This window comes from Ostrinia furnacalis, unplaced genomic scaffold, assembly GCF_004193835.3.
Source record: "Ostrinia furnacalis isolate ACB-3 unplaced genomic scaffold, ASM419383v2 OfSCF0216, whole genome shotgun sequence".
NCBI lineage: Eukaryota > Metazoa > Arthropoda > Insecta > Lepidoptera > Crambidae > Ostrinia > Ostrinia furnacalis.
This window is the reverse complement of record NW_021130455.1, coordinates 407,087-551,265: the sequence shown is the minus strand read 5'-3', so window position 1 is coordinate 551,265 and position 144,179 is coordinate 407,087. Positions and strand designations below refer to the sequence as shown.

At 36.3% G+C, this 144,179-nt stretch overlaps 8 protein-coding genes and 1 non-coding gene across 16 annotated transcripts; 3 read left to right on the top strand and 6 right to left on the bottom strand.

Annotated features, from left to right (window-relative positions):
* Positions 1-6,943: 6,943 nt before the first annotated feature.
* LOC114357411 (apoptosis-inducing factor 1, mitochondrial-like) lies at positions 6,944-28,242 on the bottom strand. The gene is made up of 6 exons (XM_028311011.1): positions 28,114-28,242; positions 8,333-8,537; positions 7,671-8,188; positions 7,406-7,558; positions 7,166-7,294; positions 6,944-7,089 (listed from the first exon to the last, which is right to left on the bottom strand). Exons 1-6 carry the CDS (start codon positions 28,240-28,242, stop codon positions 7,018-7,020), a joined length of 1,206 nt encoding a protein of 401 aa, XP_028166812.1. The 3' UTR covers positions 6,944-7,017.
* A 55,400-nt stretch (positions 28,243-83,642) lies between these two features.
* On the bottom strand, positions 83,643-85,664 carry LOC114356962 (cyclin-dependent kinase 2-interacting protein). The gene is made up of 4 exons (XM_028310366.1): positions 85,489-85,664; positions 85,157-85,396; positions 84,784-84,942; positions 83,643-83,828 (listed from the first exon to the last, which is right to left on the bottom strand). The coding sequence occupies exons 1-4, from the start codon at positions 85,541-85,543 to the stop codon at positions 83,704-83,706; spliced, it is 579 nt and encodes a 192-aa protein (XP_028166167.1). The 5' UTR covers positions 85,544-85,664; the 3' UTR covers positions 83,643-83,703.
* A 10,503-nt stretch (positions 85,665-96,167) lies between these two features.
* Positions 96,168-97,045, top strand: LOC114357400 (uncharacterized). Its single transcript, XM_028310999.1, has 3 exons — positions 96,168-96,224; positions 96,397-96,661; positions 96,951-97,045. Exons 1-3 carry the CDS (start codon positions 96,195-96,197, stop codon positions 97,043-97,045), a joined length of 390 nt encoding a protein of 129 aa, XP_028166800.1. The 5' UTR covers positions 96,168-96,194.
* A 1,440-nt stretch (positions 97,046-98,485) lies between these two features.
* On the top strand, positions 98,486-99,542 carry Polr2D (RNA polymerase II subunit D). The gene is made up of 3 exons (XM_028310415.1): positions 98,486-98,679; positions 98,778-98,958; positions 99,300-99,542. Exons 1-3 carry the CDS (start codon positions 98,616-98,618, stop codon positions 99,472-99,474), a joined length of 420 nt encoding a protein of 139 aa, XP_028166216.1. The 5' UTR covers positions 98,486-98,615; the 3' UTR covers positions 99,475-99,542.
* Positions 99,543-103,920: 4,378 nt separating this feature from the next.
* Positions 103,921-108,626, bottom strand: LOC114356667 (glucocorticoid-induced transcript 1 protein). Of its 4 annotated transcripts, none has more exons than XM_028309972.1 (8): positions 108,364-108,626; positions 107,888-108,174; positions 107,406-107,533; positions 106,978-107,125; positions 106,397-106,536; positions 105,730-105,829; positions 104,904-105,007; positions 103,921-104,472 (listed from the first exon to the last, which is right to left on the bottom strand). In XM_028309972.1, the coding sequence occupies exons 2-8, from the start codon at positions 108,102-108,104 to the stop codon at positions 104,317-104,319; spliced, it is 993 nt and encodes a 330-aa protein (XP_028165773.1). In that variant the 5' UTR covers positions 108,105-108,174; positions 108,364-108,626; the 3' UTR covers positions 103,921-104,316. The 4 variants fall into 4 exon arrangements, with proteins under 4 accessions (XP_028165773.1, XP_028165779.1, XP_028165785.1 ...); XM_028309978.1 differs by having other exon boundaries at positions 108,380-108,626; XM_028309984.1 differs by having other exon boundaries at positions 108,510-108,626.
* A 2,793-nt stretch (positions 108,627-111,419) lies between these two features.
* Positions 111,420-123,506, bottom strand: Ube4A (Ubiquitination factor E4A). Of its 2 annotated transcripts, XM_028310115.1 has the most exons (17): positions 122,696-123,506; positions 122,458-122,589; positions 122,122-122,285; positions 121,705-121,884; positions 121,337-121,489; positions 120,875-121,043; positions 120,335-120,473; positions 119,911-119,995; positions 119,609-119,718; positions 118,870-119,040; positions 118,329-118,452; positions 117,699-117,844; positions 117,270-117,419; positions 114,488-114,731; positions 113,538-113,700; positions 112,754-112,958; positions 111,420-111,976 (listed from the first exon to the last, which is right to left on the bottom strand). In XM_028310115.1, exons 1-17 carry the CDS (start codon positions 123,327-123,329, stop codon positions 111,826-111,828), a joined length of 3,120 nt encoding a protein of 1,039 aa, XP_028165916.1. In that variant the 5' UTR covers positions 123,330-123,506; the 3' UTR covers positions 111,420-111,825. The 2 variants fall into 2 exon arrangements, with proteins under 2 accessions (XP_028165916.1, XP_028165923.1); XM_028310122.1 differs by lacking the exon at positions 119,609-119,718 and having other exon boundaries at positions 119,801-119,995.
* A 510-nt stretch (positions 123,507-124,016) lies between these two features.
* On the top strand, positions 124,017-130,572 carry su(sable) (suppressor of sable). Of its 4 annotated transcripts, none has more exons than XM_028309935.1 (2): positions 124,017-124,164; positions 126,490-130,572. In XM_028309935.1, the coding sequence occupies exon 2, from the start codon at positions 126,503-126,505 to the stop codon at positions 130,019-130,021; it is 3,519 nt and encodes a 1,172-aa protein (XP_028165736.1). In that variant the 5' UTR covers positions 124,017-124,164; positions 126,490-126,502; the 3' UTR covers positions 130,022-130,572. The 4 variants fall into 4 exon arrangements, with proteins under 4 accessions (XP_028165736.1, XP_028165728.1, XP_028165745.1 ...); XM_028309927.1 differs by lacking the exon at positions 124,017-124,164 and adding an exon at positions 124,857-125,108; XM_028309944.1 differs by lacking the exon at positions 124,017-124,164 and adding an exon at positions 125,730-125,873.
* Positions 130,573-130,905: 333 nt separating this feature from the next.
* LOC114356637 (intraflagellar transport protein 22 homolog) lies at positions 130,906-136,926 on the bottom strand. Its single transcript, XM_028309913.1, has 4 exons — positions 136,754-136,926; positions 136,344-136,519; positions 131,268-131,470; positions 130,906-131,092 (listed from the first exon to the last, which is right to left on the bottom strand). The coding sequence occupies exons 1-4, from the start codon at positions 136,796-136,798 to the stop codon at positions 130,971-130,973; spliced, it is 546 nt and encodes a 181-aa protein (XP_028165714.1). The 5' UTR covers positions 136,799-136,926; the 3' UTR covers positions 130,906-130,970.
* Positions 136,927-137,393: 467 nt separating this feature from the next.
* On the bottom strand, positions 137,394-137,465 carry TRNAQ-CUG (transfer RNA glutamine (anticodon CUG)). Its single transcript has one exon. It is a non-coding gene; the product is annotated as a tRNA-Gln (tRNA).
* Between the last annotated feature and the right edge of the window lie 6,714 nt (positions 137,466-144,179).

Here is a 144,179-nt window from a genome sequence, read left to right as displayed (position 1 = left end):
TCCAACATAGCCCTAAAGGAATTAGTGGTAGTCACCGTAGCCGAAAGCGGCTTGGGAGTATACTATAAGTAATTAGTCAGTCAATCAATAAAAATTGTGGTTTCCATATAAAATTGAAACTCATTGCTTTCATCATCATAATCACAGTCATAGAACGTCCACTGCTGAACATATGCCTCCCTCAATGATTTCTAAAATGGCCGGTTGGTAGCGGCCTGCATCCAGCGCCTTCGTGCTAACATTTTGATGATTTGTAAGTACTATTTATTAGTCTAAACAAATAAAGAAATTTTGACTTTGACTTTGACATTATGAGGTTGGTCCAACTTGTGGGTGGACGTCCTACACTGCGCTTTCCGGTTGAGAGTTTTTTTATACATATTTAATTGATAAAGGACTTTTGTCTCCCTTGAAATGGTTAAAATGGATTCACTGTACTTTCCTGTACTGTGGCTCGAGTGTTACTGCCCTTGCTGAGGATGAAGGTCCAACAAAAGGTCTATTTGACCCAATTAGACATTTGTCCAGTTACAAGGGATCCGGGTTCATATACCTACGTTACAAAGGAGTTTTTGGCAAGTTATAACCCGAGCATGAATTTGATACATAAAGGTTGTAAAACGTGAATTAAAAGGGTCCGGGACAATATTGTATTTTGATTTGTGCGGTTTTTGTGTCCGGACTTGTTAATTGGGCCGTAAGAGATTATTAATTTGTGTTTTGTAAAATGTTGAGATATTTTGGTGCCATGTTTTTGGAGCTTAATTAAGAGTAGCTAATAAGAATAGCTATAAATATATGGGGCATCTTTTATGTGGGGGTATTCCGATTACAGAATAACGCTTTTTTATCAAAGCAAATAAGTACCTACTGATAAATTCAGTATAATACAATATATAGATACAATTCTATTTTCATCTTTAAATCTGTCTGGGTGTTTAAATTGAGAAATTAAAAAAAAAACATTTTTGAAATTAACTAAGTAAGAAACTAAGTTCTTTACAAAAAAGTCGAAATCAACCAAACGCCCTTTGAGCTCACATTTTTTTTCGCCTAAGTTCAATAGACTGCGAGCACATTATTTTATTAGGTATTATAATAACCAAAATCTTCTTATAATATTCAAACAGTGAAATTCTAGTACAGTTCATTAGCATCATTACATGACCGCTTAACCCAAGCCCTGAATCTAGCAAAACGCACTGTCATACGTTGTACTATAATCTTTACAAATGGGCCCGAGTTGGAACTAATTTGGCCTGTACTAATTACGACAGGTGAAATAATTGTGCCAGGCCTGCTATCCATAATGCTGGTACCCCAATTTGGTAAGTTTGGGGCACATTTAATAGTGGGGATTTATGATTTTGAATGTAGAGTCACCATTAGAAAATAAAGTGAAAGTGAAAATACAGTAAATATAATCGATTTAAGGCAATTAATATGGAGGCTTTTTAAAGCGATAGATTGGGATTGTTTGTACAGTTTAAAAAGAAGTATTTTTGAATGCTCATGTCTAATTAGATAGCAAAATATGAACTAACAGAATATTATGCTTTGAAAATTTTCAAGGATAATTATTATTGTAGGTACAAACAATGAAGTTAAGTTTATAACATTTTCAAAGTCTAGAACTTACTGATTGTAAAACCCTATCGAATAAGAGCAAGCTCTATGATATGAGTAATTAAGGCAAATGATAATAAATTTAATCGCCTTTCAGAATGTACGAAACATTTGGATTCCATGCTTAACCCTCAATCAAATGGAAAACATTTTTGAGAGATAAATACAAACAAGAATACATGCAATAATTTTGTGCGTACGTTTAAATTTGATATCAAAAACCTAGAAAAGTAGAAGAAAGAGGGGTTTTGCGATGGGAAATAATGTCCCTTTATTCATAACGGCATGCAAAATTTCACCGAAGTGGGAAATCATTTCCCATATATGACTTGACATTCTCAAGTCTAACCGACCGACTTTGAAAGTTTACTTTATTTATTTATACCCTTTTCCTCTAAATCACACTATCGGACCCCCACAGCTCTATAAAAGTGACTTTGTCACACATTGTTACAAAGAGTGGGTTACTGGCAGTAAATACAGCGTTATAGCGTTTATTTGTGCCTAAAAGGTTTCGTCGCTAATCCGAGCCGACTGGATTTTGGCACGGGTTTCGATGAAACTAACAATAATAATATGTGTGTTAGAAAAACAATTTATATTTATTTGATAAAGTTTGTGATATTATACGTAAAGTATTGCAATCTTAGCGAAAAAATATCGGATTCCGTAGAAGGTGAATAGTGGCTGCAATGGGGTAATGTGGTACCTCTCAGAGTTATTTTGAACCACGTATGATACGGTGACCAATAAGTAAACTACGATTAAAATTGAGTGTAAGAGTGCGAAGTCAAAGTGTGTGTAAAAGTTATATTTTACTTTTAGAATATTCGAGATGATAATAATTATTATTATGACATTAATCCCTATTAGGTATTCTACTTGGTATGACAAGTTTAAGATAAGCAAGATTTTAAACAAGAAACCACTTATAATATGTTGAATGTTCCTATTATTTATAATATTACTGCCCTAATATCAGTTAATTTGGATTTAGGAAAAATAGAATGAAACAACATTTGCGGTGACAAGAGAAAAGTGACAGATTTATTTTTTAATAAGTATTACATTGCATGAGCACATAATAGATGGCGCTAGTAGTATGATCTTTGCGATTAACTATTTCAACATCCTCCCTTTAAGCGCAAACCCATAGCACTTGAGCATTTTTGAATCTTCATATGTGAAGTAGATTTCGTCAGGATGTCAGCCACCATGCTCTCAGTGCCAATGTATTTGACTTCTATTTCATTCTTGGCTACCTTCTCACGAACAAAGTGATATCTGATATCAATATGCTTGCTGCGGGCACAGTAGGATTCTGTACCTGCAAATTTAATAGTGCTTTGATTATCACAATATATGACAGTTGGTGAAGTTCCAGCATCACGGTGCAACTCAGACTCCAAATATCTAAGCCACATTGCTTCTTGAGTAGCAGTAGCAAGAGACATGTACTCTGCCTCCATAGTCGATAAGGCGACAGTGCCTTGGCGTTTTGAACACCATGAAATTGTTGCACCCTGAAACATAAAAGTGTAGCCAGAGCAAGATCTCCGACTATTAACATCCGAAGCCCAATCAGAATCGCAGTAGCCAAGTGCCCTTTTTTCTTCTTTGTTTTGACTAAATATCAATTTATAATCCATAGTTCCTTTTATGTAACGTAGTATTCTCTTAAGTGCTTGCCAGTGTTTCTGTTGTGGTTTGTTATTGAAACTACTCCTTTTCAACCCCAGTTCTTTTAACACAGATGTAAGTTTCAGATTCCATTGTCTGCTTGCCTGCTTTAGCCCATAAATGGATTTATTCAATCTGCAGACTTCTTCTCCATATTCGAAAGATGGTGGTTGAAGCATATATATTTCCGTGTCAATGTCACCTTGCAGGAAGGCGGTTTTTGCATCCATTTGTTCTATAAATAAATTGTTCTTGACAGCCAATGCTAATAAGTATCTGATCGAAGTGTGTCGAACCACAGGAGCAAATATCTCATTATAATCAATTCCTTTCTTTTGAATAAATCCTTTGATGACCAATCTTGCTTTGTAGCGCACAATTTCACCATTAGCATCAGTTTTTATTTTGTAGACCCATTTACAGGGAATAGCTCTTTTACCTTCTGGTAGAGTAACCAATGTCCATGTGTTGTTCTGCAGGAGCGACTCGAATTCATCATTCATGGCATCTTTCCACTCGTTTGCATTCAGGCCTGAAAGAGCTTCTTCCATAGTGTCAGGTTCTTTAGTCAAAAAAGCTGTTGCTTCTTTTGGCTCATTCAAGTCTTCACAGAAGTAGGTATTTTGTTTATTCCGAGGTCTCAATGTCATTTTCGAAGGTATCACATCACTTATTCTTTTCTCTGGTGTGTACTCATCATCAGCATCATCAGTGTGATAGCTCTCATCGTCATTAGAAGCCTCCCCCATTTCTGTCTTCTCATTATGAATTATGGTCCTTGAAATCGGAGTGTCAGGTGTATCAGTTGAAGGTTCGCTGTGAGTCTCCTTTCCAGATAAGTCATCAGATTCATTTTGCTGCAAATCAGATAGTGGCACAATTATGCTGTTGTTTTTAATTTTATTCTCCAGAAATATTGCATCTCTACTTTTATATATTTGTTTCTTATCATTGTCATAAAATCTGTATCCTTTTGTGTACTCACAATAGCCAACGAACAGCATTCTGATAGCCTTGGAATCCCATTTTTGCCTTTTTTCTTTAGGCACATGTACCATGGCATCACATCCAAAAATTCTCAAATTACTAATGTTTGGCTTCTTACCAGACCACTTTTCATATGGCGTCATGTAGTCCAGGGCCTTGGTTGGTGATCGATTTATTAAGTAAGCAGCTGTAGACACTGCTTCCGCCCAAAATGATTTCTCCAATCTGGAATTCAGGATCAAACATTTAGCTCTTTCTACAAGGGTGCGATTCATTCGCTCCGCTAATCCGTTCTGTTCCGGAGTGTACGGATTGGTGGTCTGATGTTGAATGCCAAATTTCTCTAAAAACAATTCAAATTCTTTGTTTATATATTCTTTGCCGTTGTCTGATCTTAATACTTTTATTCTTTTATCAGTCTCATTTTCTACTAAGTTCTTGAATTGCTTAAACTTCTCTAATGTATCAGATTTGTTTTTCATAAAATAGACATATACTTTTCTACTATAGTCATCTATAAAGGAGACATAGTACTTGGCACCTCCTAAAGAGCTGGTCTCCATCGGGCCACAAAGGTCAGTGTGGATTAATTGGAGAGGTTCACATGCTCTAGTACCAATATTCTTAAAAGGCAGTCTAGTCATTTTACCTTCAATACATGTTGTGCAAATCTGAGAATCTTTTTTATCAAATTCTACTCCTTCAGTACACGTTCCCATTTTCTGTAAGTCAGTGAAGTTGAGATGGCCCATCCTCTGATGCCACAAATTAATATCATTCTCATTTACTGTTGACAATAATGCAGATGTTTCCGAAATATCTCTCAACATATACATATTGTTATGTTGTAAAGCTGACAAAATCAATCTCTTATTTTGGTAAATTCTGCAATATTTTTTCTCAAATATAACTTCACATCCATTTTTTGTCATCTGACTTACAGAGAGAAGATTGGTTGTCAAGGAAGGTACATACAGCACATTTCTTACTTGAATTGTTTGAGGTCTGCCTTTGGAGTCCCTTATCTGCAAATTCACACTACCACACCCTTCTACTGCCACGGTTTTATTATCTGCTACCTTTATACTGCTTACTGTTGAAGGAGACACATCATACATCCATTTTCTCTCTCTACACATATGCTGCGATGCTCCCGAGTCGATGTACCATCTAGTTTTATCCAAGGACTCTGCAACAGAAAAAGCCGCATAATATATGTTTTTTGAATTATTTGTCTGATTCTTCTTCTTTTGAAAGTAGCAGTTTTTACTAATATGACCATATTTATTACAATTGTAACAACGTGGGCCTCTCTTTTGGTAGTTATCTGGTGAATCTTTATGGGACTTTGACATATTTTGTGATTTATTTGACTTAATATAGTAGGCTGGAGAATCTGATACTTTTACATCCTGTAACAGCTTTGTCTTTACAAAATCAGCAGTAATTGACACACCTGAACTCTCTATAGCCATGATCATCGGTTTGTAGACATCGGGGAGGCCAGCAAGTAGCAATGTACCGAGCCACTCGTCTCCTACTACAAAATTTATATTTCTGAGCTTATGAGCAGTTGACATGATTTTATTTATGTAATCCTCAATACCAGAGCTGTTCTCCAAATTTGTTGATATTAAATCTCGCAACAAACCCACTTTCCTACTCAGCCCGGAGTCATCAAACACTTTCTCTAATTTTGACCATACCTGCTTTGCTGTAGTTGCCTCCTGCACATGGACATAGTTGATAGGGTCTATCAAAAGGATTATTTTGGACCTGGCTCTTACATCCTTCTTACTGTCATATTTATAGTCGGCACCCGGTTCTATTGTTTCCCATAGGTCCTCATGTTCCAAGTAGTTTTTTATTGCAAATTTCCACGTAGGGTAATTTTCTCGGCCCACCAGCTTTTCTATAGTTCCGATAGAAATTTGTGAGGCCATGATTTTTGATTGTGCTGAAAAAGCTGAAAAAGTAGAAATCCTACGCGGCGCGGTTGCACTGTTGACGTTCGGTAAACTTTATCCAATTGAATCACGGAACTGTTTCGGTAAGACACTAATTTTATTATCTGAGGAACAATAATGGCCCATAACCTGTTGAATGTTCCTATTATTTATAATATTACTGCCCTAATATCAGTTAATTTGGATTTAGGAAAAATAGAATGAAACAACATTTGCGGTGACAAGAGAAAAGTGACAGATTTATTTTTTAATAAGTATTACATTGCATGAGCACATAATAGATGGCGCTANAAAGGTGTTTTAATTTGTATCACTTGGATATGATTTCTATTAGAAAGTGTTGTGAGTGTGACGCTTGAAAGGAAGGAAGTCAACCTAACCTAACCAACTGCGTATTTCTATACTGTGTAGCTGGAAATTGTGGCGGGAGCTCTTTGACGCGCTGTTTTCGGCGAAGAATTGCGCGCGCAGATTTTGACAGCGCGAAATACCTACTTTAGAAGAAATACCAAGCCTTAAATGAAAAACAAACAATGTTTCTTTCTAGATCACATTATTTTAGGCTACACGCTCAGAAAGTCTGAAGTGATCAAATGGACCTTGGATGCCAGTATCCTACGACGATAATTTTTTCTTCATTCGGCCGAAGGGGAATTTTCTAGCATATTTAGGTGATAAAGGGATTTGAAATAAAACGGCATCGTGGTGGGCAGCGAATGTATTGTGTTCGTGTGTGGCGACGCGGCGGGGGCGGGGCTCACTCGTCCTCGTGCAGCGCGAACAGCTTGGCGGCCTCGAACAGGTCCTCGAACTCGCCCTGCGCCAGCACCTGCGGTCACAAGTAAACGTTTAATGTATGATTGCCAGACGGGTGGTACATCATCCCTCCTCGCCGCAGCCGGTACCTGCCGCGCGACGTGCATGCGGTTGAAGAGGTTCCACAGCAGCACGCCCACCACGCGCCGCTCGCGCAGGTAGAACACCACGCCGCGATCGTAGCGCCGCCCGTCCGCGTCCGTCGCGCCCGCTACGGCCTGGGAATCGAGACGACACTGTTATTTTAATGGGACAAATTGAGAATGCCAAAATGAGTAATGTTTATTCGGTTAACTTTTCACAAAGTAATAAAAATACGGATAACCAACCTTAAGAGGCGCTTCCTCATCTTTGTGCCCACCGTCGGGCGCGGCGGCGACGGCGACGGCGGTGGTGGTGGCGGCGGTGGCGGCGGCGTCGCTCACGGCGTCAGCGGAGAACACGCCCACCGTCGGCAGTCGGGAGTCTATTATACCTATCGCCTGTTAAACATGAAGGCACAAAGGACACCATTAAAATACACTTAAATGCAAATTGTTGACATGTTGACATTGAATTTTTGTTGACATGTTGACAAAATTGGGGTGCACGCACCTCGTAGCCCAGGTCGGGGCCGAGGTCGCTCCAGAACATGCTCTGGTGCGTGTAGGGCTGCGGCGGGCCGGCGGCCGCCATGTTCTGCCCCGCCAGGCGGCCCGACACCACGGCGTGGTCGTGGTGCTCCACGCGCCGCCGGCCCAGCGCCACGTCGTAGAAGCACGCCACGTCGCCCGCCGCCCACACGTCGGCGCGCGCCTGCAGCTCCGCGTTCACCAGCAGCCCGCCCAGCGTCGGGTGCGTCTCCAGCGCCGACGCCTCCGCCAGCTCCGCGGCCGGCTCCGCGCCCACGCACTCCAGCACCAGCTGCGCCTCCAGCGCGCCGCCGTCAGCCAGCCGCAGCCGCACGCCGTCCGCGCGCGCCTCGCTGTCCGCCACCTCCGTGTCCGGCCGCAGCTCCACGCCCGCGCGCTGCAGGCGCCGCGCCGCCTCCAGCGCCAGGTAGCGCGGCAGCACGCCCGCCATCGGCGCCGCCTCGCGGAACACCTGCGTCACGCGCGCGCCCGTGCCGCGCACTGCGACCGACACACGATTCGATTAACATAAAGCGCACATAGAAAGATAAAATAATAAATATTACTACTGACTCATGGATCAATTGTAGTCTGATATGTCAATGATGAACAGCGACGAACGGGAACAAGAACATCGTCACTCACGTCTCTCGGCGAGCGAGGCGCTGAGCTCGGAGGCGAGGAAGCCGCCGCCGACGATGGCGACGTGCATGGTCTCGGGGCGGTCGAGCAGGCGCGCCAGGCGGCCGGCGTCGGCGGCGGCGCGCAGCGTGAGCACGCGGCCCGAGTCGCGCGCCGGCCGCAGCGCCTCGGAGCGGCGCGCGCGCACGCCCGTGGCCACGAGGCAGCGCTCGTAGNAGAAAAGTGACAGATTTATTTTTTAATAAGTATTACATTGCATGAGCACATAATAGATGGCGCTAGTAGTATGATCTTTGCGATTAACTATTTCAACAAGAGCCAAAGTTGAATTTTGGCCGCTTTTATGTGTAATTACTGATTGAAAACCGGAATAGTTTACGTGTAAAAGGTGGGCACTCTGAATTAAGTCTTAGCTAGGCGCAATTCAGTTGTTGGAAATGATCAAAGACAGTCATAAAACGTGAATATTGTAGTTAAATGACGGTTAGAGAAAATTAACGGTCCCTTTGCGGAAGATTAATTTGTCGTCTGGCATTTCTGTTATATTTATTGCAATAATTAAGAGCGATTTAGAGGTGTGGAGTCCTCGACCGAGGCTGCTACAGAAGACAATGGACTCTTAACGATGTGGGTCAAGTTCGTAACGCGCGCTCCATTGGTTGCAAATTATACAAATGTTTACCTGGTCCACAAACTCTGGGCCAGCTGCGGTTGATTAAGAAAGGTTACGACGTGCGATGTAGTTAGTATTCAGTACTTAAACCATTCATTTAATTACATAAATTTTATGTATTCAAGATGCTCAAGTGATAGAGATCCTTTGGTTAATTTATCAAATATAGCTACCGTTGTATTTTGTTTTCAGTTTTTACGACTCCTTCTTTCTCTAGCTTAAAAATACAACAAAACTAAATAAATTAAGTTTGACTGTGGACTCAACTTCATTTTTCTTAAAGGATACCCCTTTGAGAACATAGAGATGTTGAAAATTTCGGAATTATGAGTAAGAACTTACTTAATATAAAGTGCATTGTTTGCTGAGTGTAAAACCCATTTGCATCATGTTATTTGGGTAGGTAATTATGTATATTATTAATTTAAACACTGTTTTACGTATTTGAGGTTTACCGTCTAAACGTCATGTTACCTAATTAATAAATCATCACTTCACTTTTATGTATGAGTAACTAAGTAAGCAGTTAGGTAGGAACTTGTACGTTTGCAAATCCATAGGGAAAACATATGAGGAAATAAAAAAACTATTTTACTGAACGGATTTTATCAAAGTATTAATAATAGATTATTACTCACATTTACATATTAATCCACGACCGTTAAATCCACTATAATAATCGTAGTATCCACTGTAAATACCAGTCCATGCCATTTTACAAAATTCCTTTAATTTGTATTAAAAAATAATAAAATCTTGTCACTTATTTCACAATATTTTCAATGTACATATATGACCGACCATGTTATTTCCACAATATAAAATAAGAAATAACGTAACTGCGAGATGGGTTATCTTATCAAAACGCTAGAATAAATATTTTCGATAAAAGATTTAAAGAATTTGCTATCTAAATTGTAAATATATTATGTATGTAATGTAGGAATCTATACTTCTGAATGTGAGTTATCTTAACACTGACAAGACATCAAGATTTATAAGGATTTAAGTACGTTTATGGAAATCATCATAATTTATATTAAATCAAGATATTAGCTTTATTAAACTGCCCAAATGCCATTTATTTGTCTGGCTCTGGCTCATCAAATGACTGGATGAAATCACCACGAGGAAAATCTACAAGGATTTTTTCAAAGCCTTAATATTTCGTAATGGGTAGCAATGTTTAACCAAGGAATCAATCTATAGAACCTGAGTACCTAGTAGGTACTTTTAAACATGTCGATTAAATAAATTATAGGAAAATTCAGTCTTTTACTGCGTTTGTTGCAACCCGACCGAAATTTCAGGCAAATAAAAGGTATGTCACCATGTACCCGACTAAGAAGAAGAAGAAAATGTATGTCTAAGTCTAAACGCGTTAATTTCCTTTACATTACAGTATAATAATAAACTCAATTTAAATGCTAAAATATACGTAACACAGGATGATGTCTGCTCATCGTCACGGATAATCGCAGCGTTAGAAGCGCGAGAAGGGTGCAATCGCATTACCGCAGCGGATTAGCGCTCTTTGGGCAGGTTTCACCGATTATAATGTTCAGATTTAATCTACTGGTCAGCAAGGTACCTGCGACACCTGTAAGCAGCCGCGCCGCCACCCACCGGAGCGGTAGGGCTTCACGCTTCGGTTTCGTTAAGGCGATAATATTCGTTAAATGGATTAAACACACACACTGTTCCTATACGTGTCTCTACTAATGCAATTTTCTTTTTCCGTTGGAATTTCAGCTCAAAAAATACTTGATTATGTCACTGCATGTCTGCATATGCATGATAAATTCCATGTTTTCTATTTTGATTGTAAACGTTGATGTCATATCAAAGATTACATGATGTATTGTTTAATATTTGTCGGGTGCCAAGGAAAGAAAACAAGCTTAGTGATTTTTTAGAATCATACTGTACCTCTGAGACTGAGAGTGATGAGTATGATTTCTTGGAAAGTAATGTAAGTAAGTATTGTTATGATTTCCTAGTCATGCCATGAATCGTAACAATAATACTCGTATCATTATTTTATTAGTAACATGTTTATCGCAAAGATGTTTATGATCATCATAATTGAACTCGCGACTCTTCGTGACTAATTTAATTTATTTATACTAAGTGTATCTTTTTGATGGCACAGAATTGCGATTTTTACTTTTAAAATTGGTGAATAATATAACTCCATACAAATTAAAAAGGAAAGAAGAAAGTCTACCAAAAGTTGCTTATTAGATAGCTCTACAAGACCGACCAACCGACCGACAGACCAAGGTACAATTACATATACGAGTAAAATTGACTTGATGCTTTTCTAGATGAAACTTAAGCTTAAGTACTCCACGAACGTAAGAACAGAGTAAGAAGTTGTGTTTGTTGGTTGTATTTATTTTATAGGTTGTCTGTTTAATATATTTACATATAGACATTCTTCATCGATATTTATTTCAATATGGCTTCTACAAATAAGTATTCCACCTACGCAAACATCGTAAAGAAAAACAGCGGTATAAGGCCTAAATTTTGAAAAAATATCACTCCGGTATCGCAAAGTAGATGTTAAAACTTTTTTAAAATTAAAGGTAAGTGCGCTACGTTGGATGCGTAGGTCCACAAGGACAATGTAATGCAATGCACGTGTTCTGCGTGTTTAACAGAAATACTTGTAAGTGCTAGGCTGTCGTATAAAAATATAAATAAACTTGCAGCCCTTGACCCAAGCCCTTGACTTTAGTTGGTTGACAAGTATGAGTAAAGGCTGATATAGTCAATGATCTATTTAAACTCGCATTTTAAACTTGCCGGTCGCTAATGTATTAGCAATGGCGTCAGCACAAAGCTATTTTGGGTTGAGATCCAAATCATTACTATTATATTAACCTTTAAAATTCCAGCGCGTATTTTCTTAGGCAGTTTTCCGTGTGTCCTTGGTCAGTCAAGAGCCGACAAATAATAAACCTGTTTAACGGCTAATGTCTGGCCCTATCAGTTATAAATATTTATAACTGACTATCTGCGCGTTGGACAACGATGAATGATAGTTATATCATCGATTGATTACTATCAATGTTATTGATTGTTTTTTAATACTTTATTTATCATAGGTCAGGAAAAATGCATCGATAGCACAAAAGAACAAAGACAAAATGTAGGTTTAAAGTGAGTAATTAATTAATTAAAAAACAATTATTTACGTCGAACCAATCAATAATTAAGATAAATGCTATAAATAAATGAATTGTTTGCAGATTGACTCTAGGTACGTCTAATTTAAGAGGTAAAGTAACGGCTTAATTTATCAACGTTCTAATCTACTGGTTTGTAGTAAATTACGAAAGTTTTTAACAATGCGAGGCCTTGGACAGAGCTGTTAATCGATTTTTAAAATAATCTCACTAAAACAAACCAGGGTGTTTGTTGTGGACTTGTATTCAAGTTGTTGTAAAGGTAAACGTCCGAGGCTGGTCATTGCCACAAAACTTGGTCGATCTATTTGTCGCATTTCGATGTTTAATTGATGGCCAAGCAAATAATAATATAATCATACGAAGAAGCAAGCATTAGGTACGTAAATCGATTCACCGAGACAGAGTCGTACATTTGCTTCTAATAATACGATATTATTAGTAGGTTCATCGCAAGGTCGTTTCTACAAATCGGCCATTCTCAGATTAGCTAGTTTTTACGTGTCCGGGCTGTTAAATCCTTAAAAATGACAAATTAGAGACATGCAAGTATTTTTATATGTTACTTAACAACCCTATCCAGTTGTGCATAAAATCATAGGCCTCTATTTTAAGTATAAGTGGCTAAATTAATTTCATGAACCTCTGTTCTATAATTACCGTGACGCGTCCGCACACCGACTTAATGTTAAAAGTTGGCTGTAATTTTTAAGTCGTATAGATTTGATTTACTCCATTCAACATTTTAAAGAGTTTATAAGATTGTCTTATGCTTAGCAAAATATCTATTCAATAGAACCATTCTGTAAATAATTATAATTAAAAAACCGCTTGTCCGAGCTAAAGCCCTAATTACCGTTACGTTTTCTGTTCGTGGTCATACTAGCCTAAATAATAGTATTATACACATCATTACCGCACGTGGCGCTAGCCCTTAGTTAGTGCCTTGACCTGTTAGCAAGTGGATGTCTATTGCGTTGGCGTAACCGTCGATGAATTGCGTAAGAGTATAATTACCATATCTTTGGTTTTCAATTTTTCTAATTACCATGTCTTTATTTTTATACTAGATTTATAAAGGTTGATCCACGTTGTTAGTTTAAATAGAAACATTACTTTGGCCTCCGTACATTGTAGTAAGACAGTATTTGCACACCCTGCAGATTTTGGAAATTTTGAAGAAAAACTATCTTTTTATAATTTCCATGTACTAATTACCATATATTTATAATCACCGTTGTATGACATTGTTACCTACAAATTGCACTCACGATTGAATAAGTATGATGATAAAATATATAAAAAAATACCTAGACTTTTCTTCCAATCTGACGTCAACATTTTGAAAAGCTTTCGTTAGAGTTACCTCGAAATAGATTCGATTTCATGACGAATGTTCAGCTTCAGTTGCTGCATGGTTGTTGGANAGAGATTTAAGGTCCCTCCCAACCCGAAGATTTCTATATCTTCTTCCCTGGAGGTAAACGTCAATGTCATCTCTTCTCTAAATATAATGAGACCGCTCGGACACCGAGCCCACAGCGTGGTAGGGGTGGGGTTGCCCGCTCTTTTGTTTTTTAATACTACTACGCTGAATATTGTGTGCGGATTGGGTTGTCGTACAGGGGTACTACATGGTAAAATAAATCTCTTCGGCGAAAACAGGATAATTTAGATCGAACTTCACTTGGTAAGTTCGTTTGATCATTCAAATATTGATTGTATTAATTTTTATCATTTTTATAAATGTATCTCTAAAACAATCAAAAATGAGTCGTGTTACTCCTTCTTTTATACTGATTACTATCAGTTTCCCTTATTATAGACCAGCAGCAATCCGCTAACATATTTTTATCCCAAATTCCTTGATATCTTTCCTCAAAAACCTTCCAATCCTGGTGAAAACTTTCGCCATGCTCAACACTCACGCTTCCCAGGTGCTCACGAAAAAAATCCAGGTGATAATGTAAAAAATGAATTTTAACGACTTATTTACACCCATTCTTTGGTAATTCCTCAATAATTTGGAAATAATTTCTGCATAATTCTCAGATAAAATAGTTTTCCAGGAAACTTTTCACTACTGCTTTAAATTAATACCAAGCATCTTTCCCTTACTGGAATTGTTGGTTAATGACGGATAAAGACTCCTTCAGATTGTAGCACAGGTTTTGTGACTGATGCAACATCAGGATATTGTATGTTCTTGGTTTTTGTTGTTACAACCAGTAGTTTTAGTGAGGCAGAAGTAACAGTCATTATTTTGATTTGTTGGTTCTCTCCGTGACATTGGGGTGCCGAATCGTATATGTTTTCTTTTTCCTGCAGCCTAGTGCAATAATATACTTCTCAAATTTTCGCTGGTGTAGCACCAGGAACACATTTTTTATCAGGTTTGTTACCGAGATTTGAAAGTAATAGAAATAGGCCCGTTTTACGGCCTTAGTGATTGGTCTTTTCTTTTTTGACAATATAATTTGACCACAAACTCAGCAAAAGTTATTTGGGCTTAATTTACACTGCCTTGGTGATATTTTAAAACAAGTGAAAATGTTAAAATAATACTTAAACGCAATTAAAATAAAGTAGAAACTCCGACACAGCTAGCAAGACAGCTTACTTAGGTTAATGTGGATATCTCAAAAACTTGACGTGATAAAAATATGAGACATATATTTTTGTAATAAGGGGACTGGTAGAAAACACATCCAATATGAATTATCTTTGGGTAAAAGAAAAACTTTTTTTTTTGTAAACTAGTGTAATCGATTTAAGGCAATTAATATGGAGGCTTTTTAAAGCGATAGATTGGGATTGTTTATACGGTTTTAAAAATATAATTAATTGAATGATTTCACGTTTTATTAGATGGTAAATAGATAAACAGAACTTATACTTTATACCATGAAAATGTTTGTTTAAGTCAAATTGACGGCGGGATCAGCTCCCCCTAGACAAGTTACACTTTTTGATCGACTCGAAAACAAGTCCTTCGTAACTCCATATAAAAAGGCCTTTCGACCGTTTTTCGACTGGTTTGCGATTAAAATGTACACTTTGTCCGACTGTAGTCTGAAATAATAAAATATTTGAATTTGAATTTGTCTAGACCCTCAGATCCTGAAGCGGTGGTGAAGCGTATTATACAAACGCTTACTATTTTTGAAACCCTAAAATACACGTATTCTACTATTTTAATACCATATCGGATAAGAGCAAGCTCTTGTTATTAAATGTGATTAATTAAAGTCATCCATTTTTAATTTTACTGCCTCAGATCATGAGTTTCACAGTGACTCTACATACGAGTATATCGTGACTTGAAATTCTCAAGTCTTTACAGCAAGCCGAACTGATCAACTGCAAAAGTTTGCTTTATTTATTTATATACCCTTTTCCTCTAAATCACACTATCGGACCCCCACAGCTCTATAAATGTAACTTTGTCACACATTGTTACAAAGAGTAGGTTACTGGCAGTAAATACAGCGTTATAGCGTTTATTTGTGCCTAAAAGGTTTCGTCGCTAATCCGAGCCGACGGGATTTTGGCACGGGTTTCGATGAAACTAACAATAATAATAATATGTGTGTTAGAAAAACAATGTATTTTATTTGCTGAAGTTTACGATATTATTATACGTATGGTATTGCAATCTAGCGAAAAAAATATCGGATTTCGTAGAAGGTGGAGAGTGGGTGCAATGGGGTTAAATGAGGTACCTCTCTTGTGCTATTTTGAGCCACTATTAGGTAACCAATAAATCAATCAGAGTGGAAAGTCAAAATAATCTAATCTAAATATAACTCAAAGGTGACTGACTGACTGACTGACATAGTGATCTATCAACGCACAGCCCAAACCACTGGACGGATCGGCCTGAAATGTGACATGGCAGGTAGATTTTATGACGTAGGCATCCACTAAGAAAGTGCAAGAAAGGATTTTTTCCTGGCGGCTTGGTGACTGGAATTNAGAGAAAAGTGACAGATTTATTTTTTAATAAGTATTACATTGCATGAGCACATAATAGATGGCGCTAGTAGTATGATCTTTGCGATTAACTATTTCAACAGTTTGATTGAAAGATGATTATGAAGTGCTGTTTTACAAAGTTTGTATCGCAAAATGTGTTGGTAAGTGCATAACTCTACAACTTCTGGACCAATTTGGCCAAAGATGGTTTTTACGGCGAGAAAAATTATTCTGGGAAAACCCTAAAAACAGCGTTTTTTTCACGCGGGCGAAGCCGCGGGCAGAAAGCTAGTTCAAAATAGATTCTTAAGCAAAACAGAGCCATTGAAAAATCCAAAGAATATTCTTTGCATATGCAAAAATCTTATTATATAAAAGAAAGTCGTGTTAGTTACTTCGCTTATAACTCAAGAACGGCTGAACTGATTTAGCTGAAAATTGTCAGGGAGGTAGTTTAGAGCCAGGAGAAGGACATAGGATACTTTTTATCCCGTTCGAAACAAAAAAAAGTCTGCTTATTTATTGCCATTAAGGCGGAACAAAGTTCGCCGGGTCAGCTAGTATCTAATAATCCCAACTATGGTGAAGTCTCGTAAACTTTTAAATCGAGTGAGGTTGAAACGTTGCATTCCATTTTGGAAGACCGCCAACTTGAAACTGCTGTAAAACGTTCTAGAATTTTCTAGAACTAACCCTCTAAAATGTCCATTAGAAGATAAAGCAATAAACTATTTAATGCTGACGGTAGAATATCAAGCTGTAGTCTGTGATATCTAATACAGTTGTTTTAGGTGCCATTTTCCAACAGAAAATATAAACTCTGATGTGTTGGCGACTGTAAAAACACAAGATAAGTCAACTTACTCGTACTTGATTAACGCCCGTATTCACAAACATTACTATGAGGTCTCACAATGCGCGTATACGAACAGGGTCACCCACGAACCAATCACAGAGCTCTATTCAACGCTGTGCGTTCGATTTGCTGCTTCACTTAAGCAAGCTTCGTTTGTGGATACGGGCGTCAATATCCCAACCAAGTCACTACTGCACTACCGTTATAAAATATTACGGGTTTGAGTGTGAAAATATTGGTCCTACCAAAAATGTTCATGTACAATGTTGCTAAGGCGTGACCATAATGTCTCGGAGTCTTCTAGTGACTTGACCCACTTTTAACTTGGTCCACGGGCCAAGTCGCCGCTGGTTTGAATTTTTTAACAATGGTTTTTTTTCTGTAACTGGGCCCACCTTTAAGATTCTAGATTTATGTCTCGCACTGACTGTCAGAAAGTTATCAGATAGAATAGAGCCAAGCTTCCAACTCTATACGTTCGAACTCTACAAACCCTTCTTCACAACACCTTAGTCAAAATATTATGTGACTTGACCGTTTTGTTACGAGAACCATTTGTATGACAAAAAAGGAATGATGCTAAATAAGTTGCTCTCCTTGATGAGTATAGACTATGAGCATTTCTATGTAATGTAAAGTTTTTACAAATGGTACAATGCAAGTAAATGTACCACGTTTGGTTCGTAGAAGGGTGGCCACTACATTTGTGAAACCTTTGTTTGTCGCAACTATATTATAGACTCGGTACTGACACTAGAACATTTCATAGAACGGCTCGTTGGTCTGTTACAAGTTAGTGCACTAGTTTATGCCTAGTCACCTTTACGGCCTCGTAATATTCAGCTCATAGCTCGTAGAGACGATGGCCGTTGGGGCAGGAAAGTTCTCGAGTGGCAACCCCGGGCTGGAAGACGTAGCGTGGGCAGGCCTCCTACTAGGTGGACCACGATCTGGTAAAGGTCGCGGGAAGAGCCTGGATGCGGGCAGCGCAGGACCGTTCATTGTGGAAAACCTTGGGGGAGGCCTTTGTCCAGCAGTGGACGTCATTTGGCTGAAACGAACGAACGAACGAATATTCAGATTCAGCAATATAATGATAATAATCATTTCTCTCCCAACACGTAGAATTGGGCCCATATTTCAAATACCAAACCTTTTCGGAATATGCAAAATCGAAATATAACTCCAAAATTGAGATTTCAGTCGGAGCGTTTTCTGGCACACCTCCAACGAACGGAGCCATATTTGGAGACTAAGATCATGTGGGCTTTGACCTGGTACCCTTTGAATATTGCATTGGGACGTGTCCTGATTGCCGATTGAGTTTGAATGAGGTGATTGTTGTTGTTTATGCGTGTAGTTCAGCGGCCATTCTTTTTATTTTTACGTAAAGTTACTGTTACAGTTACTCACTTATGACTTACCACTTTAATCTATAAAACTTTCAAACTCATATACTATATTTTGAGCTTAAAGGGACACGTCACACAACTTGTAGGGGCTGGTTCCCACGGTGATCTAGTTTTGAAGAATCCAGTAATGTAGGATCACGCAAAACTGGACTGTCGCACAAACAAACACATAATGTGTTTAAAATTCGCCTAACTTTGAACGAATCGGTTTTTGCGGGACACTGCAAACGGGATGTTCGTGTGAGCGTTATATTAAAACACGTATACCGACTTCTAAATGAGATCTTGCAAAAAACAGTTCCTGCAAAAAACGGGATGTCTCTGTGGGAACAAGCCCTTAGACTCTCATCATCCTTTGAAAATATTTACATTTTCAAAGAATGATATTTTCATTAGAAAGGAAAATGGTAGAAATTAGTTCTCAGTAGGGCTTCCAATCCCGCACCCCATGCTCGATCCCGGTATTGGCGGGAGTTGGAATTCAAATCCCGCGGGATCCCGGTATTGGCGGGATCCCGCATATAATTATGAAAAATATTATGCGAGGCAAATAAAACAATACATTAATCAAATTAAATCAACGTAATTTCACTTAAGTAACGTTAAATGAGATCAATCAAATTACACTTCAATTACTGAGATCAAATATAAAAATACAATCAAGTACAATAGAAAAAAAACAGTTTCAGCTGAATGATAAATAATTATTTAGTTTCTTTCATTTTTTTTTATCATTCAATTGGAAATGTTTGCGAAGAAAACATACCATGTCTAAAGTGTCGTCTGCCAAACTGCAGCGTATTTTAGAGGCAATATAGCCAGCAGCAGAGAAGGCTCTTTCGGCTTCCACACTAGTCGGTAGTATTCCTTTTAAAGAATTATATGTAAATGGGAGATATTTCCCCATTAACCCTCCGGACTCATAAGACTCATAAAGAGTAATTTCTTTTTTTATGATCGATTCGAGACTGTTAGCTCGAGATGGTGACGGGAAAATTACGTTAACTACATGCTGATGATATAGTTAACTCCAACTCTTCTTGTAAAGTAAGATCAGGATCAGATGGCGATACTTCACAGTTGTTTGTTCCTTGAAGAAGACCTTCCTCTGTATGTGTGGTGAATTTAAAATGCCGAACTTCATTCTCATGACGAATTCTTTAATTTGTTTTCGAAGTAAATTTTTCGATGGAAGACAGAATGTTTCATCGTCATTTGACGCACAGTAATCACACGGATTTTGAAGGTACCTACATCAAAAGTGCATACCTACATACATACATACATCGCGGTCGCGAATGGTCGTGCGCATGTTTCTTTACAGTCCCGCAAATCCCGCGGGATCCCGCACCCGTAATCCCGCAGCACGCGGGACTAAAAAATGATGCGGGATCCCGGAATACCGAGATCTCGGTATTGCGGGATTGGAAGCCCTAGTTCTCAGTAAAACTAACTTATCCATTTGGGATAGCTTAAACATGGAGTGCAGGTGCGGTTTTGTTCCCCAGTCGATGAAGCACTTGATGTCGTGCCCTGAGTGCCCAAGCAACTGCACTTAGGAGGATTTGATGAGTGCTGCTGACAACGCCACTCTTGTGGCGGAGTTTTGGGCTGACACTGTGTAGGTTTGTTGTCGACACGAAAAGAAGAAGTAAAACTTACAAAGTAAAATTACGATCCTCGAGTAAATTGAAATTGAGCCATTACGTAAGCGATTCTTAAAATGAATGGCACTTACGCATTACGTCAGTAATACGTCAAAATATAAATGCTCGTGTAATAATTGATACGAGACATGTTCAATCCAGACAAAAGGCCGGCGATACATCAAGCAAAGCTCGTAAATATGGCACAACCGACAATAATGGGTATAAAACGCGTACCAGCCGCAACAAAACATTCCCAAGATCTCAGTAATTATATGAGGCCATAAATTATGTTACGTCATACATCATGCGTACATGACGTAGAGAACCTGTAAAGTACGGACGAAGAAACTAGACAGGTTTTATAAGGTAGGCTTCCAAACTGGTATTGAATGAAAGGTAATAGATTTATTTAGTCGTCGTGATCGAGTTCAAATTGGACGAAGAATTTCTGAAGAATCCCTGTACGTTTTAATGGTAGCCTGGCCCGGGATGAAACAAAAGCTTGATTAGCACCAGCTGTAAACTATTTTTTTGTGGCTTAGCACTATAGTTACATCAATGAATCAATCCTGTCACGTAAAAAAAAATGAGGATATCACGTAAGTAACTCATTCGTGTCCTCCCCAATTCGTCCTTAGCGTTTGGAAGTGACAGAGACCAAAACTTACATTTGCCCTGATGAAAAAAGGTCGTGTTCTTTTAGTGGGCTCAATGACCTGATGATGGTGTAACTTGCTAGACACTAGTAGCATTCTGGATAAAATTATAATCTCATAATCTCTAATTTTAATAGGAAAGCTTCGTCGGTTTCGGCCGGTACATTATAAAGGTAGCAGGGAAGCGCTGGACGCAGGCCGCTACCAATCGATCAACATGGAAAGCACTGGGGGCGGCCTATGTTCAGCAATGGACGTCCTATGGCTGAAATGATGATGATGATGATGATGATGAATTGGAAAGCTAACTTTACTGAAGTTTAACTACATTGGATAGTATTTTACTATTGTGACCCCTAGGTTATGACGACAGATCCTCTGATCTCCTAATGACCATCGTAGATTAGAACCCTGCCCCAAATGTAAAGGCAGTGTCCAAACTTTGTATTCTAATACCAGCAGTTTGAGTATATTACACTTTAACTAAATTGTGAGAGCGACGAACTACGTAATATCTGTTTCAATTTGCAAGTTTAGCTGAACGTCNGCTGATTACTCAATAATGGTACCTTTCCCAGACTTTCTGACACCACTATAGTATTTATATGAGTATGTTAACATGGGCTGGTCTCGGCTCATATACCCATTTACCTAACACCCTGTAGAGTAATTTTAACTCATAAGGTAACCCCACAAAAAAGAAGTTAGCTGGAGTGAAATCGGGGCTTCCTGATTTCCAGGAGATGTCACCTCTGCGTGAAACATGTCTCATACCAGATATTTATTTTCACTAATAATATAATTGATATTAGCATGTTAAATCATTAATTAATATTAATATAATACCCTTAAAATCTAGCCATATAACCTTCGCCCTAAGAAGAGGAGATTGTCCAACAGTAACACTTACCTGGCGTGAACACATTAAGAACAAAAGGGAACAAATGAACAGACAATGGGCTTTTTCAAGGCGAGAGTGTATAGGCACTTTGTACCATCCTAGACTGCATGCCTAGACTACTGCCTTGTTATGCATAGAAAAAACTTCGTGATATGCAATGGATACTGGGCAGAAGAAGCTTGGAGAACAAACTATTTACAAATGCATCCTAAGACCCATGTAGACATATGGCATCGACCCAGCCTCGCAAATGTAGAAATACTTTGACGTTTTCAAAATAAAGTATTAAAAGTATTGAGCTGTGCACCTTGGCTTACAAAGTCCACTGAAGTGATACCAAACGTCAAAGAGGAAATCTATTTGCTGCATATCTTCTGAATTCTGAGAACTCTACATTCAGGCTCAGGAGAAAGCGAATAGCATCAATCTGAAAACGTATTGTAAAAGAATCGAGGTGACAAATCATGGGTTGTGCAGAGCTGGTGGAACTGTCATTATTACAAATTCAATCCAATCTTATAATGGCTGATGGCTGATCGCAGATAGATTAAAAAGAAGAAAAAAACGCTAATATCATTAATACATTTTTCGATATATGCATATCCGAAAAGTACAATTTGTGAGACCATTTGAGATCCATTATCTGTAACACATTTAAAGCAAATAAATGATGATTCAGATTCTGATTCAACTAAATGCTCTCATTTGAAATGTGACACGTAGCCCCTTCCTGCTGAAACTAAGTGTTATAGCCTTGATTCTTGCAGTATACTGAAAATATCAATGCAAGATGTTGTTTTTTTGTTATTTTACATATATTTTCTAATTACCGTTAGATTAAGTATTAGCCTTATCTAATTACCGTGACCATAAAATTTTTGTGTCTCATTTACGCGGAAACCGCTTTGAATAATTTGACGCCTTTACGATTGTTAAATTCGTACTTTTCAGGTGTTTTATATTTCAATGCGTTTAAGTCAATTAAGCCAAATTTCAAAAATGATATGGTAATTAGGCTGAGAACGCCTAATCGTGAGAATGACCGAAATAAGTAAAATACATTCTAAGCTTACACCACTTAAATTAACGGATCCAACAAAATACAAAGAGTAATAACTGTTATTAGTTATTAGTAGAGACCTCAATACTTTTTTCATCGGAATTGAGTGGTTCAATAAAACAATAATGATTAATTACGTTCTCGTCAGTTTCATAATTATCGCTATCTATACTGTAAGAAATAATCTTTCAAGGTTTTAAAATGAAGGTAAATAAATTTTAACGGATACAATTTATTAGTTATCCATAGCTGACCTATTCTGAAAAATGGCCTCACTATTTTCACTAATTATAATGAAAAATAAGCAATAGCCCAAATGTATATTGACTCTACATTCAGGTTAATATTTTTAATAACCCTTAGGTATTCCATAATAATGAACGTTAGTTGTAAAATGCATATTTACGTATAATACTTATGTTTGATTCCAACAATATTCTTTCAATTATTTCAAAATAACGGTATTAACACACTTTTCCTCTGAATATTATCAACAGACAGGCATCGATGCACGATATTTTTTAATCTGTGTCAAAACAAAATTCATGCGGACGTGATGTGTCTGGATGCGCCGCGGGGAAAGATAGAATAAATATGCAAATACGAATACGTTTCCGGTTTTTATATTTAGAAAAATTAGGTTAAATACCTACTATTCCTTGGAAGACTCGAATCGTCTATAGTCTATGGGTGGTGCGGGTAAAGATATTTCTGGTGCAAGTGACAATGTTCGCCAAAGTGTGTCCACGGCCGGCGGTGACCGCGAAGTTCACTGAACCATCAACTCGGGAAAAGTCGACTATTTTCAAGCTCAATCGTTTTTGGCTCAATATTTCAATAACAAATCGTAAATTCCAATACTGTTTGTTTTAATGCGCCGCTTATGTGTTTTTCTTTTAGATACGGTTTTTTTACAGCGTTGAAATGCTTAAGTTTGGAATAGTAAAACGTGTCACTGCACTGGGGCAAAATATGTTTTACTTGGCTTGTAGGTATGTAGTGTAGGCCACAAATATGAAAACTAGAATGCTAACTAGAGAATATAAATAGTTATAGTTATTAGCATTTTGTAAGCATTTTAACTGTTCTTAGTAAGTGCATCTTTTTAAGTCAGTTGTTGTCTAAGACTAAGAAAAGCTTTTTTTACGTAATCATTTGATTCATTGTGAATTTATGAGACTCGGTTCTGTTTCTTAAAAAAAAACGAATCATTTAATGCTGCTATTGCTGTATCGATTGAAAGCCAACGCAATTTGGCTACGTGTAGATGTTTACGTACATTTTGATTATCGTGCTTATATTCACGGTCTCAATATAGAGCGCTCACAATGTCTTAGTAACTATGTATAAAACAATAATAGAATAGTTTTACTGTATACAAAACCGTGAAAAATACAAAAAGAATAAAATAAAATAAATAATAAACTTCAATATTATTTTTCTAATCGCTCTACATTTTCGTATCCACCTATCTTTTTGGAAAAAAAATCACCTATGCGAAAACTAATCGACTGATTTTTCTCTGAATCCTACTGCAACCTATTGAATTAAGGAAGCGTTATAAATCAAAAAGCATCATTCTACACGCATCATGCCACGGGAAAAGCTAGTCAATTATAAAATCTCACGAGTCTGTGCAAGGGAGGATGAGGGCTTCCTGTTATTGTCTATTAGAAATGAATTCTAACTAGCTTTGCAATACTTATCAAACTGCAACTCGGTTAATGCATCTGGTTGCATCCTACAGTATCTTTTGTCAAGTCAGATGGTGCCTTACCTGTAACAAAACAAAAGAAAGATTATTAATCGTGTCGTAACGATTGCATGTATCGTGCAGAGAGAAAACAATGAGAAGATGTAAAGGGCATTGTGTGTTTACGCACCGTTCCCGCGCACAATGGCTGGCGGCAAATTGCAAGGGATTGTGGAGCCGGCGCGCGCGCACCGTGCGTGAACAAGTACCGCTGTCATTCACAAATGAAAGCTCGACATTTACATCAAATGCACTGATATAAACCGTTAATTAACACAACTGAAAGCAGTTTATTACGCCGAATAAGTAGGACATACGTGTAAAGATGTTTTAATCTATACTTATAATAAATCTGTAGAGAGATCAATTCTGTACATGAAATATATTTTCAAAATAACTATCAGGGGGTGATTAGTGATCGATACTGATGCCAAAAATGCAATCAGTAAAATTTTTGTCTGTCTGTCTGTCTGTCTGTATGTTCCTTATAGAAACAAAAACTACTCGACGGATTTTAACGAAACTTGGTACAATTATTCTTCATACTCCTGGGCAGGTTATAGGATACTTAAGAATTCCCACGGGAACGGGCATTAGCGGGAAAATCCTTTTGTATGAAAAATCTAAACCGCTTAAGTTAGACGCTTGAAATTTGGCAAGCAGGTACCTTAGTAAACTTAAAGGTTAGTTATAACAGGATATTGCAAAATTCCTACGGGAACGGGAATTAGCGAGAAAAAACATTTGTATGAAAAAATCTAAGCCACGTAACATAGACNGGGGGGGGGGGGTGTTGGGCCTCCGGTACCCTCACTCACTCGGCGAAACACAACACAAGTGCTGCTTCACGCCGGTTTTCTGTGAGGCCGTGGTATCACTCCGGTCGAGCCGGCCCATTCGTGCCGAAGCATGGCTCTCCCACAAAATATTATATGGCGCGTGCTCGTTATTTTATAGAGATTATGGCTGGTATACTACCACTAAGTGTTGCAAGAAGGCCGAGGTGGTCACGAATCACGACCTATAATAATATGCGGGCATTTTCTTATTGTTTTCTTCTATGACTCATGAATATGACTGTACCAGGTTGTTGAGCTATACAACAAATTAATAGCTTGTTAAAATATTGCTCTTCAATCACAAGGACAAGTGAATGGGATGTTAAAAATAAGTATAACAAGTAGGTTTTTGTCTTGCTCCGAAACCGAGGGTGATTAAGAGACAAAACAGACTAAAATGAATTCATAATTTGACTTACAATGGTTAAGCACTGCCTAAAAATAGTAAACCAATTGAAATATAACAACTCCATGATGGCTTCGAATTGTTAGCTTACATCGTACAAAATATTATTTTTGTAGGTAAAAAATTAGATATTACTTATTTTATTATTTTCACCTGCTTGACTCGGTTGGAGTTTCAGAAGGTTCTAGCTATTATTTTGATATTTATTCAGCGTGTCAACTTCAAGTAACCTTCTTGTTCACACATGTTCATAAAGAACATCTGAATCTACAATATGTTGTGAATGAAAAGCTATGAAGGAAATTATTATTGACTCAATTGTTTGATGCGACTCGTTTCGCGACATCGATTAAAGTTAATAGTCGAATTGTAACTGGTATCAGAAGTATGTCTAGGTTGCATCCGTGACTCGGATGACTTGATGGCTCGCAACCTTGCGAAACCTGCAATTTATCCCAATGAAAATGAGAATATAAAGCTTAACGCACTATCTATAATATTGAATGAAGAATGAGCAAACATTTTTTTTCTTTTGTGGACTCAAATCGCAATGTAAATTGTTACCAGACATTGTCTACAACCAATAAGGAACTTATTTACACGGAAGGTCATTAACATTTTATCTGTGACTGAACAAATTTTTCAAGGCATTCATATTGGACAACAAATAAATTGAATAACAAATGCTTTGCGTATGTACTAAGTTAAGTACAGAAGCTAAAGGACGCAAGAGATGCGTGTAACGCCTACTAAACGTGCTTCGCTATGTAAATCTTGCTTGAAATAAGTAAGAATGATGAACATAATTAACATTCAAACACGTAAATGCAAAGCCGAGGATACACAATATCTACTTTATAATTCAAAGTCACGTCCATCAGCTTGCAGAATAAATATACATAGTGCCTTCGTGTACCCAAATATATCAATAAAATATTTCAGTAACAATAGCATAAAATGCTATGTAACGTAACTGGTAATGCGTTACAATAATAATATAAATGCACAGGCAATGCACTTCTGAAATGCAACGCGATACGACTCAAGTTTTAATATAGGTACACGTGTACTGTAGTAGAACTGTAGGTATAGAAGGTAAATACATATTGTTAGCATTTACCTTATACTTGCAATTACAACAAAACATATTATATCAGTTGGAAAATGAACCAAGTAGTAATATTCTAGATTCTATTGGTAAACTCTACAAGATCTCGCAGATATGAAAGCTTACTTTTTCAGGAATAAATGAATGTGTAGAAGGTTACTGCGTTCATCTGCTACAGTGATGATAATACAAATATGTATATTAAGAAATATTAGGTTACGAGAGCAGAACTAAAATTAATCGCTACCTTGGGAACGCTGACTTTGAGGTTAGTGAATGTTTTTTCTACAGAAACTAAAGCAAACTGGCCGTAACTAAAATCTCGATTCAAACTCAAGTATATTTTCAAGTACTTTAGTATAAGTCTATTCTTAAATGTACCCAAATATCTACACTTGTAAGTTTAATTCAGATCCAAGTTTATAATAACTGTTACACTGTTCGTAAAAAAATACTCATGACAAGAACGCACTATACTTTCGGCTTCTGCCAGGAATATCAATGGCGCCATATACATAATGACGACCATATCGAGGCCTCACTTTCCCTTGCGAGTAGAGCAAGTAAGGGCATCGAAGATACCACCAGAATAAAGTACCTACCTACCTATTTATTATACTGACAGCAGCACAAAATTGCCTACGCGTTTGGTATGTTTCTGACGTCAAATTGCAATAGTTCGATAAGGTTTACTTTGTTAAATATAATGTTAAAGTAATGCGTAACATTTAACTTATCACGGATAGAACTCTACACTGATTCGTTCTAGTATTGTTGTATGATTACAGCGTTATCAAAGACGTCACGTAGGTGAACATTGTTTTGAAGTGTTACATTATAATTACTGCATTCGTTAAGCTATGGAGTGAGTCATCATGAAGTCATGGTCCTCAGTCTAGCAAAGCAAATATTAATAACCTTTTAAGATATAAAATTAGATTCACAACGTTTTAAAGCAAGTGGCTTAGATAAATTGCTCTTGGATGGTGTAACCGACGTCGATTTCAGATAAAATATAAGCGTATAAAATTAGTAGTGGTTTTTGTGATACAATGAGTCACATTGCGAGCAAAAACTGGCGAATCGTTACAATGAGAATGACCGGTAAAGGTGCTAAGTCCGCGGTCTTATATCGAGATGTTCGTTTTTTATGTCGAGTCAATAATAACTTAATAATTGCGATAGAAAAATGTGCTCGGTCAGTAGAAGAGGGTTATAGTCCAAAGTTTAGGTAAATGTTTTTAATATTAAGTGAAGATGTTTGCCAAACATAACAATTTAACAAAAGTAGGTAAGTAATACGAGCATGTGCTTGCATTGCGTGAAACAGACGAAACGGACACCGCATCCGGCGGGCTGCGCGGCGCTCAAGGCGAACTTTCCATCGGGGGCCGCGTGCGAGCCGCCTACCGGGCCGGACAATGTCGTCATTTTGCTAGTAAAACGCTAAATTTGTTTAATTTTGAGTGGTTAACAATATTGCCAAAAGTTTCTTCCATCCGGCTTAAATGTGTGCTGATAACGGGATAGTATGGAAAAGAAAAATTAAAGAAAGCCAATTGAAAATAGCTAACAAATTAAATGTCTTCAAATTGGGCTTCAATCCTCTACAATGTGAAAATATGTAACAAAATAATACCATAGTAGAATTTTATTGTACACAGTATTACATTAGAGCTATACTTAATGATTCAACCGAATGCCTAAATCATAGAAAAACAAACACTCTTGTTTCACTGAAAGCGTTGCCAAATCCCTGAAAAATACGTTTGTTTACTGAAACATAAGAAAAGCGTGCGAGTACTACTAAAAGCGTAGCAGGAAAATTAAAGTTATCATGGGAAATTACCCTTGTATCCAACAATGGTATCTTAGTCTTATCCTCGCATCTCATAGATAAACACCAAAGCGATTTTCATGCTGGTTAAAGGTATATATCGTTATTACATTTCCTTATTATTGCGTAGTGACACTTGAAGATTACATGGCCAGTTTGATTTACATAGTTATGATTGTAAATAAGATTAATTTTGGTCAAGTCTTTTCCTTCAAGTCTGTTTAATGTCATGAATTAGTTTTCTATAAACCGACTTGTTAGTTAACAATGTAATAAATGAAGTAAATGATATGAAATATGAACAAAGACATAGTAATTGTTGAATGAACAGGTTTTGTAATACTTGAAATGACCTTAGCTGCAGTTGTGAATGAAGCCAACCTACGGTTACGTGTAAGTTGATGCGTTCATAATATGTTTTTGCTTGCAGTTTCCTCAGACCTCTATTCTATATTATATAGTATAGATAGTTATTATTTGGGGAAGTCTAGACAGCGAAATATAATGACTAAGGATGAGGATATTGTTTGTTAAAAAAACAATCATCACGAGAATAGTGCACGGCTATACGTTTTTCTCAAAACTGGCCCAAGACGAACAACATTATGATTGTGAATCATGTCAATCGTCAAGATTTCCCCAAGGTGACTCATGCAGTTATTTTCGCTTTCTTCGGGAATCATGTTTGTCTGTAATTTTATCTCGTATCTTTTATTTGCATAATTCAAATGTTGCTTGCTAAACAAGTTGCATGTGCATAATTTTAAAAATAACTACGTATAGATGTAGAGTATTTCTAATAAATAATTTATTATTCATACTTCAAGATCAGATTAAAACCAGTAAGTTGGAGAAGATTTGTATTTTTTACTCTGATTCGATTTGATATTATGCATGCCTCTGCCTCTATGTCTATAGCTTGGAGCGAGTTTTTTTATTTGTGTTATTATTAGTTCCATAAGCCGGCAAGGTTACATTATACAGACAAATACCTACTTATAATATACGTATTTGGTGATCTCAAAAATGTCTTCCGCATTTAACTTAAAAAGTTATGGACCGGCAGTACTTAACGATACAAATACAGCATTATTAATAAAAAAAACAACCAATTTAGGTATTAAATTAATTTCATTTTGTTTCCTTATGTTGATAACTGATATATTGATTCGTTATGAAATTCAGGACAGTATTATTTTCATTATACTGAAAGACTTTCTTATAAAAGAAACTTTTTAACTTAGTTCAGAGTAACAGTACGAGTAATTATTAAAATATACCTAAGATAGTAATTTGAATTGCCGTTATACTTTAAAAAGAGACCCACCTGTGGTTATGTTAAATCCGTTAAAAGTCAAACACCGCACTGAATGCACAATTGCAACACTTTCACACTATCCGGCACAAAGTTAAGCGCGTGATATCAGGCACTTCAGTTATTGTCTGTTATCAATTAATTGTTCTGGCTTTGGAGCGACCAGCTGCTATGGCGTAAAGCGTACGTGTGGAGGCGTGGGGCGTATAGCGGGCACTTTTATGAGAACCTCCGCGACACACCGCTTCGTGACGTAGGGTAATTGCGCCGGTTTTCCGTCCAGCTCCTGTTTTCGTCCATTTGACCGACTTGCCACAAACTAATACGGAAAATTAGAATACAAACCTAACTTTCCGTGCAAGTTTGGACTTGTTACAATCTATAATATCTAAGTAACAGTTCTGCCTGCATGAAAATGTAATTTGACAAGTAATAACTCCAAAAAAATCTACGGAAGTTGCTGCTGCACACAGGTGAATGGAAAACGTCGTCAAGTTAGAAAAAAAACGTGCCGGTAGGGAACTTTCATGGTATGTTTAATTACTGTTTTAGCTCCTTTACGTAATGTTTTTGGCATTTATGTCTAATTATTAGCATAATAAACACTATTTTAAGGGTTTATTAAAGTTTTTGTATAGAAATCTTAGATAATTAAGTGGACTAATACTAGCATAACAATTTTGCAATATTTTGGTTTTCGTCCACGTGGACGGAAACCCTGACACCTAGTTAATATTTTTAATAATCATTTTACTTCAATGGACCTACAAAATACAATGTTTTTTCTTCCAATATGATCTTTATTGCTATTACATTAAACATTTTAGTTTATGTCCACTTTTTAACAGTGATAAACCCATAAAAACCGTTAAAAAGATGTGGACGAAAACAAAAAACAGCNTTTGTATGAAAAATCTAAACCGCTTAAGTTAGACGCTTGAAATTTGGCAAGCAGGTACCTTAGTAAACTTAAAGGTTAGTTATAACAGGATATTGCAAAATTCCTACGGGAACGGGAATTAGCGAGAAAAAACATTTGTATGAAAAAATCTAAGCCACGTAACATAGACGCTTGTAATTTGGCATGCAGGTACCTTAGTAAATTTAAAGCTTAGTTACAACAGGATATTGCAAAATTCTCACGGGAACGGGAGTTAGCGGGAAAAAACATTTGTATGAAAATATCTAAACCGCGTAAGTTAGACGCTTAAAATTTGGCATGCAGGTACCTTAGTAAACTTAAAGCTTAGTCACAACAGAATATTGCGAAATTCCAACGGGAACGGGAGTTAGCGGGAAAAAACATTTGTATGAAAAAATCTAAACCGCGTAAGATAGATGAAGGGGGTAAAATGGGATCCACGCGTAGAAGTCGCGGGCGGCCGCTAGTCAAAAATATTTCGACACCGCATTCGATATGTAAACACGCAAGCCGTCAAAAAGTTATTCACTTTTACTTTGACTCAAACAGTTCCTAATATTCCGGCAGTTAGTACGCCTACTCTATCCATTTAATTAAATTTTCTGAAGCTGCTAGCCGATCGCACGTTCAAGGTTTGGATTTAATCGACTCAGACAGCATTGGACTTTGGTGATTATGTAGAATTTTCCACTCTACACAAATTATAAAGATAAGTAGGCAAAGGTAAACTATACGGTAAAGTATCATTATTGCATTTAGTAGTAGCAGTGAATTGTTATAATTAAGAAACAAATGCAAACGTGTATTTGCCAATTATTCTTGTTTTAAATTATTTTTAAAGCCTCTAACGGTCAGTGTTATCGGCGATCTCCAATGAAAGTACGCATGACGTTTTTNTTCTTCCAATATGATCTTTATTGCTATTACATTAAACATTTTAGTTTATGTCCACTTTTTAACAGTGATAAACCCATAAAAACCGTTAAAAAGATGTGGACGAAAACAAAAAACAGCTTTAAACGTTGTTGTGTTTTCGTCCATGACGTCATGAGCAAGCACTGGGGTGGACGAAAACCAAAATTAGCTATTCCTGTAGGTTAGTTTTCGTCCATTGTCCTTCGACCTATTGCAATATTTTCCCAAATTTAGGTAAGAAACTTATTCAAATCTTTTTGATATCATTTGAAAGCTAACAAAATTACCTTTCAAATGATATACCACAATCCATAGTTACTGTATTGTAGAATTGGTTTTAAGTTAATAATTCAACTGCACCCTTTTTTCTACACAGTGGTCGAAAACTAGCGTACATCAGGACGAAAACTGATTTTTTTGGACGAAAACTAGTGAAATCGCCTCTTTTGCATAAAATATTTTTTATAAAAAAACCCGTGGTATTTACTTATTGTCTTAAAATATTAACGTAAAGTAGACTATATAAGGACTAAAATGACATATGATACATATGAGTAAGGGTATTTTAAGATATTCATTTCGCATCACAAAGTTGGCAACTCCGCTAATTGGACGAAAACTAGCGCACTTACCCTATACTGTGAGCCGCGAGTGCCGTGACCACGACCCAAACTCGGGCTACTCGGAAACCAGACGTCATATTACGTCACACTCTCTCAATATTTTGTAATACTTTTCCCGATGGTGACGTCATGATGCGTGGGACGTTGGAGACACTGTTTAATTAGAAGCCGTATCAGTTGTTGTGACGTGCTGTTCCGATTCGATTTTCGAGTCCCGAAATAACGATTTCTTTCGAATATGTAATTAAAGGTTTGACATTTCGTTTTAACCCTAAAAAACTTTAAAAAATCACCCTATACAGATAATAGCCACCCTTTGAATGGGTTTTATTAATAACCATTTGTTTATTGGAGACTACTGCCCGTTTTTACCATCAATCCCTAATTTTTAAGTGACCCCTACGGTAACACAACAGGAATTTTGTTTTCATAAGGGTCACTTAAAAATTACGGATTGATGGTGAAAACAGGCATACGACTTTTTGGAGTTACTTTTAGTTAGAACGATAATAGAATGCCTTTTAATACTACCACACACAGCCATTATTAAAAAGTTCTAAGCTCTTTCCAAAGGCGCTTTTTTATGATTGATGATCGTGTGTTTCCCCAGTCAATAATTGAATCGTTCTCCATGTCTGATGTCACGTAGTTGCCACGGTAAAGTTAATCATATAAGAATTTTCTATAATAATCACTTTTCATAACAGGGCGCTATTAAGATAATGAAAGGCTGCAGTCAGTGGCATTGCAAATATACGGACAATTGGCGGATTCACTTGAAAATATTTATCACAAGGATATACCGTGGATTGCTCTCTTGATTGGTTCGAGAAAGATTATCCCGCATCCAAATTCAAATGGTTTATTGCATATATGTCAGATTACAAATAGTGGCGCAATAATAAAGATAGGTATATACCTGACGATGGCATAGCAAAGCATCAAAGAGCGAGTTAGATTAACTCTAAAATTGTTTGTTAGTCTTAATTAAACAATAAGTATACAACAGTCATTGTTATTCCATTATATTATACCTACTTATTCTGTATTTAAGACAAAAAATGCTATAGAACCATATTAATATTCATGGGATAAAAGTATTAACACTACGAGAGAAAAGTCTAAAAGGAGAGAGCAGTTTAATAAGAATGAAAATCTTAATACGAGAAAAAGGAAAATATCTCAAGCATTAACTCTAGCCAGCAATTAAAATAATTTTCAATATGGGAACGATTTTGAAAGTGTTTCGAGAATTAATTTCCATTTCTATTTCTACCGATCAATAAATATGAAAGTAAGAAAGCAATCAATCCAATTAAAAGCCTGCTTCGGACGATTAGCGTGAATATTAAACTACAACGATACGAATGTTATATGTAGCCCCATAGACTGAAAGTATACTAAATGGACAGGTTGTTTAGATGAAAATCGTGTCACAGTGCAGGCGTGTGCCGGTTACCTAAAATAATTTCAAGTCACGTAAGTAAACAAAATGCACGTAAAATAATAAAAAAGTTTTATAGGTGTCGTGAAACGATATGAGTGTTAGTATGTCGACGACAATCTTCGCGGGCTACGCGGAACATCCCCTATTCAACATATGTATTTCTAAATAAGTGTCACAAACATTACCTAGGTAGGTAGTTTCACGTCGAATGGATGGATACGGTGACACATGAAAAATATTTTAATGAGCAATATTTTAGTTCACGGCCTGTCTAGTAGCACATAGAAGTCTGTGCTGCCCGTTCTATTAATATAATGGCAGCTCTGTGAATCTGCAGTTGGATAAATTAAACGTTAATTGTCGCCTACCTTTTGACTGCAGGAAGGATGAAAATAGCTTTGAAAATGTATTAAGTATTAACGCAATTACCACACCTTGTGTGCAGGATCTATTCCTGTCCAGTGTTAATGACTTCACGGATACGTCAGTTGACATTTAGGTCATTCTATTATGGTCTTGTGAGTGTGACGACGTGATTTTGTATTGTGAATGCTAGATATGAACCGCGAAGAGCTAAGCAAATATTTGGTTGTTCGAGTACTTCGCATTAGTCCGCTAATGGCGAAAGATGCAAACATCACGATTCGCCCGATAAAGATGGATAACATATTTGGAAATGTACTTAGACAGTGTATTTTATTTTTATAATCATTAACAACCAGATAGTATGTTTATGGACTCTTTTCTTAATGATAAGTCATAAAAAAATCTTCAGACATTTATTTATAGGAAAAGTAATTTCGTTATCTAGGTACATATATCCTTTATAACTCACTAACAATGTCATAACGTACATTTATCATGCATTAAATCTACGCACAAGTTGGTAACAGATTTTATCGTGGAAAATTATTCTAGTAACATCAGTAGGTACACCGTTCCAAATCGGCCTGATATCATTTAAAACACATTAAGAACTCAAGTTGAAATCTCGAGCCGCTGTGATAAGAATTAATAGGTGCTTGACATGTTCCTACTCCGATGTTACTAACAGCGAGTTAGTAAAGACATCAAGTTTCAATTATTATCATGATGTAACATTATTATAGACAAAGTACTATTATTCTAAAAAGATTTAATTTTAGGTTACATTTTCTTTTCAGGATCAAAACGAATTTGGAAAACAGTTTTCCATAGAATTGCCGTATCATTTGTATTATAAAAGAACCCATTTCGGAACCGACATTTGTCAGTCGAATAGAAAGCATTATTCAGAGCATGTAAAGAAGTTGACCCGGTGACCTTATTATCCGCGACATGAAAAATAGGAAGGGTTTAATCTTCATAATAATACGAATAAATCACATAGACTTCATGTAGGGCAATTGAAAGAAAATCTGTTGAGTATTTGATACGACAAATAGTTTTCCTTGAAGATGATTGGAATAAGTTTTTGACCTCTACCAAATAAGTATTAAAAATAAAATGTGCTCATTAAAATAACAGAAGTCAATAACTTTTATTCTTTTCTAATCTAGATCATAAGTAGACATCTAACTAGATAAGAAATAATAAAGGTCGCCCTGAAAAGGATTGAAATCCGTTTTTGGTAGAGCCAAATACCATAATAATTGTGGCTCATTAACAGAAGACAATAACTTTCATAAACTCATTTACTATTTTATAAGTTGACGTAAAGATAAAAATCAAAAATAAAAAATCAATCAAAAATATTTATTCAGTTTAGACACAGTGAACTGTATTGCCCCCAAAATTACAATCATCCCATTAGTAGCCCAGATATAAATCCGTGGCATAAGTCAAACAGCCTCTATGTAGAGCAAGCTGGAAGTTAATTGAGAACGTGTGAGTGTCGCGACCAAATTAAAGTAAGAATTAAGGTGAAATCCGTAGACTGTCATTTATTTCGTTACTACGCTAAAATCGAATACCTACATGCTGAGATTGCTGAGAATCATGTAGGTCTTTCGAACTGGCTCTAATTTGCTGTAATTAATATCCAATCGTTTAAATATCTCCAATGTAGGAAAGTAAAAAGTAAAATTCATCGATTTTTTTAGTTTTAAAATTATTTTGACCTTAAAAATGTAAACTGTTCTACCTACCTACTTTCCGGTACTAAAATGATAGTCTTACAATATTACGAAACGTGCCTATTATCTCGTCCAAACTTGAATCGATTAACGTCAAATGTTAAAACGGACCACTTCCCTAAACTGACGATAAGGACGCAAGAAAGCAACACCGTCGTCAATTCAAAAAGGTCAAGTTTTGTGATGTCTTTCACCCGAGTATTTTGGACACGCTTCGGGGCAATCGATAGCTTCCCATCGAATATTTATGGTCAAAGTGGAGTAATTCGTTTCTCAATTATTCAGGCGGTATTCAGTCAGTCAGAGTAACATTTGCATGTCACGCTGACAAATGTGCCTTATCCTATTTCCATTTGGAAAATTTTTCACTAAACCTAACCTAACGTAACTAATAAATATTCAGAGGCCTTGCACTTGCCATAGTTATCATTATGGCATTTATCCGATGTTTAAAATAACGTAATAACAAATACCAGAACGTGAATGATGCGTTTTATGTATTGCTAACTATAAAATAAATTCCCATGGCCCTGATATTTGCTTGCAAAGTATGTACCGCTAGGTATAGCTATGAATTGACGTAGTTACTAAAGAAATGTTTTATCATCAGTTTAAATTGATGAGAATAAAAATATTGAAGTAAATTGATGCTAATTAGGTAGTTGATACGATACACTTTTTTAATTGTCAATACGCGGTTCAGTCTTTTTCCATAGTCATAGGAACCTTTAATAAGTTAACAGTATGCCAACGCTATTAGACTTTGCGCAGCATTTTAGGAGAAGCTGTGTTCTTCTGCTATGTCAGTATTATAGGTTAAATATGGCCTTTGTGGACGTCATTTGGATGGGACGAACGAACGAATGTCAACTAACCAATTTTGTGCGTGTAAAGCAATAGGTAGGAATATCATGTTCATTATGATACAATCGTTATAATAAAATTGGCAGCTATGCGATGCGAGGGTTAACAAATTTGTTTGTGTAACAATTTGTGGTAGGCGGAGACACGCGAGGAATGTATGGAATATCAGTTATATTAGTTGGACTTAGTTCGAAATGACCGCCAGACTGACACGCAAACAGTGCAATTTAAATCTGATTCTTATCAAATAAATATTCACGCTATACCTAACTACTGAAAACATATTTTTTTGCAAATAAGGTGTGTACCAGTCATGCAAGGTTAAATTTAAAAAATGCCGAACTCTACGTGGTTACTTCTCACAGAAATGAGGTGATAATAGTAAAAGGGGACAGAAAGTGTACCTATAGGTATTTGATGTATAAGACATCGTGGTGTTAAGTAGGTCAAACAAATAATCTACCTAAATATTTTTAAAATCAACAATTATTATCCACGTTGTAATTAAAGAAAATGATCGTGATAAGCTTAAATTGTCTTACTGACTGAAAAGTTCAAACGGGATAAGTTAAAAGTCTCATGGAAATGTTGAAGCGGGCGAAAATCATAAATGCTAATAAAATATGTGGGCCGTTCGGTGCATTGATGTAGCTAGTTTCCGTTGGCTAGGTGAAACAGTTACGAGATGAATGAAGAGCTGAAAACTATTTCATATTCGAATATGAACACTATGTCCTCGAAATAAGACAGCACAGCTTGAGCGGCAGTTCGGATTTGACGACCGGCCCAAATTGTTTCGAATAAAGTGCGAGTAAACACCATAAAACGTCTATTGCGGCTGTATGAAAGCAGTCTAGCTGTATCTAGTTGTCCTGAATACTAGGCATGGTTTAATTATCTACATATTAATTTCTAGTAAGGTGCGATGATGGTTATCTTTTGTTTTTTATGGAAACTTTCACTTTCAGAAACAAGGCACTTGTGTATGTTTGTAGTTGTATGTTAGTCACTTTATGACATTCAAAACAAAACACTGTTACTGTGATGAAACTGACGTTGAATGCGAGTGTTATTCAAACGAAATAAAAAGTTCTGATCAAATAAAAAATGCACTTTTGTTGCTGTGTACTGACCCACATAGGTGGAAAACCAATAGAAGCTTATTAGGGTGAATCCTATGCGTCCGGCCTCGGCGTGCTTCGCCAAAGGGCGCAGGACCGAAGGCCCAATGCTAATCGACCACAATGACTGGTCACGCGAAACGTTTATTTTTAACTGCCACTGGCTGGCTGGTTGATATAAATCGTTTTTACCGTAAACGAGATTCATTTGTTTTGTTCACCATACTTATAGCACAAAAAACCACACGCCTAGTATTACTTTTTGCACTTTCTCTATTATAACTATCCAGTCAATTACTGTTTTTATTTTTTTGTTTGCATAAAAGTTTAAAAAAAGCAGTATTTATTTATTGTTTGGAAACACAACAGTATCTATAAAATTAATAATGAAGAATGAAAACAGACGACGATAAAAAAGTTTTAAAAAATATGTGCCCAGTAGGAATATGAATGATATTATATTCCGAATAATATTTTTATGTAACAAAGCACCTAACGGCATTACTACCTTCGAATACATGGTCTCCTGCATATAAATTAGGCACTTACCAGGTTTCTATTTCAAACAGAACATTAGCGGCTTAAAGCGTTATCACGTTGCTTAGCCGTGGCTGAATTAAAGAGAAACTACTAGAGAAACTACCGAAAAAGGTCTGCTTTGCCGTGGATAATTTTATTTAATCACGACAAAAGTAATTGAAATCTTATGAAACCACCTCCTTGCTGTCCTCATTTAACGTCATAGAATAGATGATGCTGACGATGTAATATCACATAATAAAACTTTTTTCTTTATCCAACATGTATATTGTTGTATACAACTTATAACATTGATTAAGAGAAGCAGTCATATTACGCGCTCTCGTACACTTATTTCGTAGTTGGATCAACAAAACAGTAAATTACGAACGATGGCATTTGTTCTTATTACCTTTTGCCCTTATCGCCCTCCGCTGAAAGGTCACCCCGGGCAAACACACGTTAAAAGCTTTCTTTGGGAAACGTCACACGGTGTTATTTTCATATGCACAAACAGATTGCTACGCCGAAATCTTTGACCATAGATAACCTGATACTATTTACTTGTGATGTATTTGAAAACCTATTTTATGTTAATGACGTGGAAGTTAACTTTTGAGTGTGACGCCTTGTTAAATCATACAACCATCAATTTAGTTCGACAGCTACCTAGCAGTGTTTCCAGATAAGTACCTACATGTGTTATATTTTTTTTATAAGTACCTAGCCTTATTAAGTTGATAAGGCCTCTTCTTCTTTTAATAATGGCTTTTATCATTAGAATAAAAATTAGATAGATAACACTTTATTACACCACACAAAATAAATTAGTTGCTGGCTCGGTAGACACAATAAGAAAACTTAGTTTCTAGTTAGTTCACCTATTTTTGTAAATATTACATAATTTTAGCACCTAAATTGGTGTAGGCATTAATAATAAGTAATCAAGATAGATAAGTTACCTACAAATAAAATAGTAATGTATGTATTTATTTATAATCTAGGTATTATGAATTATGATATATGAAATACATGTAGTTAACCTATCAATGACCCAGATATAAACAGGGGTACAAGTCAAACACCCTCTATAAAGAGCACGCAGGGGTTTAATTGAGAACGTTTTACTTCCGTGGTCAATTATTGAATATTTTAGTGAAATCAGTTAACTGTCTTTTATTCGGACACTTCAACGAGTGAGAATATATTGTGCTAGAACTGGAAACTAGGCCTTTTAACTGGATCCAGGTAACTGTAATTACTCATTATTAATAGCTACAACCTGTAATTTATAATAAGATCTGAAGAGAGGTACCTATACTTGTATTTAAAACGATATATTCTTTATTTTATTTAACGCATTACCATTGTAAATGGTCATCTATAATGAAGCAATACGAGATAAACACATGATAATTTAGGTTTAGAGATGTTTTAACTGTCTCTGTTTGATCTCATTTTTCTGTCACATAGATTTCATAGATGTATTATCTTATTATTTGTATTGTCCTAATGGACAAATAAGTAGAGTATAAAAAGGTGTACTATTAAGTTTCTTCTCAAATTTTAAAGTACACTGTCCATTATCGTTAGTTTTTAAGAGTGCCCAGACCAATTGATTTACAATAATGGACATTTAATTGATAATTAATTAATGGAACCATTACTGTAATAAGAACTGTTTGTAGTAGCTCAATCGATACGTGAGCAGGCATGGCTCAATTTCGTTATGAAGGGACAAGTTTTTCAAACAATGTAACTCCAACTAGTAGATAATCTAAATCTACTAGTTGGAGTTACATGTTGATTTTCACTACGTAAACTCGATGTGTTTGTATTGTTGGTCGCTATCGTTAAAATGGTATAATCGATAATAATAATGGCCGAAATACACTTACAGTGTTACAAGTGGCTACATGGTATTTAATCGTAGTTCATCACTTTGAATTTACAATGGAGTTTTTAATGCGAGGGGAAATGTAGCGACGTGAAAAGATGATGATGACTCAAACGAAGCTGTTTAAGATCTTCTTTTCTTTTGTGTGGGTTATGACAACTCTATAGTCATACTTTATGGATCATAAAGTATGACCTAAGATACCTAGACATATCATGTGACTCAATTGAACCGACGGCTAACGTGCTCTCTGAAGCACGAAATCAGATTTATTCAGGCCGTGCGATGTCCTTAATTTGTGTTACACCTGGGTATTGAACCAGGAGATCTAAATTCTTACTATAACACTGGACATTTATAGATTGTTTTGTGATCACATAAGATTGGTATTTTAGTTGCAACAGAGATAGAATTAAATCAAATTAAATGTTGTAAAGTAAATCTTAATTGATGCTTTAAATAAGTAGAGCAATTTAATAAGTTAAATAACTAAAAGGAAGTATCTTTATTAAAGTTAATTCAGAGCAATCCGTTTAACTCCATTGGGTCGTAGGTCAGACAGCTGCTAAGAGCGTAGAGTCGTTTAGCAGTTTAACTGTCGACTTAATATTAAATTGGTTTTTCTTTTATTAGTTAAGTCTAGATGTTGCGACTCTGTTTGTAATAAAATGGCACTGCGGGGCGCCTATCGCCATCACAGCGGTATAAATTTAATCTAGTTTTATTTTATCGATGGAAATTGAAATTAAACTAGCCTTGTAACTGTCGTAAAAATAAAGGTAAAAAAGGCTTAACGTTTGTGTTAAATGGTGAAAAATTAGTGCGTTTTTTTTATTACATTATATTGAATGAAATAATTGTAAGTACATTTTCTTTTAAAGGTTTAGTAGGTACGCTGGCCGAGTGTTTTACGCTCAGAACATTTTGATATTGTTAGTAATTTGCTGTACAAAACGAATCAGGCAAGTAAACGATTTGTTCACCTTCAACTCGAATAAAAACTTTTTATCGAGCGAGTGGCAAAAAATAAATCAGAGTTTCTATCAAAGTCAGCATTTTTACTCTGTGCCCGCTATGATCGAGATCAATGATGCTGGGGCTTAATATAGCACGCCGTTTTTAGAGCTTGATATTGACTCTAATTTAGCAGGTCCACCAATTGACGCCTTAATTTTATCGCTCTATAATATACCTACCTACACGTATAAGGGTACCAGAAAAATCTTAGTTCGATGTTTTGTTGATAAAATAGGCCACTACTTAATAGATCAGTAATTAGGGCCCCGTATTATAAGACTGAAATACAATCAATCACACGGTGGAACTACTTAGTTTATTGTAATACTATTGTTCTAGTTCGAAAATCCAGGTCACAAGGTCTCAGTAATGGAAACATTGGAAAGCTTTGCGCCATCAAAGAATGGAGAAACGGCCCTACTTCCCAAATGGGTATCCATACACGTCAAGGGGCAATATTTTATCGACATTTAACATTCAATTTGTAAACAATGCCCTTAAAACGCTGTCTACAAAGACAAACCATTAATTTCAGAATTCTGAGTAAACTTGATAGCTATAAAATTGATTGACCGAATTTCAGGTGGAAAATTATATTTAAATCCTTTCTATATTTCAAACCGTTTGCCCACCATTTGACTTTGATAATATTAATATTTAAATAGAATAAAGGACCGGTTTTGGAGGAAAAACAACTGTTTAAAAATAATTTTCATGAAAAGAAAATAATTTACAGTCTTTTGTTTCACTGACCAATTTCCCTTTGATGAATCGTTATTTTTTTATTTTCTATTTAAATGCTAGGTATACTCGTAATTAACGAGAATCCTGAAACTACGTACATGCATAAGTGTTAATTCTTTCAGGATTATAATATAATTTGTCACAAAATCGTATAAAATCGTTAATTAGCTTAAACTGGGTATTAGCGTTAGCCGACCTCGCTGCAGAACTGGTGTGGGCCAGAACTGCTTCTCACAATTGTAGCGGTTTCGCTGCGATCGCATGACAGTGACCCACATAAAGCTTATGTAACGATAAAAATACTTAATGAGTATAATGACTTCTCATTAGCGAGCCACATGTGTGGATAGCCTAATTATTTACTTGTTTTAAAGTAACTAATAAAAAGAAGAATATATTATGGAATTGTCGGCATATTGTCGGTATAAATTCCACTGATGTTGCTCAAACTCAAGACTGTTTTAACGTGTTTGTACCTACTTGGAAATGTCAAAAAATCCTTTTATAGGTAGGTGCTTTAATAAATCTAGATGCATAACTTCATTGAAGTGTCATGTAGGTAGACATTGTCGCAGGCACTACAGGAGCTGGTTAAAAGCAGTAAGATCTTGATAAACGAATCGCAGAAAACACTTTAATCAATATGAGATATTCAGAAAAGTGAGACGTGAGGCTTCAGACGTTTGAGTATCATGAGATCTTGGTAGTAATCATAAATGATATCATACGACAACCTCATGATGACATACTTAATTATACCTAGTTACAAATAAATTTTCTTCAAGATTTCATTAAGATTTTCCTTGATTTTTGTTGTGGTTGTGCGGGATTTTTGATTATGACTTTTTACTCGTACCATAGGAAAAACAAACGAATACCTTATCATTTTATGCAACTTTAAACCGATACTTTATCTTGAAAAACTGCATTTTCCTGCAGCCGACGTCTTATCATAATATGGATGAAAGCTAAAACAGTTGAAGATTTTATCGAAACATTATTTTTGTTTGGATGACATTTTGATTTATTTGTCTCGTCGAGATATCAATTTAAGCGATACTATTCGTTATACCTACTGCAACCATTTTCCTGTTACACTTTTTCATAGCAACTATAGGACAAGAAAACTCAAAGCTCTCTCAAATATGTTATTTTTACTCTTTTTCTCGTTAACTCGTTGTCAATCTGTGCTGTCTTCAGGAATATTTTTGATTGATTATGATTTGATGATTGATTGATGATATAAATAACTGAGGCTTAATAAAAATTTGATCAGATAAATAGGTCGCTTCCAAATATTATTATGCATGTAAAAAATTATATTCTTCTAGATTCGTAGTAACTTATCGAAGTTTATTTTTGTCATGTCATTCATATCTACATGTTGAAGTGTCTCGTTTTGTCGATATCGACAGTTTTTTGTTTACCGCTGGTTGAACTTGACTTGAGGTTCTATTGCAAAAATACGACAAGTAGGTACTATTTCGGTAATTAACGTTGTAAGAAAAAGCTGGGCGGCCAGCGCTGCGCGCGCGTCGAATGGATTCAAGCGATTTCGAACGCACCGATCGGCTGTGACGGATTGCAGCGATCAGAAATAATAACTTTCAGTGACGTCACTGAGCTAAACAGTTTAATTTTCTATCACCATCTAAATCTCCGTAGTATACTAGCTTGACGCCTTGGCAACAGTGCTTGAGTATATGAATAGCGTGATCTGTGCAGCCAAGAAGATAACGCTAATCATCCAAACAGACAAGTGAAATAAACGTTTGTTTATTTAAAACTAATAAAATAGAATTTGAACTAACATCACTAATTAAAAATTGTTATCGTGTTAAGAATACATTACAATAAAAGGACTAACGAAATGAGCGATAAAAATCACGCCCTACGAGGTTCTACGACTAAGAATTTTCGTAGCAATAGAAAAATTCGTAGTACCTATGTGTAATGTCCAATTTGAATTATCTGGTTAATGTTTTAACGCAGCAAATTATAGCTCAAATGCAGTTTTATAGATAGTCTTGAATAACCATAATATCCATGAACAACATTGTTGAAAGAATACAAAGTCATGACCGTAGCTACGTATGGCTTACGAGCGTAGCCAATAATAATTATCAGCTTAATAGAAGAAGTTGTGTGAAAATAAGAAATTTAAAATATTAAATAACAATTACCAGTCAGTCGTTTGGACTATTTGCTTTGTTCTGGAGAATTGATTATTGCTGTCCAAGCCGATTCGAGGGAGTGGTGCAGAGTCGCTAAAAAAGTTTCAGATTAATGTGTCCATCTCGACAGTGTCCCGATTGCAGATAGTCATTTTCTATTATCTTTTAAAGAGTACATTAACTTTTTAAGTAAAGTTGATAAAGCAAATATTATTAAATAAGATATTAATGTATTTGTGTGGGTAAATATAATTATAAAGTTGGACTCTATAACAACAGTGTTTTAATTTTATTATTTATAGAAACTAATTAACAATGTATGTCAGATGCATGATTAATGTTAATGGCACAAATCAAAAAGAAAGCAATTACTCGTATACCGTTATTTCTTAAATAAATTTACCTACTACATATTCATAACGACATGATTATTCACTTTATTTTTATCTACATGTTTTTATTTCTTTGCAGATGTATAACGACCGTTAAAAACCTGCAATTAAAGCAGTAATACTCTAATCAGCGGTAAATCCGCCGGTGACTTACAAACCTGTTTACGTCGTGTGAACTACAATTTTCTAATCCCGCCGTAAAGGCATATCTTTGGAGCAATTGAGGAAATTGCCCGGATCTGCAGGGGACTGGTTTTTCCAATATGTGACGTTACTTTATTGTTCGTGGATTATTTTATATTTTCCTTCAATGATAGCTATTATTATGTGTTAATAATTATGTCTAATTCATCTATAATGTTCCTACCTACATGCTTCAAAAAGCTCTGTCCCTATGTGTATTTGACCTTGTACCTATATTATATCACGCAAAACAATGCATGTGCAACACAATTGATCGTAGTTAGGTATAAATATTGCACTTTATTTCCTAACAAGAGATTTTGAACACAATAACAAACATTATTTGTCTTTTCATTTAACAAGTCTGAATTCCAGTTTACCGATAAAGCCATCATCTTAAAAAAAAGGTAAGGCTGAGTGGAAACAGTTAATAATAATTACCTATAGCAAGGGCAGTAGCGCCGCCAAGTAAATTAACGTAGCCTCACGCAGTTTGTAGTGTCTACGACTGTAAGTACAGGCGACAGTTCGTTAAGCTAAACACTGGCTTCTTATCCTTTGTAATAGAGGCGTTTTTGCAACAAAGATGAATTGGTAGTCTAATGTGCTGTCGTCGGTACTGGCAAAGTGGTACTCATACAGTGCAACTATTGGCAACTTGAACATTTTCCATCTTTTCATAAGACAGTATGCGTTTCAATACTGATGCTACAAGGTCGAGATTGGTTCAATTACAATGATTAACAAATCTCAGGCTTCAATCTGTTCTAGAGTTTGTAAATGAATAGCGTTTCATATTACGGTCCTGAAACTCAGACAGAATACCTAAATCTAATAATGCCAAATGAGAATAATAATATGTCCTATGTCTGAGTAAGTAAATTGTTTACTCTGCTGTATGTTATTAGTCAATGCCACAATTATAGTGCCTCGCGTTTTAAAAAATCTCAAATCCGATTTCTTTTTTTTTTTTAGATTTCAGACTTGTGATAGGCCCTATCATCACATAATATCATCCTATCACACTTTCCTCATACCATCGTTTCAGTATGAGTATCTAAATATGGATAGATTGGAAAATACGGAAAGTCTTAATATTTTCCAACGTCACTCGTCACGGAAAAGTTTTTACATTTACGCAAGTTGCGACTATTTAAATAAATTAATACTTATTTGATTCAGTGGAAAATCACCCGATTGATTCTTTTTCTTCTTTGCGTTTTATTACTTCGCATAATCGGCTGATTTAAAAAAGTTTTGAAGACAAAAATAATGGACTCTACTCTCATGATGTTGGTAGGTAACCAGACATCAGTTAGTGAAATCATTGAAAAAGGTTGATAAATGCAGGTTTGTAGTGCGTTTGATGTTTATCATTATACGGTACATTATATCACGTAGGATGTAGTTGTATATTTTATAGCAAAACACATCTTGATAACTTGATAAGACTGAAGCAATATTGTGATGACAAATGCAGTCAAGTGATGTTGTTTTCAAAAACAAGTTCTTAAATTGGCATAGTGATTGTACCTAGTTGTTATGTTAAATGAATTTAAATTTATTTATTTTAAAATATTTTTATCATGTAAAAACCGGTCGAATGCGAGTCAGGAGTCAGTTTCGTCAAAAAGGATGGATTCCTTCCAGATAACAGTCATAGTAATAAACACATGTGTATATCACATAGTGTGTAGGTATTATGATTTTATGATGACCGTTCAAGGTGGGTTTTTTTATCAACCTAGCAACATTTAAAGCTAAAAAGAAGTGACAGCCGACGGATAAACAGTCCGCTGTTGGCATCCTGTAGATACCGAATCCTAAAAATAAATAGCTTTCCTCATTATTGTATTTGAGCAGCATTAATTCAGTCACACTGGTAATTTGGAAAGGTCAAAGAATTTGTCACTTTTGTTTCTTGTTTTCGTTGAAGAGAAGATTTTATTTGTTGATTAATTAATTTGATAGTAGGATTAGATATTTAATAAGTCTCATCAGTTTAAAAATTTCCACTTTCAGTTAGAAATACATGATCTTACGACAACTGCGTAACGAGCCGTAAAATCTACGATTCTGACCAATCAGGCTTCCAGTTATAATTTGTCTAACCCAGTGTTTATCCAGCCGACACAATATAAACACGGCAGAGGTTGGTTTCGCTGGAAACCGGCGCGTAAGCCGATGCAAGGCACGTCTTGTCGGTATTGTACGCGTTACGCTCCACGCGCGCGACTCTCGTGCTTCGTAAACAAAGGCGCCTACGCAGGTTGCTATAACCCGAATGCTACACACAGCACTCAGATTAGCTAGAAGACTGAAGGGATTTTGACTCAAAAAGCTCTAGTTTTACAAGAATTAGCGATCAATTAGCGGGCGTAAATATAGCAAGATGCTACACGCGATTCCAAAATATACACGCGTGATGTAAGACTGGGATGTTCTGCATTCGAAAACATGTTTGTTAAGCACGTAGGTTAACAGATAGTTAGCTTTAACAACTACCATACCATCTTTGTTTCTTATATTCGTCAGGTTCGGATAAAATAGTTTTTAATTATATGAAAAAGAAGGGAATAAGGGCCAGAAGAGAGAGTAGCTTCTTGAAGACAAGATTTTATGCTTTTATAACTCAAAATTATAGGCTTACTTTCCCTTTAAGCCGGAACACAAAGAGTGATGGTTTATGGCAGTAATTGTTAGTTACAGCGAGGTAGGCTTGCCCGCTTAGTCTAGTAAAGCCGGTAAAATAACCGTTCAAAAGTTCTATTTATTGTTGTCCTATAATTTGGGTTGGAACGGAGTCGCCAGGTTGTACAAAAATGATAAGGAATGATAATTACCTATGGAAATAATGTAAGATTGAAAGCTGAATAGAACAGCTCCGGAATATTAAAACGAATCATAATCTCGTGCCACCACCCATATCGTCGGATATAATTGTCTCAATTGGTGCGGCTAGGCAAGATTGCAATCTGAGACAATTACATCTCGGCTTCCGAGTGTTCTTTGGATGGAATAATTGGTCTACCCGCGCTGAGGTTGCGCGCGACACGTCCGTGAGCACCAGAATAATGAAGCTGAACTTGGACTTGCAACCATCGGAGCAAGAAATCGAACGTCAAGCTTGGACGACTGAAAGATATACGTGTGTGCCTTATGTAACATAATTGCATAATGCGCCAGTCATTACACACCAATTGTACTGGCCACAAACTAGGGCATTCCCGGTACCGTCAACACCAGAGACAGTGGGCGTTCTCCCACATGTCTGGTCTGATTAGAATATTGTCTGCGGCAGACTACGTGGGATGATGGCGATGGCGTCAATTGAAGTAAATAAATCAATTCTCCAGAGCTCTTGCCTTTACTATGCAGCAGAACGTCATTTTCAAATCTCATGAATGAAGTTATTATTAAATGCCCTGCTGCCTGTTCTTGGAGATAAGATTTACTCAGTGATCGGGCGTGTGGTATCTAAGTATAACCTATTCGCGGTTTGTCGTTGCAAAACATAAATATCAATGTGGGAAACAGAATATCGTAATTCATATTGGATTACAGCTGCGGGCGGCATGCGGCAAAGGTGTCAAGGTGCAACGTGACGCGGCGACGACCATATAGCGGCAGCACAATACGGCGGATGAAACTCTGACATTCGGCGACGATTAGTGTTTATAAGGATCTAAACTTATAGCGCTCGAATCGTGCCCGAATCGGCCTTGACTTTCTGTTGCTAACCTACATTCTCTCCGAAAGTCCGATCTGTTACTACACTATCCATTCATTCACGGCTGTTCTATTTAAAAATGACTATTTTCAGATCAACCTTCCATAAACACCAATCAAAAGAAGAAGCCTTAACACTCGTGTCCAGTACATCAGTACTTATAAGTCCATGTTCGCACATGTCTACTCGGAGATACTGCCTTGACACCTTTGCTTATTTATAGCCTGATAATTTAATCAGCGTCATAAATATAAGGACTTAATCACTCCGTGGTGTTTGGGCTGGTGGCAGTTTTCTATTTGCATTCAGTAAACAAACAGTGACGTCCTCCCTTTACATATTTATACTCAAACACACCGGCAGCTAGTTGTTGCCAGTAAAACATTTGTGCAAAACGAGTTCTTTTCTTACTGTTGCCATTTTCAACATGAAAAAAGGTCAGCATATACATACATTATTCTTAACATGATTTTTGCACAACGTGAAAGTTTCAAAAGTTAACCTCCCTTTGAATTGAAACTACCTACATAGGTTTACGAAACTTCTAGTGTGGGCTTTGTTTACGCGTCACAACAACAATGCGATAAATATCGATCTCTTTCATTTAGAATCCCCACAAACGCTTTTAGAATTAGGGGTGGCTGTGAGAAGGGTGAACTTTAAAACGCGTCTAAGTCTAGACTGGTACCTCGTCCCAGACTGGGCGCGGGCGATTCAATATCACGCACAGAACTGGTTAATTGTGTTTTTATGACAAACTGTATCTCAAGTCGCTTTGCTACCGGCCAACCTTCATCGGCAATGTCTTTTAGCGATGCAGTGCCCAGCCGGAACTATTTATATTAAAATTTTATAAAGCTGTGACTTGATTTCTCTCGCGTACTCAAAAGCCGGTTATTTAGAAACGAAGAAGTGGAGTATCAAGTTCGCATATTGTCCGTTAGAAAGTGCATCCAAGGGCCTCACCTGCGCCGCAGGAGTTCCTCCAGAAGTCATAGAATTTGCTGCACGAACACATCTCGAGAACGTCTCTTCGCTGCCAATGTATTTTTAAACTTCACTTGTAATGTTTCGCAACACTTCAGCGGAGCTGATTCGGTTCAGTTAATGCCGGGGGAGTTCACTGGTAAGAGTGGGTCTAAACATGTCAACGCTTAGAGTGCGGTTGGTACCGTTGGGTAGAAAGCGGGTGTCCACAGTGGCATCGTCATCGCGAGATCGCCGAGCGGGCGCGAGCGAGCGCGTGGTGCGAGGCAAGCGGCGCGACGCTGCGTGCGGCCGATGCGAGCGCCCTCCTACGACTGGCGCGGAACTCGCGCGCGTAATTCGCTCATAATAAAACCTGCGGGGAAATGGACAGATTTCGCTACCGAATGATGAGGTTTTATTAACGTTGATTGGCGAAATTGGAGGTCTTCATTATAAATGAGTTTTCTGGGAACGGCATTTGATTTTGCGTTATCCCTTCTTGGCTGCTCGAGGCCTTGACGTAGTTATTGCAATTTAGCGACCGAAGCAAACCAAACGTAGCACAAAACAATGATTAATGAAACTAATAATTACTTTACAAGACTGGTAGGCCCACAAAAGACTTCAACGATTTTTCACTGTAGGAAAATAATTTAATTAAGTTTATTTATAATTATAATTTCTTTTTAACATTTTTCATTCCGATACAAGTATAATAATTAATCACAAATACCTATCAAGAAAGCAAATGTTTACAAGGACAGACTGTGAAAAATGACAACTTGAACATTATTAATCTTTACGTTTTGTCAGGAAAAGCGGCTTACCTTGTATTACAAGCTTTTTTTTTATTATTTCACACACTCATTTGCGATATTAAGTTCCACTGGCTGTATTGTTTTCACAGTTACGGTTTTGCTTTAAAAATCAATTTGAAACATTGACCAATAGGGTTCTTTATTTCATGTACTAAAAGATATTTTCATAGGTAGGTAAAAACATTGTTTAAAATAACCATTTACATAACACCTCACGTAAGGTACCTACCTACCCCATCTGTTCACGCAAAGTTAGTTCTAATAAATCAAGTAAATTGTTCGGAGATTTACCTTCCTAACACAGTTTCCAGATTGGCGTCATTCACCACAAAATGGTAGTTAGTGACGTCAGAGACTGCTCCATTAAACATTTTTGTATTTGATATTTTGTTACATGAGTAAACATTATACCTATTCACTGACACTTAGGCACACATTGTTGTTTTGCACTCAAAAGAGATTCAATATTTTTTCGGATAACTAACGAAAAAAACAATGAAATGTAAATAAATATGTTTTTCCCGCTCAGCACAAATTAGTTTTCTTAATATTTAAACGTCCTTTTCCATCTACGACGCTAATTACGGAGTGTTCCGACGCAAGCCTTATGGGGTTTCATTACATGCACTTAAACCGACTAATTAAGAGGGAAAACTGAACTCTCTTTTAAAATTAAAGAAAATTAACTCTTGAACCGTGTAAAAATTTCAAGGGAGCCTGTGCAGAATAACAGACTTTTAAGGATTTTATATTCCACTGACTGTTAAACTAACTAATCTGTATCAACGATGGAAATCCTAGAGTTCGACAGCTATTAACATTAATGATGGAACCAGGAAGATCTTAATTGCGTCACCTTCATTTGTTTAACGCGTAGTACCTAAATCTATTAGTTTTATAAATTCGTTAATGACATTCGTCTTGTAATCGTTTGCAAGTATGACAGGCCTACGCGAAACCAGTGTCGAGTAAACGATCGGCGCAACCGCAAGGCCACCCGGCCGCTTATGGCCACCGGGAAGTGATCACCTTTGTGACGTAGTTACGCACCGCCAGCTGGTTTGAAGCACTAAATGGATATGTAAAACCTTTACTTAAGTAGGTATAGGGTATAATGCATATTTGAAAGTTAAGAGAGCTGAAAGAAGACTACCCTTTCTTGTATTATTACAGACACTGAAATATTTGATAGTTAATTAATGCATGAATAGGTTTAGTATGTGAGTCAAACAACACAAACCGACAATTTACTGTACACTTGTCCCACTGATAACTGAAAGGTTGATCCTGAACGAAGAAAATTGAAGGGAAAGCGATTAATTTTTCTTAAGATTTAACGCGTTTGACCATTTTATTACTAGCCCGAGGACAGTTTACTAACTTTCTCCTAAGATTATCGCAATATTTACTGGTTTGATCAAGACGCAAATCTTGGATAGTTAGAAGTCACGTTTTCTTACATGTACATTTAAATGTTATTCTGCTTAATTATGTTAAATAATGTAGTAAGTATACTTATACAGCACCAGCTGCTTAAACAGAAAATTATAAAAACTAAATCTAGTAAAGGTAGTACGAGTATACTCGTAGATACACCACCTTAGTGAATGACTTATTGGACAGTCTACGCTGACAAAAGGCAAAAATATTGTCAGATGTCTGCTTGGATTACGATAAGTTCTCCATAAGTATTATGGTTTCCGCACTAATCCCCCCGGGGATCACTTCTTATGTCTCTAAGATAGAATAAGTAGAGAAGCCTTTTTGCAGCACATGGGAAATCAAGGTAGCGGAAAAGAAAGAACAGACAGCTATTACACGTACTTACATATAATACGTATTCATGCTTGATGTTATTAAAACCAACCAAAAAAAGGTATTAATATAGTTTGGCTGAGCTAATTGTTGCTAATTGATTGAACAAAGTTTTAATTTTTGGTGCACTTTTCTACAGTCGTCTTTGAGTAGGTACGATAGATAGGTACTCGCACTCGTACAACTTTCTAATTTAAGTCTGATATCTGGTTATTTATTGTCCCTGTAACTGTGAACAAAAAAAATCTATTTTTACGACTCAAATGATAAAAAAAACCTTACAAATTTTCATTTATTATGGGGACATCATTTCTTTTTTATTTTGATATTTTTCCTATAGGAAAGTTATTACATTTGCACAATAGAATCAATCCTTTTTGTTTGACCCATACTTACAGGGACACTCTGTATAAACCTTTAAGTATAATCTATAAATGTAGAGTGAATCCAACTCTCGGGTGTAGTAGAGTGTAAATAAAGCAGCGTCTGAATAACCAGACAAGCGCATTAATTTAATTGTTCAGCGTATCTGATGTGCATGCACCTTTACTGTAACCATTGTTACAGGAGTTCAGTGTGATTTTTCTTCACACAGCATCCACGTGGCATTGAAGTGTGTGAATTAGACAAGGCTATAACTGCGCACTTTAATAAAGCGTAGGTATTGAATATTTGGAACTTTTATAACCTACAAGAGAACGAACCAAAAGTCTGTTGACAGAAATTAATTATAAAAAAATATTTAGACACTTTATTGAATTGGTACTCACAAGACAACCATAAGATGTCAATATACTCGAAAAGTAAACAACGATAAAGAATGATGCACATGTTCGACAATCAAGGGTCAGATAATGTTATTATTTGGACTCTGTTTCAAAGTTCTGCGGAAAATCTGCGTCCATCCATAAAATTAACATTAATAAAGTGGACTTAAAACCTATTACATTTTAATATTTACTCTCTTATTAGGTATGAATTCATCTTTCGTTCAAATGATTGTATCGTCTTGCATAGTGTGTGATGTGATTGCAAATGACTTAATACGAGTAAATACGAGGATAGTATTACGCAATTCAGTGCTCAGACACGATGCAGTTAATTGTTTTGTTACTAATTGAGATGTATTAATTAACGAGAACGTTAAACAGCTTTGTAATTCGTAGCAAAGGTCTGGTGAGGTTTTATTACTTATTATTGTCTGCTGCGATATATTTATAACTTTATTGCAGGACACAAAAGACGAGCTTAATGCCTTATCTCCCAGTCAACCTTTAGGTCAAGCAGATAGAGTAGGCAAAATTTATAAACGTCTTTTGCCATAAAGTTAACTAAAACCAGCTAAATTTATAAATCAACTTTTAAATATTGTGAAATAAAAAAAACAAATACTATGAATGGTAACCATTCCCTTTACATACGTTAAAACGTTTATCCTATTCTTGATAAAAATGCCACTAACATATTGACCTCGATGCTCGTATGTGTTTTACCTTCTTTCTTTTGTTAAATAAAAAAAAACCTAACACATAACGGTGTACTCATCACCCTCCCCTCTACAGTAGAACAAAGGCATTTACGCAAGGTTGCTTATTTAATACAATACATCATCTACTTAATACGGTTTGTGATTTTTATACATCCATTCACAAAGAAGTAGTGGTATGGGTTACAAGAAGCGAAATACTGAAACCAAATATTTGTTAAAAATAGATGTAAGAACAAGTTCAAAACTAAATAAATGACACTATAAATAGTATATCTAAGTGTATCGGAGCTACAAAATTGTAAACTCGGCATTTTAATTGCCACCGTCACAACAAAGTAATTTGGAAAATTAACAAGCAGAGTGAACCAATCAATAAAACATAAAAAAGCACTTAAACCACGTCCAGATTAAATCGTCATTAACTAACATTGTGTTTTTACGTGGCTCGAAGAACAAGACTCGCGGAGACCACCTCGAGTGGAGATAACCTGTAGATATAAGTTCACGTTCGTCATACTACTTATATCTGAGACCTACAAATATCTAGAAAGTAGGAAACGACCTTGATAATGTTCTGCAGACCGCTAATCAACTGATAAGGGATATTGAAAACTTGTTTTCCGTCACACTTACTACAATAATTCTTATGCGAGTTATTGTAATGCATTACGTAACGTATAAGCACAGTTGTGTAACGTTATTATTTGTTTTGGTCAACAAAACTAATTGTTTAAGCGTAAGCATCCATTGAAATAGGATCATAAGGATTTAAAAAATACAGGATTGTTGCAAAATAGAGCCTCTGTTACAATTACTTATGAGGCCATAGAGTTAGCTTGACCTGTCGTTGGTCATACTAATGTTAGGTAATTTACCTAATTGGCGCAAAGTCACAGACACAGCTAATAAAGTAAATAATAAACATTGCTTTTTTGTATGATGAAAGATGAAATATTGCAGTTATTGGCTTTCTAAGAATATAAACAAACATTAATAAATAAGGCAAAATGAATCATTCCAAATCAAGGTCGCCATAAACCGCCGGTGCTGGTAGGACCTTATTCATGTTCTATTGTTGTTGTTAAACTTACAAGTACGATAACGAAATTAATGTAAGAATACGTTACCAGCTTATTGGGAGGTAATTCCCTAAATTCGAAAACTCTCATAGAATGATAATGATAATTATTTTTGCCCAATAATTCATGTGCATTATCAAATCAAAAGTAGAGGTGTGTCTAATTTTTGTAGGACAATAGCACTTAATAGCAGCTAAATAAGGTTTAATTTCATGTCTCTACAGTATGAAAATTGTAAAGTTTGCTTGGTCTGTTATAACTTACCCATGCGGCAGATATGCGCCTGCGGCGTTATCGGTCCAGCCATACCCGCTCCTTCTACTCTATGTAGAGCAATCTGCCGTATAGAGTTTTCTCTGAGACTTACCTGTGAACAATGAAATGAAACACTATGAACATTTCGTTTTAATTAAATTTTTAACACCTAACAATTTTCTCCTCAAAATTACATTAAAATAATTCAAAAATTGAAACGGCACAATTAAGTTGTTTTTATAGTTCAGAATAAAGGTAATTGAAATACATAGCAGAGCATACAAAACGTTAAATTGAACTCCATTTGCTACGTAGCTTAATTTTTCAGTATCAAACATTGTGATAAAAATAAACATCCCATAGGTACCTAAATAAATTGATAGAGGTTGTTAATGTCAGTAAAATGTACCTAATGAAATAAATACATTTTAAATACAATGGATTTCCAAATCATTGAAAAAGATAACGATAACGAAATCAGGTTGTCACAAAAAGTTAAATGAAATAAATGGTGGCCAACGTTTTTAACTCGACGACCCTTTCCTTTCCCTTCGTCGTGAACTTTCCCCATTCCTTATCTTTTATCATTGCTCTTCGTTCATTTCCCCTCGAATCTATCTCAAGACGTATTTAACTTGATTCTTTTGAAATGTATAATATACGTACCAGGAATAATGGTGTTCAATACGTAAAAAAAAACTTGGGTCTCACATCCTAACCTATACAGTGTGAGTCACGTTAAAGTGTACATATGAAAATAGATGAAACTAGACCTATTTTTATCGACAAAAAAGAGGTCTAAAAATTTTTGAGATTTTTTTTAAATTTTTTATAGAATTTTTTTTCTTCCAATTACTTATTGTAAAGAAAACGTAATAACTTTTAAACTAAGCGGTATATCCTGATAAAATAAAAACAGTAATAATGCTAAATAACAGGCGATATTAAAAAAATACATAAAATACACAAAAAAGGCCAACAAATAATAAAAAATTATACTTTTTGAAAAAAATCTGCTTTAAAATTCGTGTTTTTTTGGTTATTTGATAAATTTCTCCAAAAAATGCCCCTATAACAGGTGGTTTTTATTACTTTGTATTATTCTCTATCGTATTATCTTTGTAAAACCAAAAATCGCATGTCTCTAGTTATAGGGGCATTTTTTGGAGAAATTTATCAAATAACCAAAAAAACACGAATTTTATGGCAGATTTTTTTCAAAAAGTATCATTTTTTATTATTTGTTGGCCTTTTTTGTGTATTTTATGTATGTTTTTAGTATCGCCTGTTATTTAGCATTATTACTGTTTTTATTTTATCAGGATATTCCGCTTAGTTTAAAAGTTATTACGTTTTCTTTACAATAAGTAATTGGAAGAAAAAAAAATCTATAAAAAAATTTAAAAAAATCTCAAAAATTTTTTGACCTCTTTTTTGTCGATAAAAATAGGTCTAGTTTCATCTATTTTCATATGTACACTTTAACGTGACTCACACTGTATATACTTGTCAAATAGAGTCATGGAGTCTAATCAAATTCCATGAAATTCCATTAAAAGATAGTAGTGTAAAACATATTATTTGTTAAAAGGGACTATTCCCACCTCTCGTTTCTATCGTTGCAACTCCTGTGGCCTAACTAAGGTCAAATGGCAATGCCAGATTTTGTATGGAAAGTGGCGTCTTTTTTTTTCGCGCGGCCATCGAACTAACTTTGTTTTTTGATTACAAACTAGTGTAATAAACCAAACTTACTATGGCATGTATACCTCTAAACTCAGTCTGAACTGAGTTACGAGCAATAGAAGTTTGATTATTTTCATACTAGATTTGCTTTTTGTGCGCAAGTTTTGTAAGAAATTGCAACAAAATATTGCGCTATTTTTTTTTATTGCGCTGATTCTGCTCCATACTGATGTCTTGAGCCTTTAATGGATGATATTGTTTGTTTACACATACAATCTCACTATTTTGTTGCAATTTCTTACAAAACTTTGCGCGCAAAAAGCAAATCTAGTATGAAAATCATCAAACTTCTAATGCTCGTAACTCAGTTCAGACTGAGTTTAGAGGTATACATGTCATAGTAAGTTTGGTTTATTACACTATTTTGTAATCAAAAAACAAAGTATGGTCGATGGCCGCGCGAAAAAAAAAGACGCCAATTTCCGGCATTGTCTTTTGTCTCGGGGGGAAGAAAGTTAAACTGTCATCTGGATCGCAGCGGAATATTTGTTAGATATTCGATATTTTGTACCATAATAAACATGATTCGCATGAACTGTAACCTTCTTCATACATAGTTCATTTATGTATTCTTCCCATTCAACATAACATGGTTTGAGTTCCAACCACGAGGTATTTTGCATGTTACACGGTGATAATTAATACTAATAATTGTAAATCAGTCAAGACGCCCATCTTGTGTCACTCCAGGCTGTAAATTGATCTCGACTATTAGCTCATTACATAACAATAGTCATCACGATGCATTGTTCCGTGCAAGTATTATTCGCCTTATGTAAGCTTCAGTCTTACAAGAATATACATATTTACTTTGGGTATGGCATAAATATTTGCAGCTTTTACGATTATTATACCTACCTAGTGACAGTGTGTGACTCTACTAGCGATAAGTTAACGTAAAATGGTAAATATGTAAATATTTTTGTCAGTACGCAACGTTGTGAGATATAAGAAGTAAGAGATAATATTTGACGTCATGGACACCAAATAGGATTAAAATTTTAATACTAGAATTAAAAACCTATTTTCTTAGATTGGTAGTCGAAGAAAAGTCACGTAAGCAACACCAGAAAATAGACTTTTGTAATTCAGCTTTCTAGACTTTCTTTTCAGCTTTTTAGACAGTATTAGACACATAACTGTTGGCTATGAGTTGATAATTAATAAAAAGTAGGTATACGATATAATATTAACATGTTATGTAAAACAAATTAAATGATGTTTACCCTACTTGATTAGCAATCCATCCACATTTTTGTTCAACGTTATTTCAGCCTTGCAATACTGTGAATGAATTAGGCGATGAGTTCAAATAGACCAATGTAACGGGAACCTTGACTCAATCTCGAAATAGATGAACTGAGCGATCTTTCAATCTGCTTTATGTAACTCTACATTTAGATATTGCATGTTGCAAGCGGGAAAAAACAACTCAAACAAGAAGAAAAATCATTAATTAATTAGAAACCCTTATAAGTGCGAAGAAAATTAAGTAGGTACTAATTTTTAGGAGCCTTTGAAAGGTAATGTTTGATCAATTAAGTGCCTTGTAAAAAAACAGGAATAAATTCTGGTATTTAATGCTTACATTTAGTTATGCAAATTACTGCATACTTATTCCAAGTTATGTGGAAAGTTAGCGTATGAAATCGAATTCGGCACAGTTTTTCTAAACTGCACGTACGAGTACATACATAAATATGATGTGCATAGAAACAAGGCGATACCCACATGTGCATCGGAATTGAATTTTCATTGTTTGCCAGAGGATTTCCAATTAAAACGACTGCAGCCCGCGATAGAGCCGGCCATCGGACGACAAAGAAATAAATGGGAACGTCCGAGTTTTGCTCTTTCGATGCTCAGCTGTTAATGAGAAATCGAGGATTCGACTAACAATATTTTGAACTAGCTTCTGCCTTCTGGGTTTTAGCCTGTCGAAGATTTAACCACAATTTCGTGAGTTCTAATTGTTTCGCGAAGAACCCTAATTCTTTCTCTAAAAGTTGCCTTTCCACTAGACAAACTAAAACTTCAAGATTGATGTTTAATTCTGAAAGTCACTGAATAGATTTATACACTTTTCTGAGTTTGATTTTGATTATGAATAAGTTTTTTAATATTGTAGATGATTATTGAAATATAAAATAACTTAGGTACCTTTCAGCACTTTAATGCTTATTAGCATTACCGTGCTTTCAGTCTGGGAGGTCAAGTTTTGGTGTCTTTTACAGTCGACAACAAATTTAGACTACACATAATAGTGTTTATTGCAATTAAATAGATCCGTAGGAGAACCAGAGTGACTGACATAGCCCGCAGAATCGCTAAAATCAAGTGGCAGTGGGCGGGGCACATAGCTCTAAGAGCTGATGGCCGCTGGGGCAGGAAAGTTCTTGAGTGGCGACCACGAGCTGGAAGACGTAGCGTGGGCAGGCCTCCCACTAGGTAGACCGACGATCTGGTGAAGGTCGCAGGAGGTACCTGGATGCAAGCGGCGCAGGACCGGTCTTTGTGGAAATCCTTGGGGGAGGCCTTTGTCTAGCAGTGGACGTCTTTCGGCTGAAACGAACGAACAAAGGTGACATGCTTTCAAAAGGCTGGTGCTTTTTACGTTAAAATAGTTAAAATAGTTTATGGCATAAAAATTAAAAGTAACAACGGTAAGTATTTAAAAAGTAATCATATCACTATTGTGGAAAATACATTTCAGAATTATTAGAAACGTTTATAGACGAATACAAAGCATGATAAAAACCAAGAGACAATTAACTCTTTCATCTTACAAAGGCGTCCAAAGCAGAGATTATTAATAAAGACGCAACTACAGCAAAGCAAATGCGAGTAATAAATCTTCAAAGAGTTTCCTACAACATATGGCACAATAATTGTGTATTGCTGTATAAGTCATGGAACTAATTTCCCGGCAAACAGACGCCCGGAGCCCTACTGCGGTGTAATGAACTGACCTATATACAGCCCATGGATTTGTATTGGCAGGAGAGTACGTTTTATAACGAATGTTAACTACCCAGCTTCATTAGTTTGGTTCTTTCTTAACCAAGTGGTTTGAAGTGCAAGTTATAATCAAGCTGGCTGTCTGAAAGAATTAAGGCTCCGTACTCCTAATTGCCCCTTACCATAAATCTAACACAAGAGCTGTCCTCAGTTGTTTATAACAAAAGAATAATAACGACAAAGAAAGTGACATAACATACTTGTTTACTATTGTCGTACATACAATATGAGTAGTAAATTAAGTAAAAAGTACTGCGAAATAGTAATTAATTAACACCGGCCATAAGACTCAATAATAGAGTCGACGTAGATTAATAGGGATTTCTTCTTTTATTATAAGGACCATGTTCACAACAATAAGAAACGTAAACACTAATAATTAGAAAACCGTATGTTGAAATGTAACTTACTGCACATAAAATAAAAAATTGTTGATTAATTATGTCCTGTTATTTTCACTGCAATCCAAAAACGTTTCTAGTATTTATAACAATACGAAACAGACTTCAGTTTTGTAGGTATTTTTATACAAGAAGTGTAAAGATAATTCGATTTTCCCTTACTTATATACCGGCATTTGACGCCTTTGTAAGGAAAGAGCCAATCGCTCCGTCAACAATGGTGATTTGTGGATTGTGTGCGTTTAGGAAAATTTTGCGCAGGACTTCTAGATATTTGTTCGGTGTATAAGTATAACGTTGACGTTAACTGTAAACAGATAAATCATAAGTTTCATTGTGATTCTTGTACACATTTCAAGAGATTTAAGTCGTAATTTGTACTAATTTAGATATTCCTAGTTGTTTTCCTAAGAATCTTGCACCATCTTACTTTGACTTTAACAAACGTCAGAAATCTGTCAAACTCCATACAAAATACATGGTGGTGCAACTCAGCCTAAAAATGAAACAGTAACAGATTTAGTGCCTGCTGAAAATCCGTATCTTCATAATATTTCTGTTTTGTAACTTTGGGATAGAAAAACGAACACAAAACCGAATTTATAACAAATGTCGCATTGTCCTAGTAGACTCTAGTAGAGTCATATCGCAATTGTTTAGTATTAGATGAACTTTTAACACCTCTTATCATTTAGTTCTCTGAAAACTGAAAATTATTGAAATAACTGTTTTATTTATAAATAGCTCTACATTTAAACTAAAGAAGCCATTAAAGATAGTGTTTACTTACGTTTAATGTTTATACTTGTGTGACAATGTTCTTATCCAGTTTTGATATAAGAGGGTTTACCAGGGGCTTCCCAACAACCTCTAAGTGGGGACTTTTGATGCTTCGATACTTTATCACGCAAGATGCTTTTAGCAGAAATAATTATACACGTCACAGCATTGTTATCAGAAAGAAAGACTACAATTGGCACTTTGTATTATTTGACATGTTATTGTGATGCTAATCACAGATTTATGAGTAGGTGTACATCATTTTAATTTTCCTTTATACAATGGCATCACCATTGTGTCATCTTACTCCATTATTATTTTGGTGCTTCTTCTCAAGTAAAAATAGGTTGACATTGATGCAACAGTTGTATGAGGCCACAATGAGGCCCGGTTGGTGTCCCGAGCGAGATAAGGATATGTATACCTACCACGGCGACGTGTGTTATATATTTCAATACATAGCCAATAAACCAAGCGCGCCGTACGGAAATTCTCCCCTTAGACTGTGGAAATTGCGTCGGAAAAGCAGCGTATTTCAATTTTCAATATTTTTCATAGACGCCACCACTAAATATTGAGCGTAAGATGCAACACGTAGTACAGTGCATGCACCATTGTGAATGTTTATAATATATTATGATTAATCTTTATTTACTTACGTGAACTGAAAACTTAACGTAAACGATTTTCACGCTTACGAAGTCTTGAGCACAGCTTTTAACAATGATTATGCCTACAATGGCAATACCATTAGCCATAAGCAAGCTACATTTAAACGCAATATACTTGTAAAGGTTAATATGAAAAAAAAAGTACTTAAAATTGTAATTAAAAAAAGAAACATAATATAGGTATAGTATCACAGAAGCACTCTCGCGCCAGTGATCGCCTTAAGGCAAAGCTTCCGCACGGAGTGCTTTCTAAAATTATCCTGGGAATCGATACGGTCCCTTTCTGCCGTCTAGACGAGCATATACGAAGCACCTTTTTGAGTTAATATCTATTTAAACGGTACTAGTGCCCGTAAGGTTTTTAAAGCAACTTACATTTTCACATTGCTTTAAATTTTTACAAGGCATTTTGGAATGGGTAGTCAAACAGATTGATTAGTTCAATCTTTATTATGTAACAATGTACAAAATCCTTAATTATATCGTTCGGATATTATTTATGTATAGTTTGCAATGTATATTCATATAGGACACTTTCCTTAGGTAGACCACATCTCAAGTGGCTAGACTGCCGGTTAACCTATTAGGCGCACAGTAATTGTTTTGCAGAAAGACGTCCAGCAAACTTAGACCTCTAGTTTATTTGGAACTCCGTCCAGCAAGGGACGTAAATATACATTCCAGGTTCCAGGACATACAGTAGTCCAAATAAGGTGTACGTAGTAGTAGATTTACGTAACTTAATAAAAACAATCCTCTACATAAACAATATAAAAACAATATTTTTGAACTCTATTGCCTGACCTTCATAAGGTTTTAAAAATTTAGTAATGTAATTTTTTTGCGAATTTTCAGTTACAGACAGAATGACATTATTTTGTTTTACTTTAATTATGTTTTATGTTTATAGCACTTTTAAAGATATAAAGAATAAAAGATTTTTACATTATAATGTGTAGGTACCATATGCGGATTGTGACCTTTTCAATAGGTATGCAATCGCGACAGTAATAAAAACAACGTTAATTCGTCGATCCGTGAAATAAAAACTAATTAATTTAAATTTTTTTAAACTAATTAATAAAAAATAATAATTTTAAAAACAATACGTATTGACGATGTTGTGAGTTTAACAGTACTTATTTAATTGATATTAGACATTGAATCCTATCCAATTTTTTTCGCACAAACAAAAGCTAATTTGAATGGAAAATAGTTTCAATATTGTTTAAATAAAGATAATGTGTTATAAATCATTTCCTTTTTCAGGTGTAGGTATAATCACCCATTTCCAGATTATAAGTATAATTTGTGAATAAACATCTCCTAAGCTGTAAGCTCACAAATAAATCGAAATTCTAAATGAAAGCCTAATGCTGAAAATATGAATATTTTTCAGTTTCTAAATAATTCAAATTCTTCGTTACCTACCGTCAAGTTAAGTCATGTTTTCTGGGAAGGTACATTCCATAATAAATTCCTCCAAAAGCCTTTGTCAAGGTTATTATCATGCAAATAAATTACTCAAAAAACGCATTATCTATGCCTTTCTATGTAAAAATACTGAAAAGACAATTTACTAGTTAATGAAATAGCAAGTTCAACTTGATGAGAAAATGCAATAACAACTAATCATTGGAATAAAATTTTGGAGGAAATGTTAAACGTTTCAAAGAATGTGTACCTACTTACCTACTGTTTACTTATTTATGGCTTTTGAAGGCATAGTATACCGTATTATGTATGTATAAATAAATCAAAATACTGCGCACAATGGTTTGGCATTGATGTAAACAAAAAATGTGAACTCTACTCGCGTCGTTGAATGAGTTTTTGATATGAAGTGACATTTGTATTGGTTTCAGAGGAGTAAGAAGAGAATTAAAGGTCCAAATACCATAAAATAAAGAATATAGAGGGAGGTATGTCTATTTTCTAATAAAAACATTGAGGCGTAGGCTATGTTGTTTCCCAGTTGGTATTAGCTTGGCATTTCTCCTTATTAAAAGTATCAGTATCGTAAAAATTGGTTAAATAGAAACCGTAATGTTTTGGACCATTTCTTTTTTAAAGAGTTTCATACGAGACATATTATCTAGTTATTTAGGATCAACTTTGCATACTCCTAAGTGATGCGCAAACTGCCATGACTTGACCGTGTTATTCATATCTTGATAACCTAAAACGGAGATACCGCAGGTTATCGTGATTAGGAATCAGTATCCAGGCATGTGCGCAATAGATAAAATGTACATTAGATGAATAGATACTCTTACAGACAAACACTGGCAAAAAGAAGTGGACATTACAAAAAAGTCCATTACAAAAAATACTAAAAGTTGAACTAGCCCAAAAGGCCTAATATCGCTAGGAAGGTAGAATTAAAAGTTCCAGAGATCCCAGAAGTATCTAGGTAGGCACATTAAGTTTAGGTCAGCCAATTCAATATTAATTTACGAGTACCTAACCTAATACACAGATACATTAACTAACCGTGACTTACATCAAAGTAATCTTATTCTGTGAAACTATGTATGTACATTGTCAAAACAAATGTGTAGCTCAGGCACTGTGGTTTAGGTATCTTAGTAATACAGAATTCGTATTCTGTTATACATACTGATGTTTAAATAATACCAAAAAGTTTTAATTAAAGTGTACAATTTCCCATTATTTGAATCATCTTGAAGTAAATAAAGCAAAAACAAATAGCAAAATCAACTAACTACTAAAGTTAACCGACTGTCAAATTATCTCTAGGCCATGATGAACAAAAACAAGTTTGCTCTTCCGAGAGTCTATCTTCTATTTACTTACACTTGTAAGCCTACTTAAACAATGCGTTGATAAAATTCAGCAGAATGTCTAAATCATTTTACAATATTCGTGTCATGAAAGCGTGCGAAATTTAAAACGTTTAAAGCTTGAAAGAAGGCGAATAGATCATCGAGAAAAAGTCATTAATATTGTAACTATCGGCGAATCAAAGCTCTTATGGTGGCTTACCATTAATACGCCGGTCAGTGAGGGTGTCCTCCTCATCCCACCACGGATGGTCCGGTATCCGCCGCGCCGGCTGCCGGTCGAAGTTCCCGTAGTATTGGAACTCCATATCATTCAACACTCAACACAACACTACTCGATTTTCCAAAAAAAATCGCAAGTGACACGTTCGTTTCACAGACACCACGTCTCCTTTAGAGTTTAAGCGATACTGATTTGTAATTAAGTCTCAAGTATACGGTAATAAGATAAAACCGAGGTTGAGTTGACACTAAATAATACAGGCTATTATTGACAATAGCTTGAGCGTGTCAAGCGGTGTCGCGCTTCGTACAGATAAAAGATTCTCTCCGGAGCTCATTTTTTACGGCAACTGTGTAGTGCGTACGTTACGTATACGTGTGAACAACCGACAAACACTATCGGACATTGGCTTGCCAATACCAGAAATAGGTACGGATTGGCAAACTACGCGACACACGGAAGCTAAGGTAGAGCGAGCTTTGTTGTCGATTTAATTGAATGATTAGATCAAACAAATGCACAAACATATGAACATTACTAATACATCCATAGAACACGCTAAAACACTTCCACAGTTCCGAAGCGACTGAACTATGCTTTCCATTTTCATTTTAGGTCAAAAGTTCAAACTTTGGGGGTGACGCCTACGCAGTAGTTAGATACAAAAAGTACTTGTTTGTCACCATATTTTAGTGTTTAAAAACCTCATTTTCATGTACACGGTATGTCCAATCGAAGGTTTTGTGTCGGCGTATGTCTTTAACACTTCACGTACCGCATTGACAACGATTCGCTAATATTGCTAAATACGGACGATCTCTACTTTAAATACTGTGCAGCCAAGTTCGATCTATCAAAGCCAAGCAGGACGAATTTATCTCTAAACTGTTCATTTGAATTTTAAATTCGGTAATCTTTACGTAGCCGTTTTCAAAATTTTAAGACAATTATTGCAAGTTTTACCCATATTTTTTATAGTTTCAGTTTAAAAAATAATTTTAACACAAATTAATTGGTTAGTTATAAAACAATGAGGAAGATACTTATTATTACCTAAACAACGTGGAAACGAAGAAAAAGATAAAATAAACAATTTTAAATTTAAATTTTATAGCTATTGGATAGCTATAAATTATAGAGATAGAATATAAATTTTAAAGGAAAAAATATCTAATCAATTGCATTTTCTGCCCACGATACCTTTTAGGAGCACTTATTTTTGATAAACTTGTTTTTGCTAAGATGCGCATGCGCCGATGCTCAGACCACCTTTCTCGACCTTCCGATATTTATTTATCTTTAGGTGCATTCAACTGAGCACTCAAGGGAACAATGTCGACGTAATTAATTTGTGTGATAAAGGACTATGCACACAGTGATAAAAAAACTTTTTACATTGTAAAGATTTTTCTTTCATCTTGTCTCATTATTTGTGAAAAAACAGTTCAGTTCAAAGATCTTTAATTGTATTTAGACAAGACTTTAATTCTATTTCATTAAATTAATGAAACAAAATCTTAAACTAAGATAGCTTGTCATAATGAAAGACAATAAAATTAGCAAGCTGAAACCAAATGAGAGGGAGAGGACTGAAGATACGTTTTCTAAGGACAGTATTATGTAACCCAGATGTCATGGAGAAAGTAGGTAGGTACTGTTCGCTGAAAAGTATAGGACTTTATTTTATTTATTTTTCTAAAACAAGACTAGTCTATAGTCTTAGTACCTACCTATCTAAGTCATCCCTTACTGGTTGGGATTCATTGGTACTGGCTGGGAAAGTGCTGGACTTTATGGCACTGAGGTACATCCAGTTCAATTAAGTAAAAGGCGTAAGAACAAAACCAGAACCAGAATCATTTTGAAGAAAATCGTACCTAAAAGAAAATTCAATGGTAATAATGATCTTGATTACAACGTGGATGGTGTAAAATTTAAAAATAGAGATGATGCTAGCAAGTTACTTGTTCCTTTATCTCTGTTTATGCAGTATTTTTTATCAATATAAGATTCTTTTCTTGAGTGTAAAGTGGGTAATTTCACTTATTCGTTAAGGACTTTGTTCTTTCAGGCACATGCTTTTCGTTATCAAAATGTACATACATTTAATTACTTTCAAACATAATTAACTACATGTCTACAATTAAAATAAGCGTACTATTGACGTATATATCACGTCACGGTGATAAACAATACTCCAACTATTTAATACGTGATAGAGCGATTTTATAAGAGCAATAGGTGAAGATGGAAAACCAAATACAAAAACGTAAAAGTTATTTGGTTTTTCAAGTTAATACCTGCATGCAGGGCAATTTACCATTGCGCTGTTGACATAGCATGTACATGTACAGAATAATATAGATATGTGAAAAACCAACCGTTTGGGAATGTTAGCGAGTCTCACCTGAAGATGTCAAAATGTATTCACAAATAGCCCTACTTATTAGCAGACTTACTACAATACCTACTTAAATAACTCATATATACATAAAAGTATTCTGAGGACTCTTGGTCGGACAGACATACCTATATAATACGTAGGTATAGGTAAAACAACGTAGAGCAGCAGTAGTGCTGCTCACATAATTCGCCATTACCACAGTGGCGAGTGGTGGGGTGCTTAATAAAATGAGAAATTACACTTAAATCGCAGGTGTTTTTCTTTTTCATATCGACCAAAGGTAATTTACTGACCCACCTTATATTGACCCCTGTTCGTGTTTATGGTCACGTTTACCTTCCAAAACGTTAAGCGGCTACGGCGATAAGAACACGAAGAATCTTTGGATTCCTACATAGTTTTGGCAACTGACAACACGCAACTGACTGGCAGAGAGTGCCACATGACAGTAAGTTCGCCTTTTATAGCTCAATGTTTGTGTGCAATAAAGGTTTTAAATAATTTATCTGGAGATACTCCGCAGACATAGCTTTCACATCATAGATCTATTTTGTGACAATGTTTTAACGCTTCTTGGTTGGTGCAAGTTAAAAATGTACAGCAAATCTCAAATTATATGTCATAATTTTTCTTCGCTTCGCAGTTTTTCCCGGTCGGAATTGATAAATTGATACTAAAATATTTGGGCATTTTCTTACTTACGTCATGTTCAGAATTGCCTTAAAATTTCATGCTACGAAGGACACAATAAGCCGTGAATTGAGCTATACGACTAATTACTGGTACGGAATTGTGACTTTACTCTTACTAACTGTTACAGCTGGCTTTTGTTGCTGAAAAAACTTATCAGCAGCTTAAAATAAAGTCACTAGGTGAGCTTAGAATCTACTGTAGTAAATATATCTATTCAGGTTTAACAAACAGTTTCTGTAGCGAGCTAGAAATGTATTTGGCTAATTTGCATTTCACATGACAGAAAAACATATTACCACGTTGTTAGTTTCAAGGCTACCAGTGCGCTACTGCGATGTAGGCAAAGTATTTGGACCATATTTAGCTGTATCTATTTGTGATTTTATTATTTTACATAGGTGCTTACTACATAGATGGCACAGTAGAAAGAGAAGAAAATCTCTGTTTAATAACTCCTTTATACTAGACCAGTGGTTCTTAACTGGTGGTCCGCGGACCACTAGTGGTCCCTGGAGGCATTCCAAGTGGTCCGCGAAGACATCGTAATAAACAAGTGAGGTGACGTGATGAGTAGAGTCAACACAAACGCAAACGGCGCACAGTAGGCGAGAAATCGACCTCCCCTTTCATAGGATGTTGAAAAAAAAAAGTGGTCAAGACAAGACACAAATTTGGTAAAATGGTCCCTCGTGACTAAAAGGTTAAGAACCACTGTACTAGACCGATAACTCCTTAAACTGTAAAAGATTCAGATCATCAATCATTGACGATATTATTTTCCAATGTAAATGTTACTCATTCATTATTTTAAGCAATGATTAGCTAAATATCCGATTTAAATATTACAGGTATGCAAATCTCCATGCTTTAAAACTACATTTTAAATAGAAAACAAGTTTTCCTTGTGTGCTGTACCACTAAGAGCCTTTATTGAAACATTATAAACGGACAGACTAAGTTTCTTGTAGGTACACTCAAGTGAAAAATCAGAAGCCGATTTCAAAAGCTAATGTATGTCTATAATACCTAGCTAAATGCAAACGTTAAAGCCCTAATAAATAATGAATGCGTAAAACTAAAGGCTTTCAGATTTAGAAATATTAAAGGAAACAGAAGGAGAGTTTGAAGTGACTGAAGCTGAAAACACATTCATGTACCTATAACAGTAATGACAAAGTCACCTGAAGTGAGATTGCTATGTGCAAATGTGTAGTAAATAAAATGACAAAAACTGAATCATAGGTAAAATGGTAACATGTTACAGTAGCACTACTAGCACTATGTTCCGCTCAAAGAGTACAATTTGTCTGAAAACAATAGAAAATGGTAGTTAAATAAATAATTAATTTATCGTCAAGGAATTCAGATAATATTATAATTTTATTGATTAAATATTGCTCGTACGCATCACACATCACTTCTGTGCTCAAGATCTCGGTCAGTAGCGTTACCCGATTATCCTGTGTCGTAAGATTGACGCGACTTAACCGTAATAAGCCGTTACTACTGTTGATCTGAATTCCCGATTCGTATTATGGTGGCTGAAATTATGGAAAGTCATTGACATACACAAAGAATAATAGTGGACCCAGAATACTGCCCTGGGGAACACCATACTTGACCTTAAATAACGAGCTTTTGACTGGTACCTATATTTTTTCAGTTTTAGCCAGAGAACATAATATTTACCAAAGTATAAAACCATTTTGAGAGTAGAATTTAAAACTTTAAATTTTCGAGATCGATGCTAGGCAATTCACCACGTATTTAAAAGGTATAAAAGCAGCATTCTCATTTTATATAAACCTCCTGAAAATATCATAAGGCATCTGGATTTATAAATAAACTAAATCGGAAAAGGCACGAGATGTCAATTCAGGTGCCGGGAATGTCGAATCAGACGCTCCAGGGAGAGGGAGAAAACTTCCTTCAATTTCCTGCTGGAATACACAGTAGGAATGAAACTTGTTCGGAATTGGCATTGCAACTACTATGTACACCTACCTAATAAATAATATGATTGGTTAACGCATTGAAATAGCTCATAGAGTAATTCATTTGTTATTATTTATTTTTGATCCAAGAAATTAAAACAGCTTTGAGTAGAATCCGCCAATAATCTCACGGTTCGCCGATCGTAATTAAGAAACATACGACTATATTTTTAAGATAAGAGGAACAGCATCTTATCAGTGCAGTGAAGTCTCACACAAATCATCAACGCAAATGTACTTTACAATCAGCGTTCTACTTCCACGAGTATGTTAAGATTTGCATAGAGATTCGCGTTATTGTCTTAGATTGCTCAGCTCGGATCAAAGTGATGTGTAGTGAATGGATCGGTACTCACGTTCCCGTACCATCCGTACATACTGTTACTGATATGTCACTGTTATTGTCGTCACTAGATAGGTACTACGCGTGCGGGAAGCGGTGCCCGCGGTGTGTCGACGGACTACTGACTGACGGCCGCGCTGTTGCCTAGAAGCCTTCAGCAAACACTTAGATTCGGTTGTACAAACGAAAGCTCATCAAACTATACTTTTCTCTTGCAAAATCGACCCTATTACTACTGTATAAGATGCTTTGTTGTTTAGGTTGACGTGCCGTGAAATCGCCGCCGCGTGATATGCTAAATACCTCATTCCTTGTTGATATGTCGTGGAAATTCCATTTATATTTATTTGTGCGTAAAAGGCAAACAAAAATTGTTACGTTAAACATACTTAAGCCAGGCCAAAGATCATGTTAGCATTTCACTAGCAATAAGATAATAAAAATTATAGCTATAGCAATGAATTAAATGTAGGAAAAAAGCGCCAAAACCGTCACGTGTTGTAGTGCAGTACCTACTTACATTTATAATACGTACATCAAATGGGATATGCATTGATATGCCTATGTCCTGCTGATGGACATTGATTTTCAGCAGGCTTCAGGCATCTAGATTTTAAGAGTATAGTATGATTGATTACATACAAGTTCTTTTAACCATAAACATACTATTAAAAGAACTTGTATGTAATCAATCATACTATACTCTTAAAATCTAGATGCCTGAAGCCTAAACCATAAACATACTATTAAAAGAACTTGTATGTAATCAATCATACTATACTCTTAAAATCTAGATGCCTGAAGCCTGCTGAAAATCAATGTCCATCAGCAGGACATAGGCATATCAATGCATATCCCATTTGATGTACTTACGTATTATAAATGTAAGTAGGTACTGCACTACAACACGTGACGGTTTTGGCGCTTTTTTCAACTGAACGATAAGATAGATTACAATATCATTGGTTAAATATGTATGTTTTTGCACTAAACAAATTGGGTATTTTATTTCTTTATTTGCTTCCGAACCGACCCTAACCAGTTCTTTGCTAAATATGCATGTCTGGTAACAGCTGGTCAGGTGACTCAGTTAAATTTGTTGTTTCGCTTCAACTCAGCACTTGCCAAATGTTTGTCACGAAGCGCTGGTAGGGCAAATAAAAAATGAGACATGTATAAGCCCCTTATGAGCATTTGACGATTTGTAAGTACTAATTTAATTAGTCTATACGAATAAAGATAATTTAGATTTTTTTATTTTGATTTTGTCAATTTCAGTTACATGAAACTGCTAGAGACAGGGACATATTAAGGAAATAATACCGTTATAGCTCTGAAGAACTGTTTAAATGTGAAACATACAGTACACCCACGGTCCACAACGTGTATCGGGACACCTCTAAGCTCTACACACCCGTGATCGGCTCGGTCACGTTACATGACACGAAATTCTTAACTTATGTATTAACACGCGGGATAGTACCACATGTAGAGCTGTCTTTGTTACGAGTTCTTGTTATATTTGTCTTAAGAATATTTTTTAAAATTTACATTCGGAGCTACAGGTTACATAAAGTACTAAGTACAGTTTCAATTTGAATCTAAAATTAATAACGATATTTACGAACAAGAATAATTAGAGGTCATGAAACCTGAATTTCAAATTGAATTGAAGTATTAATTAGTATTAAAGTAACTTTTCAAACTCAATTTTAGCACCTTATCTCCAGATTTACCAATGAGGTGAATTAAATATTGTAATTTAAGGGCTGAATTTTCAATCGTCGGATAACTTTTAACTGAAGAATAAGTTTGGTACATTGACAATTTTAGTTTCAGTATGGGAAATGTGTAAAAATGACAAGATTATTCTTCAGTTAAAAGATATCTGACGATTGAAAAGTAAATACCTATAGATACCTACCTACCTACCTACAAATGGTAAATAATTATTATAAATGTTATGTTACGAACATCGTGTCGACAAACACTATCCACGTGCCATTGGAGAGTATAATAAAATAACATAAGAATACGAAATATCGCCAGGAATATGAATAATGTGATATGCCATTGAACGACCTTCGGCGTCGTTTGCAGATGATCTGTGTAATATGTACTTGGTCTACTACACTCTGACACCTGTACATTCCTTTTATCGCCCGATTCCCATATTCAATCCTTGTCCAAATCCGGATTACAACTGTCAAATTGAATTCAGTTTTAGAGTATATTTCCAAAATTTTCGATGCATTTACACTTTAATATTGTTTAAATAGTCTTATAAACAATATAAAAATGTAAAAACATCAAAAACCGCAGTTATTTTGGCCAAAAACATATTAAAATTTGACAGTTGACAATCCAAATCCGTATAATTTGGATTAGGATTGAATATAGAAATCCAGCATATATGTATTTAGTTATCTTTCTGAGCCTTAAAAATACATATAAATTAGAGACAAATCGGAATAAGTATCATTTAATTTTACTGATTTAATAAGTAGACAAAAAAACACACAGGTTAAAATGTAATAAGTAAATGCATTATTCAATCGTAGCCTACACATATTATTATGGTTTATTATAATATGTAATTAAGTAATAGTAGAGTCGGATTTATGGCTACGGAATAGTTATTACTTATTATTTAGGTATATTTTCTTTACAAAAACAAGTAGGTATAGAATGCTAACCGCCCAGAGTGCTGTGAAAAAGATTATGTACAAGTATTAAAATATTTTAAAAACGCAGGCCCAACATATTTAGGTTAATTTATAAAGTAACAAAATTAACACGAGATAATAATTATTGCAGCCATTAGCATTAGCTACGCTTTAGAAGTAACCGGGTCATAATAATTATAAATTTTATGACGACCTGACAAGACTAAAGGAAACAATGGAATTATTGTAGTATTTACTTTCAGATACATATCAACGTTCAAAGATCTCAGAGCATTATTTTTTACGTCAGTACATAAGCTCTTGCAAATATAAAACAGGCGATAGTAGAATCGCAGCATATATTTAATATTTGAACTGCGATAGTAATTTCCTTTATATTCTTATCATTTAAATTAATGTCAGTATACACGTACAATACGATGCACAATATAAAAATGATGTGTGTAATTAATTAAATAACGGCGAAAACAAGTAAATGCAAGGTAGACACATGACATGTGAGTATATAATCATTAAAACAACATGGCAGTCATCTATTGTCAGCAATAATAACTGCAAGTTATGCTTTCATTGCGCATTAAGCGAGCCGAATGCCGAGCAGGTTACGCGGACGAATGCTTGAGGCAAAACGCAGATAGTGATGTCCTGCGTTCCCGACTCATATGGCTTACCGAGGGCAATGTCAGATTTTAGTGGGTAGGCCTTGCCCTTCTGGCAGGGAGAACCCCACATAACCCACTAGCTGCCCCCGCGGCTGGTGGGTATACAAATTCATGACCTTTCCTGACGAAAAAAAAATTTTTGCTTTCGTTACAAAATTATTTTCTAGAGAAGATAAGGAAATCCGATGTCAATGGTTACGTTTTCAGGATTAATTATTTTATTTGATTCTATTTCAGGAACTCGCAAGTTCGTCGGCCGCCATATTTCAAAATGGAGCTCTTTTCCATTTTCCACGAAGTGTGCTCAACGAAAATGCTGACCCCTGTACTTGATGTTAATGACCCAGGATAATTTAGGACAAGAAAGATTCGAGTACGGTTTTTATATTTGATGGTTGGTTGTTTTTGTTTTTGACAAATTTAACATCCGATGCTCTTTTTTTTCAATATTTAGGGCGTTTATACGGGTGGAAACGATAAGTGATCTCACTCGATTATTTCTAAACTATACAAGATATCAAAAAACTAGTTACTGATCCTGAAAGTGCTTCATGAGCTCTATCAAACGGTACCAATAATAGGTTAAAGAATAAACTGGATCTAGCCGAAAATTCAATGTTTCCGGCTTCCATACTAAATGTATGCCAACCACTCAACATTAGAAGTGTATTTTTTTAAAACTCGTGAGCTCGTGAAGCACTTTCAGGATCAGTAACCAGTTTTTCGATATCTGGTATAGTTTAGAAATAATCGAGTGAGATCACTTATCGTTTCCACCCTGTATAGCTGGGTCTAAAAGCTCGGGACACGAGCTTTTTATTTCTAGTTCCTGTTACGCGAAACTTTGTTCTAACAACTTAATAAGCATGAAAAGTAACAATTAGCAATAAATGTTTCTTTCTTTCTTTCTTTCAATTATTATTAAGCTTAACATTTTGCTCTGTGACATCTTATTTAGTTGTGATAGGTATCATTGAACAATGTCGCTGAATGCATGTCAGTAAATCCAGACTTAAAATTTATTACACATCCCTACCGCATCTTTTTAACTTAAAAAAATAATTCAATTTTCACATATTTCGCCATTTTATTCAAAATTAGGATTTTAATTTGAATTGTAACCACGTGATAAAGACAGATGAATTAATTTGTGACTCAAAGATCTAAGGCGGGTAATAAATACTTACTCAATTTAATAGCAATTTACATTTTATTACATCCGTTCTCAAACTTCTTATTCAGATAGTGAAAAGGGGATTTCAACTTTTTATCTCATGAAACGTCAAATAGGAAACCATTGAGATGGCACCTAGAAGGCACCGGTTGTTGTGGTCGCGATTGGGGTGGGGTGGTGCAATTCAACCTAAGTGTTTTACTTGGCGTGCCGTCGTCTGTACCTATACGTATAATGTTATTTAGAGGCTATGTAATAACAGTATTGTGAGAACTGCTGCCGACAAACTGTGTCACAGTTTGGCAGAAAATATTAATGTTTACTGTGTGTATTTATATGAAAAAAAAAAAAAAGATATTGGCAACTAATTACGAGTACAGATGTTAAATACATTTAATGTCATTATTGATAAGATTTTTATGCAAAAGTAATCAAGTTGTTAAAAACTAATTTATGTTATTAGCATTATAATAAAATAAGAACATTCTGAGGCATAATATGGTTTGTGGTTAGATCATGTTTTAATTATTATAAGAGTTCTTATTATAACAATATGTAAGTCTTTTAATTTCGTCTAGTAAGTCTGTCTATTCATTGACATAATAACAGGCGATTCTGGTTGCAATCATGAACTCTGTCACAGAAAATTCGGAAAAACTAAGCGTTGTTTTCTTTCGGTGCGTGGACAAAACAAGTAGTAGGGGTTTACCATATACATCTTACATTATTATATTTTAGGTGATTCGCTTTTCAGTACATATTGAAGTGATCACAATGTTGAACCGGTATTAATTGTTTTTTATTTAAGTGGTCGTACACTCGTGTGTAATTTCGGAAATTTTCTCCTAAGAAAATGGGCTTTACATAAAATGTATTTGTAGTGTTAGTGCCGAAGAACTTTAACTCTACACAACATAGTTCTTGAAGTGAACAGCAGAGGTCGTGGTGATTTCCTCGCCCTTATCAGATAAGGTTTGACCTTTTCCATCGCGGGTTCAACTTAATAATTACATGGGTTTGTTATCAGTGAAATGCTAGGTATATCTTAATCCGGCACTTGTTTGTATGTTTCTATATAAAAGGGTTATCAGATGTGGAATTGTGGATATACTTTACTGTTTAATAAACTCAATAAAAAGCTTTTGATTAGATATAAATTGTTTGAAACATGAAAACATACTTAGTTGTTTTTTGAGAGTTCCTAGAGAGACAGAATGTAGGTACGAATGAATCGATATTTCAACTCAAATTATTTATGATAGATATAATCAGTTTTTTCTTACGCTAGATTTGATTATTTTATTATATTGAGATAACTAAATCCTGTAAAATGCATTATCGATGTGCGTGTTTCATGTAGGATTAAGATGGACTTCGAAACGATTCGGGATTTACTAAATACAAGAAAGTGACAGATATTTTTGCTACATTAATTTTTCATATGAATGAATCACTGAAACAACAATAGTCTATCCTATAAACTAAACAATACAAAGGTATCAAACTGAATTTCTTTGCCACTTCTTTTCAGCAACAACCGTGATGTTATCCTGAAGTGGTATACCACTTCTATAGAAGCTTATAGGACTATTCCCACCTCTTGTTCCCACCACTGCAACTCCTGTGTAGCTCTACAGCTTGACCGCCACAAAAACCCAACCAATGAAGGTCAAGTTTGTCCCGGGGGAAAGTTAAACTGTCATTGGACCCGCAACGAAATTAATCAGAAGAAAATAGGAGGAGTTCGAAATTAAGGTTCGACTTCCCTCCATTGCAAAGCGGATGACAGGTCTATAGAAGCTTAGGAAAAGCCATATTTTTACCCGACTGCGCCAGAAGGAGGGTTATGTTTTACGAGTGTATGTATTCCATTCACACACGTGTAAGTGCCTGAAAAAAGACTTGATACTAATAAAGATTTTGAATTTGAAAACTGCATTTACGTCGTTTAACAGCTGAATACTGAAAAAACTGAAAAAGAGAGGTTCTACCTTTTTAACACCATATCACGGAAGCGATAAGTATTAAATAAACATAATACGTAACTCGAAGTGAGAAAAGATAGCCTTGGAAATATCTAATTCGGCACCATTTGCTAATGAAATAAGTAATCTCAGCTAATTTGTTTCCTGTGGTTTTCCATTTATTTTTATTATCTCATCAAGTTTTCTAATCGACTTCATCTAAGTCTGTCGTGTACAGACAAACTGACTGTCATACTTTGAGGCTGTAGATAAGTAGGTACGATTGTACCTAGGCGTCACATTTTACATTCCTAAAAATAAATCAATTCACACAGTGCTACTAATCAATAAACACATCGTTACTTACTAATCTACGAGTAAGTAGGTACTTATATTAAAGACAAGAAAGGAGTTTGACGTAAGAGGAAGAATTTGAATAAACTATTACAGTCAGTTAGAGGAAAATGCAAAAATATTGACTTATGATGAGGAAAAATCTAATCTACTTACCGCTTTCCAGATCGTCGTCATCCTTCCCTCCCACTCCGAGTATGAACGCACTTCTCATGAGGTGACCCATCTTCAATACCTTACAATAACTTTACAATGCTGATTTTGTGCAAAATCTACCTAACAATATAATATAATCTCATAAAGACCTACAACTATACTACATCGATATACAACAAACTAATAAACAAAACACTGAACTACGTAAATACTTAAAAAGTTTAACCAATGGATTATGATACCATAGATTACCGCTCTAGTCGGTTAGAACAGTAAAGGGCTACATCTCTGCAAACAGTTTATACAAATACGTTATTGTAACGGAAGAAAGCCTGATGAATGTAGCCTGTTTCGTTACCACTGTATAAATGATGTAAAACGAGCGCTAACCGAAATTATAGGTCGCGGTAGGAGGCTGCACAGAGCCGGCGTTAGAGTAGCATGACGCGCGGTGACGTGCTAAGATAATATGCTCGTAACTCGTAAACATTCTAGAACTAGCTGTTAGACTGCTTCATATAAGTATAAATCGCTTAAAGAACAAGATTTAAAAAACACAATGTTTTAATGTTTCTTATTTGGTTAATTCATTCTGATAGGTGAAGTACTCAAAAGACAAACACCAGGATTAAAATCATTAATGACTATTGATAGCTAGTAGGTAGTTAGTTAGATAATTGGGTAGACTTAAATAGTTTCTGTAGGTGTCGATGTCTGAACTCAATGTTTTGATCAGAACGATTTACTTAATAATTGTAGAGTCGTTTCATCTCCTAGTAAAATCGTTTATTTCATTAACCAAAAGGCGACTTTCAAGGATTTCTACAACGACCGGTCCTGCACTGCCAGCACCCAGGCGCTTACCACCAGGGTAGAAGAGTTTGTTTTTATTTAACCGCTCTTATTTCACAACATGTGTGTTCGATTGCATAATATAAACAAAAAATAGTGTTTTGAAACCGCTCTACAATTTTCTTTAGGCCAGTCATACATTTATTGACATAAGCAGGGGAACAATGAAGTTAACTGCGTACGCGCAGACGAGAGAAGGGTAAACAAATGCTGCCTATCTGGCTACCTAAACTGGAGTTAGGTATCATCAGCGATGGCGATTAAGATTTATTTGTATACCAAGGTTATTTTTATAAAAATATTAGTATGATGTTACGTGCAGACATTAAGGCAAACACTGTGTCACCTTACTTGGTTGTAATAGGGACTATTTTGCAGTAAAACTGTTAGTATGATGTGAGAAGAAGTCTGATCTAAGATCTATACACGAAGTAATTTTTCATTGGTCTCTACATTGGATTACAGTCATCTTGGATAACTCTGAATTTCAGGGCAACTTACAGTAAGAAATAAATGCAACTCTGTGTATGTTTTTTCAAAATTATCTGAATTTACAGAAATGTTACTTGAATTTCAGTATAATTTTAAACAGTAAATATTCATGAATAGTGCAAAAACTATAGACGACGCCTGTAATTTTACACTTAATACATACTCGTATAGGTATCATTAAGTAAGTGTTTATTACGTAATGTGAGAAAATTAAAATTACGTGTAGACTTTGGTACCTATTTGTTAAATTACCTACTTAAAATGGCATTCGAAATTGATAAAAAAGAGCCTTATTCTTTGTTACGTTGTTTCCAATCTGAAAGAATTGACCGCGTAGGTATCTATTGACAAAGTTTATTGAAATAATAACTTTACATAAAGACTAAGGGGTATTAAAGGGTAGACTACATAGGTGTCTTATTTATTTTTCAAGCGAGTTTCAGTTTGTATTACATATCAAATATTACAATAACATGCAATGCAAATCTTGGCAATTTCCAAAGGATTCTATTTTAAACAAAGGACACAGATAGGTAACTTTATACAGCTACTAGCTTTCCGCCCGCGGCTTCGCCCGCGTGGAATTTTGTCTGTCACAGAAAAACTTTATCGCGCGCGTCCCTGTTTCAAAAACCGGGATAAAAACTATCCTATGTTCTTTCCCGGGACTCAAACTATCTCTATGCCAAATTTCATCAAAATCGGTTGCGAGGTTTAAGCGGGAAAGCGTAACAGACAGACAGACAGACAGACAGACAGACAGACAGACAGACAGACAGAGTTACTTTCGCATTTATAATATTAGTTGGGATGAGTGAAGGTGAAGGCATTTCTTCATCAATTACTTCTTGTAATTTAAAAGTTATGAATAATTAATAGTACGGTAAGTACAAAACCCTCATAATAATAGGATTACATAAAACTGAAAATATATTTTATTTTTTAATGCCAGTATTTTAATATTTTCAGGAGTTATGTTTCTCACGCTCTCGTCGGTTTTTTATTTGACACGTTTGTAAACACACAGAAATAGATTTGAAAATATAAATAGATACGGGAAGGGTAAGGATCCCTCGTCGGGAATTGACCCAAATTCTAGCAGGAAGGTGGCCGGCGGCTGTCATCATTTCACGCCCAATTAATTTTCTAATATTCAACCCGGTGAGGAGGTATTTTGATACTTACCTGTGCACAGGTTATTTTACGGAAATGTACTAAAGGATAATGACAATTTCGAGGCTTGGAAATATTTGCCAACATTTGTAATACTTAGGTAAATAAATATAATTTCGTGGTAAAAAAAAGCTAAAATGAGAAATGTCGGAAGAAGCTGGCTGAAATAAAAGTATACATTGGTTGTTTATTCCGGCTCGAAGGACCAAAACAAATGTTTATTCACACAATAGGATACACAAAGAAATAATAATTTGTAGGCTGGAGTTATAGACTCCGACGTGCGATCCGTCTGATACTCTCCAAAAAAATGAATTAATGGAACGAATGAGTGTAAGTGACTTATGTTAAGTCTGCATTGTTGAACAAACGTCGTGACTGGACAAGTTCAGGAATAGAAGGAATCACTTCATACAATGAGGATCATTTCGATTTTTAGCTGTGAATGCAGATTTATAGGGCTAAGAAATCCTTAATACACAGTGCAAAAATTTTTGTTCTACGACAAAAATTGACGAAGTTNGTATTATTATGTTCAATACAAACAATCATTAAGTTACACTCACCCCAACCGCGTCTCCGCATTGCATCGAATCCTATGAAAATGTGGTTTTTGGACATAGCAATACTTATTTTTCACAATTTTTATTTTTAAAAATTACTGGTCGATAGGTTACTTTATTTTGAAGAATAAATGTTATTAAAAGTTTTTTTCTAAAACTGATAGTTTAGCCGGAAAAAAATATTTTCCATCCCATTAGTACGCCGGCTGCGCTCGATTCGGATATAATGACGTCACGCGGCCTTGCGTACGTTGACTTTTAGCGGCAAAAACGGCCTATGTTTATTACTTAATATCTTCGTAAGTAATGGTCCGATTTGGATAATTCAAAAAGATATATCTTTCTTATGTCTTAAAGATTAACGTAGATACTAGTTTTATTGAATTTTCTACAACAGTACTGATCCTCATTCATGGCTGTAATATATTAGTAGGTTTGTTAGATGAGAAATTGTTAGAAAATAATCGATTAGTCACAACCCAATTTACCTAAACCTCGTACACAAAATGTATTCATTTCATTATAGAGTACTTCCCCCGTTTATCAAGAAAAAAACGAACATAAAACGTACTGTAATAATATGTAAGGTGACTCAACTAAATTAGGTTTTGAGAAACGAATGTTTTTGCCTCACATACGTGGAAATAGTAAAATAATGTATTTCGCGAGGAATTTGAAAATGGGCTAAATGCCAAAATTCGCGTTTTTTTTTTTCGAATTAAATGATGCGTATCTAGTGGTGGTGAGTAAGTAGCAATTACATTTCCATATTTTGTTAATTCTTTTTTGGCACTTGAGCCATTTATAAATTCCTTAACGTAACTACCTCATTGTTGGAACGTGAGCACGTGAGCTTGTAATGGCATCTAGAAAACGGCCAATTTCTGTATTTTAAGAGTTATCTAATCTTAATAAACTTTCATGACATCGAGGAAGTATACCTACTTAACTGCCGTGCTCTTCACACTATCATTTTCCCCTAGCGAAATTAGAACCCGCAACCAGCGTTGTAAGTATTCACAATATTTTGCATAAACCAACTAAGAAAGTGGTAGTTACTCACTGCTTAGGCTACTACTAAAAAAGTTTTTACGTGAGCTACTACCAAAAAAGTGATTTACCTAGGTAGCAATTTGCAGTTCGTACATGCGACCAAAATCCATACAGTTCTTGGAAAAGTCAAATTAAATAGTTTCGCCGCTTTCCTCCGGCCTTGGGCGTCCACGTTTACAAGCGGAGATGGGCATCGACGTCGGCTCCATGGCAACCGCTGCCAAACACATATTACAGGGTTGAAACGTTATTTCATCACGTAATGCTTTGGAGTCGGTAATAAATTATCTGTATCAACCAACACGCCCATTATTATAATTACTTAGAATCGGAAAAAACCAATGGTTCACAAAGCAAAAGTGTCTGCCTCGTTACCATAATCAGATACCACTGGGGAGTGGGGATATAGGTTTTTTGGTGGGTGTTGCTTGCTTGCAACCGCTTTTTCAGCCTCTTCAGCGCTATGCTCTAATGTCGTGAACGATAATCGATTTATTTAAATCTCTCACAAATTGTATCCACTATAGTAACACGATGGGCATACCCACAACCTTATGACTACTTCCTAATGTCTCGAAAATATAGAAACGATGTTAGTTTTTACAGCTTTCTTGCATCTTTGCGGAAGATTGTCATCCATCTTAGAAATCGTTTTGTGGACTAGTACACCCATGATCAGTATCCGGAGCACGAATAAATATCGCTCTCGTTATGTTATGTTATGTTAATCTATTAGGAGTTAGGACCTTATCAACATGGAATGCAATAAAGATATTGACTATTTACTATTTTTGTATGAAAACAAAACAGCGCCGCTACGGTTGTATATGGAATAAAAATACATCATTTAGTACGAGTTATTCGCCGTCCGGGTACAAGACAGGAAGATGTACATACGAAATACTTATTGGGGATGCCGGAGACCTAACGCGGTAATGGATAATTGAGAAATATTACAGACAAATTGATAAAAAAGCTAATTAGTTAAAGATGTCTTACAGCACGACATCGCAATCGCAATTCTTCAATATCGGTCACAGAATAAATGAATACAATAGTCACGCCACGCCTTGATTGAAAATAATGGGTTCTGAATCTATAGATACCGGATACCTATAGTACAAGTCAATAGAAGCTGGCAATTTGGGTATAAAAGCGAAATACCAACATCTCAGAAACTTTAACACCTACAAACATGAAATCTTATAGGGTGTAGACATTTTTCGAGACTCCACACCTAGGAGGTAAAACGGAGTCCACGCGTACGAAGGCGCAGTCGTAAGTAGGTATAGCATGAAAAAAATGTCTGTATCTTTAACACTTGCAATCAGATTGTTTTTAAAAAACTGGAAAGAGTCGTGGAGTAAGTAATTGCCTCAGTTGAGAATTGAACTTATGACCTTTCGTTTAGAGAGGACCAGTAGCTCGGCAGAAATGTTTAGTTTGAGATATTCATCATCATCATTTCAGCCATAGGACGTCCACTGCTGAACATAGGCAAATTATTTCCGTAATGGCCGGTTGGTAGCGGCCGGCATCCAGCGCCTTTCTGCTATCTCTATGAGGTCGTCGGTCCACGGCAATTTGAGATTTTATTATGACATAATTTTAGTTAACTAGCTTCCAATGTTATTTCGCTCTATTTGTCTGTTTCCATAGGCGCAGATTAAAGTACCTATTAGGAGTACTATCCTCAACCTTCTAAAGGTTTGTAATGTTTGTTTGCATAACTAATTAAGTAAGTAAATTATGAAACATCTGATAATCATCATTATTATCTTTTTTGCACGTCATCAAACTCTTGTGAATTTTTATTAGACATTTAATCATCGCAAATAATAATGATCAGTTCCTTATGATTGTTTATTGTTAAAAATTATAATTAATTAATGAATAGTATTGATAAATGCCATAAAATCCCAAAATGTGTCTACAATCAGGAAAAAATATCTCTTAATAATGATAACTCAGTGTGTAAGGCTGTCTCAACAGAATTTAAGCACAGCTTATGTACATACAGTAGCCACTATCCAACATACCTGTGAAGCATTTTATAGGCGATAAATTACATTAAACTTTCACCTTCTTAAGGTTTATTTGGCGACAAAAGGCCTTTTAAGTCTAAATTCGTCTCAATACAAAAATCGAATCGAATCAGTCTGAAACTACTGATTTTTTAATTTTTACCCGACTGCACCAGAAGGAGGGTTATGTTTATGAACTTTTCGAAAACGATCTTTCTTATCTCGAAATATTATTAGTGAATAAATTATTTTGTATTTTTGATTAATTGCTTGGCCAGATTCTTAACTGAATAAGAATTATTCAAAGACAGGCATTTTCTAAACAGTCATTCCTATTTCAAGCAGTAAAAATACATTTTTGGACAGTACATAATTTATTGTTAATTATAAATTAATCATTATGACAAAATTAATAAATAAATCTATGTTATTCCGGGCAATCCAACTTCAGCAAACAAATAGGCGTTGGGTTCAAAAAACGGTTCAAGTTCCCAGGAGCTAATATAAACGTCAATCATTTTTTCATCTCGGCAATGAGCAATATTTTCTGAAACAAGTAAACATTACTTTTATAGCAAAGCAATGAAAATGTAACAGAAACTTAACCAAAACGATAGGCACTGAATTAGAATAATAAATAAAATTTAAATAATAAGAACAAAAGATGAAATAAAGATATCAGTTTATTCATGCATACTAAAAGTTTTCAGAATACCAAAAGCATAGCAGAGCATTCAGTAGTAAAAATGGTCATAAAATGTTTTGTTATTAAGGTTGCTGTATTGTTTTTCGAAAATAACTAAACAGAAATCAATTCTCTTTTCAAGAAAACCATATAACATAGTGTTATAAACTTAATAACACCCAAATATTTAATCTTTAATATAATTTTATCAGTTGATCAATTGAAGAGATGTCACTTGATATCCCTCTCGATCATAGATAGTTTGGATCAATTTTGTACTTCATGGGCTGAATTTTCAATCGTTGATTAACTTTTAGTTGACAATTTCAATATGGGAAATATATCAAAATGACAAGTTTCTTCTTCAGAAAAATCAGTCCTAAGCCATTTTAAGTGAACAGCAAACCAATAGAGACCAAGTTCAGATTGGTAGTCCCTTCTGGGACTACAGTCTCTATTCATAACAAATTAATTTAATAAACCAAGAAAAAAACAAAGAAAATTAGTAGTTTGTGTATATTATAATCATAAAAATTTTGTGCATAGGCAAGGCTTTGGCATATTATATCACAATTAACAATAACAACAAACACTCGCTTAGAACAATTATCTACATGCATGACTAGACTTAAGCTTTACATGTAAAGTGATAATGAACCATCAATTAAGCAATAAATATTAAGATTACATTGTTCTATGAGACTCAGGTCTAATAACATCAAAAGTAAGTGTTTTTATAAAATAAAAAACTATAAGTAATAATAAATAAATTAAGTAATCTATATTGCTCATCTAAATAAAAACTTATTTTCCTCACCAGTGATGATTTGTTTCACTTTGAATTCCTTTTGCATAGATGTGAATATTTTGTTGACTGTCTCAGAGATTTTCTTTGCAGTCCAGGTGAGGATGATTGGCTCATCCGATGGTTGCAGGTTGGCCAAAGCTTCCAATTGCTTGTTCACCACCTCTGCCCCTGGAAAATTATTTTATATGCTGTTTTAATCTGCTCCCCACAGTTGACAAAGAACTATTGATTCTAAGTTTATATTAAAACAATAATGTTTATGTACTTGGTAAATTATCAATAAAGAATTATAAATACCTAAATAACATCTAAAATTAAATTGCATTTCTTGAGAAAAGTATACAATAATAATAGTTTTATTATATTAAATTGTTGTACCAACCTTCTACAACATCCTTCAAGCCATTCAAAGCTTCTACAAGATTGTCCATGAGTGGTTTGAGTTGGGAAGGATAGTAGTCATCAGCACACTCATACAGCTTCAAGGCATAGATGGCTCTACACAGTTTCACTCCTTTTTCGCGGAACCGATTCCAGTCAATCAACAACCCATGCAAAGTTGATACATGAGTAAAGACTGTCTTCGAAATACCAGGTGTATCTTTATTTGGCGTTGGTAATTCTAAAACATAAACATTTGTTTGAGAACACTAGCTAGCTATAACATACATGTTGAGTCCATCCACACAACATAACAAGAAACACTTCAAATACCTCTAGGTGTAAAATTTTGAGCGGCGTCCACATTATTTGGTGGAGTTTTGGACATGGTTGAAACGATTTCTGTGATCTTTTATTTAAAAACGCAATGCATGGCAGTTTTCGCAAATTATTTTGGTCACTTTTGTTTTGACATTATGACATTGACGTAAAGCAGGAAATGCGTAATTTTNTTCCCGCGCTTTTTTTCAAATGCGTAATTGATCCTCCCATTTGCAGCATCTGCGCCTTGGTGACTATGGTTGCTACCATAGACTGCATATTTTGATTCTTCTCCACTAAGCCTAAAGCCTTGTTTGCACTAGTCGAGCTTCTCCATACATAAGTAAACTGGCAGATTAAGACAATTCCAAGCCGTAATCCTGTCTAAATAAAAAAAAAAAAAAAAAAGACAGCCGTCAGTCAATCTGTCATATTCNTCCAGAAGTTATGGGATGTATAGACGGCACTCACATAGTAGCTACCACTAAGCCTGCAGAATTTGAGGAAAGGTATTTTAATAGGAAAGGGTATCACTCCTTAAATGCTCAATTAGTAAGTGCTAAGTACATATTTGCTTTATTAATTTTTATAGACATACAATTTATGTTGTTGGAATATCGGCTTAATCTGTATGCCCGCTCCTACCCTCGGGGCCTCTTTTTTTACGTCAGCCAAAGGCTGGAGACCTGCTCTCTCCGAAGAGATCTTAAGAGGAAGGCGAGTTGCCTGAATTTAAAAAAAAAAATTAATAAAGCGTCTGTTAGTCTTAGAATAAAAGATAATGATGGTTGTGTAGCAAATGTATAGCAATCTTGCCTGCGTGCACAACATTCCAAGCGCAAAGAGGATATTTTATGGTGATGTTGAACGCAGAATGTTACCGCTAATATTAAGCTGGGCTGTAACAGTTCACAAAATTCAGGGTAACCCTTGAAAAAGCAGTGATCGATTTAGGAAAAAAAAATCGAACGGACAGATTTATGTAGCACTCAATCGCGTGTAACCTTAGAAGGCAATCCTTTATCAGATTTGGATGCAAATAACCCCACGATGAAAAAGCTTCTTCTTCGCGCACCAAATACGTCAAATAGTTGTTTATTCCATCATTGTGTAAATGAATCTCGCCGTCGTATTCCCGAAGCCATCACTCTTCGCATGCTCTGCCGGTACAGTTATTTTGTACCCGAAAGTGCACGTGTATGCACTGAACATTTGGAGCAAAATCTATGGCATTTACTTCCATTGCAAGACAATGCATCTACGGAATTCAATGCTGCACAGATAACTAGTATTTTTTCAATACTACAAAAACAACAACAAACGACATCACTCAAGATATTATTATTGATTAAAAAATGCATGCATGCATTTTGCAAAAGGACAGATTTATGTAGCACTCAGACTCGTGCAACCTCAAAAGGCATTGCTTTATCAGATTTGGATGCAAATAAGCTTTTAAATAAACCCCACGATGAAAAAGCTTTAAAAGATGACGCGGCTGCGTAATCTTACCAATTACTAGGTACTTATGTTTTTAAAATTTATCATTAGAAAGAGAAGAAAATATAAAATATTTTATTTATTTATTTTACGATTGAAATTCTAAGTCATCAATTGCGTGCGTTTTGTCCAGGAAGTTCCTTGGTTGCTGAAATAACAAATCTATCACACGCTGAATCGAAAAAATATTTAAAAAACAAACCTGGTTCATCAGGTCTACAATCCCAAAAGCTGACTACCTACATTTGGTTTCAAGATGGGCACAACTCCAAAAAACAAACAAAAGGATCGAGCTGAAATTAAACTAGCTGCGTTTTTTGCAGAACATAATATTGCTTTTACTGTTGCTGACCATTTGACGGATCTGCTTAAAGATATTATTCCGAATTCAAAATTTGTTCAAGAAATTGAACTAAAGCGCACAAGTTACAGCAGTAGTAACAAAAGCGATTGGAGAGGGTCATAAAGCTGACTTAGCGAAGAAATTGACGACCACCATGTTTTCTGCGCTTATTGATGAAACTACTGATGTATCAACGATTAAGACGGCTTGTGTGGTGGTTCGCTATTTTGACAATGATGCTCAGAAAATCTGCAGCGTGTTCTGGGAACTATATAAGATTTTTAAAGACAGGGTGATGATATTGCTACAGCGAACGCTGAAAATATTTACAGAGCGCTAATGGATTCGTTTAATAGCCGTAATATTCCACTAACAAATATGATTGGCTTTGGATCCGACAGATGCAATGTTATGATGGGCGATAGAGATTCAGTCAAAACCTGTTTATTGCGAGATCTACCAGGGATCGTAATTTCAAAATGTGTTTGTCATTCAGCCCACTTATGTGCAAGCCAGACTTACAAAGAAATTCCGGAATCTGTAGAACAGCTTGCTCGAGACATATAAGTACAGTACCTCTAGTACGAAAAACTTTCGAGTTCGTTTCGTTGCGTATTCAAAGTGTCATCGAAAAATTTTGTATGAAAAATTAAACAGCGCCCCCTATATTATAGCCGCCCTAGGGGGCGCTGTTTAATTTTTCATACAAAATTTTTCGATGACACTTTGAATACGCAACGAAACGAACTCGAAAGTTTTTCGTACTAGAGGTACAGCTTCTTCAAAAACAATGACAAGAGGCAGTTTGATTTTCACAATTTTCAAGCATTTGTTGAATTTGATCCACACAAAATCATCAGAGACATGTAAAGGCTCCTTAAGAGCAAAATATTTGACGATTTGTAAGTACCTACTATTTATTAGTCTAAACAAATAAAGAAATTTTGACTTTGAATATTAAAACCATCCCAAACAAGATGGCTTTCGTTGACTGCAGTAATCGCAAGAATCCTGGGGCAACGGGAAGCACTGCGCTTGTTTTTTATTGATTTTACGACAAACCCAACCCACAAAGTAAAAGCTGAGGTGAAAAATCGAGCAATATCAATTTTAGAAAATCTGTGTGATCCTTTCCACAAGCTATACTTCTGTTTTTTGGAATGGTCATTGCCTTTATTTCACGAAATTCAATTTAGAATTCCAAAGTGAAAAAGTGGTTATTCACACACAAGCTGCACGATAAAATTAGAGTTTTGTACCAGGATATTCTTCTGCGTTACTTAAAACGGGAGTATGTCATGAAGCCCAATATAACCCAAGTAGACCCAAAAAATGAGCAATTTATGTTGAATGACTCTGCAATGTATATGGAATGAACTAACCCTTGTTATTGTATAAAAATTAGCCTTTAATACACCACTACTATAGCGGAGGCAGTCCTGCTGCTTTACTCCCGCTTTCCCTGGACGAAAAATCAGCCCAAGGAATGGATGACGGTGTTACTGTGCATGAGTAGAACCGTCGGAGGATATCCTGTATCACTTTTTCATCAATTTGTAACCCGGTCAGTGCAAGATCCTCTGTCCACCAATTTGCATCTCATGCGCACCCTTCTTAGGGATCCATCCTACTCTCAGCAAGTGAGAGCACTACTGAACCTTTCTAGACCGGCAAATGTTGACCATATGGCTCTCATTAAGGATCCGCCTAGTATTCCTCTCAACCATCCTCCGCAGCCGGAAAATATGGTCCGTAACAAGATAAAGGAAGGGCTGCCTTCCATCATCAAAAATGTACAGGTAGCGTACCTATTCTCCAGGGATTCAGCAGAGAGCGAGGAAACCCTCAAAGAAGACATACTGGCTATAGAGCCTCACCATCCTAAGCTCATGAATAAGCTCTGGCAGCTGTCTAATTTGGGCCAGCAGGAGAAAGTGCTGGGGAAATTCTCCTCCTCCCGATCAATACAGAAAGCTGCCCTTGACAATTGGATAAGTGAGAAATATATGCTTATCACCATACAGGCCCTTGAAAAGCGACAAGAGGATTTCTTTAGACGTACCCCACCTGCAAGGGCTGAAGATGTCCTGGACAAACTCCGCGATACCTCTTATGTCACCAGATTCACTCAGGCTCTTAGAGAACATCTTTGGCAGCTTGACCTTGAAGGAATCACAATGGCTCCTATGCAGGAATTAATAAGCGTAGTGCCCTGGAACTCTGTACCAGAATCACTTATGACATCCGCGGTTTACATCGAGTGTGCAGCATCAACGGAGGTCGACTTGACGAAACAGAGGGGCCCGAATACTCCATACATAGGCTCACAGACCAGGCTTCGAGCCAGGAGATCCGCTCTGCAAGTTGCGGAGATAGGCTCGCTTGTTGAGTCTGTGAAGTCCCTCATGGAACTACGGAGCTGGCTGAAGGGCAACAGCGCCATGCTAGAACTCATAGATAAGCTGATAGGAGAGAAGACCGATCTACCTAAGGAAACATTGGACCGATTCACCAACAAGGTGTACTCAGGACTACTGACCCACCGCCTGCCATGTCCTGCACTGCGGCGTGGAGGCATGATCAACATGAACTCCACGATCTGTTCATGGCTTCGTGTAATCTCCGACACGGCTCTTCTATATGCGAAGCAAGCCACGAATTACAACTTGTGTTGGCAAGAAATCTTCTTGACAGGCGTGGCAAGATTGGCCAACATTTATCACAGCCACAAGTATTTGCCTAAGCGCACTGCGATAATCATACAGTCAAAATGCTGTGTATGGGAGCTGCCCCCGGAAACGTTCGAGATGAGCCATAGCAACTACAAGCCGCTTTGTCACACATCGTTTATCAGCCACTTGACTCCGACCGAGGATCACTACTTAGTTGATCCTAAAGATGTAACGGATCCGATTGTCAGTTATTCCGTGCACATGGCCCACAAATTCTCTGCATGGATCCTGAATTTGTTTAATACATACGCCGTTAAATTAATACGCCGTGTGGTGACGGCAGAGTAGAATACATTTGTCACCAACCCCTACTCTTCCCGCGGGTGTCGTAAGAGGCGACTTAGGGACCACACATCAACCAGAGAACGGGCAGCAGCGCTCTCTGAAAAACATCAATCTTATAAACTGCGATCTCCAATCCGCCTGCCAAGCGTGGGGATTATGGCAAAACCCTCCACTTTACTGGAGGAGGCTCATAGTCCAGCAGTAGACTGTAAAGAGCTGTTGATGATGATAGCCTTTAATCCTTGCTACTTTTGAGTGACCAAAAAACAAACACAGAGACGTCGCGCTTGGCACTCTCCCCGCGGCGCCTGGCGGCAGTGGTCTGGGGGCCCCGGAGGCCTGGTCCGCTTGGGGGTGGAAGTCATGGTGGCCGAGATGGCCAACATGGATCCTCATCTCACCGATTGCGTCTCCGGGGCGTTCCGGCTCACCGCTTACCCCTTACCGGTCCCTGGTCGTCTGGTCGGCCTAAACACTGACACCATGCCCATCCCCCGTTCACGTTCCCTCTACATCCAGGGCACCCCCAGGTAAACTGCTGAGCTGGGCATTAAGTTTTGTTACGTCGTCCTATTGAAAAACAGTTCTAAATCCGTATTCACAAGGGTCATTTTGATAGAACGATTACTCGATAGAATCGCATTTAACGAAGTTTTGTTACGTGAATAAGGCTACTGGTATGGCTTTTGGTACAAGTTATCAAAGGCCCATAACTCTGTTATGTTTGTTAAATGTTTGTGTTTTTTATACATTTATGTTTTAACTTACAGAAGGCCGCCTCACACCCGGGGCCATCGGTCGCAGCGCGCCCATAGCGGTCACAAATGCAAGCGGCGACGGGGACAGAAACTTGTATTCGCAACGGACAGGTAAGTGGGGTGTAATTGTACCCCAACATTTGTGGGGTTAATACTGGTAGGGCAAAAAAAATGATACGTATAAAGGTGAAATTTAAAGACCTTCAAGTACTAATTTAGTTGGTACAAATAAAAATATTTTTGATTGAAATAGAGAAACACTGGTCGTAACGCGACATTTTTATATGAGCTAAATATATACGCACAGCTTAAAAAAAACGCCATCGGTAGCAGCGCGCCCATAGCGGTCAGAAATGCAAGCGGCTCTCGCCGGAGCCGCTCTCCCTAACTATATTTTTTAACCCTAAAAACACAATTTTTTAGGGTTAAAAAATATAGTTTTGACAAGTATAACTTGTGCATTTTTTAAAACTACCCTCATAACGTAACATTATTTTCGCCATACACTATTTTATGATTTAAAGTGTACTGTGACCTGATCTGGTTTTTGTTTATCCGATTTTGACAATGATTGTAACAATTATATAGGTGTATGTCATTCAATCGACATTTTGAGATGAGAGATTGATGCGATACGACCCTAGTGTATTGATTGATTGTATAGTAACAAACAAAGATATTGAGATAATGTAAATATATCATCATCATCAACAGCCCTTTACAGTCCACTGCTGGACTATGAGCCTCCTCCACTATAGTGGAGGGTTTTGCCATAATCTCCACGCTTGGCAGGCGGGTTGGAGATCGCAGTTTAAAAGATTGATGTTTTTCAGAGAGCGCTGCTGCCCATTCTCTGTTTGATGTGTAGTCCCTAAGTCGCCTCTTACGACACCCGCGGGAAGAGTAGGGGTTAGTGACAAATGTATTCTACTCTGCCGTCACCACACGGCTCAGGTAAATATATCGGTAAATATATGGACTTATAATTATTTTTATTATTTGTGATAGCATTCACTGCTCCTGCATTCATTATAATTGTAAGTTGTCATTTTGAGAAGTTATCATTTCGAGAAGTTGGCATTTCGAGAAGTTGTCATTTTGAGAAGTTGGCATTTCGCGAAGTTGGCATTTCGAGAAGTTGGCATTCTGCGAAGTTGTCATTTTGCGAGCGGTTGGCATTTTGAGAAGTTGGCATTCTGAGCATAAACGCTTTAAAGTGCGGATGATTTTTTTTTATCGTCTACCCCATCGTTGGATAGGTATTTTAAAATGGCTTAGTAGTTTCTAAGACCATTTTTCCATTTAGGTGTCTGTTTGCAAATTATTGAAGTTTAAAGTGTCAATTTTTGTTTTTCCCCTCTAAAAACTAAACTGTTGGCTTAAAAACAGTATCAAGAGCAATCGTTGGGCGGGACTGCCCTGCGTGGCGGTCTCGCTTGACATACAATCAGCGTTTAACCGGGCATGGTGGCCTGCAATCCTCGACCGCCTGAGGGCTATTGGCGGCCCGGCTAACATCTTCCGGCTAGTCAATAGCTACCTCAAAGACCCCACCGTCACTCTAAATTACGCCGGGCCCAGGCCTCGACGGGGATGCAGAGGAGGTGTGTCCAGGGATCAGCCTGCGGCCCAGCGCTGTGGAACCTGATCCTGGACGACCTCCTAGGCATCTCCCTGCCCCCCGGCTGCCACATCCAGGCATACGCAGACGACGTCCTGCTGATCGCAGCAGCGGACGACGCCACCGCTCTATCACACGGCACCACCAACGCCCTGGACAGGATTGCCGCGTGGGGCCACCGGCTCAAGTTGGTCTTCGGACCCCAGAAGACGCAAGCCCTGGCCTTCTCGCCTCGGGCGGCACGCGCCCGCATCGCCATGGCCGGTCACCCAATCCCGTTTTCCCCCAGCTTCCGGCTGCTGGGGGTCATTATCGACAAGTCCCTTTCGTTCGGCCCGCACGTCCGCCACGCCGTCCAGATCGCCCATCGGCTCTATAACAGGCTCGCCCTAATCGCAAGGCCGACCTGGGGCATCCACCCCGGCACCGTGGACGCTATATATAAATATGTCATCGTCCCCATAGTCACCTACGGTGCTGGGATATGGGGGGACGCGGCGCGGCGGAAGTCGCACGCAGGAACGCTGCTGTCCTTACAGAAAGGGTTCGCCATCAAAGCAATCCGGGGATACCGTACGGTGTCAACCAACGCCGCTACAGCGTTGGCTTATTTCACGCCATTAGACCTGGAGATGCTGCGCGTTGCCGAAGTGGATAGGACGAGGCTTCGGCGCGTGTCAGCCCTCCTACCCGACGATATCACCTTGGAAGCGCCGGTCCCCGTTGCGGAGCTCCTCCACCCGGCTCGGCGCATCTCCCCCGAGTACGACACGGCTCTCTCTCCGGAAGACGTCAATCGGGCGTGCCGGGAGAGCACCGTGCAGATATATACTGACGGTAGCAAGCAGGAGGACGGCTCGGTGGGCGCCGCGGTGGTGTGCGTCGACATCGACGCGCGCCCCTCAGTCACCGTCCGCAAGTACAAACTGCACCATGTCTGCACGGTGTTCCAGGCCGAAGCATTCGCCATCTTGCAGGCCTGCCGGCTTGCGGCTGAGCGCGGGTACAGCGATGCACTCGTGTGCTCGGACTCCTCATCAGCATTGTCGGCTCTCGCGCAGCGCAGCTCAGTCGCGCCCCTTACCGTGGAGACACACAAAGTCATCGAATCGCACCAGGCCACGGGAACCATTCGATTCTGCTGGGTGAAGGGCCACGCGGGCATCCCGGGGAACGAGCGCGCCGACATAGAGGCTGGGGAGGCGGCGGCTCTGAGAAGGGCCCCCGACTACTTCTGTTTCTCTATGTCATACGTCAAGCGCGCCCTCCGTGCTCGCGCGTTTGAAGACTGGCAGACAAGGTACTCCGAGGTGCCGCAGGGCAGTCACACCAGGACCCTCTTCCCAGACCTCCAAATCATCTCCCAGTTCCGAATCCACACTTCCCCATCCTTCCATTTGACCCAATTCCTCACGGGCCATGGTGCCAACCTCTCCTACCTCCACCGATTCCACATATCCCCCACCGACGCCTGTCCTTGCGACGGCACCACCTCCCAGGACCCCCTCCACCTCCTTATCAATTGCCCCCGGTTTGCTGCCAGGCGGCACAAAGTACGTAGCGCGGTGCAATTTTAAGTCTGTGGACCCCTGTGACTTCGCTGCCATCGCCAACAGTGGGGGGCTCGCTCGTTCCCTGGTTGAACTGGTGGAGTACATTTATGAGCGTTTAGGGGAGTTCAACAGGTCCTCCCCAGTATAAACAGCTGCTCGCAATCCACCAACTCCGACGCTCGACAGGAGCGGTCGGGTGTATAATGATGATGAGCTAGTTAAGTTAGTATAAGAATTTGTTTTATACAGGGTGGAAACGATAAGTGATCTCACTCTATTATTTCTAAATCATACAAGATATCCTGAAAGTGATTTACGAGCTCTTTCAAACGGCACCAATAACAGGTTACAGAATAAACTGGATCTATCCGAAAATTCAATGTTTCCGGCTTCCATACTAAATGTATGCCAACCACACAATATTAAGTGTAATTGATCAAATTACTTGCTCCATTATATAAAATACCATGTCGCAAAACGATAACCAGCATCATTGATGGAAAATACGAAGAAAAAAAGCTATTATAATCAAAGAGTTACAATCAGTTACCAATATATGTTTAACGATTGACGAATGGAAGGATTTACAAATGAAGAGCTATCTGGGAGTGACTATTCATTTTATCAAAAATTTTAAGATTGTTTCTTTCAATATAGCTTGTGAGCCGCTTTCGGAGAGTCATACCGCCGAATATTTATCAACCACCATTAAAAATATTTGTTGAACATTGGGAAATTCCTGATGAAAAAATAGTGGCCGTAGTAAAAGCCATTGATATAGCATTTGGAAGAGCAAAGCATATTCGTTGCATAGCCCACACATTAAACCTTATGTTTTGCAAAGTTCAGTCATGGTGAATGAAATAAAAATATTCATTGATAAAGTTCGCAGAATTATACAATGGTTCCATCAGAGCGGAGTTGCTGCAGCAGACCAATTGAGAAATTCTCAAAAGGCTGAAAATGTACCAGAAGGAAAAATTTAACACCTGGTAGGAGATGTTTCAACGCGGTGGAATTCACAATTGCATATGCTTGAAAGGTTTATAGCTATGAGTGGGACGGTAGGCGGCATTTTGTTGAATTACCCTAATGCTCCTCCTATGATTCAAGCTAGTGAAATTGCTGTACTGAAAGAGGTCGTAAAAATTCTCAAACCGTTTGAAAAAGTAAGCGAGGAGATGTGCTCTGAAAAATATGTTAGCGCAAGTAAAGATATTCCCATTATAATTATGCTTGAAACAGTTTTTGGAAAAAACAGATTCATCGCATGATTTGGCCATTCAATTAAAAAAATCAATAATAAATAAATTTAAGAAAAGATTTGAGCACATACAAAAAAAAACATTTATTTAATACTGCAACATTTTTAGATCCTCGTTTTAAAAAATTACACCTTGACAGTGTTGCCAACTTAGTGGATTTTCCACTAAATCTGGTGGTTTTGACTTACCTACTAGCGGACAAATATGGGTTTTAGTGGCTAGTGGATTTATCTAGTGGAATTTAAGAATTAAGGCTTTTTTTTCTTAAACATTGGAACAACGATTATACGGTCCACTCGTATCGTTTTTGGAGTTTAATTTCATCGTGCAGGCAACACTGTTCGAGCTAGCGAGTAAAGAGACCTAAGAAAAATGACAATAAATTATTATCGGGGATTCCCTGAGTTCCCTTTCCTAAAGTCGCAATTTTCGTTCGCGCTCATTGTGTTGGTGGTTTTGACGGTTTTGTTTCATGTTTCGTCATTGATAACTATGCCAAAACCACAGTATACGCAAAAGTTTCGGGATTCTTGGCTTCAGGATCCACATTTAAAAGATTGGTTTCAAGTAATTGAAAGTAGGTACTGCTGATCAAGTACCAAAATGCAAGTTTTGTGGAACGATTTTACGGAATCACTATGGAGATTTAAAAACGCATGGGATGTCAAAGAAGCATCAACAAAATACAAAGGTAACCGGATGTTTGATAATTGCTTCGCTTGGTAGTCACGGAAATATTTTTATTTTAATTAACTGCCCCAGAAGGATAGGTATTTTTGAGCATATAGTGTGTCATGATTTAGCACGCTCTGTAACATAAACTATAGAGGAGGTTTTGTATATTTTCATTCGTATTTTTACAGGTTATCGTTACGCAACCTAAGCTACCGTTCAAACCAGAGCCTGTAGGAAAAAAGAAAAAGGAAGAAGCCAGACTCGCATTATTCACAGCAATGCATACCAGCATCCGTGTAGTTGACCACTTGGGTGAGGTAATTAATCACAGTCATGAAAAAGATATTGATAGAGTGCAACTACACCGAACCAAGTGCACTTCTGTTATTAAAAATGTATTGGCGTTGCATTTTACCCAAATTCTAAAAGAAGATATTAAAGATCAACCCTACAGTATATTGGTCGATGAATCTACAGATATTGCAATACAGAAATACCTTGGTGTCATTATAATTTATTATAGTTTTAGATACCAAAAAATAGTATCTACTTATTTAGACCTTGCTGAACTGACTGAGTGCAATGCTGAAGGTATTATCTCTGCTATCAAAAAGACACTAAAACGATGCTTATGTCACTCTTTGCAACTGGCTGTTTCAGCTGCTGCCAAGCAATTTTTACCAAGGAATTTGGAGTTTTTGATTAGAGAGACGTATGACTGGTTTGCTCGTTCATCTTCCAGACAAACTGCCTATAAAGAGTTGTATAAAACCATCAATGAAGGACAAAAACCGCATAAAATTGTTCAAGCGTGCCAAACAAGATGGCTGTCAATAGAGTCTGCTGTGTCGAGAATATACACGCAATGGCTAGAGTTGAAAACTCATTTTTCTATAGCTAAGTTGCATGAAAGATGTCATACGGCAGAGTTATTGCACTCTATGTACGCGAACGACTTGAATTATGCGTATATTTCCTTTTTATATCCAATATTGATTGAGATAAACAGAGTTAATAAAATGTTCGAGTCAAAAGATACAGACCACACATTATTGTGCGGCGAGTTGACTAACCTGATAGATATGCTTGTCAGCAAAGTTACGTTGCCTACACACAAAATTAATATTTTTGCCCAAAATATCCGAGACTTTTTGGATCCAAAATGCTATCTGGGATACCGATTTGAAAAACATATGCTCGGAATGCGAGAAAAGGGATTACCAACAGAAGAAGAAGAAATAATGCGGACTCGATGCATGCAATTTATAGTGAGTTTAATTGAAGAAATAAAAAAAGGGCTTCCGGAAAATGTGGAATTAATGAGAAAAATTTCGCGGATAAGTGTCGAAAAAGCACTTAGTCATAACAAAGAAGATCTGATCGACATTATGGCTCAATTACACAAAAGTTCTGAATTCATTGCGAAAGTGGACGATCAATGGCGTCAAATTCATTTGTTGAAATGGCAGGAAACCAAAAATACAAAAAGATTTTGGTATGAAGTCCTGCATTTCGAGGATGCACAAGGGGTTTCAAGATTTCATGAATTGGCGACTTTTGCGATCACCCTTTTAATATTGTCGCATTTTAACGCCGATGTGGAAAGACTGTTTAGCAGTATGAATATAATAAAAAAANACTTAAAAGTCTCGATTTCAGGCAGGAAACCAAAAATACAAAAAGATTTTGGTATGAAGTCCTGCATTTCAAGGATGCACAAGGGGTTTCAAGATTTCATAAATTGGCGACTTTTGCGATCACCCTTTTAATATTGCCGCATTCTAACGCCGATGTGGAAGACTGTTTAGCAGTATGAATATAATAAAAAACAAGCAGAGAAACAGGATGGGATTTAATCTTTTAAGTGCTATATTACGAGTAGGTACGCTGCAGTATGAAGTTGGTCGGAAAATGCTGCAACGACTATGAAATCCCAAACAGTGTGGTAAAATTAATTGGTACCAAAGAGTCGTATCAATCGGAGCTTAACGATGATGATGCGGCCGGAAACGAATCATCTGAAGATGACTTCATACTTTAATTTCAAGGATATCTTTTAAAAAATTGCTATAATTTTGTATTCTGTTACATAATGTGTAATTTTAATGTTATTTCTTAATAAATATATCTTAAAAATATTGTTTTCTTTCAAAATGACCACAAATCTGCCAGACAAAAAAATAGTGGAAAATTTAGCGATTTTTACGATGGTGCGATTTTTATTAGTGGATTTCTGGTGGTTTTAGAGGTCAATTCTGGTGGGGAGCTTGATACTTCGTTGGCAACACATATTTGACAACTTCCGAAATTGCTAACGAAAAACAGAATTTATTGTGTGTGTTTTTTAATTGTTTCCCTTTCCAGTGATTGCCCATAACTTCGCTGAATCATATTTTTTCAACTAATAATGTTTTCTGGTCACGCACAAGACGTTATAGAAGAAGATGCAGCGGATTTGCAATTTCCTAAAGGTTAGGATCGAGCTTTATGCAGCCGCCACTTGTCCCACTTCTGAAAAACCTTAAATTTTAGTTAGAACAGCACTCACAACTTATTTATTTCGTTACAGAATTTGAAAATGCAGAAACACTTCTTATATCTGAGGTTGATATGTTGTTAGAACATAGAAAAGCACAAAATGAGTCAGCTGAAGAGGAACAGGAATTTTCAGAAGTATTTATGAAAACCCTAACTTACACCAATATGTTCAAGAAATTTAAAAATAAGGAAACTATAGCAGCAGTTAGGAAGTGAGTATATTAATTTGAAATCACAAATTAATTACTTTCTCTTTGTATGCATAATTGTAGAGGTTGTAAAAGTGCTTGTCACACAAATTAACATAAAGCAGCTATTTGATTGCTAGTCAATAAATGCTTATTGACTAGCAATCAGCATGTATGTAGCAGTTATCTACACATTTAACAGTTGTAAATGTGTAGATAACTGCTACAATCTTAACATACTTAGCTCAAGTTGAATGTCATGTTAACTTCTACTACTACTACTTTGCCTGGCCCATTCCCATTTTATTTGGGGTCGGCCCTCCGCGTCATGGCATGTTAACTTCATAACATTTTTTTTATTACAGCCTTCTTCAGTCTAAGAAATTGCACAAGTTTGAAGTTGCCAGTTTAGCCAACTTATGTCCAGAAACGCCTGAAGAAGCCAAGGCTTTGATCCCATCTTTGGAAGGAAGATTTGAAGATGAGGAACTTAGAATACTCTTGGACGACATACAAACAAAACGGAGCTTACAATATTAATCTAATTTACTTCTCATAAATGAATTTTTAATTTTAAGACTAATCAAAATAAATTCTAATTTTTTGGATATCTTGTTTTATTTCAATACTAGCTTATCATTTTGTCACAGATCATCATAAATTATAGCCTATATGTTATTCTGGGTTATAAGCAATAATACTGTAAAGTTTAATCAAAATCCGTTCAGTAGTTTTTGCATGAAAGAGTAACAAACACATCCATACAAACTTTCGCCTTTATAATATTAGTAGGAAGTGGATAAATCACTTAATTTATTTATTTGTTTACATTATTTTGCCGTTACATCTTTGATTTAAATATACTGCTGCTAGGTTTTGCATAGTGCTATTTTATTTGTAGCTTTTTCCCCACTAATTAAACTGAGCAATTTATTAATTGAACCCGTTATTTCGAAAACCGCACGAGTCACACTTTTTTAAATATAGATTTTTGGCGCCATTTTATTTATTGATGCATTTTATGTATTCCCTGTGAATAGGGCACATTGTCATAAAAAAGTGTGACTAGTGCCGTTTTTGAAATGACGGGTTCAATTATATTAAGCTACCACATGCACAGACAGCCCTTAACTACTGATTGTCTATTGATGTAGAAAATAAAAGGCACATATTTAAATCAGTCTGTATATTGGATATGTCTGCAATACAGCAAGATACATTACAGTGAAAACAGATAAGTGATAAAATATTGGAAACAAAAATAGTAATTAGAATTTCTTCTCTGAAACAAAACTATAATAAAACCATTCTTATCGTTACTTAAAGTAGATACTATTATAATGATGTTAATTAATGCCTCTAACTAAACAAGCCTTTTGTTGAGCACTGCATGTAAAAAAACTAAATGAATTTTTTTATCAATAAACCTCAACAATTTTTAGATAACTTAAACTCAACAATCCTTCGATAATTTTCTTATTCTCTAATTTTGTTGCCTAAACATTATTCATTAACAAAATGCTGAACAAAAGACTTGCTTGAATTATAAACTTATCTCAATGGGCACTTTTGGTTTAGTTTAAATGTTAGTATTTAATCTAATATCATAGTAATAAAAATTACAAACTTATTATTCATCTAAAAGCAAACTTTAAAATAATATTAACTGTCTATAAAAGAACTATCAAATCTAAGGTCCTAGCCACATTACTTTAGGGTACACCTCGCGTGTTTCCTACCCTGAACATATAAAAATATCTTTATGTACTTTTAAAACATTTACAATTCCCATATAAAGATGTGATAAGGTGTTATGTATCTCAACTCTGATTCGAAACATTTGGATGGTATAAATTAAAACATCTTTATTTAGAAATCACTGTGTAGTACTTTAAATTAACACGGACCATTTTATAGCACACATTCATTAATAGCTAATTTTTCGGTCACTTTACTAAAAATACTAGATCTTAAATTAGGTAACGTTTTATTGGGAGAAGCTTACATAAACCCTAAATTACAACCTGGACCTGTGACATAAGTCTAAAGTATTGTATATCGTTAGTAAAGCATAATGTCGTTTGTATTCTGAGTGTGGGGTCTACGCATGGAAGCAGACGGGAAGCAAGCCAAATATAACCACTAAGCGAACTTGTCACAAACGTTACGTCGATCCAACATGTGTAAAGATGCAAATCAAAACGCACATGAAATTACACAACTTTATACATATAATTACACAACATTTTTATGCAACAGAGTTGGGATTTACATAGGTCTGCTTGCTGCTAGTATATTTTTTACATTACAACTAGATATTGCACTTAGTCCAGAAACAATCTACAGACATTCGGGTTTTAAATACTGGCTCGGTTTTACTTCCATGTTAATATGTTGCACAGTACAATAAATTAATTAATATTTATAACATGCGCATGTTGTTATTTGAGAAATTATTTATACATCGTAAAATAAGTGTTTATGGTTGGGTTCAAGATTCGCTGGCCAAATTTCTGTTATTTCAGAACATTCCTTTCATCGCCTTTGTTTTGCCACAAAAATTCACTGTAGCGCGAACACCCTGATCTTTTGTCACAAGTCGTTTACTGTACAGACCTAAATTGCTACTCAGCACCGTCGATAATACTTCACAACTCCGGGATACTGTTAAGGTACTTCGTGCCGGGCGAACTGAGCATCCCTACTGCTATACGTGGCAATCACTCGATATTTCAGGTAATATACGCCTCAATAACATTCCTTACATACTGAGTTTGGAATATTGAGGTACAATTTCCTGAAAATCAGTTTGCTTGTATAGAAAAAGTATGATCGACCACGCACCACCAACGAACGCGTGACTCTTTGAGCACTCACAGCATCAGTACCTAAAGTTGTCAAGTCACATTCAACATTCAACTTCAAACGCTTTCACTTACATATCACATTCATTTACTGAATAATCAATAGATACTAATATACATAAGCAACTGGAAATATTACAATCACAATGTTTACATTTCAAATTCGGCATGTATCATAAGTGGCTCATGATATAAATTTTGATTTGAGCAATGACAAGATTCAAAATACTCTATAATCCAAAGGCGAGCCATCCAAAATATATATTTGCCGTCGTAATTTACAAAATGTTAAAAAATAATTGAATACGTCCAAAAGCAGTTCTAACTATGTTTATGAAAGTTGTCAACATACTACATTATCAGTCTCGATGTTCAAAATGCATTTTGGCCAAAATGAGAGATCGAACTGGCATGGTCCATCCATTCCTTGGCATATGTATTTCATAAATACACAGTACCGCGCAGTACCCATGATACCTGATACAGGCACTGTGACAGTTTAAAAGTTCAACTCAAGAAAAAATACTTTCAAGATTTTCTATCCTGTAAAGAAATCGGGACAAATCAAATTTTAATATTTACCAGGCACTTAGATACTACCCACTACGAAATTGTCAAGTTACCTGTATCAAAGTATGAGTAAAGTTTAAAATTTCAGTCTATTTTCGTACATATTCTTTATCAAATCCGACAAATTTAAAGCTCTTTGTTAGAAAATCGGTTTAGCAATTTATTACCAACGACCACAATTTTTATACTCTGGCCCTTTACGATATTTGGTCCGAGGTATTTAGTTTTCCATTTTTGTAATAAAAAAAACTTACATTGAGTCACTAAAATCATTATACACTATTCAAGTTTTATGTTTGCTGTATTTTATAGTGTTATGTACACAATTTTAATTAATACATAAAAATGAGATCAAATATATATTCCAGTCATATGAGATGGAGGTATGAATGATATAAGTAACTTAAATAAAAAAATAGAAAAATAAACTTTTACATAACTATTGTACCCATTATAATATACTCAGTGCAAAACCTTACATACTCATATCTCTTCAGAATACTTTCTCAATTTGTTTGGTTTAGTTTAAATTTAAAGTGCTGTTTAAAATTGCTTTGGTTGATCCATGAGCCATGATATTGAGTAATATAGCAAAAAAATTGCTTGTACAAGATGTTTTTATACAAATTGATATTTTTATATTCTCACTCACACTATATTGGAAATTGACATACATCCGATACCCAGTAAAGGTCATATCAAGTACGAAAAATAATTCATTATTGTCAGAGTATGAAGAATGACCAGATTATTAATATGACATGAAGCATACATTTCGTTGATAGGCGTATCATTTTGCAGAAACGTAAAACTAAGTTATTCACTGTGTTATTTCACAAATCTACAACTATAAAAATGTTAATTAGGTAGATATGAAACGACAAATTTTGTAAGTCAATACAAAAAATAAAGCAAAATATAGCGACACCGAAAATATTGTTACACAAAGTTAAAAATTATTAACACAAGTTATTAGAAAGACAAATTAAAAACAATATGGTACTTTTAGTACTGAAAATTAAAACATACAAGTCAAATGTTCTTTAAATATTAAAATGGTTAATAAGAGAAGTACAATGCAATGTTACTATTTATATGTAGACGTTAGGAAAGTATTCCTAATTTAGGGCAAGATCTCTAGTCAAACATTTCACTCAGTTAAGATGAGAGTTAACTACCAACATGAACTCGTTTACAACGAATATTTATCATTAGTAACATTATATGCTATTCAAATAATTCAATTAGAGACCGCCAACGGCAATTTATCTTAGTTCAGTGAAATCTTATTAAAATTTTATTGAATAAAATAATCACAGCATTTAAGCCAAATAAGAAACTTTCCGAAAATAAGTGCTGTGTTTCCTATTTCATAATACTTTAACGTAATATTCACTTTGAACATCAGCAATGTACAATCAGTCAGATAACGATAAAAATCCGATCTGTGCCCTATTGTTCAAACGTAATATCTATTGCAATGGCTTTCACATGCTAATTAAAATAAGAGTTTTCACATAGATATTTTGGTGATGTATTCATGTTTTTTTTATGTTTTGATGGTTAACTTGTGTCTTGGAACAAATTCTGGTTTAAAACTTGAGCGAAATCTTAAATCAAAGCTAGATATGGTAATAATTAAAGATTTAAGAGAACAACTTATTGTGAAGTTTCTGTGTAAAATTGTTAGTTGATCAAATTCGGCTCAGTTAACGATTTAAGACATTAAAATTTCGCATTTCATTACAATAAAATTATTACTGATCGTATAAAAGAAATACTCTTCTTTATCTTCTATTGTCTCTGGCCAGATTAGGAATAAAATTTAAAAAAATCGAAAGCAATCGCAACATTATCCGTTGAACAACACAGGCAGATCGTGAATACTGAAAAGTCAAAAGAGAAGTGGCATGTCATGTCATTGAACTGGTCTAGCTTACTGGGCCGGTCAGTGAGGGGCGCGGGGCGCGGGCGGGGACGACGGCGACGGCTGCAGCGGCTGGAAGGCGGAGCCGAGCGACGGCCGCAGCGTGAAAGCGGCCACCGCCGGTTTTAGCACGGACACCGGTTCTGCGTACGCGCCGTCGCCTGCTTTTAGGTTTACCTGGAGCACAATTAAGTTTGTAGGTTAGAACCTTAGGTTTCTTGGTTAGAATGAGGAATAAAATTTAAAAAAATGGTTATCATAGCCCACACTATAATGTGATAAAGTTAACCAAGTTAACCCTGTATAACAAAAAAAAATTCAAAACTGGATTAATTCTCAGTCATCAGATCGGTCTACTAGCAGGTAAAGTACAAGTTAAACCAGTTAACAATTGTTTTGCTATCCAACATAATCAAAATGGTAAAGTTTTATAATATTCTTCACTTGATGATTTATTATGTTACTAGTATTGTTGTTGCTTTTACATTCTTTTATAGTTGATAAAAATGTGTTTGTAGCAAAATATGAGTGAAACATGTTTTCTTTTTTTAGCTAAAAATTAATGTTTAATTAATGTTTTTTAGCTAAAAACAATAAGCTGTAATTACCTTTTCACAACCATCAGGTGGTTCTCGAGCAAGGAAGCGATTTATTTGGGGCGATGTTCCGAGTTTAGATCCGTCCAGATCTGGTGATGAGCAGACACTACCGCCTAGAAATTAAAATAAATGTTAACATCTACTTTTAGTGACGATGCTACTATTTGGCAATTGTCAAGGTACAAACTATTTTGTTGAGAAGCGAAAGCTCAAACGAAACTCAAAGTCAAACTAGACCGCAATTCTTTTAAAGTTCTACATAAAATAAAAAATCAGCGTCTGACGTTTACTATTTACACTAAAAACTTCTATCAACATGAGCACAGGCAAAGAATCTGTAACATGCTAGGGACCGCAAAACCACGACGTGTGCATACAACTATTGCACATTGCAAGGGTTCTAGAAGCTGTAATTTGATTATGAGACGACCTGCCGCTAGTAGTTCCGAGGAGCCCTCACTGGAGAGCGACCCCCGCGACGGTGGATCTATTGCCCACAAAAATAAAAATGTTGGGACAAATTACCATGAAATACAAATTATGAACAGGATAGCTGATAGATAATTTGCTTCTGTTTATTAAACAAAGAATACTATGACGTCACCAGTTGGCTATCTCAATTTACTAAAAATCTAACTATACATCAAATGGAAAAGTAACTAGATTTTCAAGGCAAGAATAAGGTTTTTGAAGAAGTTGTTGCTTTGAACTACCCCAATTGTAAACTAAGTATAAGATAATCTGGAATATTTAAAAAACATTAGTTTTATATTGTAACATCAAATAAAAAATGTATACTATCTTCTGAGACAAATGTAAATTTAAGATAGATTACCTGATGAATGTGCCGTATGACAGAGATCGTGTGGTGTTTGTGTGTTGACGGAGCGCCGGAATAGTTCGGCCAGGGGAGCGCGGTGGCCTTCAGGAGTCACCTGAAACACAAGTCATAAATTTTAAAATCCTATTTTTTCTATGATAAAAGTTGAGTATGTTACAGTTAAATTACTATCAATAGACTGCTACCATGATTGACATTTTTATGGAGACTCAAGTGGCGCAAGTTCTGTGTGCATGAAATAGATAAACACGTAATTGTATATCACAAAAAACAAGAAAAGAAAGAAACAAAACAGAAATCATAATAACAAGTTGTTGTTGAAGTGACAATACATCTTTATAACAATTTTATAAAATCAACGTTTTTTTATGCAATAGGCTTAAAATTGAATTTAAAAGTTTTTGAAAGACGAAATTAATATTACTGCTATAATCATTACTGCACAGAGTGCGCGGCAGCTGCCACAGCGTACTGAAGGAGATAGCCGATAGTGGGGATTGTCCACTGATCGGCCACATGCTCAGCAGGACGAAGTCTGTTTTAGAAATAAGATACTAACATAGCATTTTTACTAACATTATGGATCCCTGCTATCCGAAATAAATACTTTTTATTTTTATTTATTTATTTTATAAAAGCTTCCTTTGGAATAGGCAAATACCTTGTCTCTCAACCGGTCAAGGTGTGGTGTTTGAGTGCCACTCGCAGGGTAGAGCACAAGTTTCTCGATCTCTTGGTTGAGGCCCTCGACCGATGACCGCGCCGCCCGTAACGGCACGCTCCCGCTGCCAAAGCGGGACCCTGAGGATACAAAGACAATGATAATTAGAACACATTTTTGACAACTGCAAAAAGAGGAGCTGTTTGAATATAAGATTTTAAAGTCTGCTTGTGAACACGGCTGCAGCATAGATGAAATGTCAAGCCGTGAGTACGTCTTTTCTATTTTCTACTGTATTATGTACTTGGAAGTCTAACTATAGTACAAACTTAGCTAGCTATTCAAAAATAGTTAGCTAAGTTTGTAATATAATTTAGATATACCTACAAAGGAGAATGAAATTAATTTAGTTTTTACTCAAAAATAATGAGAATGCTCCAAAGAGTATGAAAATACTTTGGAAATTATATTGCAAATTACAGAAACCATTAGTAATTATGTACCGATTCACTTTGCTAAAATAACTAATATTCTCTAGAGAATCAAAATTACTTACAAATTATATTGTAAGCAATACTCACAGAAACCGGGGCTCATAGCATGTGAAGAGTAATCTCCGGAAGCAGTAGGTTTGTGTGGCCTCTGCAGACGACTCCGTAAGAAGCGGTCTAGTTTGTCATCTTCAGAGCCTCTAGAAGATCGACCTGAAGCTCCACCGCCTTCGTCAGTCTAGTAGGAACACAAAAACATCTTTGTAATGCATGTAAACAGACTAAAAATGTATGCGGGTGTATAATATTGTAATAAAATTTGTTTTCGAGAGCCATTTCCTTGCACTGGATTGCAAAACAACATTATTCAAATTGTAATGTGGCAATTACAGTATTAAACAGATAAATGGTTTGTTTACATCAATGGCTATGTTTAGATTTAAATGGACATGAATACATTTCATGTATCTTTTATACATACTTTTGAATGTACAATAAATACTTTAATTTATGTATACCTGAGTAGATTTGTCAACTTGTAGATGGCCAGCATGCAAGTAGTAATCCCTAGACCATTGTCCTTTGTGGTACAAGGTGTCCAGGGAGGCTGTGCGTCTGATCACACTGGCACCAAATCTGCCTTTTCCTGCAATTTAATACAAATCCTAGTTTAATTTTAGGAATAGATACATATTATAGATATTGACTTCAACCAATGTTTCATTACACTATTTTCATTCATTATTTTACAACTCTCAAAGTAATCCATTGTAATCAGTTAAAAATTGTAATAATTTCATTAGATATAATAAAAATAAATTATAATAATAATTTACATTGCTTTTGACTTTGTAAGAGTTTACATTGCTGTTGACCTTGAAAATTAACATGAATGAAATTGAGCTGAAATAATAGATTTTATAAGACTATCAAATTCAAATAGGTTTCTAATTAGAAAAAAAATTCGAAATCACAAAACTAAAATAAACAAAAAGCGTACCTTTGTAATTGACGGCGCCGGGGCTCCTTTGGCCCGAGAGGGCGTGATCCGGAGATATCCGCCGCCACACGTTCGTAGGGGACAGCGTCGGACTGTTGCCGGCGTTCTTCTTCAGACCACCGCTCTGTTTCATCACCGACGAAACCGGTAAGGTGGCCCTCATCGGCCCTTGTTTCCCCACGGGACAGTCCGACTGTTTACGGACGCGACCCGACATTTTCAATTCTCCGGATCACCAAGATGTAACAAAGCGCCGATGCACCACCAACACTCACATTCGACAAACACTGCACAGTAAATAACCAAGGTTGCTTACCGACGCCGCACAGATTCTTTGTAGATTTTTAGGTACCGATAAACAATGATCAAAAAGTAAGTACGAAAGTTATTAATATGCGATACTGTAATAGACTACTCAGTAAATAATTCAGAAATAATATAAGAGTTACATTAAACGTCCGTATAATAATTATTACATAAAAACAGCATTACAAAGCGCACAAGTCACATTTTTTCTGCACAATGGATGAATGAAGCTGACAGATGACAAGAACATCGCGCCATTCCTCTTCTCATAAAATTTTAAACTTATTATCGGCAACTATCTAATGAATGAACAAACCAATTGATGTGTAATTAAAGAAAACATGAGGAAATCATTGAACTAATGACGTTAATCGAAACAATGTACAATAATTCGTTGGCATTGCAATTAACAGCTGATTACTCCGCCATGTCAAGTTAGCTTAGTCTATGGCAAATAGTAGAGAGTAGACACCAATCAGTGTTATCAGTACAAAAAATTTTTTATCTATGGGTCTTATTACTTTTTAGGATGCTGGATTACTGAGCTTTAAATCGAATAAATGAGCTCAGAACAAAGAAAGTAAGATCATCACTATGGCCATCACACACAGTACTGTGCCAACATGAAGAAATAATTTAAGGCGCCTTGAAACCTTCTGTTTGAAATAATATGTAAAAATCTAATTGTTTCACGATCATTACCTTCGAAATTTTGTTTGTCGATAAAAACTGCGAGGCTGATGAATGCCTCTGGTGGTGGGGGAGTCGACACGAGATTCTAGTTTAACTAAGCTCATTGCATGTATCGCACGTTCATAATCAAACCGTCACTATACGAAATTTGGAGAAATTGAGTTAACAACGCCATCAATCAGCGCTCCGCGAAAAGTGCATGCTGTAAAAATCCCACGCTTAAAGCTCAAATAGTTCGGCAGATATCACTAGTGTCGTTATGGAGTTTAATGGGAAAACCGGCATTTGTTGTGAGTAACAGTGACACGTTTTTAGTAGTGACGGGATCTGGACGGGCACGCCGTGATAGTTATGTAAACTCTGTGTTGAAAAACGTCATTTTTAGCATAAAGACGCTTTTACTCCAAAACCATAAGATAAGTCACAATAAAGTAATACGAAAAACGCCTTAAAACAAAAAGTGACAATATTTCTCTTACATTTTTAAAAAGATTGTTCATCACTTCGTAGAATATTGTGTTTATCCAAATAGTGAAATATTAAAACAACAAGAAAGATTTTTAAATGATTAAGTAGTTATAATTTTATCTAACAAAAATGCCACCAGGCAATCCAAACACTAGTAAAATCAAAGAAATTATCAAGGTAATTATTACTTTGTCTAGCGTTTGTGGACTATGAAAAAGCCTTGGATTCGATCGAGATCTGAGCAGTGCTACAGTCTCTCCAACGGTGCCAAATTGACTATAGATACATCGAAGTGTTGACAGGCTTGTACGAAAACGCCACAATGTCGGTTCGTCTCCAGGATCAGGACTCGAAACTCATCCAGTTGCAGCAAGGGGTGAGACAGGGAGATGTCATATCTCCGATACTGTTCAACACCGCCCTGGAAGATGTTTTCAAGCTTCTGAACTGGAGCGGATTCAGCATAAATATCAACGAGTACATAATCCACCTTCGATTTGCGGACGATGTCGTAATCATGGCTGAGACTGTGGAAGATCTAGGCATAATGCTCGATGGCCTAAGTAGAGCCTCTCAACAAGTGGGCCTGATAAATGAGTATGAAAATGAATATGGACAAGACAAAAAACATGTCAAATGTCCATGTAGTATCCACTTGTCTGGAGACTCTACACTCGAAAGTTTGTTGACCTGGGACAAACAGTCCAGTTACGTAGGTCCAACTTCGAGAAAGAGGTCATTCGTCAATCCAACTCGGCTGGGCAGCGTTCGGGAAGCTTCGTGATATTCTCACGTCCGAAATACCGCAGTGCCTCAAGACAAAAGTTTGATCATGTGTGTTGCCAGTGATATTTTATGAATCTGAGAGGTCACCCAAAAGGTGATGGAGCGTGCGATGCTCAGTTAGTTTCCCTACATGATTGAATCAGAAATGAGGAGATCCACAGGAGAACCAAAGTGACCGACATAGCCCGCAGAATCGCTAAAATCAAGTGGCAGTGGGCGGGGCACATAGCTCGCAGAGGTAATGGCTGCTGGATAATGATCCAGAATTTAAACCTACTTCTCTGAGCCTTTTTCCCATGAAAAATCAAAAATCACTATCTAGTTCGTCAAGTTCATCGAGGTCATCAAGTTCTTGTTGTTTAAAGGCTGCCTGAACAAGAGAGTACCTTATTTTCTTAGAAGTTGATTTATGTGATGTAATTTTATAGTAATTTCATGTGTGTAACGTATTTATTTCTGATCGAGAATTTACATTTATTACTGTTACCATTGGTACCACTTAATCCAAATTATTAAGTTTTAAGTTCATTAAAATTACTGATTTTTCTATGTTAGTTTTATTTAATAATAATCATTTTGAAATTTTCATCGTCAAATTTATATGAAAATAGTGACATTTCTACCTGAATTAATAATACAACATCAACATGTTTTTAATTGAAAACTGTCACTGTCTCAATTTTAGTGGAAAAGTGACACTATTTTTAGGGAAAAAATTAAATATTAAATAAACCATTATGATAATTTGAAAGGTAATTATATTTCCGTAAAAGCCAAACAAGCCACTACTGGTATTTAACAAAAAACAAAACATTTAATAGCATTTTGCTCATTTTGCAAAGGTTTTAAAATTTGAGCATTTCAAATGCTTTTCCTGAAAAATCGACTTTTTTGTATAGTGACAGTTTGATTATGAACGTGCGGTATGATCTCGCATCTCAACTTTCTGACAACTTCAGAATCGCAAATCATCCACATTACATGAGTTACTATTTATTTAACAGGGTGATGGATTTATCGTATTCTTAACCGCGTACTCTCAAGTCTTCTGCTAATCTTTATCAAGTTGTTTCAAATAAAAAACGTGTTTTGATTTTGTCATATTTATTATTTATCAATAATTATTACAATCTATGTTTCTTGCAAGATAAATTATAAATGAAATATCACAAATTCACAATGCAAAATATTTAAACAAATTGCACCAAGCACTAATAATTTTTATTATCTCAGGAATGCAAACAAATAAAATATATCTCTCCACTCTTAATGGGTAGGTACTAGATGTGTGTATCAAGATACTAAAAGAATCCACAGGTATCTTAACACTTTTAGTATAAAATGAAGGTTGAAATTTATAAATATCAAATTATACATCACAAAAAGGAAGCAAATAAGTCATCACATTTCTTAGATTTATTTATATGTATAAAAGTGGAACTATTGTTTATAGGTGTGATATACTAAATCTAAAAGTTTTATTAGATACAAAATCCACACTAAGTTGTTGCCTTTGTCGTAAAAATGATTCGGCACCATAAACCCATTACATTCATCATGCATCAAAGAGTGCTCTACGCATAAAAGAGCCACCACGCTCTGTATGAAATCTACACTACACAATATATCTATATCCATACTAGCTTGCCTAGTACTTAGATATATTATAGTCTTGTACAGCTTGCTTATCCATTACTGGTTTCAGCTTGAGCAATTTTTTGCTTTTGTTCTGCGATCCATGCTTGAATTTTTTCTTTTAGTTCTGTGTTGGATTTCACTTGGTCCATGGACAGCGGAGAACGGTTGAAGGGATCCGACTGGTCGCTGAGAAGATGTCTGGAATAAAAGCACAGTTTACGATTTAAATAATTATTTAGTTATATTGGTTATTGAAGTAATTTTTTTGTAATCTAAAATCAAAGAGAATAAAAGCAGTCCGAAGAAAGATATGGTGGTTATATTTTTTTTCTATTTAAATAGAATGTCGCTAACGATATAAAGCTAGCTTACGAGAGATAACAAAAATAAGGGATGATGGGGAGAGATAGCAGAACTACTGTGACGTGAATTATGTTGGTAAATGGTGAAAACAATATTTGCTGAACATAAACGTCTTGGTTTCGGCGCGTCTCACTTCGTCATCCGCGATGTGAAGTCACTGAGTGTGTCCATCGTTGACCCCGACCGATGGTGGTCCGATGTAGTACCGGCCCGATGGTGGTCCCCGAGCCAGGGAATACAAAGAGATCCCCCGTGTGAGACATCATGACGGATCCCCTTGTATCGCCAAGCTCGGGGAAGACGAAGATCTTCTGGCGAGTTGACCAGGATCTCGGTGAAGAGTAGACTTTGTTGCATATCATTCGAAGTCAATTTGACTTATTTGAGCGCTCCTTCTGTATGCAATTTCATATCAGATGCTCTTGTCTTTTTAACTTTGACCTCTTCTTTAATATTTAACCGGCCAGTAAGACGAGCGCGTTCAAGTAAACGTTATTCGCTGCATCAGGTAGTGTCGTGTCGTGTCCTGAACTATTTCTTACGCATCTGCCAACATTCACATCGTAAACTGAATCACCACTTTATCAGAAGCCCCTTACATTCAATACGTACCTAGCAATGGTGGTCCTGTCTACGGTGGTCCTAGAGCTGGGCAGGACCACGGGGTCCATCATGATAGTGCTCATGATAGGGTCAAGGAACTCCTCGGGGGCGTTGGCCAGGATCTCTTCGTCGCGCTGCCTCTGTTCTGCAAGTCTGCCCACGCGAGTCGCTACCTCTTGCAGGGAGCCTATGAGACCCCCGCCGCCGATACGGACTGCAAAACAAATGCTGATGGTTAGAATCGATACTAATCAGGAGTCTTTTTGTAAGCGTTCAAGTAGCGCTACTCTGCAACTCTAATAGACACACTAGCATTTGAATTTGCGACACTGTGCAGGCGCTAGCAAGATGACGATGTTAGTGTGGGGGGTCCCTGAATAAGTGTAATATAGGTCTACACTTCAGGCATGCTGGGCATACGAGTTGGAGTTCTGACAGAGTGGAATAGGAGCACTGCCACTCGCAATGGCTGTTGTAAAAGGCGACCAAAAACCATCAATACTTCTATTTTGAGTCGGCTCGACGTCGTCGCTGAGTCTCACCTACTACCTAAATAGTTAATATCTTTTTAAATAAATAAGCGTCCTAATGGAATGGAGGCCGCGTACCGGAAAACGCAGCGTGGGACGTCCACCTACAAGGCCGACCAACGACATCGTAAAGGTAGCAGGGAAGCGCTGGACGCAGGCCGCTACCAATCGACCAACGTGGAAAGCATTGGGGGAGGCCTATGTTCAGCAGTGGACGTCATATGGCTGAAATGATGATGATGATGAAGCGTCCTATTCCTCACCCAGCACGGCCTCGGCCAGCGTGAAGAGCTGCGGCGAGTAGGAGCGGCCGTCGTCGGACACGGCGGCGCAGAAGCGCTCGTTGCTGCCCAGCTGCACGTACATGCGGCAGATGTCCAGAACAGTGCTGGCCGGCTCGAACTCGTACTCTTTCATGTCTTTCACCTGGAATTTTATTAAATGAAGTATTTTTTTTCTAGTCATTATTCAAAAGCTAAAAATCTCGATGCGGGCAGCGCTGAAACGGTCGTTGTTGAAATCCTTGGGGGAATCCTTTGTTCAGAAGTGGACTGTGTGTCAGTTAGCTTAGCAAAAACTACTCGACACGTATTTTTCACTTTTTAAAACTAATGAAAATGTAAAGAGATAAACCGTGCCAAAGTTCTAAAGAAAAGGCCCGTGACGTCAGTGAGTGCGTAAAAGTGCAGCACTTTGTGACGTCGCGCGGAACTTCAACGCACTATAACTTTGTAATTATTTGTTTGATTAACAATTAAAAATATACGTGTCCAATATTTTTTTATATTAAAATTGATGGACTAAAAAATTTTTTTAGGAAACTAGCCTGTTAGCTGAAACAAACGAACAAAAAAAATCTATGACATTTAATGCGTCCATATGTTTCAAGATATGAATAAACGAATCGAAAAAGAATAGAGACCACAGTTGGAAGTCCTGCTCGATAAGCCGAGGACTTGCAAGTGGAGGGCTGACAGTGGTTGAATTTAAAAAGACCGTGCTTTGTATTTTAATGACTTGGCACTCAAGTCTACTTCAAAAGTAGACTGCCATGATGACACTTAACTGACTTTATAATTTTGATCTGAAATAGATTCCCGGTCGCAGAATTCTACGCGATCTCATGGAAATACATACATGCCACATAGATGCATATTGCATATACCCTACCTATTAGTCTAGAATGTGTTTGAGAAGTTAAAGCTGCATTTACCTTGAAATTCTTCTTATTGGGTCCCACGAGATGCAACAAGAAGTAGTTGAGCATAGAAGCGATTCTCTCGACCAACGTCGGGTGACAGAACACGTAAGGCGCGTGAGCCGTCAACCGGACTAGTGTGCGGATGGTGTCGCGTCCTAGGATGTTGTCGAATCGAGCCAACATCCCGATGTGGGATAAATTGCCTAGATTCTGCTCGCGCTCATTGTTAGGTAAGTCGTTCCAGGCGCCTGATTCTCTGTTGAAATTAAAGTTATTATGCACTGTGCATGTCCGCTGGAGATATTAAGTCAAATATTGATGTTAAAAAATCCTCTCGCATTTTTCATGCAATGAATAATAAAATTAAGGTTAGACCAGACCAACGCGTGCAGCCGGCGTGCACGATGACGATGGCGATGGCGACCAGACAGTGTGTATAGTTCCAAAATACTGGACTGTCCTGTCGATGACATTGACAGTGGGGCGCCACCGTCAATACCGGATCGCTGGTTCAGATTTTTGCCATGTTGGAAACCATATAGTTGAACGATGGTAGCGCCCCCCTGTCATTGAGTTTGGCGGGACAGTTCAGCGTGGGTCATCTATATGAATTTGCAGCGATGTGTTCACATCAACGCGTCCTGTCATTGGTCGCGGCGATCTATGCAGCGTCTGCACGCAGCGATCAGCGATCATCGCGACATTTGGCACTGTGACGTTTCTGTTTTTTAAAATCGATGTAATAAATAGTAAGTAGGATCTGTTAAAAAGTTTTACACAATTAAAAATGAATTATTCATAACATACCACTAGTCTGACCTACTTGAATAATAAAAAAGGTTTTAGAATAAAGTATCAATATCAGAATTTATTTTTATGTATTAAATAAATTATTCTAGTTTTCTTGAGAACCTGCTTCTTCAAATTCATAAATAAAATTGGGATATTATCTGCAGAACAAAATAATTGAGAATGTACATGTCTGCAGCTTTCTCAAAGGCCCTAGAGCAATTCTAAGTACTTATGCCATAAATAAAAACCTAATTAAAGTCATCAAACGTCTCAGTCATTAATTTAGTGCCACTAGAAACACCTAGTTGATCAAAACTGGGTTTTTTGGGTTATTTTTAAAGACAAAAAAGATATTTGGACTATTATGTACTCTGTGGTTTGGGTGCATAATGTAATTTCCTTTGCCTTAAAAAAAGTAAATGTCAAGATGACTGTTGCACCAAAAATGAAAATGAAAATTGATTTTGATAGATGTTGTGTTGAGTTCTGTGTAGTTTTGTGCAATTTAACGATAAGAACGACAATGGTAAAAGATAATGGGGGCAAATTTTTTCCCTCCAGGAAAAAGATGAATTGGTTATATAATCTTACTTGCCCACAAGGATACTGTACGAGCACGTCAGCATCGACCGCGACCTACAACATGCTAGCCGACTGGCCCATGAACCCTGAACGAACGTGCACCGTAGGCACTCTACACCGACGGCACATTGGACTGGACACATTGAATTGTGTATATTATGTAAATCTTGTATATGTATAGCAATAGCATAACAGTAATAAACCAGATATCAACCGTCCGCGTTGTGTTTTATTTCCCCCACTGAGGCCAAGAAAGCTTTAGTGCAGTCCTCCTTCCTATCAAACCTTTCTTTAAATCTAATTAAAATGTATTGTTAGGGCTCTAGGGACTACAAACGAAGCCAGAAATATAGCTTGGTTATGAGTAACCAATACCTACTACCAATACCGCATGTAATCCTGTCTCATTCTATAATATATGGCCGCCTGAATAAACTTGAGTGAAAAAGTGTTTCCACTGTCTCAATTGCATCAAAAGCTCCAAACAAATCATTTAATTCAGTTTCCATTTTGCCGAATAGGCGTGATTGACAATATGCGTGACAGTTGTGGTGACAGTGACAACCTGCACGCGCAGTGATCGCCATCGCGGTCGCGGCAGTGTGAAACAACTTTTGCACGCGCAGTGGTCGCCATCGCCATCGCCATCGCTGCACGCGTTGGTTTGTCCGAACCTTTATGCGATTTGATATTTGCAATACAAAAAATATCCCTCTCACTGGGATTTGATAATAAATGTGACATAAATGAATAATAATAATTACATAACATCAAGACAAAAATATGTCTTTAAAATGTTCATGCGCATGAGTGAGTACATTGTTGATTTCATTATAAACACAATACCGAATTACAAATATTTAAAATCTCGTGACGTCAAACGTTAAAACAACACGCGTAGTTACGTGATGTGGCGTCACACACACTCAATGTTTAAATGCTTGTTTGTCTTCTTTAATTTCCGATACTCCGATGAATAAAAACATGGAATAATAATTACTTTTTTTTAATTAAGTCATTGAACGCCGAGACGCTAGACACAATGGAAATTGTATTGTTCGAGGCTCACCGGTGAGCCTCGAACCAGCAAATATGGAAACCTTCCAATCAGCAAATATGGAAATCTACGTGGACGACTTAGGCCCGGTTTCCACCAATAAAGCGGAGCGGAGCAAAGAAGAGCGGAGAAGTGTCGCTGTCAAATTTTTCTATGGAATTTGACAGCAGCGGCGGCGGAACTGTGCGGAGCGCAAAAGAGAAGTGGAAATAAATATTGTAATCTGATTGGTTATTCAAAACCCTTCTCCGCTCTGCCTTGGTTTCCACCAAGGCAGAGGCATTTCAGCCATAAGGCCCGGTGGAAACCGGTGGAAACCGGAAAAGTAACCAATCAGATAGTAATTTAAGACATAATACATACTGGGCGGTCTGCATTGTGCGAATCTGGGCCATGTTTCCTAGAGCCTCGTCCAATAGGAAGATGGCGTCGTTCATCAGCAGGTTCACGAAGCGCAGGAATATCGGCGGGTGGACGGCCTCCATATTGGATTCTGCCTCTTTGGCTAGACGCCTGTAATATAACATTTATATTTCTTATTGTATTTCTGGTAAAATAGGCAGCTGTAAAATAGGCAGCGACATAGCAGTATTATTTAACTGTCTTTGTTTAATAGAAAATCTTGTAACCAAGTTACCAGTGAAAACAATAATAAGTTTAGTTATGAAGAATCAATAAATTGTAATTTAAAAACTTCGTTAATGTAAAGTTCATCCACCTAACTGTTCCTGGATACATACTTATATTTGATAGACTTGAATATTCTTTTCTAACAAAAAGATGTAAACTTACGTAAAAGCATCACGGTGCTCTTCCATGCCCCAAAGGAAGTCCATAACAAGATACATGGGGCGGCGGTAGTTGAACTTCTGCTCGAACTGAACGCTTTGGCCAGTCATTTCAATGCCCACGAAGACATCCAGCAAACATGGCACCAGCTGTGGAATAATAATAATAAAATCTTATTTATTTCTCTTACATACAGTCAGCGTCAAATAGTTTGTGACACCCAAAGGACCAAAAAGTTGATACAACTTTACTTACTTACTTTTTAAAAAGACATGTTGTGAAGTTATTGGCTGCTTTGGTGTCACGAACGATTTGATGATGACTGTACAAATGATTAGTGTCTTACGTAATGAGTAATGAGCTTTGTGGCACTGATATAGGTTTCAGTGATAAACCCTATTCAAGGTCACCAGTGCTCCACCCACAGGTAAAGATTTTGAGATTCAATATTATCCACCTGGCAGCATTAATCATTCTGCAAATCTACACCACACTACTGCGGTTTTTAACCGACTCCAAAACAGGAGGAGGTTCCTAATTTATATGGTTTTTTTTCACCTACTGTCTGCTGCCTTTAGCTGGATAAAGTTTAGCACATTTTAGTCGCTGATTTAAGCGTTAAAAAAACCATACCTGTGCTCTATGCGGATGTTCTTTGAAGAGCTGTTCCCTGTAGAACGAAGCTAAGCTGCTAAGTGGCTGCTGGTCATCGGGGTGGTTTGGTAACATAGCCTCCAAGCATTCTGCAAGTCGGGCCCTAGAGATCATACAAATGTCACCTTCAGAATAACTCGTATTTTTGACTTATGTAATCTATTAATGACACTTGTAACAAACTGCTATGGAAAAAAATAGCATTTCAACAATTTGTTCAATCAGGCATCCAATTCAATTCAAGTAGGTTAACTAAACTATTTACACACCAGTAAATCAAGCTCTCTTATAAACCAACCGGCCAATCTGTAGGTCTAGGATGCACGTATATAAAGCCTACACATTTGTCGTCTAAAATCATCGATAATATTTTATTATGGAGTGCATCCTAGCCTGACTGGAAATTATTAGGGGAGGCCTATGTTCAGCAGTGGATGTCACTGGCATAATGTTTCCAATACCACATTTTAATCATCCTAATAAATTCAGGGATTAATTTCGTTAATCTAGCGATACAAACCTTAGATGTGGATTGTAGGTTCGAGATGAATCACCCATGAACAGCAACACGAGGGTCAAAGCCGGCTCCAGCAGGCCGGCTATCTCGGCCTCTTCAGCTATGGCGCCGACCGTGCGCCGCGCCATCGTTATCAACACCACTATGTTCTCAAGCACGAACTCTGGAATGCACCTGTTTTAAAAAAAGCCCATTTATTTTAAACTTTAAGGTCTTTGTTCGTTCGTTCGTTCGTTTCAGCCGAAAGACGTCCACTGCTGGACAAAGGCCTCCCCCAAGGATTTCCACAAAGACCGGTCCTGCGCCGCTTGCATCCACGCACCTCCGCGACCTTCACCAGATCGTCGGTCCACCTAGTGGGTGGCCTGCCCACGCTACGTCTTCCGGCTCGGTATTTGTACTAGTAGAAAAATTGCGTCAGTAGAATATACAACAATCTACAAGGGTACAACACGTAACCGAAAACTTTAAATTGGCAGTCTAGTTGCAATAAGTCTACCATGTTCACCAAAAAAAAATCGGTTTTCAGCGGGTCCGGTCTAACCGCTACTATTACGTCATCGCTTGCAAGCCGTCCAGGCTTGTTAACATGTCGTTCTCGAGAGCGCATGCTTAGGAATCATACCTTAGTTAGGGTAGGCGCGGGCGGATCGGGTCTGACCGCCACTTATACGTCATCGCTTGCAAGCGATTCAGGCTTGTTAGCATATCGTTCTCGAGAGTGCATGATTAGTAATCATACCTTAAGGTATCAGGTGGTGGAGAAGCCACCGGCATCTCAACCTTCACGACGACGCCCGGCGCGTAGCTGGGCTGCGGCGCGGGCGGGTCCGGTCTGACCGCCACTTGCACCAGCCACGTACACGTCTTCGCTTGCAAGCGGTTCAAGCTTGTTATCATGTCGCTCTCGAGAGCGCATTTTTAGTAATCATACCTTAGGGTATCAGGTGGTGGAGAAGCCACCGGCATCTCAACTTTAACGACGACGCCCGGCGCGTAGCTGGGCTGCGGCGCGGGCGGGTCCGGTCTGACCGCCACTTGCACCAGCCACGTACACGTCATCGCTTGCAAGCGGTTCAAGCTTGTTAGCATGTCGTTCTCGAGGAGAGCACAGCGCATGCTCAAGAATCTGGGGAGGAAATTCCTTAATTTAGAAAATACGTAAATAGCTTAAATTAGAATTGTTTTGGCAAGATTATTACGGTTGTATGACCTTAAGATGTTCTATGAATCTTGCCAACAAACAAAGGAGAATAACGTAAACACCGCACTGGTTATGTCTAATGATTTAAGTTAAGGAAGTGTCTCCACTAATTATTCGGTGATTTTAGCGGTTTTTAAACCCAGAGGGAATTTAAATCACTACTGTGGTGTGATATTGTGAGATTTGGCTCCACCTCTTCCTTCCTCCCTCTAATCTCACGTGAGATTGTTCAAATTGCGTATTCTACTCGTGCTGGGTACTCACTTAGTCATGAGATGGAGGGAGCGCTGGCGCATCGGCTCCACCAAGTGATGTGCGCTTGCGGCTACATCGGATAAGGCGCGCTGAGCGCGGCCCAGGTCTTGTCCGCAGCGCCATAGCTTCTCCGCGCAAACGCGGACGCCTACAAAATAAAAACAAAGAAACATTTATTGCAATGAACAAAGACAAAAAAGGGACAGAAAAAAGATAGAAGTAGTACATAAAACATTACGAAGGAAGATAAATTCTACTGAACATAGCCACCTTGTCGAAACAGTGATGCCCATTGCAATGGGACACCCGGCATTTGCTGCTTTAAAATAGATAGTACAGATTATTTTATACATTTTTGTTGTAAATAGCACCAACTACAACATCAAATGTCACGGTGTTAAGCTTGATGTGATGTCTGTACATTGGAAATTATAGAAAACAGCAGTTATATTTTTTATTACTCCAAAATTCAATGTAAAAAGTTGTAGAACAACATGATTGATATCTCATGAACATTACAGCCTGTCACTGATCACTTTTTTCACTTACCTAAGTCAATGCACTTCTGTGTCATAAAAAAGCACTCCGTAACAAAGTTGTACATTTCAGCTGTGGGCCGCTTTAGCGATTGGCCGTCTTCCCCTTCGCGGGCAGGCAGTAGGCACGTCTCACTGTGCAGGCAGTCCAAGTGTACTGACTTTGCTGCACATTCCTCTGGCTGAAAAAATATATAACTTTATTAATAGTTATAAAAAGTAGTTTCAACAAAATTTCTTTGTCAGCAGTCAAGCTTTTAGTTGCTAACAAAGTAAAATTTTATAAGTTTTAAAATAGAAAGCCTCAAAGGAAAATTGAACCCAGAAAGTTTCACTTGTGTAACACACAGTGAGCTGTAGTATTTTTAAGTTTTAATTAAGTTTGAGACGTATCTTAAGTAAGCGTAATCTTATGAGAAACAATAAGTTCACAATAAATTAAACGGAATGCAAAATGATAATACATAAAACTTACCGGAACTGCTCCATAAGTGGGATCAATTTTCAGTGACTTAGGGTCATCGGCTGAGACGCAAAATGGCTGGCACAACTGAAGCAGAACAGCACCCAGGTTCAGCATAAATCCGTCCGATACACAGCTCATTGTCGCTGCACTTACTTCTCCTGCCTAGAAGAATAAGAGTTTAATTTATAAAATAATAATATTCCACGTAAAAAGTGAGTATCTGAGTAGCTTGGGTATCTGTATCTTTGCATGCTTCTTCTAACACTGAGCTGGCATGTAAAAAGTTTCTGGTTGGTGCATTACTTTGGTTTCCTGTGTTATTAGAGCTAAGAGCTACCTTTTCGTCCCGAAAATATTACAAATATTTTTGTACTTACTTGAACATTCCAAAGCTTTCCTCTAGCTGCATTACTCTTCAAGCACTTTCCTATCCATGTAAGTAGACGGTTCCTCATTTGGGGTCCAGCTTTCAGGAGGGTTAGAAATATCCGGTGCAAATTGTTTATTAGGTGGGATGAGGCATTCCAAATTGATGACTCCATCATTGATGTAGCTGACTGCAAACAAAGAAAAGAAACCATAGTCATTATCGCTTTACTCATGGCAGATACACTGTAACGAAATTTATTGTGTACAAACATCTAATGGATGTGCATTTTTGTGAAATAAATTAATTTAAATTTGAATTAAAAAATTCTATGTTCATTATCTGAGAACAACCATCTAACTAATACATGCCCCTATATGAAGTCACAGTTATAATGATAAAGATTGATAGGCAACAATTAAATTACCTGGTCCATTGGGTTGTCGAAGAATTCATGAAGTGATGTGGCAGTCTTTGGTAAAACTGATAAGCTTAATAAGGCACCAAGCACCGACTCTTGATACAGTCGCCCCATGGAATCTTTCTTTGGTTCGCAGGCTTCCATCAGAATTAGAGCCAAATTTGAATTACCTAGAACACATTTATGTTACATTGTTGTTATTCCAAATAAATAAATACATGCTATACTATTTACTTAAGGAAATTAGTCTTGAAGAGTAAACTGCATAAAATAATTGTTAAATAACTATGTAAAATATCTTTTATCCAATAATAAAGGCTTATTATTAAAACAAGTACTTACTGGCAAATATTTGTATAGACGGTAAAATATAAATAGGTAGGTTAATAAGATTAGACTTATTGACATCAAACTGAATCTTTTCTAATACTGGAATCATGGATTCTTTGAGCTGGACCATTACATTATCGTCCTCTGAAAATAAAAATTACAAACATTAATAAAAAAAAATATTATGTAGGTAGTTGGAAGAAATGTTATTGTTAAAATTTTGAGATGATGAAGTTGATGATATACTTACTGTCTGCAACAAAAGCTTCTACAATGTCTACAAAAAATGTGTGGCTTTGTGGATCAACATGCTGCAAGAGTTCCACAAGTTGTACCCCAAAATTCTGGTCTTCAAACAAAGCCGGTTGCTTCAGAGCTGTCACGGCATTCCTGAATATTAACTCTCTCATTTTCTGTAAAGCAGTCTTCACATACGGGGTACTGACTTGATCATAACTCTGCAGGTTTTGCATCGAACTAAATAAATACGGAAAAACTTGTCTTTGAATTACGTGATCTTTGAACATTCGACATGTTTTTGGTATAACATAACTTTCAGGGTTAGGTAACAGCAATCTTTCAAAGAGCGCTTGTTCTAAGGCCTCTAGGTCAATGTGTATACGAGGTTTGACAGCTTCTGATAGCTCTTCCAAAACAACCAGTTGTCTCTCTGTAGTTGGACACCTTTCCAGAGCATTCGAGTTTATCGTGAAGTGGAAAACATTCTCAACTATGTTGTTTATAGTCTCAGCCTCTTCGTCCTCTTGAGTGTTCTTGGATGCTATACGTAAAGTTGCGTTACCCTCGTTGTATTCTGTAGTATTTGCTGGTTTGGTTTCAGGTATTCCTAATAATCCAGCAAATGGATTATTTGGATCCGACATCGTTGCTTGCTCACTATTTGATTAACTTAAAGACAATGTAAATGTTAATAACATAATTATTATGAATAAGGTATTTAAAGAAACGCTTTATACAGACACATTTAACTCAGAAACTTGAATGATATCCAGATTTTGTATTTTTACAAAAAATGCTGACTTATCACGAATTTGATAAAAATGACATTTGGATGACAGGAACATTTGCAGTTTAGAAAACCCGATTTTAAAAAACAATACATTTTTAATAATTGAAAATCTATTTTGAAGATTATTTAAGAATAACAAAAAACAAGAAATAGTACTTTAAAATACAAATTAATTCACATTACAATATTTTTTCGGTCGGTGTATTATTTTATTGTTAAACGAACCTGTTACCTTTTCCGTTTCCTTACGCCTTGTAGAATATTGGTAGCATTGCTATCACTACAGTCATTTGAAATACTTATTTATAAAATATACTTTAATTTTACAGTAAAAATCATGACATGATGCAAAAATTCTATTTAACTTTTTTTTATTAATACATTACTAAATTAAATAATCAGTAGACACATAAAGCGTTTTGTTAATAATTTTCAGATAGTACCGAGTTTTTTTTCTCATTGTGGCTAACTTGGAATGCACACTAGCTCCACTGATTGGATTTGCCCGTGATCAAAAACTGAACTAAATGTTTACGAATGAATTCCGCATTCTCCGCTTCGTTTCGCCGCAGTCGTCGTCCGTAATCAATATTGCGTACTCGAATTGTTACGTCTTTATGCAGCAATGCTATGAAAGATTCCATTTTACATGGCGTTTAGTAGTCGCACATAGTGAATCGTTCATTAATGTAAGATTGGTAACACTTATTAATATTTTACTTATTAGGACATTAACGAATGCGTGACCCCCTATTTTAAAAGTAAAGTGCTTGATCAGCCACAAAGGAGCATAATACACACGTGCAGTATCAATTTGCTACACATTCAACATAATTAAATCGTGTTTCGTATATTTCACGATCTAATTTTATTTTGTTCATTCAAATCTATGATCCGGCTGGTTGTAGAAAACTTCAAAATGGCGGTCCGTCAATTAGACTACTCGAGATCATTTTTATTTTTATAATTTTCTTTGCAAATAATTCCTGTGCATGCAATATTTCCATTTTCGTTTACCTAGTATTTATTAGCTAAATACCTATTATCTATTTCAAGCATTACTCCTTTTAATTCTGTTTTCTACCTTCAGAATTTGGTGTTGGTAAAATGTGTTTATTTTAATTTTCAATTCATTATTTCGTCATTTTAAAAAATGCTGGTCATTGAGGTTCTAATTGTTATTTTGTGTAAATAACTCATTATCACAAGATACTATTTTAGTAGGTGCAATGCTACCAAATTAGATTGTCGTAGCAGCAATCATGGTATAATACGTCATCTGCTTTGACGCCTAGTGTATTTGTGTGAGTGAGCGTATACACACGGTACTTGACCTCGTTGAGGAAGGACACACAGATATGGATACGTTGCCATTCTAGAAGGCTGACGTCATTCCAATCGTGGCGAACGAGAGCGCAGCGCTCAGCAAGACATTGTGAAATGTGAACGTCCACCCACTGCTTGCCTTGCTTGGCTCTATCCACCTAATTCACTTGAAAGTAGTGGCTATGAACAGTTATTGTACCGACTTCCGTCATTCATGTTGATTTTATTAACTGCGCAACACCACAGTATTTTTGTGAAAATTGGAGATCTACTAATTCTCAATGATAATTGTTCCAACGATTATTAGGTATAGTATTAAGAGAACACATAGACTTGCTCTCAATTTGTACCAATACTGTTGAAAACGTGCATTTGCGTTTTATTTGTATAGGTAGGTTTAGTAAATTTTAACCAATTTAGTAACAACGTCAGCAAGAAAGGAATGTCAATGTATCTATGTGTGCCATTATTTGTGCTAGTGTGCGTACCTATCCGATGAATCAATAGTAGGGCTTCAGCTTTTCAGTGTTTGTAGAATATATTTCATGTATCAATTTACTTTTCTGTAAGGTAAAATATTACATACTTTCTTAATTGTAATCAATAACATTCACGTGGTATTTCTCAGATTTCTATAACTCTTGTCTATTTCATTTGGTAGGGTTATACAAAAATGGCGGCGGGCGCGGTGGTGTAGTGGCGTTGTAGACGTCTCGCTCACTCTACCGACCGTGACGCACCTTTGCGAATATAGGGCGTTGTAAACAATAAACACAAAAGAAATCGGCACCGAGTGAATCTTTTCATGAATTTCTTTTAATAATAGTCATGCTTTTGAAATCGTAACTATTTATGTCAATAAGAAAGAACGTAATATTGTTGAGTAAAAGTTGGTACTAGGTACATAATATTACGTAATTTTCACTAAAAAGAAATCAATAAGAGACGCGTTGCTAATGCTGCTATCCAACTTAGGTTTTCATAAATTTCATTTCATTTATAAGTAGGTACAATAATTGATAGGTTTTTAAAAGAATCACGTTTCCGTCATCTTCAGAGTTCTAAATCTCAGGTACCTACCTAGCAGGTTTTATAACTTTAGTTTAGACTAGAGACCCTGAACCTTGTTATTCAATTTACTGTTTAGCATTTTATCATAAAAAAAAGATTTTTATTTAGCATAGGTTTTTTGTTTATCTTGTCTTAGAGATAAAGTTAGACGCTATTATGGAGCGATAACAAAAGATAAGTTAATGTAAAATAACAATTTTTTATGTCTACTTTAAATATATTTATTTAATTTGGCTGTCTGTATTACTCAGGGATTCTTAATTATATTAAAATGCTTGTTTATAGGTAATAACGTAAAAAGATTACGTAATAGTGCGCTTAGGTAGGTAAAATGCAATTCTTTAACAAGTTTCCCTTCTTTTATTATTCTGGGTCTCAGTCTTTCTTTTTTCCGATGTTTAAACGACGAAACAGACTATGCTCGATGGCCTTATCTTATTAACTTTTTTTTATACAAATTCCAAGATTAATTAATTTGTGTCTTTAAAAAGTATACATAGATGCATTATCAACTACATATTGCCCAATAATACCTATATTTGAGTTCGTTCAACCAAATATTTCAACATAATATTTCACTCAAACCCATTTTAATGTGAATTTGTTTCTCATTTCAGTAATACATTCACAATGGCGGAGTCTGCAGCCAACATAGAAGACTTGGAAGATGGAGAAATTGAAAGTGAAGGTGAAGATACAACTGAAGTTCACCACGAAGAAGAAAAGAAAGAAGAAGATGTTCCAGAGGCCGAGGAACTACCTCCCGAGAAACCCGAAGCACAGGATTTTTATTATTCAAAATCAGGTAAAAAAAAGAAATTTAAGAATAAAGGTGACCAGAAAAAAGATAAAAGCAAAAAAAATCGTAAGTATGCGACTCCCGCTACGGAAGATGATTTCGCAGGTAATATTGAAAAGGCGATCAGAAAAGTCATGAACAAGAGCGATGATGGCGAATGCTTTCCGGAAGAGGAAGTTGAAGAACGACGAAAACATAAGAAAAGGAAGAAAAATGAGTCTAAAGATGGACCTGGTAAGAAGCGTAAAAAACACGGATACACAGATGAAGTTGACGAAAGCGAGATGATGTGTATTAGAGGAGCGTCGCCAGTACAAAAACAAATGGACTCATTTCAAGATGACGACAGAGATTCCTATGCGTCTGACAGCAGTCATGACTCTCGTGGACACCAACATCATCGCCAACAAAGACACAGACCCAATCAAAGAGAACGCAATAATAAGAACAACAAAAATGACCGCAGGAGAGGTGCGCATCCAATGCAAGATCCAGATGGGCTATGTTTGTATTATATGCAAGGTAAATGCCATAAGGGGGATGATTGCATCTACTCTCATGATGCGCAACCTCCAAGAAAAATGGAATTATGTAAATTTTATCTTATGGATTGTTGCGCTAAGAGAGATAAATGTCTTTATATGCATGCTGATTTTCCTTGTAAATATTATCATACCGGGCTTCCTTGTATATACAAAGATGAATGTAAGTTCGCACATGGCCAACCATTGACTGAAGGTTTAAAAAATATTCTTTTGAAACATATAGAATCAGCACCTAAAGAAATTTTAGGTGATTTTCCGAGGCTTCATAGAGACGGAGCATTACAAATGATTCACTCAACCCAATTGAAATTAGCCCAGCAAATGTTTTCAGAAAACTCGGAAAATGAAGACAAAGGTATACCGTCGCTTTTTGACATAAATATACCTAACCCACAAGTCGTTCCAGAGTCCTCGTTACCTGTCAACAATTTTGAAAAACAAAAAGTATCACCTAAAGTTCGGCAATCAAGATGGCAAAATGATAACATGAACCAGAATTTTAATACGCCGCAAACTACTAATGCTCAGACTACTGCAGGTACAACGAATGTTCTTAATATTAAAAATTTAACTGGTGTACTCACACCTCGACAGATTTCTGATCTCACTAAAATGGGTATCGATAATTTAGATCAATTGGGGCAACTGACTGTATTACAGTTAAATAGTATTGGTATTTCTTTAAAACAGATAACTGAAATACAGCTAAATACAATGAGTATACAAAAACTTGGTTTAATAAATTCTAATACTGAACAACAACCGCCGCAGTTTCTAGGATCTACGTCAGCCAGTAAAGATCTTGATTTGCGAGTTCCACCAGTTGTACCAGTCTCAAATACACCGCCTTCGGACTTTCCGGGTCAAGACGTAGACATGCGTTTTCAACCTTCAGCTTCTGTTGCTACGAGTGAAGGTTCAGCTGTGAATACTGGTAGTGCTGGGACTACACGAAGAGAGAATAAAGATATGATAGACATTGATCAGTATACCAAGGATGCTTTAAAATTCGTGTCAAAAGATAAAGAAAACATAGATGTTTCTAACGAAACTTTTGAAAATGAAAAGCCTATAATTTCTAATGAGACTAAGGATGTGGATCATAGGGTAATTCCTTTTTCAGAAGATGCACCGAGAATGGCCTCGGTGAGTACTGAACCCAGTAACGTAAGACAGGAACGTGATACAGATATTAGGTTTCTTCATCCTGAACCTATATTTAAAAACCCTGAAAAGAGACATCGCAGGTCAACTACTGATGATGAAGACAATTTGTTAATTGACGAGAAGTGGTACTCCAGTGATGAAGAAAAAGGTTCTAGGAAAAAGTCCCCAGCATCATCGCCGAGGCCAGCGTCATTGTCACCGCAAACTCCAGCGCCACATGTGATAGAACCGTCAACGGTGTTGAGCAGACTTGGTGATCTATCCAAAATAGACATAAGTGAGGAAGTGACAAAATTACTAAATACAATGAAAAATAATTTGCACGAAAATAAAGTAGAAACAAAAAATGAAGCGTTAAGTTCTCCAAAGTCTCGAGATCCTAGATCAAGAAGATCGCCTGAAAAGGTGAGTGAACCTGTCAAGGCTGTTAACAAGAGGCCACCACGTGTTTCCATTTATGAATGTGTTGATGGTGAACCTACGGATGGCCGTCGGAGAACCGATGTTGATCTAAGACAGAGTGAGTATAAAATGCCTGCTTTTGGTGATACAGATTTACGTCAAGGAACTAGTGGTGACATCGATTTTCGTTTGGGTTTACCTTTCAAAGCAATACCTAACTATACTCCAGCATCTGAAATTGATGGATCAATTAATAGTCATCCTCCAATACCATACAAACTCTTACCTATTGATATACCGCGCCCGGACTACACAGATATTAGAAATAGTACAGCCAAGTCTCAAGCCTTATTAGATCCTAGATTAAGAAAAGTTTTTCGGCTATCCCTAGACGAATCAAATAGCGATAGTGAAAAAGCAGTCAAACCAATACCTACAGGTCCGCGGGTAGATCCTAGAAGAAAACCAAAGGAAAATGAAGGCATTGCACAAGACGTAAAACATAATACATTAGAGCTCCAAAATATTCTTCAAAATTCCAATTGGTACAGAGATCTCAGTTCTACTCAAAAAATATTCGTAAATCAGCATCTAGCTCCGGTTACTCAAATGATAAAACAGCATCAACAGGATAAAATGCCAGGAAAAAAATTAGATTTATCAGGTATTCAAAACAATTCGGTTCTTTGTAGCATATTTACGAATTTAGGTATATCTTTAGGAGATAATGGAGAATTCACTTATTTGCCTAAACCCAAAGAAGCATTGCTTAAAACACCGGTTAATCAATTTGCACTCAACAGCGGTATGGCGTTACCCCCCGGTAGTATGGAGTCTGGAAATATGAACCATATGAATATGCCGCCTATGGGCATGGGTATGAATAATATGAATGTGGGTCCAATGCATGGTTTCAATCAACAGAATTTATCAGATCCACGCGGCGGTCCCGCGCCTGGTCTATTAGGTATAGCTCCTAATATACCGCATGGTTTTAATAACGGCAAATTTAATGGACCTAATAATTTTGGAAATATGCCCTTTAATGGTCCAGGGCCAATGAATGACTTTAATTTCATGGAAGGAGATCAGAATTTCCCAAGGTTTCCAAATAGAGGCGGACATAGGGGCCGGGGAAACGATAGATGGAATCGTGGTGGTTCGGGAAGAGGTCACAGAGATCGAAAAAACTTCAATAATGACAGAGGGGGTCACTGGAAAAATGATAGGCATTAGTCATATTGTAATAAGCTTGTAAGCTTAGGATGGTCTCTTATTTAGAATAGGTAAATAAATTATTTGAATCAAAAATGTAGCTTAAAAATCCTTCCACATATTACAAAATGTGATTAAGGTGATATAATTTTAACAGACTTGTGGGTACACTTTTTTTTAAAATAATTTATAATAGTAGAATAAGAAATTTCTGTACAATATCTTATAGTGTAAATATTTTTTTACCAAGTGAAAGGTCAATGTCTGTATAAGATGTAGAATATAAATTATGTTAAATAAAATAATATTACTTTTGTTACAAAGTACTCATTTGTAAGAGCCAAATGTTTTAAGACTGAAGGCAGACTTATCATACATTTTAAGTTTTTGGGATCGTTACACCTATTGCAATATGAATACGTTAAGTACCAAAATCGTTATTTATTCATGTAAAAAAAAATACTGACTTTGAATTGGGAAGGGAAACCTATTAGTAATAAAAGATACAAAATAGTACCTACGTAACATCCATTAGACATGTAAACGTTAAATACAAGCAATAAATGTAGATTGTAGAATATACAACGTTAGGTACAGATTTTTTGCTATTTGTAATAAGCCCTAGATATAAAGAAGCGCCTACTCATTTAAATAAATCTATGTTTATACTTAAGAATGTATTGATTTTCATACCTTTTTATTGTCATATACATATTTCGGAATTGATTTTTTCTGTGAAAATAGGTGATAATTTTCGTAATTAATGCAACACAGGTGTGTAGCTAACATACTGTACCGTAGTGATGTATGCCAACCAATGCCCAGATTGGACTGTGAATGTTATCTCAATGTTTACAGGACTTATGAATGATTTTCAGGACATTTAATGTTTCCATAGGTACGAAAAGTAAGTATCTGAAACATTAATGGTAAGATATTTCTTATATTGATAAGAAAACACAAACTTTGTTTATGACTCTTTGTTTAATGCTTGAAGAACAGAAGCTACATAGTTTGAAAAATCTATTTTGAGTCGATTACCTCCTGACTTCAAGTTGATAGCGACTTGTGACACCTTGGAGAATGTTGAAGCTGCAAAGAAATGGAAACAAATAATGTAAAATATTTTGATAGGTATAGGTTTGTCAACTGAGTCTAACTAACCGCAACATTGAAATTCAAGCGCTCACATAAATAACTAGTTAAATCACACTTTTTAACTTGGGAGGAGATTTATATTCCCAAACTTTTAAGACCACAGACTTACATAAATTCAAGGCATCCATATCTTCGTTGTCATTAGTGCAATTATAGAAAAGGACACATTGTTTGGCAGATAAATTAGGCTGAGATACAAAATAGTTATAGAGTAGTTCCATCTCTCTTGATGCAGCCTGAACCGTCGACGGAGAACAGACCAGGATGGCCCCTTGCACTCCTGCTCGAAGAGCGGGCCAACAAGATTCGAATCTGCACAAATAAACAATTTTCTTTTAAAATGATCCTCTAGATACTTACTTAAAATACCACAGAACCATTTCGTCACGTGGTAATAATCTAATAAGATGGCTGAATTGGTAAAAAATTACACGTTGCGGTTGACGCTTTTCCCCTTTTGCTTTGCCAGGCAAATGGAAACTTTGACCTTGGATGAATGATTTCAAATAATTTTCACCTTAGTTACATTGACCTTTATTGCCTCAAAAGTCAAAACTGGTTTTAATTATTACCTACTAATCATTTGTTTTTGGTAGATAAGTTACGATTGAATTCAGTACAAAACAAAAAACTTAATAGGTAGGTATCAATCAGATATTGCCTAAAGATTTATAGTAAAAAGTTATTTAAAGGTAGGAAATGTGGATGACGTGCTAATGGTAACAACTTGACTATTTGATTTATGCAAAGCATAAGTACTGAAACACAAAGTCATCATACGCATTATTCATGAGAGTCGGAAAATATTTAATCATCATCATCTCATCTCATTATCCGAGCATGATATACTTGATTATCTTTAGGCAACATAATTATGGCGAAGGATTATTTGTTATTCCTGGTGTAGATGACAATGATTTGTTACTTTCTGGATTAATAAGAGGGGTAAACTAAATAGTGCTAAATTGTTGATTGGGGTCAGTATTAAATTAACGAGGTCTCCTATGTAAGCATGGGCAATGAAGAAGATACGTAATTTCATAAGACTAGAGAGAGAGAGTAGGTAGTCATAAAAGAAGAAGAATAGAAGGAAGGAAACATTTATTACTAAATAATTTGTCTTTAATGCAACGCTGCAACGTCACCTTGGAGCGAGAGATAAATACTGATGGATTACTTTAGGTAGGTAAGTAAGTATAATACAATACCAATGCATATAGACACAAAATATAATTTCTGCTAAAGTGTGCAATGTAAGTTGGGTACCTAGGTATTCCGAATCGTAGTAGGTATAATATTAAGAACAATTTAATTTGATATGTTGCCAATGGATGGCGCTCGTAGCGCTCACTGGCCTTACAACTCGATGAATATTATTTATGGTAACTTATCTCTTATCTATATATCTATATATATGTTACTGTAAAAGCTCGAACTACGGTTAATCTTAAGATTTAAGTGTAAGTCTTAAGATTTACCGAGATGAGTTGGTAAATGTAAGTATTTCTGAAAATACGACGATTTTTTCGAGCTTTTACCATTTGAATTCAGTATATGCTAGGTTTTACCTCTGTCAGCTGGTAGATGTTGGTTTTAGGAATAAAACAATGAGTAAGTAATGCTTAATTACTTACTTTCATCAACTATTAGACAAAACAGGTTACATAGTATTATAAAGGTATCATATGATAGTAATAAGTACAAACTAATACCAACTTATTTAAATTATTTGCAATCATTTCTTTTTCTTGTGTTTTGGTGTTCACATTTTTACTCTTTCCTTTTTTCATTCCTTCTGACTGATATTACCAACGATGCTGTTTTCGTAAAAGTTTACAGAACTTTTAATTAGGAAGATTATAACAAAAATGATAATACCATGGAGTCCATGGAATCGGATAAAAATCGGAATTATAATAACCCAGCATTGATAGTAACGCATACCTGAAAATATCATATCTAGCCTATCTAGGACACTGAAATTTTGTACTGCATGCATCCTAATAATATTATAAACGCGAAAGTTTGTGTGGATGTTTGTTACTCTTTCAAGCAAAAACTACTGAACTGATTTTGATGAAACTTTACAGTATTATTGTTTATAACCCAGAATAACATATAGGCTATAATTTATGGCGATCTGTGACAAATAAAATTACACGCGGGTGAAGCCGCGGGAAAAAACTAGTATTTTATATGACATGATCTTACGTTGCTAAAGAAAAAACAAGGCAGTGACATCATGGTTTGTTTAATTGTATTAAAATGAAAAGTGATGCCGTGGTCTTTCTTTTTAGTTCTTAAATTGTTCGTACATTTAAACAATACAAAAAGGCTGCGCTCGTGTAATGCGTAGATAAGACCGATTGTTACCTGTCAAAAATGCTTGTTTTGTTTTTCTACATTTACCGTGCCATTAATGTAAATCCTAAGATTTATCAACGAAATGGTGGTAAGAGTTCGAATCGCAAACCTTTTGGGACATTTACCATTAGGAATTGGTAGATCTTAGGTTTTACTGGAATATCTTAGGATTTACTGCAATTCGAGCTTTTACAGTAACATATATAAAAGAAAGTCGTGTTAGTTACTTCACTTATAACTCAAGAACGGCTGAACCGATTTAGCTGAAAATTGTCAGGGAGGTAGTTTAGAGCCAGGAGAAGGACATAGGATACTTTTTATCCCGTTCGAAATTAAAAAAAATCTGCTTATTTATTGTCATTAAGGCGGAACAAAGTTCGCCGGGTCAGCTAGTATATATACAGGGTGTTTCTTGTAAGGTGTCAAGCCGAAGGCAGGTGATAGGTGAGGACTAGACCTATCGATTTCACCCCCATGTATGTTCTACGATTTTTCATAGCTTAGAAGTTATCGTCAATTTTGTGATTTTTTCAAATTGTATGACCCAGTAGGCTTTAAATTTTTTTATCTTTTTTTTGGGTCGACTTTTCTCAGATTTCTTTTTTTTGACAGATTCCCTATTAATTGCAGATTTTTGAAAAAAATAATCAACTTCCTATCTTTGATGCAAGATACAAAATTTNAGTATTTTATATGACATGATCTTACGTTGCTAAAGAAAAAACAAGGCAGTGACATCATGGTTTGTTTAATTGTATTAAAATGAAAAGTGATGCCGTGGTCTTTCTTTTTAGTTCTTAAATTGTTCGTACATTTAAACAATACAAAAAGGCTGCGCTCGTGTAATGCGTAGATAAGACCGATTGTTACCTGTCAAAAATGCTTGTTTTGTTTTTCTACATTTACCGTGCCATTAATGTAAATCCTAAGATTTATCAACGAAATGGTGGTAAGAGTTCGAATCGCAAACCTTTTGGGACATTTACCATTAGGAATTGGTAGATCTTAGGTTTTACTGGAATATCTTAGGATTTACTGCAATTCGAGCTTTTACAGTAACATATATAAAAGAAAGTCGTGTTAGTTACTTCACTTATAACTCAAGAACGGCTGAACCGATTTAGCTGAAAATTGTCAGGGAGGTAGTTTAGAGCCAGGAGAAGGACATAGGATACTTTTTATCCCGTTCGAAATTAAAAAAAATCTGCTTATTTATTGTCATTAAGGCGGAACAAAGTTCGCCGGGTCAGCTAGTATATATACAGGGTGTTTCTTGTAAGGTGTCAAGCCGAAGGCAGGTGATAGGTGAGGACTAGACCTATCGATTTCACCCCCATGTATGTTCTACGATTTTTCATAGCTTAGAAGTTATCGTCAATTTTGTGATTTTTTCAAATTGTATGACCCAGTAGGCTTTAAATTTTTTTATCTTTTTTTTGGGTCGACTTTTCTCAGATTTCTTTTTTTTGACAGATTCCCTATTAATTGCAGATTTTTGAAAAAAATAATCAACTTCCTATCTTTGATGCAAGATACAAAATTTTTGCTAGAAACATAAAAAATATGTTATTAGCGGAACATTCTAAAATTTTCAACTTAAAAGTTAAAAAAAAAAGAAGAAATTCCATAGGTCCAAAATAATTTTAAAAACTGCGCAGTTTTCTGAACTTTCATAATGACACAAAAAAACATGTACTTAATAGGCCATTATTTTCTGTAATCGCTTGTGTGTGTGTGTGTGTGTGTGTGTGTGTGTGTGTGAGAGAGAGAGAGAGAGAGAGAGAGAGAGCAAAAATGGGTGTAATTTGGTTTTGTGCTTCAGTCAGCTTTGTCCGCAGTTCATCAATATTTTCATATTCCCTATTGTATACCAGATGAAGGGTGGTTGGAGTAGGAAGATAAACCACAAATCGCGCACAATGGCCCTATCATGAGGCTAAGTGCGGTATTCGATTGCCCTGCAAAACTAACTAACTAACTAACTAACCAGATGAAGGGCAAGAGCTTCCTCGTTGTGGATAAAACAATGTTCTGTTCAGTTATTGTCTCTAAATGTGTTCTACATAACGTAAACTTAAGGGATTGCAAACATTACTTAGTCCTAAGAAAGTCAAAAACATGTAACGGAATCTCCGACTTACCACTTTAGTGGAGCGATTACAGAAAATAATGGCCTATTAAGTACATGTTTTTTTGTGTTATTATGAAAGTTCAGAAAACTGCGCAGTTTTTAAAATTATTTTGGACCTATGGATTTTGTTTTTTTTTTTAAACTTTTAAGTTGAAAATTTTAGAATGTTCCGCTAAAAGCATATTTTTTATGTTTCTAGCAAAAATTTTGTATCTTGCATCAAAGATAGGAAGTTGATTATTTTTTTCAAAAATCTGCAATTAATAGGGAATCTGTCAAAAAAAAGAAATCTGAGAAAAGTCGACCCAAAAAAAAGATAAAAAAATTTAAAGCCTACTAGGTCATACAATTTGAAAAAATCACAAAATTAACGATAACTTCTAAACTATGAAAAATCGTAAAATATACATGGGGGTGAAATCGATAGGTCTAGTCCTCACCTATCACCTGCCTTCGGCTTGACACCTTACAAGAAACACCCTGTATAAAAGAAAGTCGTGTTAGTTACTCCACTTATAACTCAAGAACGGCTGAACCGATTTAGCTGAAAATTGTCAGGGAGGTAGTTTAGAGCCAGGCGAAGGACATAGGATACTTTTTATCCCGTTCGAAATAAAAAAGTCTGCTTATTTATTGCCATTAAGGCGGAACAAAGTTCGCCGGGTCAGCTAGTTTTATAATAACACTTACTTGTGGTCACCACTGCAGTCCCAGAGTTCAATATCAATATTGTTATTTTTCCCATTTACTTTCAAATTGGGCAGTTCGAACTCTACTATTCTTGCTCCTTGCGTCGGCCTTGGAGGTCCAGCCTCCTCTATATTTATGGACTCTGATAGGTAGTTGGCTATGGTGGTTTTCCCGCTCTGTAAAATAAAATTAAGGAGCTCAGGTATCAAGGGATTATTAGGATTTAAAATTAATTGAATACAGTTAACTTCGGTCTGGATTTTCACAAGGGACGACCATTTCTAGCTTCATTGCTAATGCAGCAATTAGTATTGTAACCTGGGGCTCGTAACAAAAATTAACCAGAAGTACCTAAATAAAGAAGTAAAATCTCTGTATTTTTAGCATTTAGTAGGTAATTATTTTCTTACTTCAGAAGGCCCTATCATCAATATCTTAAGTTTATTCACATGCATTTTCGTAAAGTTTTAATTCACTTATAAAATCGTGTTCACTTGTTTATCATTAAATAAACAATTACTGCATTGATCTAACAATCCTAACCACAACATAAGTCCTAACAATATCAACTGATATCAACAAACATGACCGTATGACAGTACTTATTATTATTCTGTGGTATGACATTAAGTTGTATATTTTCTTGTTTCCCTAGCAACCTATGGGACAACATGACACCATAGAGAAGTTCCACGGAGCACACGAATGATATCACCCTGGTTTACAAAATGGAAAATTAGTATCCCTTGTTCAATGTATTCACTTTGTATTTCGATTTTCTAGCGAAATTAGTTAGTTTTGTATTTTAATGTTAATAACCCTAAAAAAGACATCAACGAGTTAGGGTCAAATTTTATCAATTTTTTTTTGCATCAAGCCTGATGTTACCTCTTAGTATCTATTATTTTAAAGTTTAATTTCCTTAAATTAAAGAAAATATTATGATTCAGGAACAATATTAGATAAAAACATGTGAAAAGGACAGTCACGAAAATGTACTTTATATTTAAGTTCGAATCGACCATAGAGTTAAATCCAAATAAAAAACTTAGGTCCCACCGAGATTTGAACTCGGATCGCTGGATTCAGAGTCCAGAGTGCTAACCATTACACCATGGGACCGTCTGGAATAATGTCGAAACGTAGCTGGAGGTTCGTTTCATTTTACTGTAACGAAATAGCTAGTTTTGTAGCTCAGCGTAGCTTGTAGATTAGATTGATTGAAAATATGCTGAAATTATCCTACATCATATTTTTTGAAACATTAAGTTCAGTAATCTCGAACTGAAAATCGTTATTACAAGAAGTTATTCTCTATAAATTCTAATGATCTTTAAATTCATGAAAAAAAAAAACGCCCATGTACCTAATCCCCTCAGGTTAGTCGGAAGAGATTGCTAAAAACCGCTGTAACTGCGCTGTATTTTTTAAAAATTTCTTGTTATTGACTGCGAAAGTACCTAAAGATTTACTTAAAATGTGTGTCCAATCCAGGATAGGTCCTTGTGGATAAAAAAAACCGCTAAACCAAGGAGACTAGTTACTTACTGGATACCTAATTTATAATCATTTTTCCAAGTTGAATAAACTCAAAAAGCCATCTAACAGCGAATAATAAGACATATTTATCTGCCTATGCATGAGTTCGTGAATCGTGATCAGAGTTAAGATCAAAATGAACCCGCCAGCAAAGGTTAATTTAGATTGGAGCCATTCCTTCAGGATAGATTGCGATTAGACAACTCGTTTTAGTCAACTCGCTTTGTTTCTGATCTTGTCTGTTTAACATTATCTACATTTATTTGACCGTACTTAGGTCCTTCCATTACTCATACTTTATACTTATTTTATTAAATAATTGGAATACATAGACATGTGCAGATGCGGGCGGTATAGGACCAGTCGCTTTCTAAATTTTTGGGAGAGGCCTTTGTCCAGCGGTGGAATTCTTCTGGATCACCAGAAAAAGAATAACTAAAGTAATCATGATGATGGATTCAAGCGTCTTATTTTTTTGATTCTTTTAATCCTTGACTTATAATTTCCGACTTACCCAACCTACCTACCGTTTAGTTTCAGTGTACGAGCTTTTAGATTTGAAACAAGATCGCGTCGCAAGGATACAGTTGTAAAAACGTAGACAAGGAAGCATTTAACGGTCCGCGTGCCTGGATGGTCGATAACTGTTCCTAACCACGTTGCACGGAGTGAGATAAAAACTGCCTCGGTCCAGCTTTCTCATTCATTACGCTCCAGGTTGCCGTTATCTAGGACTAAACAACACTGCCCATTTCAATGTTCCTACGACTTGACTGCAAAACGTGTCTGTATAACGAATTACCCATTTTTTACCACTCCTTTAAAGCTTAGGATTAAGCGACTTTTCTCCTATTTTTGCTGCTGATTCAATGGTAGAGTTGGAAAACTGAAACGACTTTACTTTAGTTAGGAAATAATACAAAAGAAATTGAGTTTTAAAGTTTGGTGCGTTTTCGTTGAAGTTAGAAACTTCTTGGGTTTTATTTTAGAGTTTCACACCGAATCACTACGAGAATCACGTTAGTAATGTTACTTTACGAGCTTTTAAAACGGCTCTATTATCGTTACTCTAATCTTCTTATGTTTAATACTAGGATAGGTAGGTAAGAACTTACTACCTCTCTAAACTAGTTATCTACTGAGTTGTACGTGACATTATATGTATGTAACTTAGAGATAATGGACAACCTGGCACAGGTGCTTACATTTACGACATGTTGTATTCCGCCACTTGAGGTGTGTCTTAGATTTATGTGCCTCAGAAACGCTTAGTCTTACGGAGCTGTTTATTGGGCCTTGAGAATTAAATAATAGACATTACATTACCAACAAAAAATACTATTTTTAATTCTTTCTCACGTCCTTTCTTCATTGCGTCTTGTGTGTATTTTTTGCAGCGCTGGTGTTAAGACTTTGTGAGCTATTATAGCTGTATGGAACCACGACAACTTAACAGTTTAAGTAGGTACTAACACATTTAGTTCATGCCCTAATCTTTTCCTATTGTGTCACGTTTGTGGTCGGTCAATGGGTTAATATGCTAACCGAAGCACGGAAACATATTTATTTTCGAGTAATCAATTTGAATGTTACGTCTAAATAGACCTTGGAACGTACCATGCAAGATTTCCTGGGCTATATCAGGGGTTAGTTTCGCGTAGGCTTACAATTAATAGGATTGCTAGCTGGGCCTCTATTGCACTTGCTGCCTACGACCTTGCGGTCCCGCCATTGCACTTTGTGGCTATAGCTAACGCCTTGCATAATCTTGCGTAGAACACCATTATTTACGTTCCGTTCCATGAATACGAATAGATTAAACATTGAAATCTCTACCATAAGTAAATTGAAAGTACCTATTTTAATAACTCATTTAGAAACAAATTCAATTATTAAACATTTAACACCTTATAAATTAATAATTTGAATTAAGTAATTTATATTGAGCTTTTTAAAGAGTTCCCATCTCAATGTTACGGTGTAAATTATTATTAACAGGCCAATTAGTTAGGTCCTATGTTAGCTAATAGTTTCAAGTGAGAAAAACGCCGCTTCTCATCCATAGGTCGTGCGATCGTACAAAAACACAAGTTCAGTCGTTTCTATGATATTGTTGTCGACCAGTGAAAGAAAGATATCGTGACTGAAGTACACTAGTTGGTTGGATAGTGTGCGAAATGTTGAAGAAGACCATGGTTAACCGCTCCGTTAAATTAAAAACAAAAAATTCCTCGGACATAACATGGGTTTCATTAACAATGACCTAAAACAAAAGATTTTAAATCCATTGTTGATGTCTGGAAAAGTAGAAAGCAACAAACATGCATAATTAACATGGGGAACCATGTTAATTATGTGAAACATTAGGATTTCAATAAAAATCAAGCGTTTTATCAAGGTAGGTACGAAGAACTAAGAGACGTAGGACACGTAGGTACCTACAGTACTGTGTTACAGACAACTACTCGCATAGTGAACCACACTTACGAGAAAAACGTATTAACAAAGAGAATACGTAATAAAGTAATTACACTACATTTACAAATTGAATTATATATTTTAATCAGTGATTATTCCAAGTAAGCGTGAGCTGGACACAAGAATTAAAGTTACCCTTAATTACACTAATTAGCACTTGATGGTTTTGGTTCTTATTAACATTAAAACGAGTTTCAGCAATACACAGTTAATTTAAGCGCATTGCAATTTCAGAAATATACAATTTAAGATAGGTAGTAGGCTTGTTTTATACACAAAGTATCCTATAGTTATTTTAAAGGAAAATTCTTCTTTCATAGCCTAAAGTGACTATTGTAATCCTTTCTGTTGCTCATCTCCGTCAGAGATTACAAACGGAATCTTCACTATTTTTTTCCATGAAAGTGGCAAACCTAACCTTGCGTTTTCCCTTATAAGATAGGATGCAATCTAAGGTGGACAACATACATGCTTGCATAATGCATAGATGTACAGTTAGGTAATACCCCGGAAGCCTACACTGGTGACGCATAAACAACCATAGCATAGGTAACTGTATCCCGACTGGTCCTGGCTGTGTATGCTGTGTACGTGACTCACTACTAACTCATATTAGTTTAACAGCTTTGTGACAAAACCACGAGTAATAGAGTTTCATAACACATCCTGTTCTGCCATAAGTGGCCCTGTTACTATAACCGTTAGATAATTACCTTCGTCTAGAATATCATAATTTTATGCATGTATGTAAGCTGCAGGGTGTATGTGTATCTAACCATTCGTATAATTACGTAATTGAATGTAGTCCTAACTGTTTATAGATCGCCATTCTGCCAGTACCAGTTTTTAAATATTCCTTACCAATATTGAAGTAGGTACACCATAAAAGCTTTGCCATCTAATTGTAAGTTATAGCAATAGACGAAAGCGGTGGATAAAAAGACATAGTTACTTATCTACTAACTTCAGTATGAATGTGTAAACATAGCGATATTCGCCATTTTCTTATTTAGCATTGTATTAAACAAACGAAAGTTGCCGCCGCTCAAGTTCAAGTTAGCGTATTGTATTTATGTGAAACAATTTTCAAACAATAAACATTCACGAGACGTCGATGTTGGGTATCAGGTATTCAAAGGTACCCATCTCACCGGCATTGAATAGCAAACGCTTTGGATAAATTAAATTCTACAAAGAGCGTGCGAAGCGTCTTAGATCTCCTGATGAGTCTACATTTCACTGCGCGGGCAAGACGTTACAAGACGCACGAAAAGTAAGTGCTAAAGCCCTATACATACAAGGCTTTCTCTAGAACCTTAGTTAAATAAATATACGATAGAGTAATTCAATAGGATAACGGTCTGATCTAAAGTGAGGTTGCTATTTGCCAAAGCTTACTCGAGCAAGCTTTTATTGAGATAAGTAAGAGATTGCCCAAAAGCTTTATTGGCTACAATGTCTTAAGAGGCCTTCGTGCTAAATAATGTATGGTGATATTTTGTATTTAAATACATATAAACTGAAAACAATATAATTTTTAGTCAACCCTTTACGGTGTTTGCTTATTCCAGTTCAAATAGCACGTGTCCGTAGGGTTTAACAACAGTGCCAAGTTGTTCGGAGGCGTCAACTCCTATTTCACTTACCGCAGGCCGCCCACTCGCGCCTACGTGATTAGGAAATCCAGCTTTAATAAAACTTTTCGGGACTTTTTTAAGACAATTTATGGGTCATTAAACTTTTTTACGAGTATCTACAGATAAACCACAATGTTTGATATTAAAATTAACGAAAGCATCAAGTTGTTAAAACGTGTTGATTTTAGTTTTATTACCATGAAGTCATTGAGAATCACGACTCGAATAAAAGTAGTATCACTGGGAAGCTAACTGCTTGTATCTCTCAAGATTCATTATAAATATTGTTTAATTATTATGTAGAGTCAGCGAATTCTAAAATATATTCTTTACATCATTTTTCGAAACCAGGATCAGTTCTCTCCTATCTCCAACTATTGGCCACCCTAATTGCATAGCAGTTTTCGCCCGCTTGCTATATTAGGTATCGAACTTGTACTAAAATGTTCTATGCAATAGCATTCTTATCAAGAACATAGAATGCGGAATGATCTTGTATGGCGTTATTGTTGGCGTGTTGGTGCTATTGTTATTGAAATATGTAGATTATTGTACCCAGATATTTATTGTTTTAGCTCTATGATGCACCAAACATATACACCAGCAACTCTATAAATTTTAAACAGCTTTGCAGTTTTAGTTTTAAATAGTTGGTTTCTTTTCAATAAAGCAGGGCATTAAATTGTAACTGTCACATTACTGTAAGATATAATTATGTAATAAAATCCTCTTATATCCCAGATCCTTATCTTGCACGAACCTTTAGCGTTGCCGCTTTCGTGTTCGTATTATGGATCATCGGGTAATGTGGTGCTATAGGCAAATCGGGCGGCTGAAGGTTCCCATCATTACCCGGACTTGTTCATAAACGCCGCATTTATGGAAATGTCCTGGATGAAGGTTTTGATGCGTACAAATTATCCAATGAATTTAATTTCAAAATCCATTTACTGGAATCGAAGTGTTTGATGTCTTCTGGCGATTTGTGCAGGAATAAATCCTTTTCTAAATTGCTTGCATCCAAAGGCTAATAATTATCTACGCTCGAAACGTAAATGTGGTGAAATCGTAAACTAAAATAGTTTAGAATTGAGCTCATGAGGAACAAATTAAATGTACGAAGCGGCATCAGTTCGCCATTTTATGATTGAAGTGGAATTACCGTCATTACATTAATGTGCCTTCCAATATGAAATATTGTAATGGTGTATTGAATGTCGATGAATTTTGTGTCATGAGTCTCGTATTTTGTGTTTTATCATCGCGAAATATTTAATGTAGTTGTATGAAAATTTGTTATGGTTTAGCATTCTCGGAGGCTTCATTTAGCTCATTTCAGTAGTATGTAGGTAATAAGATCTGTACCTACTACAAATTGTTAAATCTAAGGTCTACCATTCACTAGTAATCTCCCTAAAGTTCAGTACCCATCAAAGACATTCCCATCCCATATTTCTTTTTGAACCCTCGCCAAGCGGTTAAAGGTCAATCTATGCAAATTATCCATTATGTTACTGTTACGCTTGTATCTCTTATTCAATAGAGGTTGCATCTAAAAGACATAAGTCATCCGGGCGTGCGGCACCGGCCGCGCTGAGCCGTGCCTAGTAAGTGCCTGTACTAGGTATCTAGGTACCTAAGTATCCTAACGCCGTTCCTGGGACCTAGGTCATCGACCGCCTCCAGCCTCGAAGGCGGTAGATTCGCAGGATACGATAAATTTCAATAGTGCATTGACTGCACTCTTCTCCGACGTCAGCGGAAAGTGATATTAACTAAGATACGAGTACACTAATTACTTCCATTTCTCATTTCACTTTACGGTTAATTTTTATTGGTTCCGTCATTCGCAATGAGAATTATAGCTATTTAGAACGCATACGGATATTAAGATAATGTAAACGGATTATCGCCAAAAATCAATGGCCATAAACATATCGGTCAATTACTTAAGTCAGGTGTGTATATATTTTTGTTTGTTTTCATCTACATTTTATTTTGTGCTTACCGATAGCTTTTTGTACCTATTTAAAGAATTTGACTTATGACCTCTCCTTTGTCAATGTCGATGCCATCGATGGGCAGTGATTTTACAAACGTAAACAGATGGCTGTGATAATACTACTACAGCCTTCTCTACAAACTCCCCCGTGACTATTTGTTAAATGCAAATTACGATTAT

Coding starts and splice junctions, on each gene's coding strand:
- LOC114357411 (XM_028311011.1), bottom strand. CDS start 28,242: ATGACGACATTGTCCGGCCCGGTAGGCGGCTCGCACGCGGCCCCCGAT. Junction 8,189..8,332: donor CGCCTCGCTCGCCGAGAGAC/GTGAGTGACGAT, acceptor TGTCGGTCGCAG/TGCGCGGCACGGGCGCGCGC. Junction 7,090..7,165: donor GCATGCACGTCGCGCGGCAG/GTACCGGCTGCG, acceptor TTGTGACCGCAG/GTGCTGGCGCAGGGCGAGTT.
- LOC114356962 (XM_028310366.1), bottom strand. CDS start 85,543: ATGTCCAAAACTCCACCAAATAATGTGGACGCCGCTCAAAATTTTACA. Junction 85,397..85,488: donor TCAAAATTTTACACCTAGAG/GTATTTGAAGTG, acceptor TTTATGTTTTAG/AATTACCAACGCCAAATAAA. Junction 83,829..84,783: donor AGTGAAACAAATCATCACTG/GTGAGGAAAATA, acceptor TACTTGTTTCAG/AAAATATTGCTCATTGCCGA.
- LOC114357400 (XM_028310999.1), top strand. CDS start 96,195: ATGTCAAAGAAGCATCAACAAAATACAAAG. Junction 96,225..96,396: donor AGCATCAACAAAATACAAAG/GTAACCGGATGT, acceptor GTATTTTTACAG/GTTATCGTTACGCAACCTAA. Junction 96,662..96,950: donor TATTAAAGATCAACCCTACA/GTATATTGGTCG, acceptor TTCATCTTCCAG/ACAAACTGCCTATAAAGAGT.
- Polr2D (XM_028310415.1), top strand. CDS start 98,616: ATGTTTTCTGGTCACGCACAAGACGTTATAGAAGAAGATGCAGCGGAT. Junction 98,680..98,777: donor GGATTTGCAATTTCCTAAAG/GTTAGGATCGAG, acceptor ATTTCGTTACAG/AATTTGAAAATGCAGAAACA. Junction 98,959..99,299: donor ACTATAGCAGCAGTTAGGAA/GTGAGTATATTA, acceptor TTTTTATTACAG/CCTTCTTCAGTCTAAGAAAT.
- LOC114356667 (XM_028309963.1), bottom strand. CDS start 108,104: ATGTCGGGTCGCGTCCGTAAACAGTCGGACTGTCCCGTGGGGAAACAA. Junction 106,537..106,977: donor TGCTATGAGCCCCGGTTTCT/GTGAGTATTGCT, acceptor TTGTATCCTCAG/GGTCCCGCTTTGGCAGCGGG. Junction 104,473..104,903: donor CACCTGATGGTTGTGAAAAG/GTAATTACAGCT, acceptor ATTGTGCTCCAG/GTAAACCTAAAAGCAGGCGA.
- Ube4A (XM_028310122.1), bottom strand. CDS start 123,329: ATGTCGGATCCAAATAATCCATTTGCTGGATTATTAGGAATACCTGAA. Junction 121,044..121,336: donor CCACTTATGGAGCAGTTCCG/GTAAGTTTTATG, acceptor ATATTTTTTCAG/CCAGAGGAATGTGCAGCAAA. Junction 117,420..117,698: donor GAGCACCGTGATGCTTTTAC/GTAAGTTTACAT, acceptor GTTATATTACAG/GCGTCTAGCCAAAGAGGCAG.
- LOC114356637 (XM_028309913.1), bottom strand. CDS start 136,798: ATGCATGTGAATAAACTTAAGATATTGATGATAGGGCCTTCTGAA. Junction 136,520..136,753: donor TGATGATAGGGCCTTCTGAA/GTAAGAAAATAA, acceptor TTTATTTTACAG/AGCGGGAAAACCACCATAGC. Junction 131,471..136,343: donor GACTGCAGTGGTGACCACAA/GTAAGTGTTATT, acceptor TTATTTGTGCAG/ATTCGAATCTTGTTGGCCCG.